The sequence below is a fragment of the Budorcas taxicolor genome, chromosome 2 (genome assembly GCF_023091745.1).
Source record: "Budorcas taxicolor isolate Tak-1 chromosome 2, Takin1.1, whole genome shotgun sequence".
In the NCBI taxonomy this organism is placed as follows: domain Eukaryota; kingdom Metazoa; phylum Chordata; class Mammalia; order Artiodactyla; family Bovidae; genus Budorcas; species Budorcas taxicolor.
Genome location: NC_068911.1, coordinates 178,032,877 through 178,146,003, shown reverse-complemented (window position 1 = coordinate 178,146,003; position 113,127 = coordinate 178,032,877). Strand labels below are relative to the sequence as shown.

General features: G+C 56.7%; 2 protein-coding genes across 2 annotated transcripts; both read right to left on the bottom strand.

The window, feature by feature from the left end:
- Positions 1–9,678: 9,678 nt before the first annotated feature.
- Positions 9,679–43,403, bottom strand: ALDH4A1 (aldehyde dehydrogenase 4 family member A1). Its single transcript, XM_052658087.1, has 15 exons — positions 43,328–43,403; positions 30,680–30,773; positions 29,943–30,035; positions 24,366–24,413; positions 23,475–23,630; positions 20,966–21,115; positions 20,816–20,890; positions 19,534–19,721; positions 16,850–16,923; positions 14,381–14,577; positions 14,188–14,235; positions 13,446–13,598; positions 12,666–12,787; positions 12,062–12,180; positions 9,679–11,146 (listed from the first exon to the last, which is right to left on the bottom strand). The coding sequence occupies exons 1-15, from the start codon at positions 43,387–43,389 to the stop codon at positions 11,034–11,036; spliced, it is 1,692 nt and encodes a 563-aa protein (XP_052514047.1). The 5' UTR covers positions 43,390–43,403; the 3' UTR covers positions 9,679–11,033.
- Positions 43,404–48,063: 4,660 nt separating this feature from the next.
- Positions 48,064–94,914, bottom strand: IFFO2 (intermediate filament family orphan 2). The gene is made up of 9 exons (XM_052659622.1): positions 94,244–94,914; positions 60,302–60,362; positions 58,923–59,018; positions 57,618–57,758; positions 56,214–56,353; positions 51,716–51,836; positions 51,509–51,601; positions 50,542–50,672; positions 48,064–49,185 (listed from the first exon to the last, which is right to left on the bottom strand). Exons 1-9 carry the CDS (start codon positions 94,912–94,914, stop codon positions 49,080–49,082), a joined length of 1,560 nt encoding a protein of 519 aa, XP_052515582.1. The 3' UTR covers positions 48,064–49,079.
- Between the last annotated feature and the right edge of the window lie 18,213 nt (positions 94,915–113,127).

Genomic DNA, 113,127 nt, shown 5'->3' with positions numbered 1-113,127 from the left:
GACAGAGCAGGGGGGCAATGAAGCCCACGCTTGAGCCTGACCCAGCTGGGGCTGGTACGTGGTCCTGTATCTCACACCTGACCCATCGTAGTTGTTCTAAAACAGCAGCCCCAATACTAAGAGTCAGGCATCACCCTGAGAGCTCGTCATCCCCCATCTCATTTACTGCTCACAATAACTGGGACTGTTGCCAACCCCATTTCACAGATGAGGAAACTGAGGCAGAGAAGCTAAGAAACTCACTGTCAGTTGTACAACCAAGCGAGCTGGGGTTCAAAACCTCAAGGCCTGGCTCTTAACCTCCATGCCATGTTACATTGAAAGGGCCTTGCTTTTAAAAATATATTTATTTGTTTGTTTGGTTGTGTTGGGTCTTGGTTGCAGCAGGCGGGACCGTCACTGAGCCATGTGGGAGCTTTGGATCTTTCCTTGCAGCACCAGACTCTCTGGTTGCAGTGCGGGGGCCCAGTTGTGGCACTCCAGCTTAGCTGCTCTGCGGCATGTGGGAACTGAGATCCGCAACTAGGAATCAAACCCGCGTCCCCTGCACTGCAAGGTAGGTTCTTCACCACTGGACCACCAGGGCAGTCTTGAGGGTCTGGCTTTTGATAAACGCAGCACAACAGCAGGCAAGAGATTGGGAGGCTGGGGGTGGGGGCTTAGGGGGTGGGCCTCTGTCAGCCCAACAGTCCATCAGTCAGCTCCGCAGAGGGTGTCCCCCTGTCGATCCAGCACCCAGGGGCAGGCGTTGTGGCAGAAAGGAAAGTTAAAAATTCCTAACGTTGATGGTGACTCCCCCGAAGGAATAAGATAGAGGAAGAGAGCTCCAGCAAACCAGGAACCTGCTTGGATCCGAGATCCTTGTCCGCTGAGTGCTGTTTTGGTCCTTTCTAGCCCCAACAATGCTGGAGAAGGAAATGGCAACCCACTTCAGTATTCTTGCCTGGAGAATCCCAGGGATGGGGGAGCCTGGTGGGCTGCCGTCTATGGGGTCGCACAGAGCTGGACACGACTGAAGCGACTTAGCAGCAGCAGCAGCAGTCCCAACAATGCACACGCCTCTTAAGGGCCTGCTCTATAATGCCCAGAAGGAACGGCTCTGTCACAGGCCCGAACCCGGCTCCTGGGGCCCAGGATCATGGCGGGAGGAAGTTCTAAGGAACACAGCAGGGATCGGAAGCCCAGCACTGTCCCGCTGCGCACCCCGCCGAGTCCTGCCGCTCCTTCCACAGTCCGCTGGAGCCTTGCCTCCTCCTAGAAGCCTTGCATGGCCCCAGTTCACTGACACTGCTTCCGCTCTGCCTGCAGTGCCCCTTCCGCCTGGACCAGTACTGGGCCCCCAGGAGCAGACCTACGTCCTTGGCTGGCTCCTGCTGGAGCATGCGTCCACACTCCGGGAACCTCGAGGGAACCTGACTCCAGCCGGCCTGGACGGGACATCTGCTCTGTGTGCTGTGCGACTGTGGGCAGGTTACTCAACCTCTCTGAGTCTCTGTTTCCTTCCAAAACAGGACTGATAATTCTAGCCTCATGAGATCAGTGTGGGAATTAGGTGAAACGGCGTACGTGGCCTGCAGGACGCACAGCAAACCCTGGGGAAAGGTGAACTGGCCAGAAGAGCGAGAGTGTCCTTTCTTGTAAGGAAGTGAGCTGCCAGTGAGCCCAGCTGAAAGCGCCCGAAGCTTCCCGAAGTTACCCTGAAAGATGCTGGCTGTGCCTGTAGCAGTTCCAGAGGGACCGCCCACTCCTGCACCCCTGACCTCCCCTGGGCTAGTCAACCACAGACACTGAAAACAAAAGGAAGAGCCCCCCTGGTGCTGTGGAAAGATGCGGGATTTGCTGTGTGACTTGCGGGCTGTCCGTCACCCTCTCCGGTAAACCAGTGGACGGAGGAGGAGACCTGACCCAGAGAATGAAAGGAAGAGCCTGGAGGCGTGGGCTCTGGGCCTGGCTCTGCCCTCCTTCTGGCCTCAGTGTCCTCGTCTGCACAGTGGAGAGGCCCTCTTTGGACAGCCCACATCCACCCCGCGTGTCAGCAGTCAAAGCCCCAGCACTCACGCACCTGTGTCCTGCTGGCTCTCTCCAGGCCCCTCCCCTTTTGCCTCATCCCAAACTCACACCCTCACCACCTCCTGTCCGGACCTCTCCGTCTGCCTCACCCTGACAGTTTCAGCCCCTGCAGGACAGCTCCGAGGCTCTCCCTCCTCGGCCCCAGCGCCCCCGGGACTCCGTACTGCTGCAGGACCACGGCTGAGCCCCTGGCCTTGGCGTTCAAGGCCTCCCCAGCCCGGCCCCAGCTCAGCTGCTCTTCCCTCTGCTTACCTCTGTTCCACGTACCCCAAACCACACTGGCCTCCTTGGAATAGGGTCCGTGGTGGCCTTCTAGGAGCCGCTGAGACCACAGCCCCTTGCCCTGCCAGACTCTTGGGAAATCAGGAGGATTATAACTAAATAGCGTCCTTCCTGGGGTGTATATGCCAGGCATGGTGTCAAGCACTTTATTTGTACGGGATCATTTAGTCTGTGCAACTACCCCGCCAAGCAGTCATTTTTACTCCCATTTTTTAAATGAGGAAACTGAGGCTGAGCAGTTAAGCAACTTGCCAAAAATCACACATCTAATAAGTGGTGGACGCTAGAATTTATTTGCTGTGCTGTGCAACTCGTGGGATCTTCGTTCCCCGACCAAGGACTGAACCCAGATCCACAGCAGTGAAAGCACAGAGTCCTAACCACCGAGCACTAGAAATCGGTCCCAGGCTGCCAAGCCTCCAGCTCTCTTGCTACCTGGCTTTTGTGTGCTCTGCCCGCAGGAGCTGTCACTGCCATGCCCACCATGAGGCTGGGCTGGGGGGAGCCAGCCTCCCCCAGTGCAGGTCCCACCTCAAGGCCAAGGTGTGGGGAAGGACCACTTCCAGGCACATCGAGTGTGTGCATCCGTTTGAAGGGGGGAAGTAAACATGCTGGTTGCTGGGTGGCCCTGGAATGTTCTGGAGTCTCCCAGCCAAGTCAGGTTATTTAGCAAAGCTTGGGGGTAAGGGGATGGTAGAGTAAGACAGTATCAAAGTTAACCGGAGCCCTCCAGATGTGGGGTCGTGGCGGACAAGAGTGGCCGGGAAAGCTGTTCGTCCAGAGGTCACTAGCTGCCCCCACTTACGTGGCAGGGCTGGGCAGGGTACAAGGGCCATACCTGGGACACACAGAGGACATGACTCATGGTCTGCAGACAGAAATCAGGCCCCTTGTGAGGGCAGCACACACTGGAAGGTGCCAGGGGCACCAGGCCCATCCATCGCACGGCATATAGTGTCAGAGCCAAGAGGGCCTGCGGAGCTCCAAAACCTACCCATTATACAGATGCGGAAACTGAGGCCTGGGCCAGAAAAGCAAGTTGATTTCCCCTGGACCCCAATCAAGTCAAAAGCATGTCAGGACAGCTCTGCAATGCCCTACACTGTGCTGGCCGCCAAGATGGCATAAGGAGAAGGGGGGGTGTGGACAGCCAAGCGCTCCATGGGGGCAGCAGCCAGGGAGCCTGGGAGGAGGATGGCGAAAATGAACCCAGGCTACTTCTGTGGTGAACACGTTTGGAGGGCTCGCCCCACACCAGGGACAGTGTGGGCACCCGCCACGCTGCCGTTCTGTTTTATTCTCACCACCGTTCGAGGTGCTGCTGTGAGCTCTCCAGTTTTCAGAGGAGCAGTCTGAGGTTCAGAGAGGGACAGTGACTGATTCAAAGCCAATGGCATCCATGCGGATTAGAGGAATCCAGGACCCTGACAGGGGTTCCCGGGAGGAAGGAACGATGCGGTCCCCTTGCTTAGTGTGGGCTCTCAGTCTGCACGGACGATCCTCTCTGAAGAGCGAAACCTGGCTTCCAGGTTAGCTCTGCCCCCATCAGAAGGCTACCCTTGGACCAGTGGCTTCCATTCTCTGGGCCTCAGCCTCCCCATCTGTAAAATGGACTCAGGGCATCTTACAATTTCAGAGGCAAGGATCCTTCTGAGATTCTGACAGAGTCCTGGACACTAATGCGTATACCCACAAATGCAGCTGTGCACCCAGCTCCAGAATGTCATGTGGCTCAGCCGTGATTCATGAGATGCCCCGGGCTAGATGATCTCCAAGGTCCCCTCTGACCTTGACGTCACCTAAGAGGGGCAAGTGGGTGAGGTTTGGGCACTGGCTGTCCCGAGGACAAATGCCACAGGATCCCCAAGGCTGCGGCTCTCCTTCAGGACTGCACATACTGCCCATGCTCGCCGCATGGTGACCCAGGCGACCCTCATGGGCCAGTGCGGGGCCTGAGTTCCCCATGCTCACACCTGTGTGGGCACTGGTTGCCAAAGCGATGGAGAACCGTGGCAGACTTATGCAAAGTCCACGGGGCAGGGGCTGGCCGTGGAAATGGGGGCCTGGAGAGGATGCCCATTTGCCTTGCATCTGCTTCCCAGGGTGCTAGTGGAAAGGAAGTGACTGTGTTCGCTCTGGGCTGGAGGGGGCTGCCCTGAACCTCCCTCCTCCCCCATCATGGGGGTTGGAGTGGGGCTGGAGCAGGGGGGCCCACGAGGGGCCTGACCCCGGGGGCTGGGGGGGGCCGCACTAGCTGCTCTCCCCGACCCCACCCTTGCATACCCTCTGCTTGCTTCCCTGCCCACCTCCCTTCCTTTTCCCTCTGTCTCTCTCCTATCACTTCTACCTCCTCCAGGACCCAGTGGGGCAGCTGGAAGCCTGGCTCCCGTTCAGCTGCCCAGGCAGGGCTTGGCAGGCAGGGACTCCCCAAGGAGCCCCTGAGCGTCTGCTTGGTTCAGAGACACCTTGGAACAGGGCACAGGGGGGCCTCAGAGCTGGTTCTCAAAGCAGCCAGCCTCACCAGTCACGCCTCCGAGTTCAGATGTCGAAAGAGGAGTGGGCAGGATGATCCCTAGAAGCTGGGCACCAAGGAGTCAGCGAAGGCCTGAAGGAGGAACTCTGCTGTTGGGGGGACACCTTCTTGAGGATGGAGATCCACTCAAGCCCCCTTTCTGAACTTTGTTGGGTGACCTCAAGCAGGCTCGGTCTCATCCAGAAAACGATCTGAAGATCCCAAATGACCACAAGCCAAATGAGGGCCAGAAAGGTGATCTTCACTAAAGGGAGTGTGAAGGGCTGGGGTGGAGAAGAGGGCTGGTCTTGCTCTGTGGGGCTCCAGAGTGCCCAGCCTGCGGCAGCAGACAGGGACCACCCAACAGGCTCTGACTCCACTCAGCTTCCTCACCTGTGAAATGGGCACGGCCGCCCTCCATGGAGGGTGACCCTCTCATAGAGGGTGACCCTCCACGGAGGGTGATTAAATGAGATGAATGCATGAAGTGCCCGCTTGATAAATGGTAGTGAATATTTCACTGCAGGGTCGATGGCTTTGGTCCTAGCGTGGAACTGGCATTCTAGGCATTCTTGATTCTAGTCCCGATGAAGGCCTGGGGTCTGTGACTCTGTAGGACTCTCCTTCCTGAGACTCAGATATGACCGACCCGGGTTCCGGTCCTGGCTCTGCCACTTGCTGGCAGTGTAACCTCTTCCGGGCATTTCTCTCCCCACGACTCTTCTTCTGACGACGTCTGCCCAGGTGCACACAAACCCCAGCAGAACATCAGCTCCCTCGCTTCACCCCAGCCTCTGTGCCCCAGTGCTTGCGAGGCTGAGGGGTGCCTGCCGGCCACCTGGGGCCTGGAGAGAGGGCACGGCAGAGCTCCGGGAGAGAATGCTGAGGTGCCTGGGCACCTGAGGGTAGTGTGGCACCTGCTCCACCACCTAGGGTGGCCGTCGTCAACCCCGGGGAAGGGGCACAAGGCTGGCTGCCTGTCTCTGGAGCCACTGTCTCCCATGCCTCCTCCCAACCCCTGGCTGGATGGCTCCCACCCAGAAGTCACTGGATTGCTGTGAGGGGCCACGACAAGCGGGTGCTGGTATAGCCAGTGGGAACAAGTTCTGCTCTAGCCTCTGCCCCTGCCCCTTATCAAGCAGATCTCCCTGAGCCTCAGTTTCCTCATCTGTGAAATGGGGCCAAAATTACACCATCTCCCTCCCAGGCTGGTGGGTCCCAGATAATTAGCAGGAGCACTGGCCCTTGGGATAAGGAAGCCCAGCTTCAACTTCTTTCTGACCGCAGGCACCCAGGCCGATGGTGTTGAGAGGGTGGGTGAGGGCGCATTCTTCACTGAGCATCTCACCCTGAGCAGGTCGTGGGGCCTGGTGTGCGTGCACGCTCTGTCGCCTCAGGCTTGTCTGACCCTGCAGCCCCATGGACTGTAGCCCCCCAGGCTCCTCTGTCCATGGACTTCTCCAGGCAAGACTGCTGGAGCGGGTTGCCACGCCCGCCTCCAGGGGAGCTTCCCCACCCCGGGGTTGAACCCTCATCTGCATTTTCTGCATTGCAGGCAGAGTCTTTATCTGCTGAGCCATCGGGGAAGGCCATGGGACCTGGCACTTGGCTCTAAAACTTGTCATTTGATCCTCAGCTCCTGGAGAAGCGTCAGATCTGAGGTTGGAGGGGCCCCGGCACAGGTAGGGGGGCTGAGGCGGGCGATCACGCTGTGCTCGGGGGCCAGGCAGGCAGAGGTCGGGAACAGAAACGGACGGCCGCCTCCTCCGGGTGTTAATTACCTCACCCATCTGTTCCTCAGTCCCCCCATCTGTACAACAGGGCCAACGGAACACACCTTCAGGGGTCCCAGTGAGGATCTGAGGGTCTGACGTCTACAGAGCGCTGAGCACAACGCCCGCGTTCAGTGATGGCGGCTCTCACCATTTCCTGTGCTTCCTCTAGACCGAGAACATGCAGGAACCGTGATGATGGGTGCGAGGGCGGGTGAACTGATAAAAGTGAAGATGTGGCTCTGTTGAGAGGGTGGGTCTGAGCCTGCCACTTCTCCCCAGAGCCCCCCTCCCCGCAGGAGCTTCAGGTCTGCCCGGCGACCGGGGCACAGGTGGCCCCTAATTTCCTTAGGGTGCACGCCCCACTGGCAGCCCATGGGCAGCGGTGTTGGGGACATCCGGCCTCAGTCAAATGGTTCACGCTCCAGCCCAGACCTGCAGCCGCAGCAGGTAAATGAAGAGGCTCCTTGGGCCACCGTGGACACGGGGACTTAACTGTGGTGAGCATGCAAAGAGGCCTCGGGCACGTGGGTGGGCACTGGGCCCTTGGGAGCCACCAGCCCCAAGCCTGGGAGACAAGGAGGGCAGAGAAAACGGAGTGAGCAGCGAGCTACCCCCTGCCCTCATCTGGTGGAATCAGAGGCGCTAGGCTGGTAGGAGACAGGACAAAACATACCAGAGGCACAGCTGGGAGGCAGGGAGGGTGACAGGGGGATGGGTGTGGCATCCACAGCCCCCGTTCAAACTCAGCCCTTGACAACCAGCCCTGTGACCTCATTCTACGCGAGTGCCATGGGCCTTCCACAGCCTGTCGTTAACAGTTCCTTGGTAAGGTCAACATCAGCGTCAAGGCTGTACTGCGGCTAGAGAGGGGAAGCACGTGGCCGGTGATCTGCCAGCTGTCCAGTGCACCCGTGAATAAGTCACTCCATTCGCTCAGAAATGGCAAGAGGGCCTCAGTATCCCTTTCTACAGAATACAGTTTCCTCCTTTCCCCGCGCCCCAACTATGCCCCTCCCTGCAGTACCCCCCCCCCCCGCCCCGCTCTCTCCCGACCCCATCCCCCTGCTCTCTCCTGACCCCATCCCCACTCTCTCCTGACCCCATCCCCACTCTCTCCTGACTCCATCCCCCCACTCTCTCCTGACTCCATCCCCCCCCTCCTGACCCCATCCCCCCACTCTCTCCTGACTCCATCCCCACTCTCTCCCTGACCCCATCCCCCCACTCTCTCCTGACTCCATCCCCCACTCTCTCCTGATGCCACTCCCCCTCACCTCTCTCTCTGATCCAGCTCGCCTGGCACACATCAGTAGCAGCCCTGAGTGAGCCAGGGTGGAGGCTTTACCCAGGGTCCAGTCCCTTCCCCCTCCCTCCAGGTCTAAGATCCTCGGACCAAGCGCTTACCAACAGCAAGCACCTCGGACTGGGTGGGAGATGTCTATGAGGTTCAGGAACACCTCCTTTTACATTATCTAAGAGTGAGGACAGGCCGGGGCACACGACGCACCTGTCCTCCCCTACAAGTCAGCCGGCTCAGGTAGTTTGGCCCCGTGGACTCTGGGCTCAGGCTAACTGACCACGGTTGCGCCCCGTCACGTCACCCGGCCAGCAGGCGGGTTCTTTCTCTACATGCTGAGCCATCGGGTAAGCCCACGGGACCTGGCACTTGGTTCTAAAACCCGTCATTTGATCCTCAGCTCCTGCAGACGCGTCGGATCTGAGGTTGGAGAGGCCACGGCACAGGTCGGGGGGCTGAGGCGGGCGTTCGCGCTGTGCTCGGGACATTTGTGTGGACACCTGGGTGGAGGAGAAAGGGTGGGTTTTGGAGCCAGACAGAGCTGGGTCTCCAGCCTGGCAATGCCACAGCTTGGCAAGTCCCTTCACTTTCTGCACCTGTGTCCTCATCTGCAAAATGGGGGCAAGGCAACACGCCTCCATAAGACGGCCATGCACGAAAGAAAGCAGGTGCAAAGGCTTTGGCACGTCTAAGAGTCAGGGTTCTGAAGAAAAGCAGAACCTCTAGGAAGGCGCTAGGGACAGACACGGAGAAAGCTTCATCGTAAGAAACGAGCCCACACAATCATGGAGGCTGGAAAGTCCGAAGTGTAGAGCGCTGGCGGGAGCCAGAAATGCAGGGAGCAGCAGCTGAGTCTGAAGCAGCCACCGGCAGAGCTCCTTCCCGCTCAGGGGAACGTGTGTTGGGGGGAGGTCAGTCTTTGTTCTGCTCAGGCCTTCAACTAACTGGATACGGCCCACTCACATTATGGACGGTAATCTGCTTTCCTCAAAGTCTGCAGATTTAAATGTGCGTGCGTGCTAAGTCGCTTCAGTTGTGTTTGACTGTGTGACCCCATGGACTGCAGCCCGCCAGGCTCTTCTGCCCATGGGATCCCCCAGGCAAGAACACTGGAGTGGGTTACCATGCCCTCCTCCAGGGGGTCTTCCCAGCCCAGGGATCAAACCCGGGCTCTAGGTCTCCTGCTGCTGCTCCCAAGTCGCTTCAGCCGTGTCCAGCTCTTCACGGCCCCGTGGACTGCACCAGGCTCCTCTGTCCCTGGGATTTTCCAGGCAAGAGGACTGGAGTGAGGTGCCATCGCCTTCTCCGATGTCTCCTGCTAACCTCATCCAAAACACACCTCCATGGAAACATCCAGAATAATGCTTAAGTAGACACCTGGGCATCATAACCCAGCCAAGCTGGCCCATGAACTTAAACTATCACAGCACTTAATGGTGGTTGTTACAACAATGGGTAAACAGGTTAACATCGTTGAATCATTAATTCCATATCTGGCATTGCTCTGAGCACTTATGTGAATTAACTCATTGAATTCTCAAGACTGTGTGTGTGTGTACCCAGGCCCTCGGGCTCCGGAGTTCCCGCCACTCACATAGGACTTCCTGCCATCAGGGCTCACCCTTCTATCACATCACAGGCACTGTGCCCCTGACACTCAGTGACACGCTGGCAATCTCACCGGACTTAGAAGGTGACCAGCCCCCACCGCTCCCACCAGAAAGACCACCAGTTCGGTTAAGGGAAAGACATTTTATTAGGTGGCGTCAGGGCACATCCCACGGCCACCTCACAGTGCAGAATGAGGAGAACCAGGACCGCCTCCGGCCTGCCCGCCGCCCGTCCTGGCCCCCGTGAGAAACCCTGTTGGCATCAGGCCCAGCCCTGACCGCGGGCCACAGCGTGTGACCACGCACTGGGGGAATGGCCACCCCAGCCCCATGGGGGCCCCACGCCAGCTGTGCCTGAGGAGGGCCCCCTAAAAACTGTCCCCAGAGTCGCCTCTCACCTGATCGCCCAGAACCCACCCAGGATGCATCTGAGTGTCCCCCGATCAGCTGCATCGAGGAACAGGCCTCCAAGGGGCCAGCCCACACACAGAGCCACGAACATGCCAGGGAGGAACGGTTCTACACGCGAGCCTCAGCCAGGCCGGATGGGGACCCGAGGTGAAGTCTCGGGGAGCTGGGGAAGGTAGGGGCACCATCTACCTGGGCCAGTGGGCACTGAGCTCCTGCAGGAAGCCCCAGGCCAACGGAGGCTCTCGAGGCAGGACCCAAGAGCTAAGGAAGCAGCAGGAAGGGTCCCCAAGGTCTGCCAACCTCACAGGCCCGACAGGAAGGACCGGCACCTTGGCAGCTGGACGGCAGAAGCCCCCAGCCCCACCGCCTGGAGACTGCCAGGAATCTGAGGGCCTCCGGGGAGCTCAGGCACTCGGGAGCAAGGCACATGGGTCTAAGGCGTTGGGTTTGGGCGCAGGTACCTGCTGGCACAGGTGGGTACCAGGTGGCACAGGTGGGTACCTGCTGGCACAGAGGCATCTGGGCAAAGAGCTAGAGAGCAGCACGAACCAAGCAGGGCAAGGCCAGCTGGTGCCCCCACGACCTGTGACAACGTGGCAGCCTGCAGGCCACCCTGGTCACCCCTAACCCTGAAGACCCAGAGAAGCCAGGGGCCTCGGTGGGTGCAGCGTGCCAGGGTGCCCAGAGCTGCCACCTTCTCCTACAGATCCACGAGTTTCTCCACCACCACACCCCAGGCCCCTGAGACCCTGGGCACAGCAGAGAGCGGTGAGAAGGGGGCCGATGGAGAACCAGTCAGGCACCAGGGTCACACCCACCAGGCGGAATTTCTAGGACACTCTTTGGGGGCAGGGCTGGCAGCCCTATGCCTCCCCACAGCGTGATCTCAACCCAGAGCGCACACCTGACTCTAAGGGGTGGGACAGGCCAGCACGCAGGCCGATGCGGGGCAGGGGGCAGGACTCGACAGAAAGAGGTCGCCCCATGGGGGGTGGGGTGGAAGCATGGGGTGCAGTCAGTGCACCGAGGTCAGTCGTCTGGACGGACGGACGGGCGGCGGAGGCGCTGAGCGGGGCTCACTGCATGTATGGGTAGCGCCAGTCCCCCAGAGGCCCGCGCGTCTCCTTGATGACCTGGGGCGACGTCCACCGCAGGACATAGTGGGGGCCGCCTGGCTTGTCGTTGGTCCCTGTGGAAAGACAGCTCTGTTTGTCCCCCAAAAGGTACAGCAGCTCTGGCGAGAAGGGAGAAGGGGCGGGGAGGAGCAGACGGAATGAACGGGGCAGCAGACAGCTAAGCCAACCCTGACACAGCGGCCGGGGCTCCCCGAGTGCCTCTGGGCAGAGGGCACTCAGCCGGCGGTCGGGGGGCAGGCGCTGGCGAGCGGACAGGACACCCAGGCTCCCCGGGTCCCTGCACCCCACCTGCAAGGCGTGTCCGAGAGGCAGGAAAGCACAGTGGAGGGCACTGGACAGGGAGCAGGGAGGCCCAGGTTCTGGCCCTGGCTCTGCCACCAGGCACCAGGACCTCTGGCAAGTCCCTGCTCCTTGCCAAGCCTCAGTTTCCCCATTTGCAGACAGGAGGGGGTTGGACTGCAACGGCCTGGAATACAGTAAGTCGTGTTTAGTTGCTGAGTTGTGTCCGACTCTTTCTGACCCCATGGACTAGGAGCCAGGCTCCTCTGTCCATGGGATTTCCCAGGCAAGAATACTGGAACGAGTTGCCGTTTCCTCCTCCAGGGGATCTTCCTGGCCCAGGGATCAAACCCGCGTCTCCTGCCCTGGCAGGTGGATTCTTTACCACTGAGCCACCTGGGAAGCCAAGATGCGGATGCTGGGACCCAAATCCTGGCTCCACCATTCTTAGCCATGCGCCCTTGGGCCAATCACTTCACCTCCCCGGGCCTCAGTCTTCCCCTCTGTAAAATGGGAAGAGGACAGGCAGCACAACAGGGGGCTGTTGGCAGGACTCTGAGTTAGCGCAGGGCCTGGCCCTCCGTGCTCAGTCGCCGGTGCTTCTCCTGTGCCTCTTAACATCCTTGAGATGAAGCAGCAAGGGTCTCCCCCAGGACCTCAGCCCCTTCTAGAAAGGAAGACCCACTCACCCGAGGCTCGGGCGCCCCCAAAGGGCTGCTGGCCCACCACCGAGCCGGTGGACTTGTCGTTGATGTAGAAGTTGCCCGCAGCATTCCTCAGCAGCTCTGTGGCCTCCCGGAGAACGTCCCTACAAGGCAGGGCGGCGGTAAGAGGGCGGTTGCCAGCTCTGGGCACCTGCCCTCGGCAGCTCGGGAACCCTCCAAGCCCCAGCCTGCCCCCTCAGGTTCCAACCCTGCCTTCCCCTCTTAGAGGCAGATGCAGGGAGGCAACCAGTGCTACAAGAAAAGACAGAGCGAAGCCTCAGGCCCAGCGTCATGGCGCCCGGGGGGTCCTGCCTCCACCAGACGAGTGCAGCGCCTGGGCCCAAGCCCTGCCTTCCGCCCTGAGCCCCGCCAGACTGGGCGGCGGGCCCCAGCCCTAGAGGCCTGGCTTCAGCAGCCAACAGTGCAGCCCCAGCACCAATGCTTTAACAAGGAGCCTGCGGCCTCTGTCCACCTGCCGGCCGGGGCGGAGTGAGGGGCACGGAGAGCAGCAAGGGCACGTTACTGCTGGTATCCACGTCTGGGGTGGGCTCTCTCTGGGGACTGGCGCCGAGGGGCTGCGGCCACTCACTTATCCTGGGCGAACACTGCCCCCGTGAGGCCGTAGCTGCTGGTGCTGTCGACCAGCCGCAGCGTCTCCTTGAACTCCTCGTCCGGGTAGACGTACACGGCCAGCACGGGACCGAAGATCTCCTGGAGAGAAGCCCCAGGGTCGGGCCCCGTCTGGACCCGTCCCTGGGGCCTCCGCCATCCCCGACCCCCTTCTCAGCCCAGCAGCCTGGGCCAGGCCTTGCCTCCTGCAGGGTTCTCTCCAGGCAGCTCCTACCCTGCCCACCCCACCCAGCCTGGCAGAAGATTCGGAGACCCTCTGGCCTCCCTGCTGGCCAGACCCACCCCCAGAGCCAAGAGTCCAGGCCCTTGGGAGGGGGACACTTTTGGAAACAGGCGGCCAGGGGACTGCCCCGTGACATCACTTGGGGGGCTGGGGGCACTGTCATCCTAAGCAACTGCCAAACTTCTCAGAAACTCAGTTTCTCATCTCTAAAATGGGAACGATACACCAAACCTCATCTCCATCAATTTCCTGGCCCACACTGAAGACTACAGATATTAGAAGCTGAGAGAGGTGTAGGGGCCTCCGGGGCAGCAGGTAGTCAGTGCTGTGACGTCAGCCCGGCCAGCAGCGTCAGGGATCTGGGGTCCGGAGGCCTGAGCGCAGGGCCTGGCTCTGCTCTCCCTGGGGTGAGCCAGGCCCCTGGCAGGGCTGCGCCATCCTCAGCTGTGAGACGGGATGACGCCCCGGGAAGCACCCAGAGACGCTGCCTCCTCCCCGCCCCTCCAGCCCCATCACCTCCTTCATGATGGGGTCCTGGGGGTCCTTGGTCTCAACGATGCACGGCTCCACAAAGTAGCCCACGGAGTCATCACACTGGCCCCCGGCCAGGATGGTGAGGCTGGGCGAGGAGCGGGCGTGCTCCAGCCACTTCCGGATGCGGCTGAAGGACTGTGGGATCGGGGTGGGGGGTGTCAAGGGCCGGCTGGAGGCCGATTCCAGCAAGAGCCCCCAACACATCGGCCCCAGATTCTGAAGGGGGCGATGGCGGGGTGTGGGGGTGGCTGAGAGCAAACAGGGCCTGGCTAAGCAGGGCAGAAACAGGAGTGGACGTGCAGGCTCGTGTGTATGTGTGTGTTAGAACACGCACAGAAAGAAAAAGAAAGGGAAGTCGCCCACTCGTGTCCGACTCTCTGCGACCCCGTGGACTGTAGTCCACCCGGCTCCTCCATCCACGGGATTCTCCAGGCAAGAATACTGGAGTGGCTTGCCATTGCCTTCTCGAGGGCATCTTCCCTACCCAGGCATTGACCCCGTGTTACCTTCTGAGCCCCCAGGGAAGTCCAAGAACATGTATGCTGACATATAAACATCATGCGAACACACACATATATAAATGTGTCTTTAGGGTTAAGGCCACGAGTCCTCAGGGTTAGGTACGGAGGGTGTGTGTGGCTCTCAGGCTACCCTGCTCAAAGCAGCAGACCTGGGTCACTCTTCCCGCCCCCACACCCAGCCCAGGCCTGGCACCCCCCTGTACCTTGGCATCAATCACGGCAGAGAAGAAGGTCCCAAAATCCTCTGCAGGCTGGAGACAAGGGAGACACGGATGGAGAGGAGGTGGCCGCCGGCGTGAGACTAGAGGAGTGCCCCGCCTCGCACACCGCGCGCCTCCCCAGCGGCCAATCCCATCAGCCCCCCGCTGGGCCGCGGCAGGACACCGAGCCACTCACATTGCCCACTTTGATCCCGCTGAGCTCCTCCAGCAGCCGCCCTTTGATCTGCGGCCACAGCGAGCGAGGCGCGTAGAGGCGGGAGCAGGCCGAGCACTTCTGGCCGCCGTACTCGAAGGCCGAGCGCAGGGTCCCACTCACCACGCTGTCCACATCGGCCGAGTGGTGCACAAAGTGAAAGTTCTTGCCCCCGCACTCTAAGGGGCAAGGGAGGGGGTGTGCATGGGTAGCGGCCCGGGGCCCAGCACGCCGCCTGCTCCTGCGCACAGGGGCCCGCGAGCAGCCCCCGGGACAGCGGAGGAGGCCGTGAGAAGCCGTACGCCCTGGACACTGACCAGCCAGGGCTGTCCTCCCATCCTACAGATGGGAAGACGGAGGCCCAGGCACGGGCGAAGGGCGCCAGGGGGCGTCGGGACCAGCTTTCCCGTTTCACGGACGAGGAGACTGAGCCTGGGGATGGGAATGCTGCGCAACACAGATAAGGCAGAGGAAGGGCCAGGACCCAAGGCTCCCAAAGCCTGGCCACTCCCGGCAGCGGGCGCAGCTTCCTTTGGGCCTTCCCCTGACCCCCCAGCCGGGTCTACTGCCAGGGCTGGCTCCTCTCCCCTCCCCGTGGCGGGGACACCCCTCCCTGGTCCCCTTGGTGTGAGAGAGCCCAGGGAATCACGCCTCCATCTGGGCCTTATTACTTTCTTCATTCAGTTAAACACCAGCCAAGAGCAGCCGCCTGACTCAGTTCAAAGCACCCTGCGCCCTTTCACTGAAGCCTTACAGCAACCTCCCGTTATTATCCCATTTTAAAGACAAGAAAACTGAGGCACGGAGAGACTGGCACGTACTCAAGGTTGGGAAGTGGTGGAGTAAGCAGCTGTCTTTCTCCCTCAGGGAGATGGTAGGAAGGGGACTGAACTGAAAATCACACACAGCTGACCCAAGGGACTCACTGTTTCCCGGCTTACGAAGGTTGGACAGGGGTGTGCTGAGAGGCTGGAAGTTAGAGATGCTACAGCTGGCCCTGAGCAGAGTCACCTGCCCTGACACCCCTAACAAAGCCCCACCAGCTTAAGAGGCAAACGATTACATACAGGATGGATACACAACAAGGTCCCTAGCACAGGGAACTATATTCAGTAGCCTGTAACAAGCCCTAATGGGAAAGAACATGACAAAAAGTATACACAGGTGTAACCGAATCATTCTGCTGTATAGCCGAAATTAAGCCAATACTGTAAATCAGCCCAGTTTGTAAATACCATAGCCTAAGACTGTAAATCAACCACACTTCAATAAAAGTTCTTTAAAAAGCTCCCACCAGCTCAGGAGTGGGGGCCAGTCTCCCTGTGGGTCCCACTTCACTTCCAGGAGCAAGAAGGCTAGACCGCCAGCCCCAGCTCCGCCATTACTGCCCTGTGACCCACTGGGGCCTCTGTCAGAACAGGGTTCTGTACCCCAGAGAGTTTCAGAGACACTACACACCAACCCTGGCTCTTGAGGATGAGCAGTGCACACTAGTGGAATAAAGGCTCTGAGAAGTCCTGCGTGTACGGAATCCGCTCTGCTTTAAACACAGCGCGTGCCCAATGTCCTTGGCCACAAAGCTGCGGGAAAGTTGTTATTTCAACAAGACCCAGCCCCGCCGAGCCCTCAGCCCCATCTCCTGCCCCAGCCCACCCCCTTTCCCAGCTACACCGACCATGCTTCTTCACACACAGGCTCATTCCCACCTCGTGGTCTCTCCACTACCGCTTCCCTGGCCTGGATCTGGGTGACGCAACCTGATGCAACATGGGAGTCACGAGCCCCGTGCGGCCACTTACATTCAAATTGATTAAAACTAAACATGACTTTCACTTCCTCAGCCACACAAGTCCCGCATCAAGCGTGCTGCGGCCACACGTGGTGAGCGGCTACCCTACGGGACCGCGTGGCGCAGCTGTGTCCATCACTGCAGGAAGGTCCGCTGCACGGCGTCCACACCCGTGACAGTCTGCTCTCCAGGCCTCGGCGAGGCCCGTTTCTCTTCTCTGTTCAGGTTTCCACTCAAACGCTCCCTCCTTGAAGAGGCTCCCCACCCTGGGGTCACAGTCGCCCACCACACCCGGCCTCTGGGCGGCCCTGCTCGTCACCTCTTTGCCTTCCTTTCATGAGCCACGGCCCTTCTCAGCCCACGGCGTCATTTACCCAGCTGTTTACCGCTCGCCTCCCGCGGCTGGAACAGCAGCTGGTGGTGGCTGGGTCCCTGGCTCTCATCGCCCTTGCATCCCCACCCCCAAAAAGCGCCTCTGCACAAACAGCAATTTCCTTGCTGCATGAGGATGGATGAGAAATGCGTGCTCTGAGCCGGAAGCGCTCTGAACAACCCCTGGGCCTGCCAGGGCGGGGGCTCCAGGCTGGATTCCCAGGCCGCCTGCAGAGCCCCTCAGCTCCTCCTCTCCCACGACGGCCACAGCTGGGGAGGGGGGCCCTTACCTCCAGCCAGGCGGGGGAAGGTTCGGAATCGGTCCAGGTTCTGGGCCACCTGCTTCCACAGGTGCTTGAAAGTGCTGAAAGCAGAGGACAGGGCACGGATCAGGGCGCCGGGCTTGGGCACCTGAGCATGTGAGGGGCCTGCTCCCGCCCGCCCGACCAGTGGGCGGGGCACAGGCTCAGCAGCCCCGCTGGAGGCTGGCAGGGGTGGCGGTGGTGGAGGTGGCAGCTGGCCCTGGGCTGCACGCAGGGCCTACGAGGAGGCGGCAAGGGGAAGTTTGGCAGCAAGGCAGTGCAGAGAGGGGCCCCGCTCCCAGGCCAGGGGATGGGGGCTCCTGTCCCGACCCGGGTGCACCAGCTGTGTGATCTTGTGCCCAACGCTTAACCTCTCTGGGCCTCAAGTTCATGCCACACCTGGAATCGGGCAAGAACAATTTCGCCTGGTGGGGCCGTTTTGGGACGGCTCTGGTGTGAGTCAAGTGCTAAGGACAGTGCCAGGCATGCCACGGGTGCCTGACGGGGCACACACACCACCGGGGTCTGCGAGGAGCGCCTCGAGCCCACACCCGGGCCTGGGACCGGGCAGGGTCCTGGGAGAGGCAGCTCAGGCCCCTGCCTCCTCCCGGGGCTCCGAGTGTGACCAACCTCAGCACCACAAAACAATAAAAATGCTAATCACCAGGGAGCTGGCAACACAGTAGCTGATGCTAATTTATGACTTTCCTACCTTGGAGCCTGCTGCTCACCAGAGCATGGCAAATGGGACCAGGCCTGCTCCACCCGCTAATAGGCAGGGACCCGTGAGGCCCGTGGCTGGTGGAGAGGGCCTTTTGGAAAACCGCCCTCCTCAGCAATTCTAACGCGGCCGTCGCCACCCGGCAAACCTTGGACAGGGCGGGTGGGACCCTGAGGTCAGCGGAGAGGGCGAGAAGCCACCGCGGGTGAACCCAGGGCACCTGGGAGGCCCAGAGAGAGACCCCGACCTCTCCGCCCAGACGATCCACGGGGACCTCAAACTCAAGGCGACCAGCTTCTGGCCCATCTCCTTCCCTAGGCTCCCGGGTGCCCAGCCATCTGGGGAGCCCACCTTGGTGAACAATGCCACCTCTAGCCTCGAGCCTGGATGTTCCCACAGACGGGCGATCGAGTCTCCCGGCTCCCTCCTCAGCCCATCTCTCCCGGCTCCCACCTCCACCCGGGTTCAGGCATCCACTCTCCCCTCCGGATCCTCCTAACCTGAATCCTGCTCCCAGCCGCAAGAGACTTGTGCTCAGGGCAGCCAGAGCCATCATCTAAGTCAGAGGCTGCACACGCAGGCCCCAGAGGGGCTGAGGCTGTCCAAACACGCGGAGGCCCAGGGCCTGTCGGGACGGCGGGGAACCAGAGACCACCCACCCGCCCCGGCCAGCAGTGCCACATGGAAATGCAGGCCCCGGGGGACCGGGTCCATAAGTGGGGCCCCATCTGGATTTTCACATGAAACTACCCCGGTGGTGCACGGCCGTCCATCTCCATCAGGAATCAAAGAGCACAGGGCCGCTGGCCAGGTCCCGCTGGAGAGCGACCAGCCGGGCTCTGCTTGAAACAGAGGTCTGGTCGATTAAGCCACTCCCTCTAAAGAACCTGCCTGCAGTGTGGGAGACCTAGGTTCCATCCCCGGGTCGGGAAGATCCCCTGGAGAAGGAAATGGCAACCTGCTCCAGCATTCTTGCCTGGAGAGTTCCAAGGACAAGGAGCCTAGTGGGCCACAGTCCAAGGGGTTGCAAAGAGACGGACACGACAGAGCGACGGACACTGTCGCTTTCACGGCCCTGCAGGTAACCTCCCACGGCTCCTACCGTCCTCAGGATGAAGTCCAAACACCTTCACGGGCCCTACAGTCACAAGCCTAATCCCTCAAGAGGCACTTCCCTGACGGTCCAGTGGTTGAGACTCCACACTCCCAATGCAAGAGACCCGGGCTTGATCCCTGGCCAGGCAGACTAGATCCCACATGCCTCAACTAAGACCCAGTGCAGTCACGACCAAACAAAAACCACCCCAAGAGGCAGGACCTGACCGTCCACGCGTTCACTGCCCAGCCTTAGCATCAGCAAAGCCCGGCAAGCACAGGGCTCAGTAAACATCAGCTGAGTGCACGAAAACACAGCCGTGACCAAACCACGTGCCGCCCCCACCCTCCGACCCTCAGCCCCAAGCTGCTCACTCCAGCCTCAGGGGACCGCATCCACCTCCCAGAGCACAAGAGCGTCAGCCTTATGCCTCTGCACGTGCATTCTCCTGCTCTCCTCCACCTCCGCCTGGCCCACTCCTCTGCTTAGACGCCACCTCCTCCAAGAAGCCTTCCTGACTTCTCCTCCAATTCATTCCAAGCTCCCCTTTGTCCTTTCTAGCGACAGAGGTGGCATCAAAATCCGTATCGCCAAATACCTGTAGGCTGCTTCTGGCCTGTGACACTCTTTCCTGTCCACTAACTAGTCTGACCCTCACAATGACTCTGCAAGGTAGGAATCAGCACATACGGAGGCTCAGAGAGGTGAAGGGGCTCACCCAAGGGCCACTTAGCGAGGAAGCGGGACACAGTCAGTGCCTGGCCCCTGAGTTCACAGCCCCGGTTCTCAGACAGAGGTTGGGAGGCCTGGGGAGCATCCCCAGGCTACCCTGCCCAGCCCTCCTCGGGGACTTACGGCACACTGCCCGTGAAGTTGATGCCACACAGGTGCTCTGAGCTGGTGACAGCGTCCCCGAAGGTGGGCCCGTCAGCTGGCACAAACTGGATGATGTTGGGGGGCAGCCCGGCCTCCCTGAGGGTGCGGTAGACGGCATGGCTGGCCAGCATGGCGGTGTCGCTGGGCTTCCACAGGACCACGTTGCCCTGTCCGGGAGGGACAGTGATGACTCACAAGGCCGAGGGAGGCCAGCAGCCCCGACCCCACCCTACCCCAAGGTACAGCCATCCCTCAGCTGCAGCCACCAGGCAGGTCCCCGTGCAGGCCAGGATGCCCCCTCCCCGGCCCCAGTCCCCCAGGTGCTGGGCACTGGGCCCTCAAAGTCCTCGAGAATGAGCTGGCGCCCTGCCCTGTCTGCTCCCATGCTCTGGCCGAGGCTCCCTTCCTCCAGGAGTCCGTGCCAACTGGTCCTGCCAGCACCCCTCGGGCAGGTCTGTTCTGGGTGTTTCCAAGTCGCCGGCGCCCATGGGGCGAGGCTGGGCCAGCGCGCACAGGGCTCTGTCCACACGTGTTCTGGAGGAGGGCACGTGGGCACCGGGTGTGTGCACGTCTGAGCACAGACGCACGAAGACGGGCCCGTGCGCAAGCACCTCCCAGATCTCCCAGCCGCCCCGACCACTCAGCCCTCCTCCCGCTGTTCCCTGGGTGACCCAGGCCCCCCGAGGTGGTGGGAGGGCTCCCCCGCCAACTCACGGGAGCTCACGGCCACCGGCACCCTGACCACAGCAGTGGCCCCTCTGACTCCACGACCACCAAGACAGACCAAGCCCAAACCTCCACCCGTTTCATCATCTGTTAGCCATGCAACCCTGACAAGTAAGTCACGGGCACAGAGCAAGCATTCAAAGGCGAGCTGTAATCACCATCATTAGCAACCCCTGCACAGCACTGACCCTGCACTGGGCCAGACCTGCCTGGTGTTAAGACAAGTCATAACACGGTCTCACTTGCTCTCCCCAACCCTGTAACGTAAGCTTTTCTGTTATTTCTATCTCGCAGATGAGGAAACGGCCTCAGAGGAGGGCAGGGGCTTGCCTGGGGTCACCCAGGGACAGTGGGGCAACATGGGGACCCAGATCAGCCTCTGACCCCAGAAGCCTCTCCACGGTGGCCAGCCGCCTCCACTTTGTGTGTCTCCCCACAAGGGCGGGGCCCCAGGGCGCAGACGTGGCCTCCTGACTGTTGAGGGGGAAGCGATGACTGGGTCCTGCCACCCCCCAGCCCATTGTCCACATCTCACCATCAAGGCTGGAGTCCCTGCCAGGTTGCCGCCGATCGCAGTGAAGTTGAAGGGGGAGATGGCCGCCACGAAGCCCTGGGGAAGAAGAGGCGGTGAGGCCAGGCCCAGGACTTCCCACGGCTCCCCGCCCGTGCCACCCCCGGGCGGTACCTCCAGTCCCCGGTACAGCACACTGTTGGTGCTGGGCGGCACGCTGAGGGGCTGCTCGCCTTCCAGCTCCACGGCAAACTTGGCGTTGAAGCGGAAGAAGTCGATGAGTTCAGCCCCAGCGTCGATCTCCGCCTGGATCACCGTCTTCCCCTGCCAGGCGGGAGGGCCCCAGGGGGTCAGTGGTGAAGGACCTGCCTCCGAGAGCCCTCTCCCGACGCTGGAGCCTGTGGCCGCAGTCCCATGATGCGCACGTGTGTTTGGGAGAAAGAACCAGGGGACCTGAGGACTGCAAACATCAGCCGTGGGGAAAGGCCTCTGGGCGGCCGGAGCCGGGCTCTCTGGGATCCGCAGCCCATCCCTGCACACGCGGTCGCTGGCGGCTGCTCGCCCTGCCCCGGACGCCCCGCGGGGGAAAGGAAACCTCCTGCCTGCTTCTATGCGCCTGCCCATTTGCCCCCTGCTCCGCGCAGCCACCGTGCGTCCTACGAGCTTCTGAGTCTTAGGTCAAATAAAGAGGCATCTTCCTTTGGTCCTGGAGTGTGTGTGCCTCTTCCTGCCCAGGCGTGGCTCAGCTGGGACCCTCTGGAGACCCAAGATCCACCCCGGGGGGCTCGGCTCAATCGGGAGACACTGGGCAGGTGGGGGGTGTCGTAGCACCTCTGTGCAGCAGAGGGCGCTCTCGCTACAGGCTGGCAACCGGGCGGGGCTGTGGGCGGGACGTGGGCGCAGCCTGAGCCGTGGGCGGAGCCAAGATCCTTACTGTGAAATGAACCCTCTCCCTCGGCTCCTTCCCTGCTCTGAGTGCTACCTGCCAGCCCAATAAGCTCTCACTCCAAAAGCGCTAATTAGGAGCTTCCGTGACTCCACGCAGACACAGAGCAAGACCCAGGAAGAAAGACAGAAAACACTAACGTGTGATTGCTAAGCCCAAAAAGCTTTGCATTGCAGGCAGATTCTTTACCATCTGAGCTACAGGGAAGATCTCTGCAAAGGTGCCGCAAACACTTATGAAGTCATCACCACACCCCAATGCGACCTGAGCTGTAACTAAGGAAGGAAGAGCATGTCAGGAGGGGCACAAAAGTGGGACCAGTCCTTTTGGACTGGTGAGGTCCCAGAAGTCTCACAGAGGAGGTGCCTGGGCTAGACCTTGAAAGTTAAAGAGTTCACAAAGTAGGGGATGATTCCTTGGTGGCTCAGTGATAAAGAATCCGCCTGCCAATGCGGGAAACACAGGTTTGAGCCCTGGTCTGGGAAGATCCCACACGCCTCGGAGCAACTAAGCCCGTGAACCACGATGCCTGAGCCTGTCCTCTGGAGCCCGGGCACCCCAACTACTGGGCTGTGGCCCTAGAGCCTGTGCAGAACAAGAGAAGCCACTGCAATGGGGAGCCTGCATCCCACAAGTGGAGAGTAGCCCCCGATTGCTGCAACTGGAGAAGAAGCTCACACGGCAACAAAGACCCAGCACAGCCAATGAAAAATAAAATAAAATAAAAAAAAGTTCACAGGGCAGAGAAGACAGGGAACATTCCAGCCGGGGGACCTGGGCCAGAGACTGGGGTCAGGACGTCTGTGGTGTCCAGGAGCCTGGCTAGGTCCAGACTGGTGACATCGTGGGCGGGATGGCCTGCAGGGAAGGGCACAGCAGCTAGCCAGCTGGACAGAGGTGGGGATGGAAGGGCCCTGGGGGCCGGGATCAGGACTTGGGACATGACTTGCAGCCAGACAGCGAGAGCTCGGTGGTTCATACGCCTGGAGTGACCTGCTGGGGGTGTCACAGAGACTGCTGTGAGCCCTGCGGGGCCTGACAGAGTCTGGAGGACCGCGCAGGGCTACTGTCAGTCCAGGCAAAGCACAACAAGGGCCTGGCCCAGGGCAGGGACAGACGGACGCGAGGGACTGCTTACAGAGGAGGGCATGCAAGCGTACTTCGAGTCACCTGGCCTATAATATATATGGGTCTGTCAAGGCTATGGTTTTTCCTGTAGTCATGTATGGATGTGAGAGTTGGACCATAAAGAAAGCTGAGCGCAGAAGAATTGATGCTTTTGAACTGTGGTGTTGAAGAAGACTCTTGAGAGTCCCTTGGACTACAAAGAGATCCAACCAGTCCATCCTAAAGGAGATCAGTCCCGGGTGTTCATTGGAAGGACTGATGCTAAAGCTAAAACTCCAATACTCTGGGCACTTGCTGTGAAGAACTGACTCACTGGAAAAGAACCTGATGCTGGGAAAATTGAAGGCAGGAGGAGAAGGGGACAACAGAGGACGAGATAAGTTGGATGGCATCACCGACTCAATGGACATGAGTTTTGAGCAAGCTCTGGGAGTTGCTGATGGACAGGGAGCCTGGCGTGCTCCATGGGGTCGCAAAGAGTTGGACACGACTGAGCGACTGAACTAAACTGAACTGTCCTCTCTCCTAGGCCTGGTGGGTCCTGGTGATGTCTGCAGAACTGGACGAGGTGTGACCCCCACAGCCCCCACTGCGCCATGGGCACCTCACCTGCCCCACCATGGTCTTGGCCAGGACCTCGGCCCTGCGCGGCCCGCTCAGCAGGTCGGCTGCCTTCAGGAAGACTTGCGCCCGGTCTGCCACAGGCTTCAGGTCCCACTCCTTCCTGGCGGCCAAGGCGGCCCCGATGGCTCTGTGGAGCAGGGCCTGATGAAGAGGGAGAGGTTGGGGGCCTCCCCCTGCGGCAGGAAGAGTCCCAGAGGAGCGATCTGGAGGTCCCTGTCCACCCAGGGAGGACCCCTGCCTCCTTCCCCCGACAGTGGCAGACGCTGGGTCCCACAGCCAGCTGGGCTGCCCCAGGCTCGGAGCCTGCCCCGCTCCCGTCAGGAGGGGCCCGAGGGGCCTGCCAGGTGGGTCCACATGCCAAGGTCTCACTCCATTTCCCCTCGTGGCCTCCCCCGGCTCCTGGAGCCCAGAACTCCCAAACTCGCTGTTCAGGGCCTGCAGCCCACGACGTCAGGACCTGACCTTGTCCTTGTCGGGCCAGAACTGCGGCCAGAGACAGACCCCTGTGGCTGGCACCCCAGCTGCCAACTGCCCTCATCGGCACGTGACGCCAGCGCCTTGACCCCGCGCCTTCTCGCTGACCTTCCCTGATGCCAGATCTCTGCTCCTCATTCTCTCAACGATGCCTCCCATTTCCCGGGCTCAGCCTTCCAGAATCGCTTCCCCCAGTCAGGGCATGCCCCAGCCCTGGCCCAGGCAGCTCTCATTAGGCCCACGTGAGCCCTGGCACACCTGGCCTGGGCAAAGACACCTGCCCAGGGACACCCTCAGTGCCAGCCCCCACAGCCCCAACCACGGCCCGAGAGGGAAGCAGTAACTGACCTCCACCCCATGGCAGTGGAGGCCGACTCACCAGGCAGGTCGCCAGGGACTCACCTTGTCTGCGTAGCAGAACTTGGCCACCTTGTGTCCATGGTTGAAGGGCTGCAAGAAGACAGCAGAGTGAGGCTGCTGTCCACGAGGGAGGAGCCCTCCCCGGGCGGGTGGGGACGGAGCCGGGCTCAGAGCTCGCCTGCCAGGCCAGAGTCCTCCACAGACCCGCTTTCCCCGCTCCAGCCCCCAGGAGGTCTTCTCCAGTTGCGTGGGGGCAAATGAGGAGCTCATTGATTTGGGCAGACCACCCCCCACACACACCCCTCGGATGTCCACTGAGCCTCATGTGGAATCCTCAGGGCTTTGTTCCAAGTGTTCCCGTGGCGTCCTGCACAAGACCTTCCCTGGCCTCCCTGGACACCCACCTGCTGCAGACTCCTCATCATAGCCCCCCACCCACCTTCCCATCCCAGCTCCCTGGCTGCCCACGGGCACCTGGCCCTCCAAACATCTCTGTCTGAACTCACTTCTGCCAAGCCCACATTCTTAACCCCTCCGCCAGACTAAAATCAGGAAGCATTCTAATGAGCCGTGGGCCTTTTCTCACCCTCCTTCACCCTCTCCAGTGGTTCGTTCCCCGGGCTCTTGGAAGAGGCTCTGATCCGCAGCCAACGAGAACCGCACCGGATGTTCCAGCCCCACCGGCTTCCTCCCTGCTCCGCAGCTCCCCAGCCTCCTCTTGATTCTGCACCTGTGACCCCTAGGCTGGCAGCGAGTCCCCAGCCCATCCTCATCCCTGCGGTTCAACTCAAGATGCCACCTCAGAGAGGCCCGTGGACCACCCCACCGTAAGTGGCCTTCACATCTCCAACCCACAACCTGCGCTTTCCACAGCTCCTCTCAGATCTGGATATCTCTCGTTTGTTTCTTCGCTGACATGTACACCCACCTCACTCTCCCCAAGGTCGGCTCCACGAGGGCAGAGCCATCTGTTCATCACTGTGTCCCCGCACCCAGGCCCCCTAGGTGTGGGGCCGAGGGTGCTTGGATGGATGGATGGGTGGATGGGTGGATGGGTTTTATTATCATGATTTATAAGTACCTCCTGACTCTTTGTGACCCCTTGGACTACAGCCCACCAGGCTCCTCTGTCCATGGAGTTCTCCAGGCAAGAACCCTGGAGTGGGCAGCCGTTCCCTTCCCCAGGGGATCTTCCCACCCCAGGGATGGAATCTGGGTCTTTTGCCCTGCAGGCAGATTCTTTACCTAATCTGAGCCATCAGGGAAGCCCCATAAGTACCCCCCCTAGAAACAACTAAAGTCACCCTTTTGGAAACTGTTTTCCAACTTTTAACAGGTTTCTCACTAATAATGCCAAGGAGTAAATCACTTCATTTACATGGCACTTACTTTCCAACTGGCTGCACTGCACGAAGCTGGAAACTCCACGTGCATCCCTAACGTCAGAACACAGATACACGTGGCTCACACAAACACACATCCCGCTTTTGTGCGCAGCCAAGCTGGCTATTTGCTTTAAGCCTTTCTGGGCTAAAATTGTCCCTGCCGTGACACGGGATAAAAAAGGATGGAATGGGGCCTCTGCCTGCAGCTGAAGTCGACCCAGGGGTTCAGCCCTAGGTGAACACAGACCTCCATTCAGCCATGAATCCTGGGCAAGATCCCAGCTGCCCCCAGGGAATGTCACTCTCACCCTTAAACAGACAGACAGTTGCGGGCACAAGTGTGGATGCTATTTCCTAACCATCAACCAGGGACTCGTTAGGGAGAGCAGGCTGTCCTATTGCGTGTTCCCCACTGAGAGGAAGGCTGAAGGAGGGCGCAGGAGGGACACGCAGACCCGCTGCGGCACCGGCCGCGGCTCCGAGAGGCCTGCACGGGCCAGAGAGGCGAGAGGGCTGAGCGGAGGGGGCTGAGGGCAGTGGGGACCGGGGGCGCTGGCGGCCGGCCCCGCACGGGGGCTCACAGGGGGCCGCTCGTGTGGCCACACCTTCCTTCTGCCAACAGAAGCTGGACGTTCGGATTTATACATGAAATGGCCCTGTCTTTAGGTTTCAGAAACGAAGCTCCCAGTGGCCGACTTGCAGCCGGAGCTCCAGATGGAAAGCCCAGCCTGGCAGTGGATGTGGGGCCTGCAGAGTGACCTGTGGGCATCCTTGGGCGACGGGCTTTGATGATGTGCCCAGACGCCAGTGGGCGAGAAGCAGCCCCATGGAACATCTGTGCAGGAGATAAGGACGCTCGTGGGGACGCTGCTCGTCACATCACTGCGTCCTTCTGGCTCCTCCGGGAGAACTTTCTCTCCGGGCCCAGCCCCAGGAATGGCTGTGTTCCTCCAACTACACAGGTGAGATGTATCTCAGGAACATTCTGGCTAGGGTCAGTGGTGCGGTCTCCTCTTCCCTGCGAACCAGGAGGCCTAAAAGTAAGTTTGCGGCCGTCTCCAGCAAGTGCCCAAGGCCTCACAATTTTGTGGCCAGCTGGTCAGAGCAAGAAGACTATCTTGCTGCCATATGTTAACTAGCACGCTGCTTCTAAAGTCCCTTAGAAACAGTCAGGGCGCGAATGAACTCACACGAATCAAAATCAAGGGGCTCCGATGGCAGCCCACTGGATAAGAGACTGCGCTTCCACCGCAGGGGACATGGGCTTGAGCCCTGGCTGGGGAAAGAAGATCCCGCATGCTGTACAGGCACGGCCAAAAAGTTTAATAAAAAGTGAGTCCAACCAAGGAGATATGGTTCTGGGGAACCTGGATCCCTCACCCCTGTCCCATGCCTAACGGTGCCACCCCACGGTGGTCACTGACGCCTCTGAGCCTCTCCTGATCTGTAAAATGGGCGGCTGACCTCCTGCTCTTCCAGCCTCCAAGGGGAGTGGCAGGGACTGCACGAGGAGCTTGCGCACAGGGGACAGGGCCTCACAGGTGTGCCTGTGGACGGAGCCTGGGCTGCACCAGGAGGGCTTCTAGGAGGAGGCGACACTTAGCCGCACCCAGGGAGCTCACCTCCGCTGAGCTCATGGTCAGCTAGACCACTGGTTCCCAAAACAGAGCAGGGGTTTGGTGACTGCCTTTCTTTTGAAGAATTATCTTCTTTTTTATTCAAGTATACTGTTTCAGGTGTATAGCAGTGATTCAGTTAAACATATATATAACCATATATATACATTTTCAGATTATTTTCCATTACAGTTCATTACAAGATACTGAATATTATTTCATGTTATACAGTGAATCCTTGTTGCTTACCTGTTGTATATATAGTAACGTGTGTCCGTTGTGTATAGAGTGTGTTGTGTACAGAGCAGCCTGTGTCTGTTGTGTATAGAGTAGTGTGTGTCTTCTGTGTATAGAGTAGTGTGTCTGTTGTGTATAGAGTAGCGTGTGCCTGTTGTGTATAGAGTAGTGTGTGCCTGTTGTGTATAGAGCAGCGTGTCTGTTGTGTATAGAGTAGTGTGTGCCTGTTGTGTATAGAGCAGCGTGTCTGTTGTGTATAGTGTGTGCCTGTTGTGTATAGAGTAGCGTGTGTCTGTTGTGTATAGTGTGTGCCTGTTGTGTATAGAGTAGCGTGTGTCTGTTGTGTATAGTGTGTGCCTGTTGTGTATAGAGTAGTGTGTGCCTGTTGTGTATAGAGCAGTGTGTCTGTTGTGTATAGAGCAGCGTGTCTGTTGTGTATAGAGTTGTGTGTCTTTTGTGTAGTGTTGTGTATAGAGCAGCCTGTGTCTGCTGTGTATAGTGTGTGCCTGTTGTGTATAGAGTAGCGTGTCTGTTGTGTATAGTGTGTGCCTGTTGTGTATAGAGTAGCGTGTGTCTGTTGTGTATAGTGTGTGCCTGTTGTGTACAGAGTAGCGTGTGCCTGTTGTGTATAGAGCAGCGTGTCTGTTGTGTATAGAGCAGCGTGTCTGTTGTGTATAGAGCAGCGTGTCTGTTGTGTATAGAGTACTGTGTGCTTGTTGTGTATAGAGCAGCGTGTCTGTTGTGTATAGAGCAGCGTGTCTGTTGTGTATAGAGCAGCGTGTCTGTTGTGTATAGAGTACTGTGTGCCTGTTGTGTATAGAGCAGTGTGTCTGTTGTGTATAGAGCAGCGTGTCTGTTGTGTATAGAGTAGCGTGTATGTTGTGTATAGAGTTGTGTGTCTTTTGTGTATAGAGTGTGTTGTGTATAGAGTAGCGTGTGTCTGTTGTGTATAGAGCAGCGTGTCTGTTGTGTATAGAGCAGCGTGTCTGTTGTGTATAGAGTAGCGTGTGCCTGTTGTGTATAGAGCAGCGTGTCTGTTGTGTATAGAGTAGCGTGTGCCTGTTGTGTATAGAGTAGTGTGTGCCTGTTGTGTATAGAGCAGCGTGTCTGTTGTGTATAGAGCAGCGTGTCTGTTGTGTATAGAGCAGCGTGTCTGTTGTGTATAGAGTTGTGTGTCTTTTGTGTATAGAGTGTGTTGTGTATAGAGTAGCATGTGTCTGTTGTGTATAGAGCAGTGTGTCTGTTGTGTATAGAGCAGCGTGTCTGTTGTGTATAGAGTAGCGTGTATGTTGTGTATAGAGTTGTGTGTCTTTTGTGTATAGAGTGTGTTGTGTATAGAGCAGCCTGTGTCTGCTGTGTATAGAGTAGCGTGTGTCTGTTGTGTATAGAGTAGTGTGTGCCTGTTGTGTATAGCGTGTGCCTGTTGTGTATAGAGCAGCGTGTCTGTTGTGTATAGAGTAGTGTGTGCCTGTTGTGTATAGAGCAGCGTGTGTCTGTTGTGTATAGAGTAGTGTGTGCCTGTTGTGTATAGAGCAGCGTGTGCATGTTGTGTATAGAGTAGCGTGTGTCTGTTGTGTATAGAGTAGTGTGTGCCTGTTGTGTATAGCGTGTGCCTGTTGTGTATAGAGCAGCGTGTGTCTGTTGTGTATAGAGTAGTGTGTGCCTGTTGTGTATAGAGCAGCGTGTCTGTTGTGTATAGAGTAGTGTGTGCCTGTTGTGTATAGCGTGTGTCTGTTGTGTATAGAGCAGCGTGTGCCTGTTGTGTATAGCGTGTGTCTGCTGTGTATAGAGCAGCGTGTCTGTTGTGTATAGAGCAGCGTGTGTCTGTTGTGTATAGAGCAGCGTGTCTGTTGTGTATAGAGTAGCGTGTGTCTGTTGTGTATAGCGTGTGTCTGTTGTGTATAGAGCAGCGTGTGCCTGTTGTGTATAGAGCAGCGTGTGCCTGTTGTGTATAGAGTTGTGTGTGTGTCTGTTGTGTATAGAGTAGTGTGTGTTGTGCAGAGAGGGGCGTGTGTCTTTTGTGCAGAGAGGGGCATGTGTCTGTCATGTAGAGAGAGTGGCGTGCGCCTGTGAAGGGCAGGATCTGCTTTGACTCTGACTGTACCCTTGCTTCCTGCTCTCTAGGTGGTTAGGGGGTCAGCTTTGTAGGCAAAGGTGAAGCTGGGGGCACTTGCTATTTCTAACATCCCTGTGGCAGGCGTAATGCCGGCACCTTTTATGAGAGTCCCCCAAGGTTGCCTTTGGAAGTTTTCCACTGGTCCACGGAATTCAAAAGCCCACGGTGGACTCGAAGCCCCTTTGGAGGCAGAACCCCCAAGGCGCGTTTACACGCCCCAGGATTCTGGGGAGCGGCCGAGCCCCGCGGGCCCAACTGGACTTACCGATGCCTGGTACCGCACGTCTGAGGTCCAGACCTCCTCGTCCCCCACCACGCACGGGATGGCCTCCGTCCGGCCCTTCAGCTCCTTCAGGGCCTGGGGAGAGGACAAGAGGCCATGAGAGCCCTTCCTTCCGTCCTGCTGCCTACCGAAACCCCAAGGCAGGGCCTGCAGAGTGGCCCCGGAGAGAAGGGAGGGGGGTCCGGGGGCAGAGACACGTCCTCCGGATCGGCCTGTTACCCTCTGCCTGCAAGAAGCCAAGGCTGGTGTTGCCAGCTCCTCCCATTAGGGAGGAGATTTTAAAAACTGGGTCTGAAATTTACATGAAATCTCACAATTTTAAAACCCCCGGCAGTTAATGGGAGAAATTTTTTGGCTGTGACCTGTGGCTGGTGGGATCTTACCCAACCAGGGAAGGAACCCACACCTTCAGCAGTGAAAGCACATCCTAATCATAGTCCAGGGGATTCCCTGGAGGATGTTTTCAAGCACAAACTATCTGCAGACTCATGACCTCTGACCTGGGACCCCAAAGAGGCCCAGGCGGCCACCCTGCCGCTCCCAGGTACCCCCGTCCCCAGTGCACAGCTCAGCTGATTCCCGGGTGCTCCCAGGGCTGGGGGCAGGGGCACGAGGGGGAGGGTGACTGCTGGCGTGGACAGGTCTCGTGTGAGCTGCTGAAGGCTGTCTCCACCAGGCCCTCCAGGCACTACTGGGTGCCCCTCATTGCCCCCCATTACCTTCTGCAGTGCATCTCGCTCGGGACTGCCCCGCGTGAACGCCAGCACGGGCTCATTGGCCACCTGGACGGAGGAGACATGCTTCCAACACAGCCTGGCAGGGAACAGAGGCACGCAGGTCAGCAGCGCCAGCCCCAGCACCCCCATCTCCTTCAGGAGGACCTGGGCTGGCCCAGAACCTTGAAATGCAAACCCATTATAGAACCGGCCTTGGAGTCCAAAACCAAAGTTCAAGCCCAGGTCCTGCTACCGCGTCCTCAGACATCTGACCTGCCTCCTCTGAGCCTATGCTTCCATCTCCTAAATGAGAACCACCACAGAGACTCACACGGTTGCTTGAAGCTGCAATCCACAGGTGCAGAACCACGCCTGAGTGTTTTTCCCGTAGAGCAGGCTCAGTCTCCCTCTATTTCCCCACAAGGCGGACTTTCTCCCAAACAGACCCAAGCTACTCCTTTCTCTAAGCAGAAAAGTCAGCACGTCCCACACCTCCGTCTCATCCGGATGGGAACCAGCCGAGAGCTCCTTGGCACAAGGACGAGAGCTCCAGGTGGGCAAGAACACCCGAGGGGAGGGCCGTGAACTCGGAGGGGTGCCCTGAGCTTGGCTCGCAGCCACGGGGAGGGCTGCTGTGGGCATTCCTGGGGACTGAATGCCAAGTCTGGAGACCCTACTCACTCTTGACCCCATGACCTCACTGATCAGTGACCACCAGTGGTGCCGTCCCTAATGTGTTTGGGGGCCCCAAGGTGGGTTGGTCACCCCATTCATGGACGGAGGACAGGGGGCTGGGGGAGGGCTGAAGGGGAGGCTGGGGTTAGCAGGTGGAAGCTGCTGCGTGCGCGCGCGTGCGTGCTCCCTTGTCCAGTTGCGTCCGACGCTTTGTGACCCCGTGGACAGCAGCTCACCAGCCTCCTCTAGCCATGGAGTTTTCCAGACAAGAATACTGGAGTGGGGTGCCATTTCCTCCTCCAGGGGGTCTTCCCCACCCAGGGATCGACCTAGCATCTCCTACAGAGGCAGGTGGATTCTCTACCACTGAGCCACCAGGTAAGTCCAGGTTATTACCTACAGAATGGATAAACAAGGTCCTACTGTATGGCACGGGAAACTATATTTAGTATCCTCTGGTAAATCATAATGGAAAAGAATATTAAAGAATGTATACATATATATATATAATCTTATATTGGTGAAAATGGTATATAAAAAATACTATTTTATATAACACACTTGAATGAAAAAATACATATATAAAACGTTATACAAAATAACACACACTTAAATGAAAAAACTTGTTAATAAATGCAGCCTTAAATTTTTCCAAAAAGAGTCCATCATTCCAGAGATGGAGGAACCTCAGCAGTAGGCCTTCCCCTCCAGGCCTGTTTCCCCAGCTGTAAATGAGGACAAGAGTGATGAAAAAGGCCCTCGAGGACACACAGGGAACGTCAGATTTGATAAACTCATGGTGGCACCGGAAGGGCCTCACCGGCGGCCTATGACAGAAATACGGTAATTTAGGTCCTAAACGGAAAAGGACTCGTTCAAGGCCAAGATCAAGAAATGCCCAGCTCTGTCTCCCTCCGGTCAGCGCCCCACGGGCAGGGCCCGAGAGGAACACGCCTGCAGGCGGGCCAGTCGGCTCCCCTTCACGCACACCGCAGGGACCACAGGCCTCCAGGGCTGGGGTGTGAGGGGAGCCCGCTGCAGGACCGGGGTGACCGCAGCTGATCTGGGGAGGGATAAGGACGTGGGGGCTGGCAATAGTCAGCAGGTGCAGCAACTCCATGGTGGGGTGAGAGGCAGCAGCTCCTCCCTGGGCAAGCGGGCGCTGCCTGGTATTGGGGGTGGGGGGCACGGAGACCTCTGCTGGGCAGTCTGAAGCAGGCTGGCCCGCCCACCTCATCACCCTCCTCGGGAGGGCGTCTGAGGCTGAGGGCTTACACGTGAGAGAACCAAACAGTCACTGAGAAGGGCTCCGGGGCTCAGACACCCGGCCTGGAGGCCTACAGGAAGGACGTCACACTGGGCTGTACGCGCAGGTCGCTGCTGACCCCACCAGGCTGCGAGGCAGCTTGCTCGTCTGGAGGGACAGCAGTGACCAAGACAGCGACCCTCTGACCGCAGCCAGCCTCCAGTGCGGGACACGGGCAAGAAGGGGACACTCGGGCTTCGCTGGCGGTCTAGTGGCTAAGACTCTTAGCTCCCACGGCAGAGGACACGGCTTCAGTCCGGGGCTGGGGAACCAAGACTCCACGTGCCGCCTCGGGGTGCAGCCAAAGTAATAATAAAAATTTAAAGAAAGAAGAAACACCACTGCGACTGAAAAAGCGAAAGTGTCAGCCGCTCAGCCGCGCCCGACTGCGTGTGACCCCGGGGACTGCAGCCGGCCAGGCTCCTCTGTCCATGGGGTTCTTCAGGCAAGAACACTGGAGGGGGCAGCCATGCCCTTCTCCAGGGGATCTTCTAGATCCAGGGATCAAACCCAGGTCTCCTGCGTTGTGGGCAGATTCTTTACAGTCTGAGCCACCAGGGAAGCCCGAGACGGAAAGGACAAGAAAATAACTAAGGAAGGAGGAGGGCGGGGCCACTTCAGCTGGGATGGTCACGGAGGGCCTCAGGGAGGAGGTGACCTCTGCCGGCGACCTGGAGGAGGTCTGAGAAGCGCTGGGAAGAGTGTTCCAGGCAGGGGGAAGAGCAAAGACAAAGGCCCAGAGCAGGGAGGACACGTCAGGAAGAGCAGGAAGGGGCCTGTGCAGTGTAGGTTGGAGGCAGGGGCGGGGGCGGGACACGGCCGACCCCCCTCCCATGAGCCCTGGGGCTTTCTCCTCCCTCTCCTCCCTGTGAGCCCCAGCTGCACCCACCACACCCAAGGAAGCGCGCATTCCTCAGGCCCCACCCTGCCCCAAACACAGGAAGAAACGCGATGTGGGGCCATCTGCGCCTCTGGTGAGCTGTGCGGCCTGGTGCCCACGTCCTCGGCGTCACAGGGGGACCTCCGCCTCCTGGGGTCACCCTGCAGATCTGAAGAGAGACCAGTGCAGAGCCACAGGTCTGCTCAATGAAGGAAGACCCGCTGCTGCGTGGGGGAGACTGGAGAGGCTGGAGAACTCCAGCAGCCACAGGTCTCAACACCCTGGCAGGAAAGAGGAGGGCAGTGTCTTCCCCCTTCCCCACCCTCCACCAACTGGAAGGCTCCAGACGCCTCTCTCTGGGCCTTAGTAGCAGTGTGAGTGTGTAAGTCACTCAGCTGTGTCTGACTCTTTGTGACCCCGTGGACTGTAGCCTGTCAGGCTCCTCTGTCCATGGGATTCTCCAGGCCGGAATACTGGAGTGGGCAGGGTTCCCTTCTCCAGGGGATCTTCCCGACCCAGGGACTGAACCGAGGTCCTCTGAACTGCAGGCAGATCCCTTACTGCCCCCAGGCACTCAGCAGCAGCAGCGAAAGTGAAAGTCGCTCAGCCGACCCTCTGTGACCCCACAGACTGTACAGTCCACGGGATTCTCCAGGCCAGAATACTGGAGTGGGCAGCCTTGCCCTTCTCCAGGGCATATTCCCGACCCAGGAATCGAACCAGGGTCTCCTGCACTGCAGGAGATTCTTCACCAGCTGAGCCACCGGGCTCTCAGCAGCAGCAGTGAACCGCCGCAAAGCAGCGACTCAGCCACCGCCTCGTCCCCCTCAAGCCAGGAGAGCACCACCACACGCTGGACCGGGCACCAGGAGGTGGGCCGCCCCAGCCCTCTCTGGAGCCCAGGGCCTGGCGGGTGCGAAAAGCACAGGCTCTGCCGGAAGCAGACATCCTGGACGAACCCCTACACCTGCTGGAGACCTCACTACGTCACCATACTACACTGGAAAAACGGCGCAGGCCTCTGTTTTCTCATCTGAAGAATGGGTGACCCCATGTTCCCTGCAGGGTCACTGGGAGGATGACAAGCCCTGCTTACTCTTCCTGCTCTTAGGTTCTCCTAAGAAACTGCAAAGGTCTTCCAGAATGTCTACTCCACCAGGCCAGGCTTTCTAAGGCAAACTGGTTCCCAGACACTCCCAAGGAGTCCAGGGGCTCAACAAACACTGCTGGAATAAATGCAGCCCTGGGTCCCACCCGGGACAGAAGCTCGAAAGGTAGCAGCTACCAGTGTGGTTCCCTCCCCGCTCTCCCACCTCAGACAACATCAGAAGCAGGGCAAGCCCTCCCCGCAGAGGGCCACTGTGACCTCAGGATCATATGCCCACAGGGCTGGCTGGCTGTTTGGAAAGTGCCCAGGCCCTGGCCCCCCTGTCTGCTGGACTGTCCATCCGTCTGAATGTAACGTAGGGAACAGACACTAGTTCAAAGATCAGCCTCAGAGCCTGAGTCAACTAAGAACCAAAAATAATCTAGGAATGCCTGACAAGCCTTTTTTTGCCCCTTGGCTCGTGGGCCCTTCCAGATAGCGTGAGCTCCCTCCCACTGGCTCAGGGGAAGGCAGAATGAAGTGCTTGTAGGACCCGGGGCTTTTATAAGGATCTGCAAGGCCATTCCCGGCAAGACTGTGTCCCTCACTTACTCATTCATTCATGCAGTCAGCATACATCTTGCCCACAAGTCAAGAAGGCAGAGATAGCTCAGATGAGGTCAAAGGTCTCACCCACCCACGTGTTCACCACACCTGGCAGGTGCCTGGCTCTGGGATGCAAAGGTGAGTCCATCCCGACCTTCTCAGAGCAGCTCTCAGCCCTCCCGCTTCAGGAAAGAAACGGAAGGCAGAGTCAGGATTTGACTCAGTTTCCCCTAACCACCTGGCGTGCCGCTTCTCACCTGGTGACTTCACGGCCTGGGTCCTGAGACCCCAGCTACCACGACCCACCCTCTGCACGGGATGACCCACCCATCCTTTTAGGATCTGAGCTAAAAAGGCTGCAAGACCAAAACATCTCCTGCAACGGGGAATGCTGAGCTCTGAAATGTACAAGGGGAAAACTGATGGGAAGCGGAGGGGCCTGGGCTCCCAGGCCGCCCCCAGGCCTCCACCCTGGTCCAAGGCACCACGGGCTTCCGCCCGCACGACTGCAGTAGCCACTCCGGCTCCACTGACTCCAAGCTCCTCTTGAAACCACTGGAATAAACAGCCCCATGGCCCACCCAGGGCAGAAGCTCACAAGGTGAAAAAAGGCTGTGAAAGCCAGAGTCGCTCAGTGTGTCCGACTCTTTGCGACCCCAGATTCTCCAGGCAAGAATACTGGAGTGGGTAGCCTTTCCCTTCTCCAAGGGATCTTGCCAACCCAGGGATCGAACCCAGGTCTCCCGCATACATTGCAGGCGGATTCTTTACCAGCTGAGCCACCACGGGAAGCCCAACCAGCCCGTGTCCCACCCAGGGCAGGAGCTGAAAAGGGAGCAGCTACGTTTCCATAGTTTTAACATGAAATCATCATCAACACAGAGAGATAAAGGGTAAGTAAGTGCTCAGCTCAGAACTACCCAGTGGCTTCTAGTTTCTTCTACAATAAAGAATCAGAATCCTTACTGAGGCCTCCAGGCTTGTTTCCCATCCCCCCTACCCCCCTCCCACACTGTCAGCAGCAATCCTGCCATTCTGGCCTTCCCGCCCCTTCCCTCACCCCCTCTGCAGGGGACACTAGCCTTGCCCAACCTGGATGGGGCCCCTATCAGATCACCTCACAGCCGACAGCCCTCATCACACAGCTCGGACTGTGTTCCCACAGCGCCCAGACCACAGCGAGCATCCAAGGAACACCTTGAAAACAACAAGCACACAGCTGGGCACCAGGCCCCCAGGAGCAGACTCCTGGAGGCAGGCCCCCAGGAGCTGGCGTGGGGGCAGCCAAGGCCAAGCAGAGGACTAGAAAGGAAATCGCCCTTCCTTCCTTCAGCTTCTGGGCTTTTCAGCTGTTATCTGAGACCTGATAAGACCAATCCTCCTAATCGCTGAGATAAGGGGCTGGGGGTGGAGGAGAGCTGAGAGAAAGTGCAGAGCCGCGCCTGAAGCTCAGGATAAGCTGCCCTGGAAAACTTCAAGGAACTTTTCTGAAGCATTTATGGCATGCCTCGTGTGGTGCTAAGTGATTACCCTACAAATATGTTACCCTGCAAACTATTACTACATCCATCTGACAGACAGGGTGGGGGCAGGAAGCTGAGGTTCAGAGAGTAACGGCTCGTGGCCACAGCTCAGGCGCACGGCCTGAGCCCGGGGCTCCTCCTTGGGAGACGCGCTCTGGCAGAAGCGCCTGGAGGGCTTCCCTGGTGGGTCGGTGGCAAAGATTCCTCCACCTGCAATGCAGCTTTGATTCCTGCTTTGGGAAGATCACCCACTCCAGTATTCTTGGGCTTCCCTGGTGGCTCAGATGGTAAAGAATCTGCCTGCAGTGCAGGAGACCTGGGTTCGATCCCCTGGGTTGGGAAGATCCCCTGGAGGAGGGCATGGCAACCCACTCCATTATTCTGGCCCGGAGAATCCCATGGACTGAGGAGCCTGGGGTCACTGCAGTCCACGGGGTCACAAAAGAGTCAGACAGGACTGAGAGAGTCCAGGACGACAACAACGTGGAGTATCTCAGAACCCCTCAGCCAGCTGATGGGACGGGTTCCTCCTCTCTTCTCCCTTCAGCAAAGAGGCCGCCCCGAGGTGGGGAGTGACCTTGACCAAGGTCACACGGGCGCCTATCAGCCCTGCCATCTCAGCCCAGGGCTTTCGATCCGTAGCGATGCCTGCTGGTAGGTGAGGAGATGGAAATAATGCTTGAAGCTACACAAGTTTTCTTGGTGCTGGCCAGTTTTTTCGGCTGTGCCAAGCAGCATGTAGGATCTTAGTTCCCCACCCAGGAAAGTCCCAGTGCCGGCCACTCTTCAAAGTGGGTTTAGCATACGAATTCATTTACTCTCTAGGACCATTTTCAAGGTAGCTACTGTTAATCTTTCTTTTCTACATGAGGACAAGAGGCAGCACAGAGAGGTCAAGGAACCTGCCCAGGGCCACACAGCAGCTAGCAGGTGGAGCCAGGACCCACCCCGGGCTGTCCGATGGGCCACTCCAACAGCAACTGCTGAGCACCAGCTGTGTGCCGAGCCAGCTGCAGGGCACCAGAAGCCAGGTCTCCCCCAGGCCTGAGTGCCGGTGCTGACTGCGGCCTGAGTGGGGATTTTCACAAGTTTAGAAGCAAGCATTCCGATCACTGGAGGTTCTACTTATTCCTTTACTCAGTGTAGTCACAGAAAACACTCTGGGTCCCAGGCCCCCAGCAAGCCGTCTGCCACTTCACCTCTAACCCTCGGGCTCTGTTGTTGCTGTTCAGGTGCTAAGTCACATCCAACTCTCTGTGACCCCGTGGGCTGCAGCACGCCAGGCTTCCCTGTCCTTCACTATCTTCCAGAGTGTGCTCAAACCCACGTCCTTTGAGCCTGGTGCAACACGGCTATCAATAGGATCACTCCCGTCTCACAGGCAGGGCACTGGGCCAAAGGACAGCAGGGCCACAAGTGCTGGGTGAGCGCGGCTTCACCGGAGGAGGACACTCAGGCAGGAAGCACTGACCTGGGCAGTGCTTGAGAAATGAAAGGGCAGAGTATGGCCAGGGGGCAGTGGGACGTCCCAGGCTCCTGGCCAGAACAGCATCAGGCGGGCTGGGACAAGCCCTAGGTGGTTTTGATGTTAGGAAGACAAGACAGGCAGAGAGGCTGAAAGGCAGCCAAAGTCACCAGGATTCCTGCAGGTGAACTCCAGCTCACAAGCCCCCTAATGTCGGAGGGCCAGGCTGGAGTCACCTCTGGACCCCGGCACCCAGTGAGGTCTGATAAAAGAGTATATAAGGGACAAATATTAACACTCTAAGTTTCCTAGGTGCCCAGTTTAATTCTTTTATTTATCAAACGTATATACAAGTATAAATATGTATCTTGGCTGTTTCCAAAGAGAATTTGCAGAGACTTCCCTAGTGGTCCAGTGGTTAAGAACTCGCCTTCTAATTCAGCGGACGTGGGTTCCATCTCTGGTCAGGGAACTAAGAGCCCACATGGCAGAGGGCAACTAAGCCTGAGTACCACAACTAGAAAAAGCCAGAGTGCCACAACAAAGACCCAGCACAGCCAAAACCAGAAGCAAAAGATTTAGGAAAAACAAACAACAAAGATTTTGCAGAGGATGCCCAAGACAAAATTAATGAAAGAAGAGAAAAGGCAGAGAGAAAGGCAGTCAGTTGGGAGCTCTGGTGTTTACTAGCTCAAGACCTTGGACAAGATCTCCTTAACTGCTACAGGCCTCAGTTGTTCAGTCTGTGAAATGGGGACAGTAACACGTAATCCATGGGGCTTTCCCGGTGGCTCAGTCGGTAAAGAACCTGCCTGCCAATTCGGGAGACCTGGGTTCGATCCCTGGGTTGGGAAAATCCCCTGGCGGGGGGCACGGCAACCCACTCCAGCATTCTTGCCTGGAGAATCCCCACAGGCAGAGAAGCCTGGCGGGCTGCAGCCCACGGGGCCACAGCGAGGTGGACACGACTGAGTGACGACGCGTGACACCTACAGCACAGGCTGCTGAGGCGCTAAGTGAAATCACCCCCATAAAAGGCAAACGGCAGCCCTGAGTGACCATCCCTGGCCCCTCCGTAAAGGCCAGCTGTTCACTGTGATCCTCTCCCAGACTGGTTATGATAAATTTCTGTTGACAGGGAGGAATCACATGATCATTCTTTCATTCACCAAATGTTTGCTGAGGGCTGACCAGGTGCCAGTCACAGTTCTAGGGCCTGGGGACATATAATAAGGGAGGTCAGTCTCAACTGAAAAAGCAAGCTACAAAAAAGCATCTGCAGAGGAGCCCATTTTTATGTCATTTTTCTAAAGCATATATATTCCTGGGCCGTGAAAAGGCTAGTCGTCAAAGTGACAGCGTGGTCACCTCTGTGTGGCAAGCTGCCGGGTGACCTCCGTCACCTTTCTCTTTTCTTTATCTGTACTTTGTACAGTGGACTCATACTAATTAAATACAAAGAAAATGCACAGTCAAGGGTGCATTCAGGGACTTCCCTGGTGGTCCAGTGGTTAAGAATCTGCCTTGCAATCTAGGGGTCAAAGTTTCAACGCCTGGTCAGGGAACTAAGATCCCACACGCCACAGAGCAACTCAGCTAGCACACCGCAGCTAGAGAGTCCCTGTGCGGCAGAGAAAGATCCCGCGTGAGGGAGCGGAGACCCAACGCAGCCCAATAAATAAACAAATACTGTAAAATAACAAGGATAATTGACCACCACTTCAAAAGCCCCTTGGACAGCAAGGAGATCAAACCAGTCAATCGTAAAGGAAATCAGTCCTGAATATTCATTGGAAGGACTGATGCTGAAGCTGAAGCTCCAATACTTTGGCTGCCTGATGCGAGGAGCTGACACATTGGAAAAGACCCTGATGCTGGGAGAGACTGAAGGCAGGAGGAGAAGGGGGCAACAGAGGATGAGACGGTTGGATGGCATCACTGACTCAATGGACGTGAGAGTCTGACGTCCAGGAGATAGCAAAGGACAGGGAAGCCTGGCATGCTGCAGTCCATGGGGTTGCAAAGAGTCGGACATAACTAGGCGACTGAACAAATCACTTCCAAAAAAAAGAAGTATGTTTAAAAGTTGGTTGAGATTCCTGGCACTCCAGGCAAAAAGGGAAGCACTGCAGAACATCACCCATCCCAGGTTCCCAAGAGATGGTTTCTGTCAGCACTAGAATTTCATGTGTAGGCACTGAGAGTTATCACTAAAAATGTGCTAAAACTGCTTCCCCATAAATGCAGACATGGCATGCCACAGGTATATGCTAAGAAAGAAAGTGAAGTCGCTCAGTCGTGTCCAACTCTTTGCAACCCCATGGAATGCAGCCTACCAGGCTCCTCTGTCCATGGGATTTTCCAGGCAATAGTCCTGGAGTGGACTGCCATTTCCTTTCTGTCAAATAATTAAACAAGTGGCCAAACACCAAAACTATTCTAGAACCACGGTTCTCAACCAGGAGCGCCTGTGCCCCCGAGGTGACATTTGGCAATGCCTGGAGACTTCTTGTTGTCATGACTGAGGGATGCTATGCCATCTACGGAGTAGACGCCAGGGATTCTGCTAAACATTCTACAATACACAGGCAGCCCCCACGACAAAGGATTATCAGACTCAAACGTTAATACTGCTGAGGTTGGGAAACCCTGTCTTGGGGCATCAAGCCAGCTGCTATATCCAAAAGAGGTAACCTGAGCCAGCAGACCTGGTTACAAAATGCTTTTTCTCCACTCAGGAGGCGTGAGCCTGGAGTCAGACAGAGGGTAATTTTATTGCTGTTTAGTCGCTAAGTCATGTCCAACTCTTTGCGACCCCCATGGACTGTAAGCCCACCAGGCCCTTCTGTCCCTGGGATTTCCCGGGCAAGAATACTACAGTGGGTTGCCATTTCCTCCTCCAGGGGATCTTCCCCACCTGGGGATCAAACCCGAATCTCCTGTTTTGGCAGGCAGATTCTTTAACTGCTGAGCCACTAGGGTAGCCCTTAGTATCAACGTTTTTAACAGGCAGATAAGTTTCCCATTGGTAAAACGGTAATAATACAGGGCTTATCTGCACAGGGCCAGGCCTATGGTACTTGATTGCTTGATAACTACTGCTGTTAGGAGCTTTCCGTCCAACCCGCCCACCCCACCCCAGCCCCCACCTCCCCCAGAATAGAGGTGTTTTTATACCAGACATTAGAGGGCTTTTTGGTTTGTTTTTTATGTCTAAGGCTTTCTTCCATTAAACTGAAAACTCTTGCAGGTTGCAATACCCCTCCCTACAGCGTTTAGCACACCACGTACACAGGGCAGATACTCAGTAAGCACGTGGACATATGTGGCTTCCATCAGGGTCTGAGAGGCGTGGTCTCAGAATGCAGGGAAAGGCCTGCAAATGAGACCACACTGAGGATGCAGTGAGCAGGGCCCCCAACCTCAGTTTGGAGAAAGAGTCCTCCTCCTTGTCCTCTTCCCTATCCCACCACCCGCCCCCACAGAGCACACACAGCTGCACTGAAACGCATCCGTGCCCAGGGCACCCTGTACCATTCCTTGGGACACTGATTAACTCGAGAGAGGCACAGCTTAGCAGGGGAGATGCAACTGATCAGTCCTAGGGGTTAGGCAAACAAAACTCAAACTGGGGCCAGAGCTGCCCAGCTCTGAAAGGGAGGTGGACAGACACATGGGTCCACAGGAGTGCAGCCTCACCCAACTGTGAGCCCCTCTGGGGCAGGATCCGTGTCCTACCTGCCTCTTCCACCAAGCCCACGGGGTGCAGAAGAGGGGTCTGAGGACATCTGTCACTGACAGGGCAAAGGTCCAGGAATCCCACTCCACACTGGAGGGGTCTGCAAATCTGGGTTTGCAGGGCAGCTCCACTTGGACCACTACACCTCAGCTTCATCTGAAAGCAGCTACCCACCAGCGAAGTTTAAAAACGGGCGATAATGACAATCAGGATTAATAGCACCAGGCCCTCTTCAAAGCACTTCATGTGTCGTAACTTACGAATCGTCACAATAAGGCACGTAGGCCAAGTGTGCAACACAGGTTTGGCATGTTACATGTACTCCACAAATATCATTCCACCTATCAGAAGAAAGGAGTCCATTTTTCTGACCAACTGCTGCTGCTGCTGCTGCTGCTAAGTCGCTTCAGTCGTGTCCGACTCTGTGAGACCCCATAGCCAGCAGCCCACCAGGCTCCCCTGTCCCTGGGATTCTCCAGGCAAGAACACTGGAGTGGGTTGCCATTTCCTTCTCCAGGGCATGAAAGTGAAAAGTGAAAGTGAAGTCGCTCAGTCGTGTCCCGGCTCCTAGCGACCCCATGGACTGCAGCCTACAAGGCTCCTCCGCCCACGGGATTTTCCAGGCAAGAGTACGGGAGTGGGGTGCCATTGCCTTCTCCGACCAACACTTAACTTGAAAAAGGGGGAAAGAGAAAAGAGAGAAGCAGAGATGCCAGTCCAGAGGAGAGAGGGAACCCCAGGGAGGGTCCTGAACGTGAAACCAAGGGTGGGGAGGAGAGAAACGAAACGTGCTTTAAAAAAAAAAAAATAGAGGTGCCCTCAGAGGAGAAGGCTGTACTCAGGCGGCAGGCAAATGTCTTTATCCATCCGGAGAAAGACGAGGTGATCAAGCGGCTCCTTTCTCACCGTGGGGATCCAAGAGGGCACCGAACCAACCCACCTCACCCGCCGGTGGGCAGGACCCCTTAGCTAAAAGACCTTTGGGAGATGGACACATCGCAGGAGGTGGGTGTCGGGCGGCATCAGAGGAAGCGACCCCCGGCGGAGAGAAGCCTCTGGGAAACCCGGAGGGGGTCTGGCCCGGAGGGAGCCCGGTTCGGGAGCGAGGGTGGAGCCCGGTTCGGGGGTCTGGCCCGGAAGGAGCCCGGTTCGGGGGCGGGGATGGAGCCCGGTTCGGGGGTCCGGCGCGGAGGGAGCCCGGTGCGGGGACGGGAGTCGAGGCCGGTGCGGGGGCGGGAGTGGAGCCCAGTTTGGGGGTCTGGCCCGAAGGGAGCCCAGTTAGGGGACAGGGGCGGGGGGGGGGGGCGCCCAGCGACTCCTGGGGCCCCGGGGCCAGCAGGCGCCCCTTGGCCTGCCCGGCGCTCACTCACCCGGCCGCCCTCCCACGGCGGGCCAGCAGGGCGCGGCAGAGCGCGGCCGAACGCAGCAGCATCCCGGGATCCCCGCGCGGCCGCTCGCTGGACCGGCCCCGCTTGGAGCCACTGGACGGCTCCGCCCCGCCTGGAGCGCACCACCTCGGTGGGCTGGGGGGGGAACTGCCGCCTCGGCCGCCCTCCAAGTCGGGCCCAGCCTAAACGCCTCTGTGTTTGCCTCCTGCTAATAGAAGAATTCTCCCCCGAGGGCCTGACGAAGAACGCTATCATATGACGCAGGGCAAAGCAGCCCAAGAGCGAAGCCCCGAAGCGTACGCGTTTCCCCCTTTCCTCCTGTATGGTATGACCCGGTCGCCCTCCGACGGGGGCCGGGGGCAGGAGGGCGTGAGCTCCATCCACCAATCAGAGTGAGCCATGAGAGCTCCCGGACCAATCAGAGGGGCGGTTAAGTTGCAACCTGCTTAGGCCGGGATTAGAGGGGCAGAAGCAGCCAATGAAAGAGCGGGGATGGGGCACGTGTGAGGCGGAGCGGAAGGATTGGGGTCTGCTCGTCAGGTGTCGCTGGAGGCCCTACCCGGAGGCTCTCGCTGCCCTTGGCCGGGGGCTGCCAGACTCTTACACCCTGCAGAGGGCCTCGTCGTGGCCGGCCCCCTTCCTCACCTCGGGGGCTGCAGCCTGGCTCTAGCCTCCTGGTAGGGACGCAGCCACCCTCCACTCCCGACCTGGAGCGGAGCCACCTAGTTGCCTAAGGCATTGCGCTTGGACAAATCGGTCTACTTCCTTGCAGATTACAATGTAAGATAAAACCCGAACCAATCTGCGCTCGGACTTCCCTTCAAAAGCTCTGGACGCGGAATCCGTTTTATTCCTCTGCTTTATTTTGGCGCCCCGGACCAAAATTTGAATGTTCTCTCCGGGACGTTGTTTGCACGAACACGTGAACCTTATTGACAACTCAGATTCTGAAGTTCTGAGGATGGAATCTTAGGGGCCCGTTCTGTTCCTTAAGGACTGTTAACAACTTTCCCAACGCTCTCTTGTAATGTATCTGTTAGTATTTTCTCCAGCGGTGTGTACCGAGAACCTGCTTAGGAGTCAGAGTTCCGATGCTGATCGTGGTTTCTCCCTGTGATGTTGACAAGATACGTAACTTTCCTGGGCCTCAGTTCTGTGTCTGTAAAGTGGGGGTAATAATACCCGCCTTAGAACTTCCTCCTTATTTCATTATCACTCCTCTTTATCTGGGAGGCCACACTCTTTAAGGCACTTCGGAGAATTTAAACAAAAGAGTGGGGAGTGGGGAAGGAAACTTCAGTCCTCCTCTGGTGGGAGACGGGTTCCCAGAGCCCCTGCAGATACCAAAATCCACGGATACTAGTCACTTAATTAAGACGGCACAAGACAGCTTGCTCCACCAGAGAATGGAAAATTTGCAGATTCAGAGGGCAATATGATCAATAGGCCCCCAGTTCCAAACCAGGCTGTGCTAGTTCTTCAGGCTGTGATCTCTCTGGCTCTCTTCCCCTTCTATGAAATAGGTATAATTCCTGCTTTAACTGCTTCCAAAGATTTTATTGTGAGATGTGAGGTGATGTAAAATTTCCCTATTTGATCACTAATCGGCCAATGACTTTGAGTGTTTATGTGGCCTGTGTCCTCTTGCCCCTCCCCCATCACTTTATCCTTAATTTAAAAAGAAAAAAGCATCAATTCTAAGACATTTCACTTTATTTAAAAGAAGCCAATATACAGGATATAAAGGGCATGATATTTACAACAATACAGTAAACAGGTTGGTTTCCGGTAGGGTCAGTAGTCTTTCAACGAGTATAAACCCCCCCTTCCCCTTGACGCTAAACCCAGCTGGCAGACAAACAGCAACAGTGGGGTGGGATGGGACTTCAGGATATAAAGTCTCCCCGGACAGGGCTAAAAATAAGGTAGATGCGAAAATGTCCACGAAGGAGTCTATGGGCGGAGGGTGCCTTTACCTCACTGCTTTGATGGCTTGGCAGGGGGAATGGTGAGGGGTTTGCCCGAGCCTAACACACAGCCCACCCCGAGCCTGGAAGTCTTCCACTCATTTCTCAGCTCTCTCCCAAATACAGCTGACTTGGCAATGGATCTTGGCCGACCAGAGTCGGAGCAACTAATCAGAGCCCACCCTCTGAAGCAGAGCTTGCCCCCCGCCCAGCACCCCCTTTCCCTCCCACCACCCTACTCCATTCTGAATTCCCCACTGCCCAGCCACTACCACAAATGCCCTCACCCCGGCCTTCCAATGGCCAGGGGGCTGGGCGATCAAGGGACAGAGAAATGGGGTGAGGGGTGACCTTTGCGCTGCTGAAGCCGCCCATGGGTATGGATGAGCAGGTGGTGAGGATGAGAAAAGGTGAGGGGTACTGATTATATTAAATCCAGCAGCAACATGCATCTTGTCCACAGAAAAATGCTGGGCTACCATAACTGCCTACCCTAGATTTTAAAAAAACCTTTCCTTTCATAAAAATAGATGAGAGTCTCTTGCTTTATAAATAGATTACATTTAGCTTAAGTTATACCTTATATGACCCCCTGCCCCACACCCTCTCCCCCCATCCCAAGCCAAAGATTCTCCAGGTCATCTGAGCTCCATCCACGGAGCTAAGTCCATGATGGACAGGCCAGTCAGAGACCTCTAGACATATTGCCACAAGAAAACAAAATGTGTTTACTTGTCAATCATTTTTTTCCCTGTTCAGAATCTCAGAAGTGTGTGTGCGTGTGTGTTCCACAATCAGGGAGCCCAAAGGAAGCTACTCTCCCTGCCCCTCCCCAATCCTCTCTTTTTATAAACCCCCCCAAAATAGGAGAGCAAAAGAGGGCAGCACAGGAGAACCCATCTGAGAACAAATCTGAAACACCAATGTCAATATGACACTGGGCTGAGAAATAGAAAACCAAAATTAAGTATTTACATCTTTACAAAGGACGGACCAGTTGGTCCCAACTGGACCTGGTGCTGCCCCAGCGAGCGTTGGGGTCTTTCTTGGCAAGCTGTGAGCCCATGGCAAAGGGGGCAAGCGGGGCCCACTGGCAACTAACTCAAAAAAAGAACTTAGTGGGGAGGGAGGCAGCCAGGCTAAAGCCCAGGACCACACCCGGGAGGCAGGGCACTAACACTCTTGCTGTCCCCCCATCCACCAGCCCCAAATCCTTGCTCCCCAGGGAGAGCAGCTATTGGAAACCAGCAGGACGGATCTCTCTGGCCAGCATCTGACCCTGGCTCCTGCCACTTCCATACTTCCTAGATAAATTCAGAGTACCCTAGTCCCCAAAGACAAATATCCTATGTATACAAGGCGGGAAGGAAAAATAATACTACTGGACAGCAATCACCGCAGGAACCTTAGTTACCCCCTAAATACTTCTACTGTTGCTTACTGTCTTAACTCTGTCACCCTCCCACCACCCTGAGGCAGGCTTCCATTCTGCCCACCTGCCCACAGCACTCAATGCCTCCCCCACCCTGGGCAGAGGAGGCCCGGGGGGCGGCGGCTTCCCACCCTCCCGGAAACGGAAAATCTTTTCAGCAGCTGAGGTCCAAGCCCAACTGGCTCTGATAACCTTTGGTTAAAATAAAAATAAAACAACAATAACAATAACAACAATAATAATCTGTTTGAACCCTGTAACCTTTAGAACAAGGGTCAGTGAGAAGGAGAAGATGTGGGTGATCTCTCCTCCGAAACCTCGTCCCTTCACGTACCTAACGAGGGACTATCTGGCTAAGAGATGCTGGGAATGGAAGACGTTCAGCCAGACTTTTACGGGGAACCAGGAGGAGGTTCTCCCACGAAAACAAAACAAAGCAAAAAAAAAAAAAAGAAAAAGGAAAAAATTCACAATAAAGGCCACCAAGTTCATAAATAAAAATTACACACCATCACTAACACTCTCCTCTCTCCATATATATATATATATATTTATATAATATGAATATTATATACAATGGTTTTAAGACTGCAAAACAGGTGGGGAAACAGAAGAGAGAGGAGGCCCTTACAAATCACTGGTCCTCTGGGGAGGAAAGACAGGAGGCCTGATCTACTCAGAGCCCCTCCTCTGCTTGCAGACACAGGCCGTGGGGTAGTAAGGAGCTCTGGTCCTTGGGCACATTTTGCTCCTCTGACCTCCAGGGGGAGCTCCTGAGCCAACAAAACCAAAAATCCCCAATCATACCAGGGGATTGGTAGTAGTGAGTGGTGGGTCCAAAAAGACACTAAAAAAAAAAAAAGTAAAGCCTGCTCTTCGGGCTCCCAGCTGAGACTTGAGGGTGGCCTCCACACAATGCCCTCTGACTCAGGTCCACTCAAGTCTGGAGAGATACTGGCTCAGATTAACTCTCCAACGGATCAATCAAGCAGTGAATTACAGTAGAGGTGAGCGTATGTCCATCCATGAGCGTGCTCTCAGGCGAGCTCCCGCTCCGGCCACCTCCTCTGCCAGCAGTCCCCGCTGCCTCCCTTTCCAGTGCCCGCCGATGGCCAAACAGTGGGCAGCTGGGGCACAGTGGAGAACCAAGATGCTGGCAGGCAGTACTGACCCAGCTCCCTGGAGGAGGCGGTGGCTACCAGGCCTGGCCCCCTCCAGACTTTCTCACAGAGAAATTTCAGATCTATAACCCCTTACTGTTGGCTGGGGAAAAAAAAAAAACAACATCAGGGCAATAAAAAGACATTCCCCACCCCCAATCCCCACCCGCCTCCCCAACCCACGGAAGTTCCTAGAAAGCAAGCAGTCAGGTGGCTGAGGTCCTCGGGACCCCCACCTCGCTACCAACCTTGACCAAACCCCCTCCCAAGTCAGTGCTCACCCGCAGAGGCTGCGAGAGAGAGAGAGAGAGAGAGAGAGAGAGAGAGAGAGAGAGAGGGAGAGAGATCACCCTAGCTTCCGCCTCCTTCCCAGCTCCAGGGGAAAACCAAGGAGCTAGTTGGGAGAGGGCCCGCCTCCCACAATGGTATAAGGCAAGCTGCTTTTTTTTGTTTTTTTGTTTTTTTTTTTTTTGCATAGTAGTTTAAACACAGTGAGGCTCCACCTTCCCCCACAGTGCCTTCTCCCTCTGCTTTGCCACTCGATCCAAAAAGAAAAGAAAAATTTGTCCTTCCCTCCCTCCTTCTAGCCTTCTCTCCCCTTCAGTAAATGACATGCCCTCGGGAAGTCCCCACCCAGGCCTGGAAAGGTGAAGGCAGGCAGCGCCTTCCTGGGGGGGAGGTGGACCATCCCAAGTTCAACTCCAGCAGGGGCGGGAAGGCAGAGCTCATGGCCAATCAGAGGAGCAGGTGGGAGGGTAGAAAAAGGCATTGACCACACCCGGGGGGGCCCCCCCGCCCTCACCTTAGAGTTTTGTATAAAAACACCTGCTAGGAATAATTCTTTGGAGCTCAAAGTGGCTCAGCTGAAGGGAAAAGGCACAGTTAACACTGCATCGTCCGGACAGAAGTCTGCATTTGTGATGTGGAGAACAATAGAAATTGACAGCACCATTCCTTGGGTGGGTGGATGGAGGGGGCACTGGTTGGTGGTGGGCGGAGAAAGGAAGGAAGGAAGCAGCGGTCCCTGGGGGCCTCCAGAGAAGGGAGGGCATCGGAAGTCTGCGTGGTCAGGGCTGGGAGCCCCACTTCCTGGCCCCGTGGGGAGAGGCGGGCAGAGGCCCCATCGCCAAGACCACCAGGCACGGGCTGGGGGGGTGGGGGGCGTGCCTCAGTCATCAGCTGACCATGGGCTCCACGTCCGCCTCCCGCTCAAAGTCGTCCGGGATCTCGTCTGTACTTCCTGAGTCGCTGCTGGCCACGGAGCTTGGGGATGGTGAATTCCTGGAAGGGCACAACAGAACAGGAGACTTCAGAGGGCAGCCTGGGGCAGACAGCAGGAAGGATGGAGCAGCCCCTCCTGGAAAACCTAGCCTCCGCGGGGGATCCTCACCGAGACCCACCCTCTCTGCTTTCCTTAGAGTCTTCGAAGTTCAGGGCTTAAACAAGGCTCTCGAGACCTCGTGCAACGCCCTGGTGCTGAGCGCTCCATGGGAGCAGGAACCATGGGTCCAGTTCAGCTCCTACACTCCCATCATCTGGGCAACTAACTCAGAGCCCAAAGGGAGGCCACAGAGAATAGCAGTTCACAGCACTGGGTTCGAGTTTCCAACTCATCACTGCTGAGCCGGGGGACCTAGTGCAAGCTGTTTACCCTGCCTGCATGCGTGCTCCTCTGTCCAAACAGTGGGGACAGCAGAAGCGGGTTCTGGGAATCAGTGAGCTGAGGGCAACATGCTCAGCTCCCCCCCCCACACACACACAGCTTCCCCCGCTTCTCCGTCTCTTACGGCCCAAACGGTGCAAGAACACCGTCATGATGAGAGAAATGATTATAACTGACATATTTGTGCTTCAGGCCAAGCGCTGTTACTTGTCATTTTATCACTAACATGTCTTTCTCCCCTGAACGGGGGCTCCCCAGGTGGTTCAGTGGTAAAAGCCCGCCTGCCAATGCCAGCGATGCGGGTTTGATCTCTGAGTCAGGCAGATCCCCTAGGGACGGAAATGGCAACCCAGTCCAGTATTCTTGCCGGGAAAATTCCATGGACAGGGGAGCCTGGTGGGCTACAATCCATGGAGTCACAAAGAGTCGGACATGACAGCAACTGCACACACACACACACACACACTCCCCGAAAAGCTGCGTGTTCCCTAAGGGCAGGAGCTGTCTCTGTGCTGGCAGGGAAGGAGGCCTGATGTGTGTTGGTCTCCTGGGGACCAGCTCATGTGCCCTTAGGTTAGAAGATGGGAAAGGAAGGAAAATTGCTTCCTCAGGACCCATGTTAAGCCCCGCCTACCTCCCCACCCAGCAGCTCAGCAGGAAGTGGGGCGTGGGCTCCTGGAGGGCAGAGGCTGTGACCTGCTCATCGCTGTATCCCCAGAGCCTTGCACAGAGCACAACTTCTCAAAGGAGCCTTCCACCGTCCCACACCGATGGGAACAGGCTGGCTGTGCGAGCCACGTGAGCGTAGCTGTGTAAGGCACGCGGTAGGTGGCTGACGGTCACGGGACGCCCAGACCGCCGGGCCGGCGGACGGAGTCCCCAGGCCGCAAGTCGCAGCCCAGAGCCCGCGCCACACGCCCGCGGGGGCAGCGGCGGCGCGTGCCCGTGCGCAGGGAAGGCGGCGCGGGCGGTACCTGTCTGCGGAGCCCTTGATGAGCCGGCGGCACGTCTCCATCTGCACGTCCAGGCCCCGCTTCATGCTGCACATTTCCATGTACTCGTGCAGGTGGCGGTTCATGTCGCTCTTGGCTGTGGCCAGCTCCAGCTGCGAAGAGCCGACACGGGGGAGAGCGCAGGTCACCCTCACAGCGAGCCGCGCGGCGACCTCGCGCCCTCGGCGCCGGGCCATCCCACGGCGCCACACCCCCCGCTGGGGTAGCCCCCAGCAGCTCTGGCCTGGGCACTCCTTCACGCGGACTGCGTCAGAAAAGGGGGCTCACGCTTCTGACCCTTCTCCTCAACCAAGGGCTCCATCCCTCGGGGAGGAGCCGGGCTTCCCTTCCTCCCGCCTGACAATGGCTGACTCTCACACACAGGTGTGCCAGGCACACACACAGGCTCTGGAGCAGGGAGAACTGGGCTTGCAGGCCGCTTCCTGGCTGGGGGGTCTCAGGCAAGTCACTTGGTCTCTTTGACCTCATCTCCTCTGTAAAATGGGTACACAGTGCCCACTGCACAGGGTGTAGGCACCTAGGTCCCCCTCGGGTACACACACAGGGTATGAGAATACCAACAAAGGTGTATTTTTAAAGGGCTCAGGGCCCAGTGTCACTTGATATCATTCAAATGTCAGTTCCCATTATTTTGAGATCACCATATCAGTCAAACAACTTAAGAAAAAACCTCTCTGGGGCAGACAGGTATCACTACCCCCATTTTACAGATTAGGAAACTGAGGCCCTACCCAAGAGAGGGGTGACTTGCCCAGCACCAGGCCAGGAGAATCAGTGGGTCTCCTGACTCCCAATCCTGGTGCCTGCCCTGCTATCCCAGCCCCTGTGCACATGGGTTCTTAGTCACCAGGGGCCTCTGGGGTCACGTGGGGGACATCACCGGGGGCCTCGGGGGTCGCTCGGGGACATGCACAAGCGGGCGCCTCACCTCGATCTGGCCGATCGTCTCCTGATACTCCTTGTCTCTCGTCTTGAAGAAGGATTCGGTCTCGTGGATCAGGTTGCCCAGGTTTTCCTCTTGCTGGAGAAACGGAACAGGGCGGACAGCTTAACCAGGTGGTGGGGCTGCCGGGAAAGATCGAGGGACGGGGGAGCACAGGAACGAGGCGCCCCCGGGGCCCGCCTGCCAGCTCACCTCGCCCTGCAGGTCGAGGCTCGGGTTGCAGTTGGTGAAGTCTTCCCAGAGCAGCAGCGTGTCTTCATTCTCTTCCCACGTCAGGCTGTCACAGTCATCGTCGAAGTCAAAGGTCTCCCGCCTTGGGGGGGGGGGGGACGGGCGGGCATGAGTGAACAGTCAGGCTGCAGGGGCCCGGGCAGGGGGGGAGCACGGGGCACGGGGAGGGGCCTGCCAGGTGGCTGTCTAAAACCACGAGAGCAGTAGCCAAAGGGGACGTGCGCCTTCTCCACGGAGCGCAGCTCTTCCAATGCAGAATGTACGTATGTATTACGGATACAAGTTAAACTGCATATTCCTAACAATGCCAGTCTCTCATTAATGAAGACTAAAGATAGCGTCTTGTGAATGGTTTCCATTCATTTAACAACTCATTGCTCGAGCCCCTACTATACCTGAGATGATTCATATAATCTTCTCTGCAACTTAGAAAGGTGGGTATATTGCTCCCATTTTACAGATGAGGAAACTGCAGCTCAGAAAGAATAAACTAGGGCTGAAAGCCAGATCTTTCTGTTCTCTATGGCTTTTTCCTCTCCATCAAAGCACACCCACAGGACCGATGACTAGGCATATATCAAAGTGTGATTCATTCCATCCTCACAACAGTCCTAAGAGGTCAATATGATTGTTAGTCCCATTTCACAGGTAAGGAAATTGAGGCTCAGAGGGATTAGGTGGAAACTTCTAGAATAATACATGCTGGAAATCGGATTTGAATGGAAATGCTCAGTGATTTCTGGGCTTCCCTATTCACTAGAACTGGCAATAGGGTGATGGACCGTGCAGGTGTATCTGGGACTGAGGGAGTTCTGCAGATGTACTGGTTACCCCAACTGCAGGGGACTATTAAAAAAAAAATAATTCAGCCCAATACACCCATTATTCAGATGGGAAGGCTGAGGTCTACAGGAGTAAGTCGCTTGAGAGGCAGATGTGAGTCCCAAGTCCTGATTCCCATCCCAGGGCTCTCCCTGCTGCCCACGCTCACTCCTTCAACTCCTCTCTGGATCCTACAGTGCACCGCTCCCAACCTGCTGGGGCCACTGGGCAGGGCCCAAGAACCTCAGGAAAAGCGCTGTCCACAGCGCCCCTGGAGCCCGGCTCCCCACCAAAAAGCAGTTCCTGCAGGAGCCTGTAGGTGGCTCCCGGCGTCCGGCGACCAGAGCTGGGACCCGGCCGGCTGCCCTGGGAGGCACTGCCCACCCCTTGGCCAGACAGCTCCAGGCAGGCTCCCGGGTCAAAGGTTGACCCATCACCGCATCGCATACTGGACTGCTGATTTCACTTCCTTCCCGGCAGCTGGGACCAGAAGGCAACCCTGGCTGAGTAATGGAGAAGGAGAAAGGACAGGAAGCTGGACAAGAGGAAGGACTCAGAAGAGGGGGCCCGGCCCCCCAGATGTGGGGGGCGGGACCGAGGAAGAGGCGTGGCCATGGTGCAGAGAAAGGAGCAGATTCCTCCCCTTCTCCGGGATCTGAACATGAACGTGAAGTCGCTCAGTCGTGTCTGACTCTTTGTGACCCCATGGACCTGTAGCCTACCAGGCTCCTCTGTCCATGGGGTTTTCCAGGCAAGAGTACTGGAGTGGATTGCCATTTCCTTCTCTAAGGGATCTTCCCAACCCAGGGATCGAACCCAGGTCTCCCGCATCGTAGACAGACGCGTTACCGTCTGAGCCACCAGGGAACTCCTGGATCTGAAGCCCAAGCAATTGATTTTGATCAAAACAAAACAGCCCTGACTCGGGCGCAGTTATTCAAAGACTTCAGAGGAACTGGCCCGTGGCACCTTCTGCCTTGGGTCTCAGCCCGGAACCAGGGAGAGGTCGGTGGGAGGGGGCCAGGGCCCCACCCAGGGTGTGGCCTGATGGCTTTGGTGAGAACTGCCAGTATGGAGGGGTGATCAGAGAGTTTCGTTTTGCTTTAACTTAGGCAGCTTGACAACCAGATCAATCTAATTGATGGGTTTAATACTAAGCCCAGTTCAGACCTGTCAACACTCAGGTGCCCGTTTTTGCAGCATGGCAAAGAGCACACATGGACCCAGGAGCAGTCCACTCGCCCCCCGACCCGGCCCGCCCACTTTCTGGGCAGGCTGTGGATTCCTGGTGACCTGGTGAGAACCTGGGAAACAATTTCTTCAAAGAAGCCCTTTACTTCAACTGAATGAGCCCAGCCAGGGTCTCTGGGGCCTAAACTCAGCTGGACACTCAAGAATGCCCACAGCAACCTTCAGAAAACCTAGACCTGCCCAAGGGTTCTCTCTCCTCAGCGAAAGATGAGAACGTGAGAAGGGAGGGGCGCGTGTTTGGCGCTAAGTAGCTTCAGTCGTGTCCGACTCCTCTGTCCATGGGACTCTCCAGGCAAGAACACTGGAGTGGGTTGCCACGCCCTCCTCCAGGGGAGCTTCCTGACCCAGGGATTGAACCCGCGTCTCTTACGTCTGGGCAGGTTCTTGACCGCTCGCGCCACCTGGGAAGCCCATGAGAAGGGGTAGGGGTGGGGGGGTGTTGAAAGATGGATCAAGAGCCTAGGAGCCTCCTTGTTACCCTCAAAACACCAACCCCTGCTCTCCGCAAGCACAGCGCCATCTCAGTTTTGTTTCAAGGGAGTGTCATGCAAACCATCCCGCCCGGGTCCGACTCCTATCTCCCTGCCGAGTCAAGGGTGGGTATGGCGTGGCAGGAGAGACAGAAAGAGGGAAATCTCTCTGAGGACACAGCCGGCCCTGGACCAAGATCCTGGGGTCAGACCTCTGTCCTGACCCGCCTGCCCTCTCTGAGCTGCGTCCTCATCTGTGATGAAGGGCTGGGCGGAGTGAGCATGGGACTCTACTACCTGGGCCAGCCCCAAGCTTGGCAGGAAGGGTCTGGAGAGGCCCGAGCCCCTGGCTTCTGAAACGAGTATGATGGTAGGGCGCCGTATGGGTGGTGACGGCCCATCCGAGTCAAGCGCTAAAATCCAGCCCTGCTGTTGGGACACCCAGGACTCCCGGGGAAGGACATCAGGCCAGAAAGCACGCTCGGCCGTGAGGCTCAGAGACCAGGGGGTGGGGGGAGAAGGAAGTGGGAGGGAAGATGGAGCCCTGGGTCAGGGCTCAGGGTACCAACGGCAGGGGACTCTGGGGAGAGGGCTGGCAAGGGCAGGCCCGTGGGGCAGGGGGAAGTAGACTCAGAGACGCAGCCCCAGCCTGCCGTCTGAGCAAGGCCCTGAGCTGAATCAGCCTATGCCTGCAGCCGCTCCCCTCCCCACCCCACGCAGGATGCCACGTGGACGCGAGCCAGAGGTGGGTCAGGACTGCAAGTGTGGCATGGAATAACCAGGGCCACAGTGGGTCCCTGCCCCAGACAGCCGCGCCCGGCCGGTGCCCAGCAAACCAGCTGTCTGCAGAGACCAGAGCGGGCCCAGCTAGTGCCCAGCAAACCAGCTGTCTGCGGAGACCAGAGCGGGCTGCCCAGGTGCTGCTACTTATTGTTCTGTAGTCACTAAGTCATATCCGGCTCTCCGCGGCCCCATGGACTGCAGCCTGTCCAGCTCCTCTGTCCACGGGATTTTCCAGGCAAGAATACTAGAGTGGGCTGCCATTTCCTTCTCCAGCAGATCTTCCCGACCCAGGGATCAAACTTGCGTCTCTTGCGTCGGCAGGCAGGTTTGCGAGCCACCCAGGAAGCCCAGGCGGGTAGCTAGTGTCCCATCGTGGCAAAATTTAAGCTATTAGCGTGCCACTGCTGAGCCTGCAGTGGGCAGACATCAGCTTTCACGAGCTGGCACAAACCGGCTCCAGCCCACCACTGACCACACGAAAGCCCGGACTCTGCCACTAACCCAGGCCGCCGCTTAACGCAAGGGAAAAGAAAAATTTTTTTGACTTTGTATGGTGATGAATGTTAGGCTTATTGTGGTGAGCATTTCACAATATATACATATACTGAATCACAATGTTGCATAGCTGAAACTAAAATAAACTTACCATGTCAGTTATATCGTAACTTAAGGGAAAAAAAAACTGTCCACAAATATGACCACTATTTGGCTTCTCCAGTGGCTCAGCAGTAAAAAATCTGCCTGCCAAGCAGGAGACGTGGGTTCAACCCCTGGGTCGGAAAGATCCCCTGGAGAGGGCAATGACAACCCACTGCGGTTATTCTTGCCCGAAAAATCCCACGGACAGAGGAGCCTGGTGGGCTACAGTCTATGGGGTTGCAAGGAGTCGGACGCAACTTAGCAACCAAACAGAAATGAGCGCTATTACCAGTCTGGCCTTTTCTGAAAATGTGAAACTTCCCAAATACTAAATGTTGAAAATGAATCCAGATTCTCGCAGAACATCACGCTGGCCAACAAAGCATCTGGAGGCTACTTGTCAGCCAGCCCAGGGCACCGGTTTGCGCCCCTTGCCCTGGCAATCTGGGGAGACAGACAGGGGCCCCGGGCGCGAGGGCAGCCAGGATACTCACAGCTGGTTAAACACGCGCTTCATCTCATCCGTGATGTTCATGGAGCCGACCTCGTCGTCTGAGAACCGGTTCACCTCCCCATCCTGCTCGGAGATGTCATCGTCGGAAGCCACCTTACGCTCTTTCTTTTTGGGGACCACCTGACCCAGAAGGAGAAAGATCAACATCACTGGGCAGCCCTGCGGGAATGGGGGGCGGGGAGGACTGGGAAGGGAGGTGGCGTCCCAAGGGATGGATGGAGTGTGGCTGGGGCGGCCACTGCCAGGAAGGGTGCAGGTCCTCTAAGAAGCAGGTGGCACTAGCAGGAAGCGTGAGGTGCGGAGGCATGCGGGGCAGAGGAACAGACGGCCTAGCCCCTTCCCTGCCCTGGGAGGCCTGGAGATTCGGCCGGCCGGATGTCTCAGAGCTCCCCGGAGAGACACAGAAGCCCTTATGCAGGTCAGATGGCTCCATGCTTCCCAGAGCCCTCCTGCTCCCATGCAAAGGCGACAGGTAGGCAGCCCCGGTTCAGCGAGCTTCCTCCACTCCAAGCAGACAAGACGCGACAAACCAGATGCAGGCTGAATGGGCCCTTGCTTCCCCACAGAGGGGCAGCCGGAAGGCACCCAGGGGAGCCCAGGCCTCACCCCACTACAGCCAGAGCCACACACTCAAAGCCAACGGCACGCTGTTTTGCTCTGGGCTCGAGCAAAAGCCAAACCACAACCCCAAACTCAAGAAGCAGCCTTTGGAGAATGGCAGATGCCCTTTGGGCACCTGGACAGCCCCCAAGCCCTCCCTGGAGGACACGCGCCAGTGGTAACCCATCGCCTTCACTCTGGACACAGACGTTTGCTCGCTGGGGGTAGGGAAGTGGGGGACTGAATGAGTCTCAATGTGGGAATGAAAGAAGAGTCAGCAGGCCAACAGTTCCCCTTCTGAATTCTGAGGCCCGAGGGCTAGGGCTCAGGCCGGCTTGCCTAGGCTCCCACAGTCCGGCCAGGGCTCCCCGACCACAGCCCTGGTCCGCGGCTCCTGCTCCCAGGAGAGGCAGGAGGCAGGGCAAGGGGCCCAAGGTGGACAGGCAGACTGAGCCCTGGAAGGTCCGGAGACCCGAGTCCTCGTCCCAGTTCTTCTGCCATGCTCTTCCAGGAGCCCGGCACGTCGCCCCCCACCCCCCGATGAGTGGTGTCCTCGGACATAGGATGAAGCGGTCAGCCTCGATGACGGAGTTGCACGTGCCTGTGAGTCTATGCAGTCCCTGACTCTACACTTTCCTGGGAGGCCGGAGCGCTGGGCAAAGGCTGCCTGGGGGTGGGTTGGGGAGCCGGGGAGGGACATGGGCGGGGTGTGAGGGGCCCGGGGCAGGGTGGCCGGGGTGGGCAGCGGGCAGCGCCGGCTGGTGAGTGGGGCGGCCCTCGTCACCTGGAAGATCTTGGACACGTCTTCCGAGTTCCGCTGCTGCGCGACATCGCACAGCTTGGCCGTGATGTCGATCCGGCGGCAGATGTCCATGTCGACCTTCATGGCCTTTTCTTGGATCTTTGTGTCCAGGTCTGTCATGGGCTGCAGGGGGGATAGCAGGGGTTACGTGAGCTGGGGGGCCAAGCGAGGGGTGGGGCAGGCACCCCCAGGCTCCGGCTGGGCAGAGGGGTGGGGAGACCCCCCAGGTGCTGGGCAGGAGGTCCCCGCAGTCCGAGGGGGGCCCTGCAGCCTTTGCTGGGCATGAAGGGTCGGGCCGGTGGCTCGGGCTCGGGGCAAGGGGCCGGGGGACGTAGGTGCCGTGGGGACCAAGGAAGACTGTGTTTGCCGGTCTCCCTAAGGGCCGGAAGGCATCCTCTCAGCAGACACGGCGTCAGTGTTGGTTTTGTCGGAACGAGGGAAAAAGAAAGACGCGTCCCAGCGCTGAAAGGCCACCCTGCTCCCGCGGCGGGTCTGCCCCACCTCTCCCCAACAAAGATTCCTCCCAGGCTGACGGTGGGGGCTACCTTGGACGGGTGGGGGTCCCCCAGACCCCGGTAAGGGGAGCCTTCTGCCCTCTTCCAGCCATCCCAGCCTCACACCGCCCAGGGCCAGAAGCCACGGCCGGCGGAGGCACCTGTCCTGGGCTCCATCTCCCTCCTGCAGTCTTTCTCTACATACTGCCCGCGGCCCGAAGGTGGCAGGAAACCAGGTCCCCAGCAGGAAGGAGGCCCTTGCTGCTCTGCCAACAGCTGCCCCCGCCCACAGTGACTCAGAGGGGCTCCGACTGTCCCAAGGACGCGCACACCGGCCAGTCCCGACTCAACAGAGCAACCTCAGGAAGGCCGCTGGCCCAGGTAGCCTCTCGGCCCGGCGCAGACCAGACCTGGGGGCCCCTTCAGCCTGCCATCGGCAACCCCTGCGCCAGACACGGAGGCCCCTGGCCGCCCCCGTCCCCCACCCCCACGCTGGTGAGCTGACAGAGTCGGAGCGAACGCACACAGGCCGTCAGAGGAGCCCGGGGCGGGCGGATGGGTTAAGCAGCTGATTAATGCATCTCTACTCAGACCACAGGAAGCAGGGGAGGGGCGGGGAGGGGGGCCTGATCTCCGATGCATCCGTCATCCTCACAGGTCAAACGCAGCCAGCCAGGACTCTAACTAGAAGCCGAGCTCTGGAGCCTCGGAGTGAATGAAGCGTTCTGCATGATGGGTGGGGGGGTGGGGGGGGGGTTCATGACACCTGGGGGTGGCAGCCGGAGGCACTTACGTCACTCATGAGCCCCTTAAACACCACCAGCTCGGCCTTGAGACGCTCAATCTTCTCGTTCATCTCCTCCTGGATGGCTTCTGCCTCCTGCGCTGCCTACGAGGGACGGAGACCAGGGAGGGGATCAGGGGGTGCTGGGTGGGCTCCCCAGTGTGAGGCGGAGAGGCCGGACACCTGGGTTTAGAGCCCGGATGGACGCCTGACATCCAACCATGCCGGGTGCCTCTGTGCCCCAGGGGAAGGGAGCCAAGACCTTGACCCAGCCTGGCTCCCCGCTCAGCCCTCACTTCACCCCTCGGCCTAAAACAATTCTTTTCTGAGAACTGTTCGTTGGATGGAAAAATCCATGGCAGACATTGAGAGAAAAAGTGGATATAAAAGCGATTCCTGTGGGTCAAAATAGCAGGTCAATGTATGTCAAAGTGCCAATATGTGACCATCTCCGGTCTCCAGAATGGCAGCATCACGCGTGTCAGCCTCACTGAGCATGCACATCCAGGGGCTGTACACGAACCCAGAAACGCCCAGAAGGTCACGCACTGACTCAGCAACAGGGGGCAGGAGAACCGGAGGCTAAGTTTCGTTTTCTTCTCTGTGCTTCTCTGAACTTTCCAAGTGTTGGCCCGTGACCATGTTACGTTTGTAAAGTAAAAAGACCTTTTCTCACAAAAGAAAGCAGGGCTGGGGGGCAGGGAACCTTCATCCTCTTCCTTCTACGCATTATTTTAACCGTTCCTTGACGTTGATGTCTTTTAATGTCTCCTGGACATTATTTTAATCCCTCTCTAACTTCCTTAGAAGATCAATGCTTATTTTCTTTCTTTCTTCTTTGGTTATTTATTTATGTAGATGAACAATGCTCTAATTATCAGAAGGCGACTTTTTTCAGTGTTAAAAAGAGCCATCCACGGCTTCACACGGGGTTGCCACGCTTGTGCCCATTTGGCTGAGAGGAGAACAGAGCCGAGAAGGTCACGTCTGCTCCCCAGGGTGCACCGCCAGCCCGTGTGAAGCAGGGCCCAGAGCACAGAGCCACCAAGCCAGAAAAGCCAGAGGCCGTCCTCACACCTGCCACAGAGCGCCCCTGGGGCTGGGAGCCCACCTGGCAACGAGCCCCCCCGCCCTCTCCGAGGCACTCGGCCCTGAGTCCAGTCCTGCGTGGCTGAGACAGCAATGGGGCTCCTGTGCCCAGGCTTTTCTGCAACTGCGTGCCGGGGATGCCTTCCCAGCCCCGAAGCAGGGGAGGTAGGAGAGGCCCCCGGCCCCACAAAGGAGAGGCTGAGCTGACACAGCCCAGAGGCTGTGCTGGGAACCAGCCCCCAGCCTCGCCCCTCGACCGCGTGGCTTGCTCCCAGCCCCTCCCGGTTGGGACCTCTTACCTCTTGCAGCGTGTCCACCATGGTCTGCAGGTTCACGCGCTTGGCGAGCTCCTCCTCCCACCTGCAACAGCCAAGAGGGACAGGCGGTCAGAGGGTGGCCTCCCCGGGGCAGCCCACCCCCAGGCACAGTGCCAGCATCCACCCTGGACCGCCCCCGCGCTGGCTGAGGAAGGTGCAGCAGGGACTCCAGCCCCGCCTGTGTCCCGGAGCTCCCAGGCAGGGGCCGGTGGGCAGATGCATGATGCCAGGCTCCAGGCATAGCACAGCCCCGCCGGGAGGCGTGGCGGGACGGGCCACCGCCCCGCCCCTGTGCGCACACGGTGTAAGGTGCTGGACGAATGCTGCCGCCCCTTCCGCTCCTGTGAGACGCGGTTCTGAGACTGTTCTCAGGAGCCGGGCTACAGCCAACACCATGTTCAGGCTCTCCTTTGCATCCACAAGAAACAAACTTTTTTCGTGCCAACCATTGCAATCTCAGAGTCAACCTGTCCTGCCACCTACCCTAACCAACAAAGACACCTCCCACATAGCTGTTATCATCCCTTTCTTACAGATGAGGAAACTGAGGCTCAGAGAGGTTACATATCTTGCCCAAAGACACACAGCTAGTTAGGGGATGAGGTTGGACTTCAAACCCAGGTCTGTTTTTTAACATTAAAACACAAAAAGATATAAGTCTCACTTATTTAATGCCTGGGCTTCACTGCCGGCTTAGATGGTAAAGAATCGGTCTGCAAAGCGGGAGACCTGGGTTCGATACCCGGGTGGGGAAGATCCCCTGGAGGAGGGCTTGGCAACCCACTCCAGTATTCGTGCCTGGAGAATCCCCACGGACAGAAGAGCCTGGTGGGCTACCGTCCATGGGGTCGCAGAGCTGGACACAGCACATTTCATGCCTAAGGGAGGGTGAGGGCAGGCGGGGCCAGGACTCAGGCTGCGGGCTCCAGATCGGGTGCTGGAGACCCTGCTGGGCTCCCCATGGACCGTGGACCCCAGGGAGCCCTGACCCCCTCCCCGACCCAGATGGCCCTGCTGCCCCAGAGGAGCGGGCCCTTCTCCAGCCACGGGACAGACAGACCGGGGGCTTCTCTCTTTCTTCACCCCGGGGCTGCCTCCCTACATGGCCTCAGAGCAGGCAGAAGCCTTGAGGATGCTGTCAGGGCCAGCTAAAAATAGGCCAGAGGGGAGGGATGGCTGAAGAGCGGGTTACGTCACCGGCTTTTGGAAACAAGAGAAAACGGATACTGTTTGCACACACAGAGGAAAATTCCTCCCCTTTCCCACACGAGACACAGACACCCCGGGCAGGGCTCCCAGAGGACACACATGCTCCCCCCTCCTTTTGGTCTACACCAGCCCCTGGCGGCAGCGGCCAGGCCTCGATCAGCAGCGGGAGGCAGAGTTCAGAACTCCGTGGGCAGCGGGGCTGGGTGGGCGTCCTGGTGTGGATGAGAGATACAGAGGGAACCAAGGAGGGGCAGGGAGAGAGTCTAAGAGTCTGACCCGGGCAGGATCGTCTCATGGAACACTCCCGTGGTACAAACGGAGACACCGAGGCCTGTGTGTGAAAGGAACCTGCCCAAGGTCACCCAGCATGTCGTGGGCGGGGCCATGAGTCCAAGGAACAGCTGGGGAACAGGAACCCCAGGTGGGGAGAAGCTCAAGGCTGCCCTCAGCTTGCCCAGCACACAGGGTGTCCGGGGCTGCCCTCGAGCGAGGCTGAGGCCCAGAATACAGGGCCCGAGCTGAATCATCTCTCCTGGCCACACTGCCCTGAGGGGGGCAGGGGACTGCCTTCCAAAGCTGCTGAGCAGAGCGGGGCCAAGGGAGGGCGCTGACCGCAGCCTGGCCCCCAGGGTCAGCCTCACTACTGCGTTCCTGCAGCAACAGCAAGATAAGGGGGGCAGCGAGGCATGGGATGTGGGCACCTGGGGGCATCTCACCCACACACACACACACCAGCTTCTCAGAGGAGCCTCTGGGATGAGGCCAGCCCCCTCTCACTTTTCCTTTTCCTGGAAGCAAACTTCTCGTGAGGAAGGTGGGGCAGCGGGTCAACAGACCCATTGAACAGACAGGAAAAGTGAGGCCCAGCAAAGGAGAGCAGGTCAGATCAATGCAGAGCGAGGACACAAGCCACGTCTTTGGATCCTCAGACACAGGAGTCGCAGTAGCAGCAGCCACTGATTGGCGAGCACCACTCGAGTCCCCTGCACTGGGCTCAGTGCCTTGGACACATCTCATTGGCTTGCATCTGACCTCGTAACCCTCTCCTGTAAAGACATTTTCCCCAAACCCATTTTGCAGATGACAGACCTGAGTTTCAGAGAGGTGTAACCTGTCTAAGGCCACACACAACCAGTCAGCAGGGATGGGACTCAAGTCAAGCTCACGCTCTCAAGCCTCCAGTTTTCAAATGGGACGAGCGTGGGCGTCACCCAGGGACCGCGCTCACGTGCAGAGTCGGTTCAGCAGGTCTGGGGTGGGGCTCATTTCTTACGCGCTCCCCAGCGGAAGGTGCTTTGGGGGCCCCCTCACTTCGCTAAGCTGCACCCCAGGTGAGCTTGCACAAGTGATGTCATCGGCCTTTCATTTCCAGAGCTGGATGGGCGCACGGCCGGTGCACCTGCCCCAGGAGACCCAGGAAGGACCCCTGTGTGTTGACAGCAGTTGGCTTGACAGACTGAGCCGCTGCCCTCGCTGACCTCCCCTCCCAGCCCTCGGCAGGAAAGCTTGGCTGTGCCCGCTTCCATGTTGACAGTGCAGAAACGCTTTGCCCTTCAGCTGCTCTGGCGGACTGGGGTGAGAGGATGGATGAGTGATGTTTCTCGAGGAGCCCCAGATGCCCTGCATTCACGGCAACTCAGCCGAGGGGGAAGGAGCGTGAAGCTGAGCCAGAAACTGGTCACCCAAGTTGTGGGCTTTAGGACATTCCAACACCTGCTTCCCAGGCCCATCCCCTCCCCTGCCCTGGATCTGCTCACAGGAGCTTGGTTTCAGCAGGAGGGGAGTTTCAGGCGTCGGGACCAACATAAGCAAAGACAGGCCAGCAGGAAGCCAGGGAGAAGCCAGCTGCCACCAAGAGGGGACACGCCTACAGTGGGCCAGGGGCTGCTGAGCGCACAGTGGGCGTGAAGCCGCAGAGAGACCGCCTCCCTGTTTCACAGGTGGGAAAATAAAGGCCCAGCGCACCCGGGCAATGCTAGCCAAGGCCAGGACAGCCCGGATCGCTTGGATCCACCTCTGCCTTCCCTGACCCACCAGCTCAAAAAACTTCCAAACTCTATCTTCTCTTGAAGGGAGTGGAGAGAAGGACATTTATTGGTCACTTTCAGGGTGGTGAACACCATGCCGGGCCTTCACATACACATAAAAGATGAACTATCACTTAATCCTGCCCTAAGGGTGGCCCCCACTTTACAGACAGAGGAGACAGAATTAGAGGCAACCTGACTCCCTTTTCCCTCCTGCCACTTCAGCCTCCTGAAATCCATCCATTCTCCCAGGCCTGTCTCACATGTCATCTCTCCTCCAAACCAAGGCAGCCACTCCCCTGGTTTTCCCTCCTTGAGCCCAGGCTTGACCTGGCAGGCCACAGGACGCCGTCGTCCCCGGGGCCGCTTGGCAGCGGCATCTCATCCATGGAGCCAGCCCATAATGCCAGGGACAGCGGCAGACCACCCACCGTCTCCTCCACGCCCAGGCGTGCTCAGGCCCAGGTCTGGCTCTCGCTCCCAGCAGCCCACGGGGACCCTCTCTGGCCCCAGCATCCTCCCACTCTCTCCGCACCTGCGGACGCCCTCCAGCCACGGCTCTCACAGCGGTCTCGGCTGTGGATGCTCAGGAAGCAGGCAGGGTGGGTGATGGCGGTGCCGATGCTGATGTGACCGGGCGGCCCCCGCGGACGGGGCGCGGACAGGGTGCCCGGCGCCACCCGCAGAGCCTGCCTTCAGCTTCACAGGAACCTCTAGGCCGGGTTAGAGCATCTCCACGGGACTGATGAAAATGCTACAGTCCACAAGCACGAGGCCCCTCCCCCGGAATCACACAGCGGGCCGCGGGGCTGGGGGAGGGGGAGTGCTCTTCTACAGAAACAAGAGACTCAGAGAATTTCCAGAAACAAAGGCTGAAAGGGCCCAGAATCCACCTAGACCACACCTCTGAGTACAAAGCAAAGCAAAGTGAGGTGCAGGGTTGCCCAGGGCGTGGACAGCGGGGCGGGCGCCCTCCCCTGCCCCGGCCGAACGGCTTGAGTCTGAACCCCGGCATCTGCTTCTACCGCTTGGGCCCTCAGTATCTCCATCTTTAAAGGAGACGGAGTGTGAGCCCAGCACCCCCCGGGGACGCTCAAGAAGAGCCATTCTGCCCCTACACTCCAGGCTCAGACCGGGGAGCCCACAGGTGAAGACGTGCATGCAGACAGCAAGGCCAGCTCCTCCAGCAACCCCCTCCAGAGGGCTCGGGCACCCTGCGCCCGGCTTGTCGGGGCCCAGAGCGGGGGAGACGCCAGTTCTAGGTGGGGAAGGGGGTACAGAGTGGCGCTGCAGGGGTCGGGTCTAAAGCGGGGGTCTGGCCCCTCCCCAGCAGTTCACGATGACTACTTCTATGCTCCCTGCACTAACCCCAGCCTCACTTGCAAGGAGTCAGACAGCTGTTGAACGGAGTTGCTGAATGAATGTGTCACGCAAGTGTCCAAATCTTTGTTGTGACGAGACAAAGAACCGAGGAACACACACTTGCGTGACAGATGGATGGGTGACCCAGGTGGCTCGCGCCCTCCCCAGCCGGGGCCGCTTGGACGGCGTCCTCAGTCTGAGCCCCAGCCTGGGGGCCTCGCCATTCAGCTCCGACCGTCCGCTTGGCTCCAGACCCTCCCCCGGGAGAGGCCCTGCACTGTGGGGCGAGCTGGCCAGACCGGAAGCGGGCCGGGAGAAGGAGAAAGCGTATCTGTCCTGCTCTCCGCAGCTCCAGGCCGGGGCAGGAGAGCAGGGAGGTCAGGGCTGCGGGCGGTGGGAAGAGATGCCTCCCCGGCATCCACACAGGCTCAGCCACCGTCTTAGCAGAAGGAGTGGAGACGGCCGCCCCCCAGCCCCCCCAGACCCAGCCAGATGTGGTCACCTGCATTCCTGTGGAGCCACCACTGGACCACGTGATGGACGGGAAGTCTGGGCAGGCTGCTGGGGGGAGGGGAGGCACTGAGGGGCCAGCCCCCACCCCCACCCCCAGCCAACGACAGGGCCAGGGTCTCCCTGCCCCCACAAGCTCGGGGTGACAGACCCGCAGGAAAGGGGCCACAAAGCCTGGCTTCGGAGGGGCGGAAGGCCGGGCTGAAGTCACTGGCAGAGGGACTGACTCACAGCTGCTTCACTTCCTGTGGGTCACAGAAAGAGGCTCCGGGGCTCCAGCTCCAGAGGAAAGCGGGTGCAGCCCCCGCAAAACCATTGCAGTCCCGGGGGCAGCCCAGGGGGCCTCTGGGGAGAAAGTCCTGGGGACCCCAGGGAGGGGGGCGGCGGGAGACTGGGTTAGCATGCTGTCCCTGGTGCTGGCTGGCTGTGTGACTCTGGGCAAGTCAGCCACCCTCTCTGGGCGGGAAGCGCAGCCCCTCTGAGGCTGTGAGAACACACGGGGTCCAGTGGTGTGGCTGCAAATGCCCAGCCCCTCCCCTGGCACACAGAGTACACCGCAGACGCACCAAGGCTCAACTCCGACTGCAGGATCCCACGGCTGGCTCCAGCAGCCAGGCCTCCGGGGGGCTGGGAGGCGCCGCAGGAATGGTCCACACCTTGCCGGGGAGGGCGAGCCACCGGCACGCCCAAGCCAGCTCACTCAGGTGATGGGAAGCAAGCTCAGGTGAGGCTGGGCCGGAGCCATGGGTGGAAAACTTCATTTGGGGCCAAGTGTGGGCCCTGCCTCCGGCGGTGGGCAGGTGGGCGGAGGGCAGTTTGCACCCGGGGCCCGAGGAGCTCACCCCATGTCATGTGACTCCAGCCGGGGGCCTGCTGTAGCCATGCTGCCCACCTGCCCGTCTCTGCACTGCCCACCCGCCCACGGATGCAGAGAGGTGCCCCTGCCCTACCCGCGTGGGCATGCCTTGCCCCAGCCTCATGGCAGAGCCGGGGCCCCAAGTGCCAGCTCCTTGTCTAGACTAACGTCTGAGCTGGAGGACCAGGCAGACCAGGGCGACCCTTCCTCAAATGCAGTCTCATGGAAACCAGCGGGCTACAGATCAGAGCGGGCGCTCGGCAGGCCCCTACCCGCTGACTTCTACTGAGCCCCTTAGAGAGCTAGAAATTCACAACCGGGTCAACTGCCCCCTTCCACGCCACCCTCCTTGTCCAAGACCACAGACAGTTCACGGCAGAGGCAGAGAAAGAAACACAGATGAGCAAGAGCGCGGCGGCAGCGGGGTGGGCAGCCCAGCGCGGACTCACGTGGGCCTCCGCGGCCCCTGACTCCCTGCTCGGTACACCGCACCTTCTCTCTCCAGTCACCGGAGAGGCCGGGCCCCCAGCCTGTGAGTGGACAGGCCCCCGGCCCCCTGAGCCCCGCTCGCATGGGTACCTCCCAGCCCTGCCTCCCCCATGCTCACCATCTCCTTCCCCGTGGACTTTGGCGCTCCAGTCCGCACCCAGCCCCTGATCCGGGGAAAAGGGACGCCTCCCAGAAGTGCCCATCAGAGGCCCAGCTGCCCAGCTGCACTCTGCTGCTCAGAGGGAAACACAAATTAAATGCCAACTCATTGTCTCCGCGGAGGAGGTATTAATTTAATGTGAACACTTAACCAGGGCAGCCGATTCCATTACAGGCGGGTGGTAATGGCCCAGGCAGGCCGGAGCACAGGCTGGGAGCTGGTGATAGGCTGGGTGGAGCAGCCACGTTATCAAGTGTGCGCCTCTTCCCAGCAAGTGGGCACCACACACACACACGTGTGTGCACACACAGACACATACATCCACACACGCGCATGTGCACTCGTGGGTGCGCGCTTGAAACAGCAGCTGCCTCCAGGGCTTCCCAACAGGGCGGTCTGTGTAAGGCTACTCAGGGTGGGTGGGGGTCTCAGGTCCGCTGGGTAGCACCCTGTGGAGGAGGGGGTTCTGGGCTAGAAGGGGCGGGAGACCCAAGCTCAAATCCAGCTCTGTCGCTAATTCACTGCATGAACCCAGCAAGCCCTTCCTCTGCTGGGGCCTCTGGTCCATAATACGATCTCTGAGTCCCTCTAGATAAGACCCGCACACCCTGAATGTGGCCCTTCCTCAGAGCCAGAAAGAGACAGCCCCAGGGACATCACCACCGCCACCGAGTCACCCGGGGTGATGGCATCGAGCCACTGGCCCCTGCCCTCAGCGCCCGTGACCAGCAAGCCAGGACTGGGTGGCAGCGCACGTTTCTAGTTGATTTTTATTGGACAAGAGCTGCTTCACAGTGTCATGTTGGTGCCTCCTGCACGGCAGAGAGATCAGCTGTCTGCACACACAGGTGCCCCCTCGGGCCTCCTTCCCATTCAGGTCACCGCAGTGCGTTAAGCAGAGCTCCCTGCGCTGCTCAGCACCTTCTCATTAGTTATCTGTCTCAGCCACAGCGCCAGCAGGGTACGGGCTTCCCTGGGCTAGGGGATAAAGAACCCGGGAGACCCAGGTTCAGTCCCTGGGTGGGGAAGATCCCCTGGAGGAGGAAGGGGCAACCCACTCCAGCATTCCTGCCTGGAGAAATCCCATGGGCAGAGGAGCCTGGAGGGTCACAGTCCACAGGGTCACAAAAGAGCCGGACACGACTGAGCACGCAGCGCACTCACACGTCAATCCTGCTAAAGCGTGAACCCCAGGCTCCAGTTCCTCCCACGCCCTCCTCCCCTGTGGTATCCATATATTTGTCCAGTGTGGGTCTATTTCTGCTTTGCGAATAAGAGCATTTATACCATGCTTCTGGAGTCCACATATAGGCGCTAACGCACGATGTTTGTTTCTCTTCCTGTGCCTGGTTTGGCCTTTGTCCACTCGTTCGTTCCATGATCGGTTCTGGAGCGCGTGCCATGAGCTGCTCAGGCCCGACGGAATCAAAGGTGACATGAGCCTGCTCTGAGCAGGGCAGCAAACCGAGCAGGCCGCCTGCCCCTGCAGCGTCCCCAGAGCGCCCACTGGTCCCCGGCTGGAAGCCTCAGTTTCCCCTCTGTGAAAAGGCGGCAGCAGCCCTACCTTGCAGGCTTCATGGATGTTAAAAGCGCTCGAGCGAAGGCACACATGCACCCTGCTGGACGAGGGCCATTCTCAGCACTGGCGTGGCCCAGCCTGGCCCTGTCTGGGAGAGGCAGCGACAGGCGGGTGTGCGAGGCCCAGACCCCCCAAGCAGGGACACGTCTTCACCCTGCCCCGAGCCTCTGTGGATCTAGAAGCAACTGAGAGGGGCTGGCAGGAGAATTTTCCCAGCCAGGCGGTGAAAGCAAGTCCGACCAACGGACGGCAGGGCTGAGCTGCGTGGAGGCATTCCCACTCTCCCTGCCTGTTCCGGTGACGACGGCTACCCTTTACCGGGCAGCTGGCAGGCCTCCGGGGCGCTCCACGGGTAGTCACCAGGCCTTGAGAGGGGGGGAGGAAGAAACTGGCAAGTCTGTCACTGGACCGCAGCCCCCAGGCCCACACCCCCTCGGGCAACGAGGCAGCCAGCGTCAGTGCAAGCTACCTGGCACCAGGTCCTTTCTCTCTCTTTAAAAAAAGAAACAAATTATTTGGTCGCGCCAGGTCTTAGTTGCAGCATCCGTGATCTTTAGCTGCAGCACGTGAACTCTGAGCTGCAGCACGGGAGATCTAGTTCCCTGAGCAGGGATCGAACCCGGGCCCCTGCACTGGGAGCGTGGAGTCTTAGCCACTGGACCCCCAGGAAAGTCCCAGTGTGTCGGCCCTACCTCTGCCCAGACTTACTGTGTGATCTCGGGCAAGTCCCTTCTCCTCCTCTAGCCTCACTTTCCCATTCTTAATGCAATGGTGTCAGACTGGATAAGTTCAAAGGGCTCCCCCAGTCAGGCCAAGAAACAACTTCCACAGTGCCTGGACAGACACCCCATGCCATCAGGAAAGCCATCTCATGAACCAAAGACAGTCGAAGCCAGCTGGGACATCAGCCTTTGGGTTCAAGCCCGTGTGTGTGGTGGAGAGGGGTAGCGGTTCTGCAGTCAGAGGTCCTGGGGTCAAACCCCAGCTGTATACACACCTTGCCCCTGTGTGACCTGGCACAGACTGCCAGCCCTCTCTGAGCTTTGCTAAGACCACCCACCTCGCAGGGCTGTTTGCAACTAGTCAACGGACCTGTGACGACAGGCGCAGTCAGTGGCTTCACCCTCGTGACCTCCCAGCTGCCAGTGGTCAGAAAGACTGGGAGCGTGGCCCCAGGCCACACTTCAAGTGACAGGGCCAGACCTGAACCCAGGACTGGCTGACCCCACAGCCTCTGTGCCGCTGTAATCATCACGTGGATGCGATGGGGAGAATGAGCTAGATGCCGCTGTCACCTGGCTGGGACAGGGGCACGTGGCGGGGGCAGGGGGCAGCCGAGGGAAGAGAGCCAGATGCTGACTCCGCAGCTTCCACGGCCGGCAAAACCCAGCCAGCAACCTGCTTCTGCCCCCCTCGCCCCTCGACAGGCCCCGGGAAGGAAGGGGCGCTGCTCAGGCTTAGAGGTCTGTCCTGACAAGGACCACCATGTCAGCAGGCAAGGCTAAGGCAGGAGGGGTCCCCTGGTCTTGTGGGGTCACCCGGCAGGCACTGAAGGTCATTCTCCCAGGTTCAGACGCCCCTGCTCATGTGCCCCCACGTCCATCCCAGGCTCCAGCTGTTTACACCAGCCTTCTGTTCCAGTTACCCAGCATCCATATCTACCCAGGTGGCCAGCGTCACTCCCGCTTTGGTGCCGTTTACTGAAAACCCCTTTGGAGACCCGGCAGCTCTGTGGATGCCCGTCACCCAGACCTGAGGGTTGGGAGGCAGTGCCCTCCTTCCAGCGCCTCTGTCTACAGACCACACCCACGTGGCACTGACCCCCTCTCCCCGGCCAAGCAGGCCACTACGAGAAGCGGCTCAGCGAGCATCTTCTGGGGAGGAGGAACCTGCTTCCCAGAGCGCAGGCCACCGTCTAGTTTCTGGGACACCGCTTCCAGCCTCTTCCAGGCTTGCAGCACCTCATCACGTCCTCCAGGAAGCCCTCAGGACTTCCCCAGGAGCCACTACACCCATCTAAGCGTCTCCAGCCCTGGCACGTGCCTTCCTCACGTCTGGGGCATTGTAAGTGTTCACTTCTCTGCCTCTCTCATCAGACTTTCCTCTCCTGGACAAAGGGAGGACTTGCTCTCACTGTGAAATGCTCATTTTGTGCTAGGCTAGTCATTTTATCTCACCCTAGCTCTGTGAGGCAGGCGTCACCCTTTCCACTTTACAGGTGAGTAAACTGAGGCCCAGGGGAACCTCCTTGCTCCAGGCCAGGCCCAGGTCCACCTGACTCCCACGTCTGAGCAGCCTGGCAGTGGTTCTATAAACCCCACGCCCTACCGTGTCTCCCCCAGCACACTGCTCAGGAAACACCCCCAAATGACCCTGCCAGGGTCAGCACTGGTGTGCGACCCTGGGTCACAGCCACTGACTTGGAAACCGGCCGCTTAGCCTGTTGACTCACTTCCTGGGTCCCCAGGTGGAGAAAGGCCCTAGGGTTCCACCTCCACCGGCCAAGACGGACATGCCCACAGCCTGCTGTCTATCCCGCCCCCAGAGCCGGCTGGAGCAAAGCCCCGAACCTGCCGTGTGCCTGGTTCCCGTCTTAGGGCAGGGGCTAGCGGGAGCACCCGCCTTGCAGAGCTGGTATATTAAATGAGTCAGCATCCGCCACACGCTCAGCCCAGAGCTTGGCTCCCAGTAAACGAGCTCTCAGCCCAACGGATGGGCACTGATGAGCTGCGGAACGTGGGCTCTACGCTGTCTCTGCTGCCGTGAAGATCGGCCGGCTCAGCCCGGGGTGGCAGGTCTGCGGGGTGGGGGTGGCCAGGGCCCCGGGCACCAGGTAGGACCCCCAGGCACCAAACCAGACTCCCCTCTCCAACACCTGGTGACACACGGGACAGTCAAATGAGCCTTTGGGGGCTTGCCTCATCTCAGAAGGACGTCCGTCTCACTGCCCTCGAGCCCAAGCTAGTGCCACACCCTGGGGCTGGCACGCGACAGGCTCCGAGGACGCCCTGGTGAGCGGGCGCGGGTGCTGCTGTGAAGCCCAGCGCAGCAGCCTCAGCGTCTGCAGCCCAACCCCTCTGACTGTTGGCTTAGATTCCATCTCCTTTTCCCCACAACAGATTCAACAAACATTTCCCAAGGGCCCACTTAGGAGCACAGGATTGATTTAAAAGGACTCTCCTCCCCTGCAAGAGGAGCAATGAGTCTTGGGGCTCCCCTCAGGCGGGACCTCAGCCCCGCCCCCAGTCGTGGGTCCTCAGTCCTCTCAACCCATCAAGGGCCAGAAGATCAGGACACCGCTGCCTCATGCCCTGAGAGTGGGGACAGAAGAGGGTGCGCACCCCAGGCTCCTGGAGAGGCACCTTCGCTCTGCCCGTGAGTGCCCACTGGTACCCAGGGCGGGAGGGAGGAAGGCACAGCGCCACCAGCACAATGGAAACCCCGGTGGTCTCCAGAGACAGAGGCTTGCAGATGGGGACAGGGGTGGGGGAGACCTGTCCCTGTCCCCTTCTGTACCCTTTTCTTTAATCAGAGTAAACTACTCAGAAAGTTTACCATCCTGACCATTTGTTAATTTTCTTTCTTTTTTTTGGCTGCTCTGGGCCTCTGCTGCGCAGTAGGCTTTTCTCTAACTGCAGAGAGTGGGGACGACCCTCCAGCTGCGGTGCCCAGCCTGCTCACTGCGGCGGATTCTCTTGTTGTGGAGCACGGGCTTACCTGCTTTGAGGCAAGTGGGGTCTTCCCGGACTTGGGATCAAACCCGCGTCTCCTGTATTGGCAGGCAGATTCTTTACCGCTGGGCCACCAGGGAAGCCCCCATGTTAACCACTGTTCAGTGAACAGCTGACTGGCTTTAAACACATTCCCACTGCTGTGCAGCCCCAGAACCCCACCCCTCCCCAGAACTCTTCATCCTGCAAAACCGAAACTCTGCCCCCATTAAAACTATAACTCCCTGGTCCCCCGCCCCCAGCCCCTGGCAACCACCACTCTACTTCCTGCCTCCAGGAATCGGACTGCCCCAGGTCCTTCACGTCAGTGGAATCATACGGTATTTGTCTTATTGAGAGTGGCTTATTGCACTAAGCATAATGTCCTCAAGGTTCATCTCTGTTCTAGCATGGGTCTGAATTTCTTCTGTATCTTTAAAATTTTCAATCATGTAATGCATCAACTAGTCAAGAAAATCAAGGTCATTAAGACAAAAATACCCGCTCATTTTCCCTTTGTTTTAAACTGCCCAAGTATTTTACAATGATTACACAAGAAACAGGAAAAAAAAAAAAACCAAACAGGTAGGTCAACAAAGAACAGACGCAAGCCAAGAACTGTGTGCTTTTCCTACTTAACAACACACAGCAAGCGCCCTTCCCAGAGGTGATACAGTGGCTGACCGGGTATCTCCTGGGCCCTGCACCTTGGTACACACAGATCTGCATATTTGTCCAGTTATCCATGGAGTGGGTGGCTGGGTCAAGGCTTCCAGTGTAGAAGAGACTTCTCTGCCCCTCAAAAGTGCTGGGTGTGACAAGGCTATTCTCTCACGGCTCAGCAGCTGCCCATGGAGCCAAGGAAAAAGCTAGGTCCTCACCCCAGCTCAGCAGCAAGACTGTTTTGTGCCTCAGTCTCCCGATTAGTCAAATAGTCCTAAGGCTGCCTCTCCATTGGATGGAGGAAGACCCCACCATAGATACTGTCCTTCCTCACCCTCACTGGGGTGGTACTCTGCCTTCGCCAAGGAGCCAGGGCTGGGCGATCAGGCTTGTATGAGAAACAGGCCCCATCACCTCTCTTCCGAAAGGGCAGACATGCCAACCTTGTGTGTGATGAGCCCCAGAGCAAGTGGCCACGTGCTAGGGTGGGGAAGACATGCCCCTGGCGCCTCCAGCGCCAGGCGTGCCATGCCGCATCATACCTCGAAGCCTTTGCCCGTGCCCGTGTACTCTGCCCGGAAGCCTCCCTCTACACGCCCGCTTCGTCACTGCCAACTTCGGGACTCAGCTTGTATACCCCCTCCTCCAGGAAGCCTTCCTTGGCTCCTTGGTCAGGATCAAGTGCCCCTCGTCTGTGTTCCAGAGACCCTGGTCACTCGCTACTGAGGCTGTCTCCACCTGTTGGTTTCCCCTACTTAACTCAGCCCTTGTAAGACGAGACTCTGGCTCCCAGCTGCAACCCCAGAGTGCAGCATGGAGCCTGGCACACAGTAGGCACCAGATACATGTTCGCTGGGTAAAGGGCCCCTGCAAAGGTCACCTCCAGGGCCTTCCCTAAGAGGCCCACTCTGGAGTCAGTGCAGCACCTACTCAGTGGGGCCCTGGACATGACCGCCCTGCCCGCCCCCCACCCCCAGCCTCAGGTTCCCCACGCGACTGCGCAGTCCCCACCAGCTCTTCTGCTCTCCCCCAGCGGTCCTGCTCCCTCGCCGGGACGCCGGGCCCACCTTTCCCAGGGCAGACGGCCGGCAGGCTAGTGCTCACAGCTCTCCATCCCTAGCACTCGGCCTCTCTGCCCGGGCCTGGCAGAGCAGACCCCCACCCAACCCCGTAGGGTCAGCAGCTCTCGGCCTCGGGGACTCCATCTCTTGTCCGAGTCCAGGAGCCAGGAGGGGATCTCGGCACCCCGACCAAGGAGCGGGAGGCCTCAGGGGTCTGTGACCCGGGAGGCCAGGGGAGCCCCACCCAAGGACGTGTTTATAGCCTGGAGGAAAAGCAGCGACCGCCAAGGCTATTTTGGAAACCTAATGTGCACTTTGGGTCTCTGTGTTTATGTCGAGTGCCCGTGCCGCCTTGCAGGTAAACGCACGGCCCTGCGGGTCTGCAGCTCAAGGCCATCGCCCCGCCAGGCCCACATCACTACTCACTCTACACCGAGCACACTCGGGCCGGCGAGGGGCAGGCAGCCAAGAGGAGCCCAGGAGGCAGAACTTGGCACACACCCCATTCTGGGTTCAAACCAAGGCCCTGCAGCCTTGAGCAAGTTGCCTCTCCAGGCCTCAGTGCTCTCTTCTGTGAAATGGGAAGGAATGACCCCCTCTTGGATTAAATGAGGACTGGCAAGCATAAACAGGCTCCAGGTGTAACAATTAAAAAAAAAAAAAAGCAGAACATGGGTCCCCAGCACCTCAGAATGGGAACATACAGAAGCCTACACCTCTGCACACGAGAAGCCCGAAGCTCAGAGGAGTGAAGCGGCGTGCCCAAGGTCACACAGCCAGGTGTGGCGGGGGGTGCTGGAACCCAGAACCTGTGCTTCCTGCCAAGCCCCTGCTGAGGGGAGCACAGCCCCGAGCAGGCCCCAGGGAGGGAGGAAGGAAGAGCAACAAGGACCCGGGGAACCACGCACAGGTACACGCAAGGCTGGCGCCACAGCGGACGGAGCGTGGCCCACCGCCTGGCCCTCCCTGTGGGGCCGTGTGCTTGTCACGGCCGCCCGGGAGGGCTGCGGGCACCAGTGAGACAGGCAGTGAGGCCCGTTCCCCCGTGCCGAGCGGGATTAGTGACCACACACAGCTCAAGGGGACGGACTCCTGGCCTAACGCCAGCCACCAGCCACCTCGCAGCTTGACATTCAACTTTTTTTTTTTTTTTTGGACTGCCCTGCTCAGCATGAGGGATCTCAGCTCTCCGGACAGAGACTGAACCCCCAGGAGGAACACAGAGTCTTCACCAGAACCAGTGGGCAGGCCACTGGGGCTCCCCCAACACGCACACGCACACGCACACGCACGCGTGCACACACACGCACGCACACACACACAGAGCATTCCTCCCACCCATCCACAGGGCTAGGGTATGCCTCTCAGAGGAGAGAGAGAGGTCAAAAAAGAGCAGAGAAGCTTCTGCGACAGTAACACCCAGCAGAGCACCGCATAGGAGCCGCTAGCCTCCTCATCCCCATTCTGCCGATGGAGACACTGAGGCTCGGAGAGGTAAGGTGACTTGTCCAGGCCTCATAATCGTAATAGTTAACAATATGAAGTGTTAGGATGTGACGGGCACTATCAAGTCATTTAATCCTCACAAGAGCCTGATGAGGTAGATGCTACTAAGTATGCCCATTTTACAGATGAGGAAACTGAGGCACCAGGAAGTGAAGCCACGTGTGCAAGGCCACAGAGCTCAAAAGTGGTCCAGGCAATCTGGCTCCAGAGCCCAAACTCATACCCACCAGATGCACCTGCCTCTGCCCTCTATACAGAGCCACAGATGCTGCGGGAGAACACGGGTCTCTGTGATCCCAGGGCCCAGATGCCCTTCTCTGGGCCACGTAGCCTCATGACAAGAAGAAGGTCAGGGAGCGGGATCTCAGTCTCCCAGGAGTCAGTGAGTGAGTGTGAGCGCTCGGTCACGGCCGACTCTGCGACCCCGCGGACTGTGGCCCACCAGGCTCCTCTGTCCATGGGATTCTCCAGGCAATACTGGAGTGGGTTGCCATGCCTTCCTCCAGGGGATCTTCCCGACCCAGGGATTGAACCCGCATCTCTTATGTCTCCTTTATTGACAGGTGGATCCTCTATCACTAGTGGGAAGCCCCCTTCAGGGGACAGAATGGATCCCAAATGGCATCCCCTCCAAACCGTAAGCGCGAAGCACAGAGGCCCCCACCCTGGGCCCCGCTGGTCCTGACAGAGTGGCCCCTGAAGCGAGGGCCTCCTAGGCCTGGCCCAGCCCCCAGGACCCTCAGAGGGGCAGGGCTAAAGAGCCCCCAGTCCCCCAAGCTGCCCAAATCCTGCCCGGTGCCCAGCCCCGGGGGGGGGCAGAGGGTCACCAATCCCAGCCCTGCCAAGGTACCAGCAGAGATTCCCTTCTCAACTCAAACCCATCTGGGGCTTCTGCTCCCCCCAGCCTTGGTCCTCCAGCCACACGGCACCTGGACTCAACAAGAAGCCAAGAAAGAGGTGGTCCACAGCTGAGCGATGAGGAGCAGGAGCCTGGGGGGGGGCGGGGGGGGGAGGAGACCCCTGACACAGTCACACTGCTGCCCCTTATCTCAAACCCTGATGTCAACAGACAGACTCAGCCACACCCCAGCGGGTGGCCTGGTAAAAGTGACTCTGCTTCTCGGAGCCTCAGTTCCCTCATCTATAAAATGGGGTAACAACAGTACCTACCTCACTGGGTTATGAAAATATACAAGATCATGAACACCAAGCATCTCATGTTACTTTCCACCTTAGAGAGCAGACCTCAATTCCAGCTGCTGGGGATGGGGCTGGGGTGGGGGTGGGGGGTTGTTGTTTCAGGGTCCAGGGTTCTGGGCTTGACTGAGATGCACCATTCTGCCCCTCAGAGGCTTCATTCTCTGGGTCCTTCTCCCCAGTGCTGGGGCTGGGGCGCTTGGTATCCAAGTAGCCAGCACATGCAGGCCCTCAACCCCTGTTTACGTACTGGATGAATGAATGAGCTTGTGGGCTGGAGCCCCACAGGCAGCAGCAAGCAGGCCTGGGTGTGTGTCCCACTCTGCCTGCATCCCAGATGGTCCCAGGACCCATTTGCACAACGAAGCTCCGACCACCCCTGGGTACTCAGGCTCTCCCTCTGCCAGCCACCCCCTCCAGGCAGCCTGCCAGGGGTTGTGGCCCTTTCCCAACCTGCCGGCCTCCCAGGGACAGACGGCTGGTCCACGCCCACCCCAGCAGGCCCACAAAGGCAGCAGGCAGCCTCCTCCTGGTGACTTGGCCTTGGGACAGATGGCTCTTGGTGTGACGTCTGCCAAGCCAGCTGGCCTGGCTGCTTTAAGGGGCCAGGACACCGGCTGGGAGTCCTGCCCCAGCAGACAGGGCTCTTAACCCCTTCCTGCCCCTGCCACGGGACTCGGCGTCCCCCTGACCCCTAATCACTGTCCATAACAGTCAGGCCTCCTGCCCTCCACCCTCGGAGGTGAGGGGCCTCCCAGGGAGAGGCTCGCTAAACAGGAGTCAGAGAGGCTGTGGAGTGAAAGGGAGCCACAGGGCAGATGGAAGTGGAGGAGGTCCCACCGCTCGGCTCTGAGGCAGGCCCGGCCGGCCAGGAGTCTGCCAATCCAGAGGGCGGGCAGGAGGGTGCTGGATCCTGGCTGGGGAGCCCCGTGGAGCCGCTGCCTTGCTTCCAGGACACCCATCCAGGCAGAGACTGCCAGGTCCAAAGGCCGTCAGCTACCTTTATCAGGCGGAAAAACCCACTCCCCGACCCAATCGCCCAGAAATAGCACTGGCCTGCGAAGGAGAAGACCCGACCCCAGCAGTCTGACCGAACGTGGCAGACACACTGCTCAGCCCCTCTGGGTCTCAGTCTCCCCATCAGGAAAGCTGGCCCGGGAGATCCCTGGGCTCCAGGGCCACTTTCCGCTCAGAGGGCGCGATGACTCCAGGAGAAGGAATGTGCTTCCTCCCTTCCCCACCCGCAGGAACTCATGGAATCCTAGAGGGACCAGTCAGATCCTTTCTCTACCAAGAGCATGTCCCAACCACGACCGAGCGCGGGCATGAGTCAAGAGGACTTCAGGCAGGAAGAAAAGAAGCTTCTGGGATTCAGAGGGGGACTGATGCAGCCTGCAGAAGGCGGGAAGGGTCTTCACCAGGCAGTGCCCCACCCAACCCCCTACTGGACAGAAGGCTAGACAAAGGGAAACGGAGCAGGCGGCACTGGGGCCAGAGACCAGCAAGGGTTTCCCAACGGAAGAGGCTGCACGGATGTCCTTACAGAAGATGCCTCGAGGGGAAGGCTCTGGAATGTCCTTCCCAGGCTATAAAATCTCTAATGGGCTTTGCAGAGGTCCTACCCTCAAGGCCAGAGAGGAACAGATGACCGCTAGAGACCCTCTGCAGACAGCAAGCCAGTCTCCACAGCAAAGCAGGACCTCAGAGTCTCTGCACTTGGGTGTCCAGCCAATCTGATGTCCCAAATGGACAACGGCGTCATCTCAGGGCACAGCACAGCCAGGCTCAGCTGCGGCCTGGGGCCTGCATGCCAGTCCAACCAGCATCTCAGGACAGAGGCTGCAGACGACTTGTGAAAAGCCCAAGAACACATCGAAACAACCGAGGAGGGAAGGACAGGGCCAGAGGGCTGCCGGCCAGGAGTGGAGCCGCCTGTCAGCCCAGCAGAGACGCGAGAACATGGGGCTGGGCTCCACAGATGCGGCTGCAAGTCCCAGGTCTGCCACCAACGCTGGCTATGACCTCCAGCAAGTGACTACCCCTCTGAAAAGTGCGTGTTGGGGGAGAAATCAGACATCTCTAAGGACTCCTGTGGCTCTGATTTAACAGTCATTTGCCGAACTCCCTAGGGATAGGAGTCTGCCATCATCCCCAGAAGCCAAGCCCAGGGCCAAGCACAAGCACTCTAAAAATGGCGGATGGATGGATGAAGGGATGGATAAATAGAGAGGAGGGTGGATGGATGGAGGGAAGAAGGGACGTATGGATGAATGCAAGGATGGAAGGATGAATAGAGAGACAGATGATGGATAGATGGATGGATAAATGGATGGATGGATGAATAGACAGATGATGGATGGATGGATGGATGAATAAATAGACAGATGATGGATGGATGGATAAATGGATGATGGACGGATGGATAAATGGAGGATGGATAAATGGATGGATGAATAGACAGATGATGGATGGATGGATGGATGAATAAATAGACATGATGGATGGATGGATGGATAAATGGATGATGGACGGATGGATAAATGGAGGATGGATAAATGGATGGATGAATAGACAGATGATGGATGGATGGATGGATGAATAAATAGACAGATGATGGATGGATGGATGGATAAATGGAGGATGGATAAATGGATGATGGATGGATGGATGGATGGGTAGATGGATGGATGGATGGAAGGGTGGATGGATGGATGGATGATGGAAGGGTGGATGGATGGATGAATAAATAGAGAGGTGATGGGTGGATGGATAAATGGATGGATGGATGATGGAAGGGCGGATGGATGGATGAATAAATAGAGAGGTGATGGATGGATGGATAAATGGATGGATGGATGATGGAAGGGCGGATGGATGGATGATTAAGTGGAGGAGTCCCTGAAAAAGAAGAGCAGGTCTTCAGCGTCTGCTGGAACGATTCCTTACTCTTGCCCTCAAGGCCTCCCTGGAACCACCTTCCCAGGATACACACCTCCTAGCATCCAACCCCCTTCTCTAATTTGTACACAGAGGTGCACACACCTATGCACACATACTCAAATATGCAACAGGCTCCAAGCGCTGTGACCCAACTCTGAATCCTGAGAATGGAGGCTCCGGTTCCCAAAAGCCATGAGACCTATCTGCTCCAGTCTCCCCCCGGGGCGCCTCCACCTCCTGAAGCACCCTCCCAAAGCTGTGTCTGGAACGAGGCTGGGCAGTGGTGGAAGCCCAGTGACAATCCTCTGAGACTCAAGTTCACACGCCAGCTCTGCCCCTTTTCCGGCCGTGACAAGTGACAAGACGCTTCACCTGCCGAGACTCGGATTCCCCATCTGTACAGTGGGCACAACCACATCCACCCTTCAAGAGTCTTGTGAAGTTTAAGAATCTTGTGCAGTAAAAAAAGAAAAAAAAAAAATGGCTGTGAAGTTTTAAACTGTATCAGCCACACGGGATGCTCTCGGGGAACCATGAGGGGAATATTACGGGGTTCCAAGGTCCTGGCTTCCTTCTGGGAGGAGGTGAGGACGACCCGAGCCTCCCAGGGCTTCTCTGCTTGAGCCCTGTGATCCCTTCCACCTCGTTTCCCACCTTGCGGGCAGTGATAGCCAGGACTTAAGCCCAGCAGAAGCTACAAAGCAGCCTTTGTCTCGGAGACGAAACCCTAAACCGGCTGCCTTGACGTCAACCCTGGGCAACCAACGCCAGGACAGCCTTCAACATCACCCTTCTGCCTAGGTCTGGGAGTGAGGGCTTCACCCACAAGCCCTGGCAGAGACAGCCTGTGGGCTCACAAGAACCTGGAAGCCACCTTCCCGTGGCTTTAAGAAGGAACAGCTGCCCCAGTGACCCCTGAGGAGCGAGACAGGACTTGACCCCCATCCCCTGTATCTGAGGCCAAGGGCCGGGGCCAGGAATGTGTACCCAATCCTCAGCCTGGGAGACTGAGTCCAGGCTGAGACTAGAAGAGTCCATCAGGTTCAGGTTCGAACTCTAGCTCTGCCCCTCCACACGACGAGACCTCAGGACTGGGCTGAGATCTCCTGAGGCCGCCTCCGCATCAAGGCTGCTGGGACTTGGGAGGCAGGGACAGAGAGAGACTCTCCGTTCAAGACCACCCTCCAACAAGGCCCCTGGGAGCCTCAGGGTCCAGGCGACACAGCGTGCTGGCCGCAGCCTCGGGGCCAGGTCTCGCCCTACGGTGACCCTCTGCCAACAGCCTGCTGGGGAGGACGGGGGATGTGACCTCCTCCCGGCCGGTCAAGAGGGCAGCTGGGCTGGGGAAGGGAAGTGCTCTGAACACAAAGGCCACTCTGCAGCCGGAAGCAGAAGGGGGAGGGCCGAGTCTGTGCTTACTGTGTGGGGCCTGGGGGCTGGGGAGGCAGGGCCAGGCTGAGACAGAGGCATAGAGCAATAGCAGCTCAGGGGCCTGCACCACGCTTGGCCCTCGGTGTGCCCCATCTCACTGGAGCCTCATTACAACCACGAGCTAGGGCTGTCAGCCCCATTTTACAGATGAGAAAACTGAGGCCTGGGGTGGTGATGCGAAGCCCAGGTAGTCCCACTCCAGGATCAGAGCTCCCACCCAAGTGAAAGCCCTGATCGCAGGCTGACAGTATAACCAAGGAAGAGCGAACAAATCGCTTCTTTTTAAAGCCCCATGGATCAACCCTGAATATTCATTGGAAGGACTGATGCTGAAGCTGAAGCTCCAATACTTTGGTCGCCTGATAGGAAGAGCCGAGTCATTGGAAAAGACCCTGATGCTGGGAAAGATTGAAGGTGGGAGGAGAAGGGGACGACAGAGGATGAGATGGTTGGATGCCACCACTGAGCAAACTCCAGGAGATAGTGAAGGACAGGGAAGCCTGGTATGCTGCAGTCCATGGGGTCACAAGGGGTCAGACATGACTTAACGACTGAAGGGCGACAACAATGGATGTATTATGCCTTAAGGCCCAGAAAGGGACAACCTATAAATTAGGGATCCCCTGAGCTCAGCATCAGGTTAATCCTGGCTTGTCTGTAGCCTGGTGAGCGCCAGCCTGTCTCCCAACACGAATGAGTCCTAATGTTGTAAACGTCAGTATTTTATTTAAAGGCAAGTATAAAACCAGTTACAATGTAATATTAAGATTTTCCATAGAAAATTGTATAAACGTCCAAACATACTATTTGTCAGGACACAGCCCCAGAATGTGGACTCAAGAAACATGGTCTTTGTGGAGACTCAGGGATCAGCCTTTATAGTTCACCCAGTTCCTCACTATGGGCAAAGTCCTCAGATCTCCAACTCCAGGGCTCACCCCAGAGAAGAGGGGATGGGAACGGCCCGCACTGGGCCAGGCTCGTCAACAGTGCTGTGGGTCTCAGCATCCCGTTTTATACCAGAGGAAACCAAGGCACAGAGAGATGCACAGCTGAGCGCGCAGCTGGCAGACAGGGTCAGCAGGTCAGTCACCATCCCAAGACGCCAGCGTCAGGCTGAGCTTAGGGAGCTGTGTCCTGCTACAAGGAGACGAACCCAGGACGACCTCGGATATCTCCCGTGCAGCTCTGCAGCACTGGGGACCCAGCTGTATGGCCAAGAGGCAGGGTTCATTCGGTCCCTGTGGGCGCCACCTCAACAGGCTCCCAGACCTCTTCACGCTAAGCTCTCTGACCTCTGGGAGTTTTCCAAACCCCTCCTTAAAGGACCAGCAGCCTCCAGAAGGATCCCTTAGCTCAAGGGTTTCAAAGGAACCCTGTTTAGGGGACTGGGTTCCAGCCCCTACTGTGCTGTGACCTCAGGAGAGCTGCTCTCCTTCTCCGGGCCTCAGTTTTCTCATTGGTAAAATGGCCATGTGTATTTAAGTAGGAGTAGAGAGAAAAAGACACCACACTGAGGGATGAACTCCCAGAAGGTCTTCTTCCAAAGACAGCATCTGGGATGACACAAGAACTATGTCTCCTGGAAGCAGGGGAGGGCCGAGATGATCTCAGAGAGAGCCTCAAACCCTCTGGGCCCACCAGGAGGTCAGAGGAAGGGGTGCGGGATGGCGGTCAGCTGGGAGAGTAACGCTGAGCCGCCTAGTCCCCGCAGCCCCGAACCGCGTCTAGAACCGCGTCGAATCCTAGGCCCGGACCTTGATGGCGGCAGGGGAAGCTGAGGCCCCCGGGACGGCACTGCCCTCTAACCCTGCAACTTCCTCTCTCACCAACCTCCTCTGCCCCCCACCGCGATGCCAAGACCCTAGCCCCAAAGTGCAAGCAGTGTGCACTGTGGGGCCCTGACCCCAGGGTGCTCCACGCCCACAGGGGAGAGGCACAGGCTCCCGGCCCCACGCTCACAGACACACAGGCTCATGGAGCCTCGCAGGAGGCAAAGAGCCCCCACGCAGGCCTGGCATCGGGCAGGGGTGAGAAACCAAAACAAGGAAGAGAGAGAGGGAGAGAGGATGAGAGACAGCAAAACTGAACAAAGAGAGCCCAGAAACATAACTCAGCTACTGTCTCCTCCAGGAAGCCTTCCTTGACTGGCCTTAAGCTGGCTCAGCTGCCTTCCAGAATCACTGGGTTTCAGGCACGACAGAGTCCCACCAGGGTCCTCTCTGGTCCAGCATTCTGACTTTGCAACGCGCTTTTCCTAAATTGATTCCAGTCTCAGTCTCCTCCCCTTCCCCGGATGGCCTTCTACCCATTACTACAGCTGGCCAGGGCAAATCGGGGCAGGGGGTGGGGTGCCCACGGGTCCTGGGAAGATGTCCTGACCCTGCCCAGAGAGGAGCCTGTCTGCCGGGGAATTTCACAAGGTCCACTTAGACCAGCAGCTCTTCCCCTCCCCCAAGACGGCCAACAGGCGGCAGTGAGCCAGGAAGCTTCTTAAATAACCCGAGTAATAAAAGTGGCCAATTAAGAGGGTGGAAGGCAGTGTCTCCACTGCGGGGGTGTCTCTCCATTGAGCAGCAGACGCACAGGGGGCTGCGTGCAGGAGCACATTCCGAAGTCAGAGCACGGAGGCCGGAGAGCGCTGAGCAAGCATCTCAGAGCCAGCTCGGAGCCAGCCCCTGCCTGGCGCGGCCCAGGCCAGGGCCCCAGAGCCCCCCGCTCCTCCCCACAGAGCCCCCGGCCTCGCTGAGCGTCCTCATGACAGCTGCCGGTGCCTCAGCGCTGTCCTCCCCTTTCTCTCGCCACTCATGCAACAGGGCTAGTGGTCCTCATGTTGCAGATAAGAAATCAAGGTCTCCCTCAAGGTCACGGGGCTGATAAGCGGTGGAAACACTCTCGGACTCCTCTCTCCCCGACCTCCAAGTCACGCACAAAGGCTCTGCTCCGAGCTGTTTCGCTTCAAAGGTTTTGTCCAGCACCCCATCCCAGCTTGACTTGCAACCAAGGGAAGATCTGCTATTAAGGCAAGGGGAGGACAAGACCTTTCGTGGAACTTCAAGCGGCCCCTGGTTGCCCGGGAAGCTGGAGAAGAAGCGGCAGTGTGGGTTTGGGCCCAGGGCCTCCGAGCACGGTCATCACAGGCACTGCTACTGCTGCTAAGTCGCATCAGTCGTGTCCGACTCTGTGCGACCCCACAGACAGCAGCCCACCAGGCTCTGCTGTCCCTGGGATTCTCCAGGCAAGAACACTGGAGTGGGTTGCCATTGCCTTCTCCAAGGCATGAAAGTGAAAAGTAAAAGTGAAGTTGCTCAGTCGTGTCTGACTCTTCGCAACCCCATGGACTGAAGCCTACCAGGCTCCTCCATCCATGGGATTTTCCAGGCAAGAGTACTGGAATGGGTTGCCATTGCCTTCTCCACATCATCACAGGCACCGCACGCGACAATTTATAACATGCTGCCACAGGCATCACTTGGTTTAATCTGTCAAACAGCCTCATGAAGCCAGGTGTATTACCCTCATTTCACAGCAGGGAAAACTGAGGCTCAGAGGAAGAAAGCTGCCTGCAATTGATGTGCCCCTTCCTGGGTACCACAAAGAGTAACAGGTCGGGTCTGAAGCCTGACTTCCTGGGTTTGAATCTTGGCTTGCTGCTTCCTGTCTTGGCCCTCAGGGTCTCAGTTTCAGCATCTCTAAAATGGGCCACTGATGGTATGCAACTCCTAGGGTTATTATGAGGTTCCACAAATTAAACTGCTTTGAATAGCACCTGGCAGAGTGTAAATGGTATAGAAATATTTTTTAACTAATTAATTACTGTTTACTGTGCCCGTCGTCTGCACAGGCACTATTTGGGCAGGGATTTGTCAGGTGGTATTGTCCCATTTGCCTGGTTCCCCAGACTCTGGGCTACTGAGGGCAGGGGCTGTGCATGCTTCACCCCAGTACCCAGCACGGGGCCTGGCACAAGGTGGGTGCCCAGCCACTGTCCAGAGAACAGAACTCCGGCTTCTCAGACACCATACCCAGCAGTCTCATCTTCCCCACCAAGAGACACAGGATGACTGTAACAAGTTCCCCATTCCCTGGCGAAGTTCACAGCACCCACAGAAAGCAGAAGTCAGACCTGAGCCCAGGGCGCAGGCCGGCTTCCCTCCGGCCACCAGAATGCCTACTGCCCTCTTCTGTTTGTCATCAGGCAGGGAGGCCCCCTGACCACTGCCCGGGGGGCCCTCAGGTGCTGGGCATGACAAAAGGAGCATTAACTTGGAGTGTGAGCCCCAAATCCTGCCCTGGCTCGGCAAGTGAATTTTCCTTTCGGATCCTCAGTTTCCATCGTGGAGGGTGGTCACAAGGTTTAAGTCAGATCACGTGCAAAGTGCTCGGCAGGTAACGATTCATGTTCCCTGCTCACTCTCCCTCCCTCCTTCCCCACCCACGTGGATATGCCAGCTAGGAACTCTCCTCTACCCAGAGCCCGGTCCTCAGCAAGCAGCGGGACTGGACCGCCCTCCAAAGCCACCCGGGAGGCTCATCTGCTCGCCCCGGCACTGATTCATTGGCTTCACAAGAAAGTAATTACTCTAAAGTCACAGCAGGAAGTCTTCCCCGCGTGGCAGCCACCTCCTGTTCTGCCACCCGCCGCAGCAATATTGTGTCAGGCGCCGGGGAGACCCGCACCTCACCTGCCTCCGCCACCCTTTGCCAGCGTCACCAGCCTTCAGCCTGCATCTTCCCAGGGGAGGAGCCTGAATCTGGGGTCTGGAGACCCAGGCTGCCCTCCTTTGAGATCTAGGGCAGACGTCTTCACCCTTCTGAACCTCTCATCCGTAAAATGCTGCTAAGTTGCTTCAGTCGTGTCCGACTCTGTGCAACCCCATAGATGGCAGCCCACCAGGCTCCCCTGTCCCTGGGATTCTCCAGGCAAGAACACTGGAGTGGGTGGCCATTTCCTTCTCCAATGCATGAAAGTGAAAAGTGAAAGTGAAGTCGCTCAGTCGTGTCCAACTCTCAGCGATCCCATGGACTGCAGCCTTCCAGGCTCCTCCATCCATGGGATTTTCCAGGCAAGAGTACTGGAGTGGGGTGCCATTGCCTTCTCCGCATCCGTAAAATGAACAGTAATCAATTCCCACTTCTCAGGATGGCTCTAATAAACAAATCTCACTTATTTAAAGATTTCCTCACAAGGCTTAGCACATAGTAGGTACTCAGTCAATGATGGCGATTAACCCATTATGATTTATTTTAAGCCTTTTGGCCAATGTTTCCACATCCCATGGTTTCAATTGATTCTTATATCAACCCTGGGAAGCAGAACTCATAAGAAACTTCATTCCCATTTTACAGAGCAGCTCATCAAGGTACAAGAGATTTGGCAGAGAATGCAGGTCACTCTAGAAAAGTTACAGAGACACCAGTCTTTCCGTGGCCCCCACTGCCAGGTGGGCAACAGGAAGCTTAGCCCACACCACAGGCAAGCCAGGGCCATGAGCAGGGTGCCCCCTGGGCCCCTGGGCAGCTCTAGCTGCCCCCGCCACACCCTTAGGGGCTCAGCCAGGCCACAGGCCCCGGAGGGAACCAGCAGCATTTGCCAGGTTTAAGTACTGAATGACAACGACTCTTGCATCAGGAACTAGGGTAAAAAACCACATCCTGCCCAGGAAGCCAAGCAGGGGTGCCCATTGGAGGTGGGAGGGCACTGCCCTGGCAGCCATCAGCAACCTTCACCAGCCTCGTTTCTGGCCTAGAATCTTCTAAGCACCTCATGGCCAGTCATGCCCAGAGGCTGTACCACCCCCAGATGCTGCCAGCAAGGTCAGGGACCACCCTCTCCCCAAAGCCCAGCCTGGTTCCTGACTTCTGCCCACCTCACAAACCTGGCATTGCCCAACCCTTAGGGCGCCCACCCTTCTGCCCTGTGAAATCTGGCCATGTAACCCTTAGAACTTCCCGTGCTGTAGCCATGTGAGCCCATGGCCTGTCCTTTGGTGTCGGGACATAGATTTCAGCAACCCCCTTTTCCAGATGAGAAGACTGAGACTCAGGGAGGCAAAAGCAAAGCCCAGTTTTTATATCCTGTGCTGGGGGCCTAGCATTTGGCATCAGTAGATGGGTTTTCATTCACACTTGTTGAAATGATGTGTCAGGACCAGAGTCCTGGTCTCCTGACTCCAGGTCCAGACCTTTTGCTCGACAAGCTGCAAGTCGGCCAGATATGGAGTCCATGTGTGTGGGTCACCAGTGGCCACGCAGACCCACTGGGGCCTGCCAGCACGCAGCAGCCAGGCACACAGAGCCTCCCTCATTGCACAAATACTTGCTCAGCATGGACTCCAGCCAGACCCTGGCTTGGCTCTGTGTGTACAAGATGAAGAGGGCAGACCCGGAGCTGGCCCCCACAGAGCTTACAGTCGGTGGAAGGGGCAGACACGTCCCAGGCAGCTACAGTTCAGGGTGGAGGGTGCCGTGCTAGGGGAGGCAGTGGGCGCTCAGGAATGCCTGACGGAAGGTCAGGGGAGAGCTCGGGGAACAACAGGGCTGCCTCCCTCCCTGCCATGAGCCTGCAGCCATCTGCAACCTGGGAAATAACCCGAGCGCCCGGCAGCAGCGCATCGATAGGATCAAAAGCCAGGACTCCGCGGGCAACGTCCAGGCCCTCCGCTACCACTGACTCATGGCACGTTTCAGATCAATTCCCCTGGAAGTCCACGAATCTCCTGGTGGCAAAGGATGTGTGCCAGCTCTGTGCCGACCCTTCTGTGTCCTTCAAACCCCGACACGTGTGGAGATGCGGGCACGGGCTTGGAGAGAGAGCCTGACGGCGCATGTGTGCATGAGCGTGCGCGCGCATGTGTGTGTGTGTGTGTGTGTGTGGCTCAGGGGCCCCGCATCCGGTGGCCAAGGAGAAAGCCCCGCCTCGAATTCCTGGGAGAAGGAATCTTCAGCGTCAGCTGTCTCCCTGCTTCCTGCCTCCTTTACTTTTCTGGGACCTCATTCCCTTCCTTCCAGCGTAAGGCTCTGAAAATCCCTCCCAAATTTGTCCCCAGAGAGCCTGCCAGCCAAACCAAGAGATTCTGGAAGACGGAGGAGCTAAATGGAGTGGGGTTTGTGTGTTTCTTTTAAAGGAGGCTGGGAGAAAGGGCAGGGGGTGACCGGAGATTTCCGGAGACACAAATCAACCACTTAGAGTAGGAAGAACAGCCTCTTTAGATGCTGGACAAAGAAGCAGCCCTTTCTCCCTCCGCCCCCAGCACCATCTCCGGTGCCTTCCAAGGGACAGAGAGTGGCAACATGTCCTGAAATGGATGTGCCCAGCGTCCAGCGCCGTGCCGAGAAACCCTTGTAAAATGAAAGGAACAGATATCGAGGCGGGGTGGGAGGCGGGGGTGCTCTGGGATGGGGGATGTCCCGGGAGCCTCGTGTGCTTAACCCAGGCGCTGACTTACCCCCTTCCGACCTCTAGGGGAGTTAGTCTCCCTCTTTCACAGATAGCAGAGGGCCAGGCAGCTCAGAGAGGCCAAGCAACTGCCCACAGTCACGCAGAGACTGGGAGAGCTGGGATTCGATCCATGCTTCCTCCAGCCAAAGCTGCCCCCTCCCCCACCGGGACAATCAGAAATAAAGAAGCTGTATCCGCAGCGGCTTCAGAAACAATGGAAGTGCGGGGAAAGAAGCCCTCTGAGCAGCTTTCCGGGGAAGCCTTGTGGCTTTGGGGCACTCAGGGGCCAGCACCCTCCTGCCCAAGGGCCTCCCCGGGCGTGATGGCAAAAAGACAAGGGACAGTCCAGCGGGCCCACCCCCAGCCCCTTTCTGGAGCTCCGCATTCGGGCTGATGGCCCAGCCCCTTCCGGCTCAAGATCAGAAATAGCTGTTACAAAAGTCCCTCCCATCCCCGAAAGTAGCTTTTTAAAAAATGCTTAAAGGCAGACACATAAAAAGGTGGAGAGCATTCTGCCAAGTCCCAACAGAAGGCAAATGGTGCAGGCATCGCCTCGGGGCAGGAAACAAAACTTTCCACGACAGACGGACGTTCTGCCCTCTTTGTGGGTCAGCTCCCTCTGGGCCTCAGTTTCCCCGTCTCTAAAGTGAAAGTATTCCGCTGAATCAGCAATTTCTTTCTTTCCTGCCAAACTGTAAAATGCTTGGTTTCCAAACGACTCTCCCTCAGAATATCAATTTGAGAGTCATGGAAATGGAGCTGCTGTGGTCGATGGGGGCGAAGTCCTAGGTGGTCTGCCCCCAGCTGGTCCCCAATCACCTCCCAGCACCCTGCTCCAGATCCCAGAGCTCCAAAGAGCCCGCCTGAAAACCACCGGGCTGAAGATCACCCTGGTCCTCCAGGACCTCAAACAGAGCTCCAGTAAAACAAACCAAGAGCTCCAGGCAGACTGGAGTCAGGGCACAGACACTCAGCACAGGCTGGGGACAAAACCAGCCCCGTCCAAACCACGCCGGGCCTGGGGCTGGAGAGGGGCGGCCGGGACAGAGAAAGGCCCCTGCCCTCCCAGGAGGCAGGCACAGCAGCCCTGACTCGGACCCTCCAAGTCACAGACAGACGCAGAGCGAGCTGGGAGGGAGGGCCTACAGGAAGCCTGCTGGGTATCGAAGACCCTCGGCTCAGAAAGAGCAGCGCCTGGCCCGAGGTTACACAGTGCCTCACGGCAGAGTGGGGTCTGCAGGCTCCAGGCACTGGAGTCTGGGTACCTACGATGCCCATTCTGATGCCCTCCGCCCATCTAAAGTTCAGCTAGCTTCGGCAGGACTCTCCCAGGGAAAGGCCCCCAGCCTGCAAACTCAGAACAGGATATTTCGGTGACACTGCGTGGCGACAGGGTGCCGATGTTTGTTTTGGTTTCCAAATCAACGCTTGACAACCTTGTCAGCTATAGTTTCAGTGACCACACTTCCCGCATGGTAAAGAGCTCGGAGCTGATTGGCCCAAAGGGGAAATCAAAGCAGGAGTGAACCAGGCCAGGGGCTCTGGTTTGGGTAGGCGTTTCCAAAACACAGATCCTATCCCAGTGACGCACATGAGCTGATGTGCGGTGGTACACAAAAGGTGACTTCTTAAATTTACACTTTATTGACTATGTGAGTGGGTAAACAAAATGTGGTCTACCCACATGGAGGAATATTATTCAGCATTACAAAGGGATGTACTGCTGGTATAAGCTACAGCGTGGATGAATCTCACAAACATCATCTGAGTGAAAGAGCCAGGCACAAACGACAACATGCTGCCAGACCCCGTTTATATGACAAGTCTACAGAGACAGAAAGCAGGTCAGTGGCTGCCTGGGCTGGAGGAGAAGTGGGGATTCACTGCAGAGGTGCAAGAAAGATCTTTTTGAGGTGATGCGAGTGTTCTAAAACTGCATTGTGCTGATAGCTGCACAGCTCGATGGATTGACTAAAAATCATTGAACTGCATGTGTAAAACGGGAAAACTTTGCGATATGCAAATTATACCTCAATAAAGCTGGCTGAAAATTTAACATTCAAAAAACTAAGATCACAGCATCTCTGGTCCCATCATTTCATGGCAAATAGAAGGGGAAAGCGTGGAAGCAATGGCAGATTTTACTTTCCTAGGGTCTGAAATCACTGCAGACGGTGACTGCAGCCTTGAAATTTAAAGACACTTGCTCCTTGGAAGAAAAGCTATGACAAACCTAGACAGTATATTAAAAAGCAGAGACATCACTTTGCTGACAAAGGTCCATCTAGTCAAAGCTATGGTTTTTCCAGTAGTCACGTATGGATATGAGAGTTGGACCGTAAGGAAGGCCTGAGCACTGAAGAATTGACGCTTTTGAACTGTGGTGCTGGAGAAGACTCTTGCAGGTCTCTTGGAGAGCAAGATCAAACTAATCAATCCTAAAAGAAATCAATTCTGAATATTCATTAGAAGGACTGATACTGAAGCTGGAGCTCCAATATTTTGGCCACTTGATGGGAAAAGCCAACTCATTGGAAAAGACCCTGATTCTGTGAAAGACTGAAGGGGCGAAAGGAGAAGGGGACGACAGAGGGTGAGATGGTTGGATGGCATCACTGACTCAATGGACATGAATCTGAGCAAATTCCAGGAGATAGTGAAGGCCAGGGAAACCTGGCGTGCTGCAGTCCATGGGGTCACAGAGTCAGAAACGACTTAGCAACTGAACAACAACAACAAAGCTGTTTAAAATATTTTACAAAAATAATAATATAGATGGTGATACATGACTATGGCCGCAGTTCATGGAGGTAGAACCCCAAAAGTTCCCAGCTTGGAAAACACTGAGCTACACAACCAAGGTTGCCCTTTGGAGAGGCAGAAGAGCATCTCCAAGGCAGCGAGTTCCTCCAGGTGGACAGGGGAAACGCTGGAAACTTTCCTTCCCCAGGACAGGCTCTTTCTTTTGCTCACCTCTTGGGACCCCATGCTAGACATCCTGGAAGGATCTGAAGCCTTCAGTGGCCAAGAGCCCAGGTAGACACCCTGGTCTCATTATCTTATGGACATAAGATCAGAAGTGGCCTAGCAGTTCAAACTCAGATTTACATATTGTCAAGGCTGGGAAGACCCTTTGAGGTCATCTCGTCCAGTGCTTCTTACACTTTTCAAAAATGTTGATCATATGCCTGCCCTCTTCCCAAAAGAAAATCCTTATGAGAAACCCAAATAAAGAAATAAATATAGAATGTTATTTGTATGAATCTGTACTGTAGGCAGTGAGAAAACAGTTACCAGTCCTTGAGATTGATGAGCCCATTTGGGTCTGTTAACACTTAGAACTAAGATTATGGTTGACAGGTCCACCTTCGGTTTAATTCTATCTCCGGTTTGGGCCACAGAGTATCAGGAAAATCCTGACTCACACAGATTAGTAGCTACAAATGGGACCAGCTTTTAGCAGTTTGCTTTCTGATCTCAGAATATTCTTCCGACGAAGAGAAGGCGGGGGTGGCTCTAACTTGACTCTGAACCAACAAATCAACGTTAAGTCGACTTCCAAGAGTTAAGAGTAAGAACTCAAAAGTGAGTGAGCATATTTTCATGACCATTTGACGTTTTTTTAAACATCAATTTTTATTTAACATTCAAGGAATGCCTAAGGCATCTCTGAGGCAGCCTGGAGCTTCAGGCTCTTATCACCTTTACAGACAGGGCAACTGAGGCTCACTCAAAGGAGGAGGCAGACGTGCTTTGGCAAAAATCCCACTTGAGCCCTGAATCAACTTCAGAAAAGATGCATCTCCCCAATCCACCAAAAAAAAAAAGGGGGGGGGGGAGAGAAGGTGCACGTGCCCCCTACAAGAGCAGGAAGAGAGACACACTCACCCTCCACCTGTCTCAGCAGCGCCCATGTCATTCCAGGCAGCACCAGAAGCTGACATCACACCCCACACCCTGGGTGCAACTTGAACTGGGCATTGCTCAATGCCAATCCATCTCCCTCTAGGACTGGGCATGGTGTTTCCATCTCCTTAGTAGCCAGGTCCGAAAGGAACACACACACACAATAAAACAAACACCCTGCAAGCCTGGGGCATGACGACACCATCCACAGTGGCAGACCAAAGGGCCCTCCCGGTTTCACCATCAAAAGCAAGCGCCTGTTTCCCTGCCCCACCCCAACAAAGCTGCCCACACAGGGCAGAGAGGTGGCCTCCCCATGGCGAGGCACCAGGCCATTCTCGAGTCCTGCAGAGAGACAACCAGCCCAGGAGAGTAGCTTGTCTCCTCATGGGGTCCAAGACATCTCCCCAGGAAGCCAGGCCCTGCATGGGAGACTGGAGACTCTGGGCAAAACTGCCCCCTCACAGCTTGATAAAGAGTCTCTCATCTTTACTAATGTCAATCTGATTACTTCATACCTTCCAAAAAGCATCACCAGCCTACTCGCCCCTTGTACAGCTGTGGGTGGATTTTATCATTCCCATTTCTCTGATAAGTAAACAGGCTTCCGAGTAGGCCAGTGACCACTCAGTTCAGCCAGAGATTCTCACTGGCAGGGGCTGGAGGTGGCACTTGAATCCTGCCCAGTGGCCAGCCCGCCCAGGAGAGATGAAAAAGGAGGAGACCCATGGCCAGCGGTCTGTGCTCTTGTGAGCAGTAGGACACAGGAGCGGAAGGAAAGATGCTTCTCAGGGCATCCTCCAAGCCCTGGGGGTCAAAGCCACAGTTCCCAACCCAGAGTTGCCCATGTCTGGGACAGCAGAGGGCCCTGCTCCCTTCCTGATATGCTACAGACAAACCCCTCTCCTCTTATCAGAAGGCCGATTAGGTAACACTGACAGCCAGGTTGTGGGCAGGAGACAATGTCAGTTTCCCAGCTGGGAATCTGGGCTGGACAGAAATGTGCTAGCCAGTTCAGCAAGCAGTCTGCACCGCACTCCAGCCAGATCTGGTGGTCTGGGTCCATTCACTGTCCAGTCTTCCAGCCTAAGGTTATCTTTGCTTGTGTAGATAACTCAGTCTTTAGGGCTGAGTTTGTTGGGGGTCCAAAAAAACCATGAGAATTGGGGGTAGGGAGAAGAGAGGTGAAGGGAGGTGTTTCTAAAGCTCGTGGCCAGTCTGATGTAGGTCTGGTTGTCCAGTCCAGCCAGCTGGACGTGACAGAGCTGGAGCAAGACAGCGGGCCCTGGCCTCAGTGGACAGACCCAAGCACTCTGAAACACAATTTTTTTTTAATTCAAGGAAAAACAGAAAGTTAGTGGATTACTTAAGAGTTGTTTCTTTTCACCCATTGACAGAGGGGAGCCCACTTACTACATCCTTGGGGAAAACACCTAAGTTGCCAGGCGTATCTCACATCCCAGCTTCACCACCTATTAGCCAAGACACCTTAGGCAAGTCACTAGCATCCGTGCCTCGGTTTTCTCATCTACAAAACTAGGATAAGAATGCCCCACACTTTGTGTTGCCATGAGGATTAGGTGACATCACGTAAAACACCTACGGTCATTATGTCACCTAGAAAACAATGTGGCTGGTCCAGTGACGGAGCGGAGGTGTCCCCCACGGTAGTCAGCGCCGGTCCCCATCCTTGGAACTAGAAAACCGAGTTTTCCCAGTCTGCAAACACAGCTTCCAGCCCCACCTGCTAGGACCAGCTGGCCGCCCACCCCCTACCCCGGCCCCTCCGGAACGCACACATTCCAGGGCCGTCAGACCGGAACGACCCCCAACCCCCGAGCCGGGAGTGCGGGGGGGCAGGGCGGGGTCCCACTCACCTCCGCTTGTACTCGTCGCGCTCGCGCTTCACCTTGGCGAGCACGTTGTAGAGCGCGCGGATCTCGGGCGTGATGGTGTCGATCTGCACGCCCACGCCGTCGGGGTGCACCCACGACACTCCAGGGCCCTGCACGGTCTCCACGCCGCCGCCGCCCGTGCGCCGCACCTGCGTGTAGCTCCAGATGGTCCCGGGCAGGCGGCCGTAGTACTGCGGGTGCGAGCCGCCACCGGGGGGCAGGCCGCCCAGGGCCGCGGCGTGGTTGGCGTTGGCGCCGGCCGCCGCGCCGCTGCCCGGCCCGCCGCCGGGAGCGGGGGGCCGCAGCAGCTCCGGCCCAGTCTGCACGGCCTGCTCGCGGGAGAAGGTCTTGTAGCGCAGCCGCCGCTCGCGCTCGCTCTGCTGCTGCTCCAGCTGCTTCTCCAGCAGCCGGTTGCGCCGCTCCAGTTCGTGCACCTTGGCCAGGAAGCAGCGGAAGCGCACGTTGAGCCCCTTGAGTAGGTGGATGTTGGAGCCCAGGTCGTCCCGCAGCGCCGCCGTCACCGGCGACGGCCCGGGCCCGGCCCCGCCGCCGCCACCGCCCCCGCCGGGGCAGCCCCCGGGCCCGCCGCCGCCGCCACCCGGCGGGCAGCCGAAGGCCAAGGCCATCTCTCCGAACAGCAGCGAGTTCACCATGCGCCGGCCGCGCGGCTCAGGGCCCAGGGCCCGCGGCTCCAGGTGCGGCTCCAGCTCCGGGCAGGGCTCCCGGCGCGGCCGGGCCAGGGGGGGCGCGGGATCCAGCGCGGCCGGCCGGGCGGTTCCAGATGCGCGCCAGACGCGGCCTCCGCGATGTCGGCGAGCCGGGCCGCCCCCGGGTGTGGGCGCCGCGGCGAGGGAAGGGGCTCGGGCCGCAGTGGAGGCCGCGGCGGCTCGCAAGGGGCGGCGAGGGTCGCAAGTCCCGGCGCCGGGGGTTGTCGGAGACACTGGAGGCGCCGCGGCAGCCGCGCTCCGAGGACTCTCCGCGGGCACTGCCCCTCTGCGGCGGGCCCCGCCCACTGCAGACATAGGCCCCGCCCCGGCCGCGCCCCGCCCACCGCGCCTTCCTCTGCGGCGCTCCCAGAGCCGGAGGCCCCGCCCCAGGCCCCGCCCAGCCCACCACTGCGGCGCTCCCGAAGCTGGAGGCCCCGCCCACCCCGGTCTCGCCCCGCCCACCGCGCCTTCCACTGCGGCGCTCGGGAACCGGAGGCCCCGCCCAGCTTCGGACTGGACCCCTCCCTCCCCTGCGCCGGGTCTTGTGGCCCGGCCCGGCTCCGATCCTTCTCCCGGGGACACGGCCCGCAGAACTGCACCAGGCAGGCGGTCAGGTGGGATCGCCGCAGAGCCAGCCCGGCCTCTTAAAGGGACCGGCGGCCTCGGCAGCGCTCGCTTCCCTCGCCAGGGAGTCTCCTCCCCCGCGGTCTTTGCCAAAGAGGCTACCCTGTTCTTTCAGCCACCCCTGCTCCCGCGGTCCCCGATTCCCGCGGAGTGAGGGGGACCTCGGTCCGGAAGGGCTGGGGACCAGAGCATCCGAAGGTGCATTCGCACCCACCCCCAGTCCAGCGTGGCGCGGCCTCGATCGACCTTCCCCGGATGAGGCGGCGCTTGCACCGGCACGTCGCCCACGCAGTGGACCCAGGAGGGATCCTCCACCGCTTACCCCAGCTTCTCGTCCCGAGATCCGCCTGGGCTATGCCGAGCCGGCTGGTCCTCGGGCCCAAAGACGCACCGCGCGGATGCTGGGGACCTGCGCAGGGAAACTGAGCTGAGATCCTCCGGCATGTGACACCTGCAAGCTCAGCCTGGGCTGCTACCACTCCCCGGCCCCGAATGATCACCTCCCCACCACCGCACAGGCTGAGATGCAGCTGGCCCCAGAGTGGGGGTCCATTTCATCAACCGCGTGGGGGGCACTTGAGGGCAGAACAGATCTAGAGGGCGGCGCCGACCCAAAGACGCATTAATTTATTCATTCAAATCTGTTTTCAGATTTACCACCCTAAAAAGACAAGTTCTCCAGTCTCCTGGTATCTCTTAAGGTGTTGGTCGTTCAGTTGTCTCCGACTCTTTGCGACGCTATGGACTGTAGCCTGCCAGGCTCCTCTGTCCATGGGATTCTGCAGACAAGGATACTGGAATGGGTTGCCCCTCACTTCTCCAGGGGATCTTCCCCTCCCAGGGATCAAACCTGTCTCCTGCATTGCAGGCAGATGCTTTACCACTGAGCCACCAGGGAAACCTGGTGTCTCTTAAACCAGTTTGCAAACATCTCTGATTATTTTTTGAATACTGATAATAGTTTCCATTATTGAATGCTAAGTATATATCAGGTGCCATACTTGTTATCCCAATAGTACAGAGGTCGCTGAGACCAGCGGAGCAGTGATCCACCCCTAAACACACACTGTAACCTGCCTACGCAATGCTGCTGGCCTCTTGTCCATTTCCCCAGTCGAAACCTCAGGGGGGAGCTGACCCCCACATTTGAATGCCTGCGGCTGGCACTGTATGCATTTAACCAGATATGTGGCATGTTCCACATTCTTTCGGCTGCATTTTTTGAATTGCAATTAAATTTTTGTTGTATTAACTTAATGTGTTTGTTCCCTCTTGTGTGTAAGCTTGAGGGCAGGTACCCTTTCTCAGAGGGGCGAAGGCTTTGTGTTCTCAGCGACAGAAGAGACATAAAGAAGATACGGGCATGCTCTGGGGTGAGGTCGTGGCTGTGATGTTAGTTGGCTATTTTTGATTCAGTCACAAGAGCAAACCCTCCCCAGGCTTCCTTCCCTCAACCCCGGCTCCTTACTCCATTCCAAAAATAGGCTCACCTTTCTAACACCCCCAGCAGAAACTCACCTGTCTTAAAATCTTTCTCTGCCTCACCCAACCAGATGTGATCACAGCCCTTCAGTCTTTGTTCTCTCCTCTCTTGGTAATTTTCTTGTTTATCTAACCTAAAGAATCAAAGCCGTTTGCCTTACAGCAGGAGTTCACGGATTCCCCAGGGTGGGGTGGGGATTGCTAAGGATAGAATTCCGCAAAGTCCATGATATAGACGAAAGTTACATTTTTATTTTCACTAGTACCTGAATCTGTTCAGTTCAGTTGCTCAGTCATGTCCAACTCTTTGCCTGAATGGTATTTAGTATTTCCCTTAATCGTGAATGCAGGCAACGAGAAGTCCCTGTGATGTTATTACTAACAGAAATCACAGGTATTTTCACGTCACCTTCAGTTTTTATATATCTCAAAGTATCATTTAAGCTACCATACTCTTAAGATCATATTCAATTCACCACTAAGTCTTACTTAATGTATTAATAAACATGTTACTATATCACAAATTTTTTAGTATTTTGATAGTTGTATTTTAGTAAAATTGTCACTGGTGTCTGAATGCAATATTTTAAAAATTATTATGAGATAGACTCACAGGCTTCCCCAGATGCCCAAAGGGCCTTAACCCACAGAAAGGGTTAAGAAGCCACACCTGGGGAGCGGTTCCCTGCCACCTTTTCTCAGACAGATCTGTCCTGCTAACCACATTGCCCTGGAATCAGGGTGTAAAGCCCTCCTAGGAGGGCCGGGTAGGGTAGGGGCACCTAACTCTGTTCTGGGCCTGGAGAGACCCAAACAGTTCAAGATCATTTACTGACCTCCTGCTTCAGCACAAGCTCCTCCTTGTGCTAATTCTGGGGAAACAGCGATGAAGGATGAAAGAGCTCCAGAAACCCTGGGGGAGCTCGTGGAGACAGACAACCACCTCACTCCCAACAGCTGCTAGTCCATACCTTCCATCAGGTCGAGGATCTTGTGCCAATACTAGGTCAAGTTCAGCAGTGTACCTCCGTATCCCAGCATGATGCACGGCACATAATAGGTGCTCAACAAAGATGAGTTTAGGTAAATAACCGGTTGAGCTGTCGGCACTGGAAAAAATCCCTATTTTTCAGTATTCAGTAAATATTAGGTTTTCACATTTTAATTCCATTTCTTTGTCTGATAACGTTGTTGAGGCATTTTTTACATATCATGTAATCCACCCATTTCAATGGTTTTTAGTACATTAACCAAATTGCACAACCACCACTATAAATCAGTTCTAGAAGATGTCAGCTCTCCCAGTAAGATCTCTCGTGCCATTTACTATTTCCACCTCCTGCCCCAGGCAACCACTGATTGTCTTTCCGTCTCTGTAGATTTGCCTTTTATGGACATTTCCTATAAACAGAATCATACAATATGTGATTCCTCATGCCTGGCTTCTTTCACCAAGTATCATGTTTTTCAAATTCACATTATAGCATCAGTAGGACCTTCCTTTCTATTGCCAACCTCTTCTAAAATTTGGTAGTTTGAATTTCGCATTACCTTTTTTACTTTTCTGCACATCAGTTCCTCAACTGGAAATGGGCCTAATAAAAATATCTACCCCGGGGACTTTGCTGGTTGCCCAGAGGTTAAGACTTCACCTTCCAGTGCAGGGGAGGCAGGTTCAGTCCCTAGTCAGGGAGTTAAGACCCCGCATGTCTTGGGCCACAAAAGCAAAACATAAAGTGAGCAATATTATAACAAAACTTCAATAAAGACTTAAAAAAAAAAAAGAATATCTTCCTGGGAGGGTGGTTAAGGGTTAAATGACTCAATGCATATAAAGTCAGCATGCTGTAGATGCTCAGTAAAATGTTAGCTATTATCACCATTATTTCTTTTTCATTCTTTTTGCTTATGCCAGTGTGAAAAGCCCATAAATGTCCCAAGAAGCAGGGCAAAAAATAAGCCTCTCCCACGATCCCACGCCCAGTGGCCCTCCCCATCATCTGAGCCCAGTTCTGTTGGCAGGAAGAATGAACTGCCCTCTCCCTTGCATCCCCCATTCCCACCCCCAGGCTGCAGTTTCTAGAACATTCCCATCAGGTGTCTTCATGGCGAAATGAAAGACAGCAGTAAAACATGGCGGCGCAGAGGAAAGGGAATGGTTATTAGTCCCACATGATGCTCCAGGTGAAAATTAATCCTTTAAAGGGCACAGGCAAATTCTTGAGAGGCCCCATCTCTCCTCCCCCGAAACAATAATGACAATAACAACAGCCAAAAAAAAAAAAAAAGAGCTGGCAGAAAGGGTGACTCTCGCCCATCCCAGCAGCAACGGCGCGCTGCCCAGCCTTGTCCCTCCTGGGCACCTCCAGGCTTACAGGCGGCTTAAGCTACCTGTTGGCTCAACAATTATTCTGGGTGGGTTTGCCTTCCTCGAAAAGGGCGTGGGTTTCACTGACGTCAGGGCGCCAGAGTGTCCCACTGGCTGCCCAGACAGCCCTCTCCTTGGTCAGCAGAACTCTGGGTGCTTCCAGCGCCTTCTCTGGGCCTCTCTCACGCAGGCCAGCCGGGCGGTATGGCAGCGTGGTTACAAGCAGGGCATGCAGGGCCAGGCTCTACCAGTTTACGGTGTGGCTGTGGGCAAGTTACTCACCTGCGCTGTCTCAGTTTCTCCCTCTGTAAAATGGGATGGTACTAGTTTATGGGGTTACCGTGAGGACGAAGCAAGTCCACAGAGCTGAGAGCAGTGCCTGGAATGTTTTAAGTGCCAGTTATCATGAATCAACATTCCTCAGCCCCCTGCCAGACACTGTTCTGGGGTGGGGAGGGTCTTTGAGCTCCATGTGACAGGAAGTAAAGGCCAAGGGTTGCAGAAGCCTAACCAGGGCCACGCTGATCATTCTAGCGGGAGCCACAAATTTGGAGAGGCCCTTGCTTTTAGGCCTTCTTCCATCATTTCCAAATGACTGCACCTGTTAGACATCTTCTTTGCACGGGTGCCAAGCTGCTTCATTTGTGTCTGATTCTTTGCAACCACATGGACTGTAGCCTGCCAGGCTCCTCCATCCATGGGGATTCTCCAGGCAGGATTACTGGAGTGGGTTGCTGTGCCCTCCTCCAGGGCATATTCCTGACCCAGGGATCAAACTCCTATCTCTTATGTCTCCTGCATTGGCAGGTGGGTCCTTTACTACCTGGGAAGCCCAGTATCTTCTTCACCCCGAATTGATCACTAAACCCTTCTTACAGATGGGGAGCCTGAGGCTCAGTGGGTGAAGAGCTTATCCCAAAACACACAATTCACAGCACAGTTGAACTCTGAACCCAACTTTGAACTCCAAGTCCCATCCATTCTGCTCCCGCTCTAGCCTCTTCCTCGACCACCCAAAGATGGAACATTCAAACACTGATCTGAGAAGTGAGCCCTTGAAGTGATTTCTACCATCCTGTTCCATGGTGTTGGCCTTCAGGTGAGTAGAACCGGGCACAGAGAAGCAACGGGCAAGGGCATTGTCAGACGAGCCCAGAGCCACAATAAGAAGCAGCACCGGGCCCTCCCGCCTCCAGGTCTTTACACATGCTGGCCCAACTCCAGGGACACCAGTCCCCTTCTCGCTGGCTAGCTCTCACTTATCCTCCAGATCCTGGCTTTAGCAGCACTTCTTCATTGCTGTCTTGTTTTGACCTTGCATTAAGGGATGATGTACATTCAACAAATATGTGTACAGCTCGATGAATTTCTACACATGCACACCCTAGGGTACTCCACACCCAGTTCATTTCCCACAAACAGAAATCTCCCTGGTGACCCCTTCCAGTGACACCTCCCAAAGGTGATTGGGCTCTGACGTATCTCACCATGGATTCCTTTCTAGCCTCATGGACAACAGAATCGGACAGTACATTTTTTTACTTCTTTTGCTCAGTCTTATCTGTAGGAGACCCACCCACATAGTTTGTGCTTCTTTGCTGGGTCATATCATGTGCTAAGAACATGTCACAGTGTATTGCTCCATTCTACCACGGATGGACATGTGGGTGGTTTCTAGTTTGGGGCTATTTGAAGTAAAGCTGCTAAGAGCCTTCTCATCTCTGCCTTTAGGTGAACATAAGCATTTGCTCTTCCTGAGTAGAAACTGGGGGATGGGATTGCTGTGTGGCAGGGGTTGTGTATGTTTAGAGTGAGTCGATTGAGCCAGACAGTTTTCCAAGCTGGCCATCTAAATGTATACCCCCAGCAGCAGCGTATGAGGGTTCAGATTGCTCCAAATCCCAGCTAATTGTCTTGTTGTTTGGTTGCTAAGCTGTGTCTGACTCTTTGCAACCCCATGGACTCTAGCCCGCCAGGCTCCTCCTTCCACGGGATTTCTCAGACAAGGATACCTGAGTGGGTCGCCAGCGGATCTTCCTGACCCACAGCTTGAGCCCCGTCTCCTGAGTCTCCTGCACTGGCAGGCGGGCTCTTTGCCGCTGGGCCACTCGTCGTTTCCTGTTCAGTGGCTCAGTCGTGTCCACCTCTTTGTGGCCCCGTGAACTGCAGCACGCCAGGCCTCCCTGTCCTTCACTATCTCCCAGGGTTTGCTCAAACTCATGTCCATTGTGGCGATCATGCCATCCAACCATCTCATCTTCTGTCGCCCCCTCCTCCTCCTGCCCTCAATCTTTCCCAGCATCAGGGTCTTTTCCAATTAGTCATTGGAGCTTCAGCTTCAGCACCAGTCCTTCCAGTGAATATTCAGGGTTGACCAGGGAAGTCCAATATTCAGTACAGTCAGATAAACAATAAGATTTACTGTATAACGTAGGGAACTATATTCAATATCTTGTAATAACCTACAGTAGAAAATCATCTGAAAAAATATATCAAAAAATCACTTTTCTGCATACCTGAAACTAAGTCTTGTAAACCAACTCTACTTCCATAAACATATTCAGCATAATCAGTGCTTTTTTATTTTAAGTGTAGCACTTCCCCTAGAACCACGCTGCACCCTCAAAACCAGGGTAGGTAGGGACCTCTTGTTGCTCTTCCCCATTGTAGATTCATTTGTCCGTAGCATTCCCGCTAATTTCTTGTCTCCCTCATGGCAGGAAGCGAGGGCTCCTTGAGGGAGGGAAGGAAACCACCTATCTCCTCGCAAGGGAGAAGCCAGGCCCTGTCACCCCAGCCCCAGGCCCCTTGCCCTCTGCCAGTGCAGCCGGAAGTGCAGCCCTGAGGACGCAGGGCCCCTCTCTCTGATGCGCCCTAATCAATTTCAAGCCCCAAGCTTAATGAGAAGGCTCCTTACTGGATGTGTGATGCGGGGCTCTCTGGGCCTCAGCTTCTCTGTCTATAAAGTGGCAATGATGCCTCTGCCCCACAGGGTTGTGCCGTGTGTTGTGTGTTCCCAGGCTGTCCGACTCTTCACAACCCCATGGACTGTAACCCACCAGGCTCCTCCATCCACGGGGTTTTTCTACACAAGGATATTGAACTGGGTTGCCGTTTCCTCCTCCAGGGGATCTTTCGGATCCGGGGATCGAACCCACGTCTCCTGCAGCTCCTGCACTGAAGGGACATTCTTTACCCACCGAGCCATTTGCGGGCGCCCCTCTGAGGTTGTGGTAGGGGCTAAATGAAACACTAAGTTACGTTCCTGGAAGGGAGCCTGACAGAGGTGGGTGGCTCTTTGCAGTCACTCGAAAGCCTGTCGCCCTCTGTCAGAGATGACCTCCCAGGCTTCCTTGTTCTCATTGTCAGAAAGCTCTACAAACTGCCCGGCAGCACGATGCAACCCGTCCATCTCTGCCCGAACAGACAGGCCTCTGACTCCAAGAACCAACAGGTGCTTCTCTCTGCTCCCTGCCCGGCATTTCAGTCATTCCTCACGCTGTCCTTCTTAGATCCGTCCCAGTAGAAATAGTCTATGGGCCAGGCATCCTTTCACATGGATCACCTCATTCTCTCCAAACCTCATCAATCTGAGGAAAGACTCTCATTCCGCTTTTACAGATGGAGGAACGGAGGCTTGGAGAGGAAAAGCTAGATTCTTCCCCCTGTCTCAGGGCCTGGCCATCTTAGGTCCGAAACCTTGAGCCAGGTCCTGCCTGGATACTGTAATGTCCACACCGACCTCAGGATGAGCAAGGACCCTGCAGCCGCAGGGTGTGTGGGCTGTTGCCAGGAAGGCCCTGGGAGTTCCAGGAGCAAGACGGGGCAGGACAAGCCGTCTTCACCCCGTGGGGACCCTCCTGTCTCCTCCACTGGCTTGCTTGGCTCCCATTAAGAGATGAGCTGGGTAAATTCCCACACAACCCACCTCCGATTTCTGGTTTGCAAACAGCTTTTCACTTGCCAGGGAAAGCGCTCAGAGGAGGCAGGTCCTCTGAGGCCTCGTGGTCCTGTTCCTGCTGAAACAGACACCCCAGTCATGGGGCCGCCTCGCGGGAGGTGACTGCCAGCAAGGAGTGAGTCCAAGCCCTTTTTCCCGGAGGCCTGCCTCGTGCAGGGCCATGAAAAGGAGGAATGCGTCTGAACTCATCCCAGACCCTGACGACAGGACCGGCTCCCTAATTGTCCTGAATGCAAGTTTGAAATGACTCGCCGCAGAAGTCACCACGTCAGCCTCGGTGACTTCCCGACGGCTGTTTCGTAACTGCAGAGTCTTCAGCCAGCCAGAGGCTTCCTTGGTCCACACCTTCCAGCACAGCTCAGATGAGAGGCGTCACCTCTGTGTCCAGCAACTGGGGACTGACTGCTTAAGTCACGACATGTCCATAAGAAGTCATACTCGGGCAATCCTGAGGATAACACACACATCTTTATTGGCACGCAGGAGGTCCTCCAGTTATCACTGAAGGGAAAAAGCACCACTGCAAAGCACTATAAAACCATATCATTTGTATGTGGGATCAAAAACTGAAACTAGTGAATATCACAAAAAATAAACAGATTCACAGATACAGAGAACACACTAGTGGCTACCAGTGGGGGAGAGAGCAGAGGGGAGGGACGAGCATGGGTAGGGGAGCCACAGGTAACCTGCTATGTATATAAGGATACATTGGACAGCCAGGGGATATAGCCAACATTGTGTAGGAGCCATAAACTTTAGAAATTGTGAATCACTATGCTGTACCTGTGTAACTTATGTAATACTGTACATCAACTATGCTTCAATTAAAAATGAATAAAACCATAAAATCCCACTTATAAAGCATTCATCTTTAATCCGTGGCTCTGTCCACGTGTTTATACACAGGGAAAAATTCTGTAAGGACATCCCAAAGGTCAGCTGACGGTTTTTGTTCTTTTACACACCTTTCAGTGTTTTCTGAATAATAACATATATGGATAAAGAACTAAAGAATCTCTTGATGAAAGTGAAAGAGGAGAGTGAAAAAGTTGGCTTAAAACTCAACATTCAGAAAACCGAGGTCATGGCATCTGTTCCCATCGCTTCATGGCAAATAGATAGAGAAACAATAGAAACAGTGACAGATTTTTTTTTTTTTTTGGACTCCAAAATCACTGCAGATGATGACTGCAGCCATGAAATTAAAAGACATTTGCTCCTTGAAAGAAAAGTTATGACCAACTTAGACAGCATATTAAAAGCTAGAGACATTACTTTGCTAACAAAGGTCCATCTAGTCAAAGCTATAGTTTTTCCAGTGGTCATGTATGGATGTGAGAGTTGGACTATAAAGAAAGCTGAGCACTGAAGAATTGATGCTTTTGAACTGTGGTGTTGGAGAAGACTCTTGAGAGTCCCTTGGACTGCAAGGAAATCAAACCAGTCCATCCTAAATGAAATCAGTCCTGACTATTCACTGGAAGGACAGATGCTGAAGGTGAAATTCCTGTATTTTGGCCACCTGATATGAAGAGCTGACTCATTGGAAAAGACCCTGATGCTGGGAGAGATTGATGGCAGGAGGAGAAGGAGATGACAGAGGGTGAGATGGCTGGATAGCATCACTGACTCATGGACGTGAGTCTGAGTGAACTCTGGGAGTTGGTGATGGACAGGGAGGCCTGGCGTGCTGCTGTCCATGGGGTCGCAAAGAGCCGGACACGACTGAGCAACTGAACTGAACTGATAAATACATATAAAAACAGTTGCAGGGCACCACTGTGGTAAGGATATCAACACCATTATCTCATTTAAACCTCACGTCATTTGACAAAGCTGCTCAAATTCTACCTGCATTTTAAAATGAGCCCTTATTACATTTAAAGGGGGGCTTCTCAGGTGGTGCAAAGTGGTAAAGAAACTGCCTGCCAATGCAGGAGACATAAGAGACAGGGGTTCAATCCCTGGATTGGGAAGATCCCCTGGAGGAGGAAATGGCAACCCACTCCAATATCCTTGCCTGAAAAATCCCATGGACAGAGGCGCCTGGCAGGCTACAGGCAATAGGGTCACAAAGAGTTGGACAAGACTTAGCACAGCACACACTTTTAAAAGGAGAGAAATAGAAAAGCTATTTTCACTTTGAGGAAAAAAAAAACCCAACATTATTATGTGAAATAAAAAGCACTGGGCCAAGTGGGAGATCTAAAGATGTGTGGGACGTGGACTTTGACTTCAAGAACTTTGCAGCCCCAGGTCCTTGAAGAACTAGACACGAGTTACCTCTAGTAAGCAGGACCAAGAGAGGCAGCTGGCAGAGTGTTATAAGGACACGGAGCAAAACATGTCGCTTTAGGGGCAATGAAGCAATTTATTGAGCACCTACTATGTGCCTTCTGCCCAGAGCATCTCCTATTTCAGGCTCACAACAGCCCTTGAGATGGGCACAACTTCCACCACTGTGCTCACGAGAATAGCCGGGCTCTACAAGGCTCTGGGATGTTCCCAGAGTTGTCAAGCTAGCAGCGACGCAGGTGGGAATCTGAAATTCTGTCTCCAAAGCCAATGCCTTCTCTCCCACTCCTCACACTCCCACCATCCCCAGGGGACTGGGGTCAGGACAAAGCAGCTTCTGAAGGAGTCTTGCAACAGCAGAAGAGCCGACAGAAGCAATTCTCTCTCCAGGTCTCCGCTGTCTCACCTTTAAACTGGGGGGCAATACACTCCACAGGGCTCGTGTGAGGGTCAAAAGAGAAACCCAACATATTGCCAGGTAGAGACACTGGAGACAGTCACGCATATAAAGCGTCTGGAACACATGCCTGCTGCATACCGAGTGCTCGGTTAAACAGAGGCTGCAGTGGGCTCTGGAGTCAGGTTGCCTGCGTCTGCGTCCCTTCTCTGCCACTTACCGTGTGATAGTTTGACAAGTCATGAATGGGCTCTGTACCTCACTTTCCCCATCTATAAAATGGGGTGACAATAAAAGTCCCAACCTCAGGCTTTTCTGTTAGGACAGTTAAGGAAGGGGAAGGCATATAAGGGATTCAGACCAATGTCTGGCACGCAGTAGGTGGTTAATGAATGGTCGGTGTTGTTATTCATATTATTTTGCACTGCAAAGACTTCTGAGGCCAACAGAGCCTGATCCTTGCTGGTAAGGTTTTAAAGGACACCACCCCGCCCCCCCCCCACCCCCACCCCCCCCGCCCCACCGCCTTGAAATGTAAACATCCCTGGGAAGAACAGTAACACCACCGGTTTCCATCTGCCAATTGGAAAGATGAAGGCGATGGCGTCATAGGTAACCATGAGAGATGGAGATCCAGGGGTCAGGCCTCAGAGGGAAGGGAAAGAACCTCTTCCAGAAGAACCTAAACTGGGAGGAAAGGTCACTTCAGACATAACCCTAACATTTAGCTTCTCACCCAGCTCAATGCTAGTAGCTCAAGATGAGGCAGAAAATGGTGATTAATTGTAGCTCACGTTGCTGAGTAGTTGTTATGGATCAGGCGCTTACCTGCCTCTGCTTTATTCACACAGGCAATCATTTGGCCCTCACGTGATGCTATGAGCACGTGCTCGCGTCCCCATCCTACACATGAGGAAACGGAGGCCCAGGAATCTCAACTGACCTGCGAACGTCACACAACTAATATGTGGTCCAGCCAGGACTGTCTCTGTGACTTGCATGCCCCCTGATTCAGCGGATGGACAGACCCCTCCCTTTACTCTCTGGTTCCCCAACTCCCATGCAGCCAAGAAAAGCTTCTGCCATTGGGCTGGAATCCATCCTCGGGACCTTCTGGCCTCCTTTGGAGACGACCACCAAGGTTGTCTGGAGGAAAGAGCTTATCTGGCCAGTGGTCAGGAGTCCCCAGACCTCAGCCCTCCTCTGGGGGTCCCATTCGAGGTTAGCCACCATCCTTACCTGTCAGGGGAAAGTCAGATCCCCAGCCCACATGCAAGGCTGACGTCTGTTTTGGAGGAGGCTTTGGGGAGGCACAGTTCACCCCCTGTGACCTGGACGGACTTTGGTCCCCTGACCTGGGGTCCAGGCCCGCCTCCCAGTGCCCAGCCATGCCACGGCTCAGATAACAGAGTGGCGAGCAGCTGGAAAGGCAACCCTCGAGTCGCAACGCTGTGGGGCCAGGGTCACGGCCCAGGGCCAGTGACAGCTGTCCTGCTGCTCACCCAAACATGAGTCACCCCTCGCAGAGCCTCAGACTTCCCAGCTAAAACACGGCGCGGGGGGCTCGGAAGAGACAGTCTCGCGGGGCCGTTCAGCTCCCCCCAGATTCGGTTAGAGTTCTCTTCCTTCTTGGCTCTCACAAAGGAACAGGAAGACACAGTCCTTACCCTCAAGGGATTCGAGTGGGGCGGTGGGGACAGTCGCCTCCTAACCCTGTCCACACCCCAGCGCCAAGTGTCACCAAGTCCAAGCTGGCACTGCCCACCACACGGCAGACCGATAAACCGAGAGGCGAGTTACTGGGGCAAGGAACAGCGACTTTATTCAGAAAGCCAGCAGACCAAGACGATGGTAGACTCATGCCCCAAAGAACCATCAGGCCTCCTTCATGTAAAAGGGATGGGAGTAAAGTCAAACATTTCCTGGTCCTGGTCAGCCGCCAGAGTCATTCACAGGTGGGCCTGGTCAGGATGCTCTCTGTGAGCTAAACAAAGGTATTTTAGCTTAATGTCATTACCTGGGAGGCAGGCTTCCCAGAGACGGACCATTATGTATAATTTAAGCTTATGGGTAACATCCGTTTAGTGATTAACTTGTAATAGAATCCAAAGGTCCTTCCCTATTACACAAGTGTATGATGTCAAGTTATTTTTCTCTGAGCCTCAGTTTCCCTCACTGTAAAGTGGGGCTATAAGAGCTACCCTTAAAATTATAGTGTTACCACATGAGACACCACTTCATATCCAGGAGGATGGCTATCATCCCCCCCCCAAAAAAAAGGGGGGGGGCTGGAAATAAGAAGTGTTGACCAGAATGTAGCGAATTTGGAACGCTCATGCACCGCTCCTGAGAATATAAAAGGTGCAGACACAATGAGAAACAGTTTACATTTTCTCAAGAAGTTAAACATAGAACTACCAGCAGTTCCATTCCTAGGAATATGTACCCAGGAATTGAAAGCCGGGACTAAAAGACATCCTGTCCACCAGCGCTGAGAGCAATGTTATTCACAGTAGCCAAAACCCGGAAACAGCCAAAGTGTCTGTCTACGGATGAATGAATAAACAAAACGCGGTAAAGACATCCAATGGGCTATTACTCAGCCATAAAAAGAAGGGAAACTCTGACACACGCTATCACATGGATGAATCTAGAAGACATTATGCCAAGTGAAGTAAGCCAGACACGAAAGGATAAACAGTGCACAATTCCACTTATGTACAGTATCTAGAACAGGCTACAGAGACAGAGAGTGGAAGAGCAGCTACCAGGGGCTGCAGGGAGGGGGAGCAGGGAGTTAGAATTTCATGGGTCCAGGGTATCAGTTTGGGATGATGACAAATTCTGGAAATGGTTAGTGGTAATAGGTGCAGAGTACTGTGAATGAATTAAATACCACTGAGCTGTACATTGAAAATGGTTCAAATGGTAAATCACATGTTATGTATCAGTTCAGTCAGTTCAGTCGCTCAGTCGTGTCCAACTCTTTGTGACCCCATGAATCGCAGCACGCCAGGCCTCCCTATCCATCACCAACTCCCAGAGTTCACTCAGACTCACGTCCATTGAGTCAGTGATGCCATCCAGCCATCTCATCCTCGGTCGTCCCCTTCTCCTCCTGCCCTCAACCCCTCCCGGCATCACCAAAATAAAACTATACCTTGTGTTTTGGTTCCTTTTTGCTGCTGCTGCTAAGTCACGTCAGTCGTGTCCGACTCTGTGCGACCCCAGAGACGGCAGCCCACCAGGCTCTCCATTAGGGAAAAAAAAAAAACCTTGGGGCCTGTTAAACAAGACAGGTGTGCAACCCCCAGTTATATTCTCTGGCAAAAGAAAAGCCATCCTCTTATATTTCCTTGCCAAGAAGGGACAAGAGACAGACCGAAGTCCACCACCAGCAAGGCATGCCCTCTGCTGAGCCCCGGAGCAGGCGTGGGGTGGGAGAGGGTCTGCAGAACCTGAGCCCTACTTCTACTCTCTCCCACAACCCCGCCCCCAAGGAGGCTCTGCGGCCCAGCGATACCCACAGAGCGTCAGAAGTGATGAATGACAAGGGGCAGAGTGCTCCCGGAGGCTGGGAGGAGCAGCGGCGGCAGGAGGGGATGCTGTCCTTAAACCAAAGTCCTGGGGAATTCGAAAGCAAAGACGAGGGCAGTGGGGCCGCTGGGAAGCCAGGGAGGCTTCCTGAAGGAGGTAGCCTTAAACTTGGTTTTGAAGGAGGCAGAGATGGGACCCCCCTGGTTTCTTGCAACACCTCTGCTTGGGCTGGGTGCAGCAACGAACCATTTATGGAGCTTCCACTCAGCACTTACTCAGTCCTAACAGTGACCCTGTGAGGCGGCAGTCATTGTGCCCAAGTTATAGAGAGGGAACCTGAGGCCCGGAAGACTGGACTTGTCCAGGGTGGCGGCCCAAAGGTTGAAACCAGGCTTATATGACCCCCAGATCCGCGGTGCCCCCACAGTGCAAAGCTCCTCCCCCAGGATCCGAGCGGGCCCCACGTCCCTCACGACCCCACCCCACAGATGCGTGACTTCCTCCTAAGGGGGAGGCTGTGGATTTAAACCTGGACTTATACCTGGCTGGGGAGAAGCACAGGTGGCCCCTGGAACTCGCAATTGTCCTCTGAAACGGGGACAGTCTTGTGCGGTCCGTGCCCTGAACTTGTGGAGTCTGTGATAATTCTGATGTCAGAACTGAATTGAACTGTGGGACGCTTAGTTGGTGTTGAAGAATTGTATAATTGGTATGGGAGAAAAGCACGCAGTTTGGTGTCAGAAAAAAAAAACAGTATCACACAGTCACTTAAAAAATTTTTAATGGTGCCAACTGATTGGAGGAGACCCAAGGGCGTCCAGGGCGCCTGCGGGGCTCTTGCTCTTGGCCTGGCCAGCGCTGCAGTTGTTTGCTGTGTGGCCGTTCACTGAGCTATAAAGGTACCTGCCGTGTATGCTTCTGTCTGCTACTGTTACTTCATAATATGTAATAAGTCCCAAAGGTTGTTTCCTAAATTTTAACTTTACTGGTGAGAAAAAAATACATCTAAGGGCTAGATCTGGCCCCCAGGGAGCAAGTTTGCAACCCTTGAGTTAAGTGTTTTCTCCCAGGTGGAGGGCACCTGGCTCGTGAAATGACCAGGGTGCCAGGATCCGTCTCCCAGCTGAGAAGAGCTGGCAGCAGGGGACGAGGACCGCCAGGGAGCTTATGGTCCAGCCCCTCCTCCTGCACGTAAGGTGTCGTTATCTGCATTACTCAGATGAGGCCAGCAAGGTCCAGGAGCCCCCGACGAGAGGCCCCGCGTCACGTCATCATCCTGGGACTTCCCTAGTGGCCCAGGGGTTAGGAGTCCGCCTGCTAGTGCCGTGGACAGTGAGTTCAGTCCCTGGTCCAGGAGGATCCTGCGTGCCACGGAGCAATGAAGCCTGTACACCAGGCTACTGAGCCCACATCGTAGACCACAGGCCACAACTACGGAAACCCGGGCACCCTAGAGCCTGTTCCCTGCAAGGGAAGCCCCCAAAATGCAAAGCCCATGCGTGGCATCGAAGAGCAGCCCCTGCTCCCCATAACTAGAGAAAGTCCAAGCACAGCAACAAAGATTGAGCGCCACAATTAATTAATCTTTAAAAGTCATCATCTCATTAGGGGGCTCAACACCTCCAACAAATTTCCAACTCTGTTTATCTCATCTTCAAGAGCCTCTTGCAGGCCTCTGCCTGGAGCAGGGCAGGTGGGATCCCAAGACTTTCTCTGCGGCCTCTTCCACACGGCCTCACTTGCTTTCATGACCTTGAGTCACTCTTGCTGCAATTTTAATTATTATTTTAACGATGCTTTTCAAAGATGCTTGGCGGCCTTCGGGCACTAAGGTCTCATCAGCCCAAATTCATCCCCATTACTGTGATTAGTATTTTATTAACAGTAATAATTCCCTGCACAGGCCATCAACTTGTCATTAGGTGATTTCAGAACACTGGTAGAGGCTGGCTCACAGCAGGTCAGAGGAAGCGTTTTGCCTCCCGTGATTAGAACTCAGCACACGCCATGAGTGGTCTCCATGACCAGGGCCGGGCGCAGTGATGGTATTTCCAATGGCGCCTCCCACAAGAGGACGTTAGGCTGTACAGGATGCGGCGTTAAACAGTAAGATGACCTCTTAGTCATTCTTTTCCCACATTTTTTTCTTTGAATTTGACCAGGAGAAAGTCTATCTCATTCTGTTTGTCCCTGGAACCTCTCCATGTCTCTTTAGCACAGACAGAACAGACCCCAGGCTTGGACCCTTGGGCTGGACCTGGTGAAAATCTAATGATGCCAGTTTGCTGTTCTAGGGTTATTTTCACCATCATCTTCTATTAAGGGATATAAATTTTCCTTTTCAAATGAATTTATTTAAGTAATACAAGGTGAATCTAAAGAAAATATTTTTTTTTAGTTAGAGAAGAATTGCTTTAGAATGTTGTATTGATTCCTGCCACACAACAATGCAAAATCAGTCATAATTATATATAAATATATATATATATATATCCCCTTCCTCTTGAGCCTCCCTTCCCCCCTCCCAATTCCACCCCTCTAGGTCATCACAGAGCCCCAGACTGGGCGCCCTGTGTTATATAGCAGCTACCCACTAGCTATCTATTAGTGCATATATGTCAATGATACTAAAGAAAGTATTAAAGAAATAATAATCTGGGTCAGAGGTCAGCAAACTGTGGCCTACATGCCAAATCTGTTGCACTGCCAGATTTTGTATGGTTCATGAACTGAAAATGTTTTTAATGAATGTAGAAGCTGCTCTGTAACATAGGGAGCCCAGTCTGGGGGAAGGGAGTGGAGAATAAAACACGAAGAATATTTTGTGATACGTGACAAATATATGAAGTTCAAATTTCAGGGTCCAGAAACCAAGTTGAATTGGCACACATCCATGTTTATTGATTTACATTTTACCTAAGGCTGCTCTCCTGCCACAATGGCAGAGCTAAGTAGTTGCAAAAGAGACCAAATAGCCCACAATGTTTAAAATACTTATTATTTGATCGTTTACAGAAAAAGTTTTCTGACCCCTGGTTAAGGTGGTTGGCTGACGTGGCCAAGATCTTGTGATGGTACCAGCGTGAGTCAATCCCTCATCAGAACTCTAGGAGGTTACCATCATTCATTTCCACCCAGTTTACAGGTGAGAAGGAAACTGGGGCTCAGAGAGGTTTAGTGACTTGCATGAGGCCACACAGCCAGTCAGCAGAAAGTCAGAATGTGAATCAAGGTCAGACTCCAAAGGGGCATTTGGTGGGCAGGGTTAAACATCACGTATGCTTTGCTGATCTTTCTTGCCACCCATTCATTTCCTTCGTGCCCCTCAAATACACCTAGTACCTTCTTTCAAACCTCTCTACCTTTGTCCAGACACCTCTTCTTCCTGTTAACTCCAGCAGGATAGCCCCTCCTCCAGGAAGTCTCTGCTATAGCCCATCCCTCCCAGACCCAGGGCAGACTTCCCTCCTCTCCCCTTCCCACACTGGTACC

Excerpts from the sequence above, each read along its gene's own strand:
- IFFO2 (XM_052659622.1), bottom strand. The coding sequence starts at position 94,914 with ATGGTGAACTCGCTGCTGTTCGGAGAGATGGCCTTGGCCTTCGGCTGC. Across the intron at positions 57,759-58,922 it reads TTAAGGGGCTCATGAGTGAC|CCCATGACAGACCTGGACAC; the intron begins GTAAGTGCCTCC and ends TCCCCCCTGCAG. Across the intron at positions 51,837-56,213 it reads AAGCGCGTGTTTAACCAGCT|GCGGGAGACCTTTGACTTCG; the intron begins GTGAGTATCCTG and ends CCCCCCCCCAAG.
- ALDH4A1 (XM_052658087.1), bottom strand. The coding sequence starts at position 43,389 with ATGCTGCTGCGTTCGGCCGCGCTCTGCCGCGCCCTGCTGGCCCGCCGT. Across the intron at positions 23,631-24,365 it reads AGTTCTGCTACGCAGACAAG|GCCCTGCTCCACAGAGCCAT; the intron begins GTGAGTCCCTGG and ends CCTCTTCATCAG. Across the intron at positions 21,116-23,474 it reads CCAAGACCATGGTGGGGCAG|GGGAAGACGGTGATCCAGGC; the intron begins GTGAGGTGCCCA and ends CCCGCCTGGCAG.